Source organism: Haliotis asinina, chromosome 14 (assembly GCF_037392515.1).
Source record: "Haliotis asinina isolate JCU_RB_2024 chromosome 14, JCU_Hal_asi_v2, whole genome shotgun sequence".
Taxonomy (NCBI): domain Eukaryota; kingdom Metazoa; phylum Mollusca; class Gastropoda; order Lepetellida; family Haliotidae; genus Haliotis; species Haliotis asinina.
Window position 1 is genome coordinate 15,792,170 of NC_090293.1, and position 142,377 is coordinate 15,934,546.

The following is a 142,377-nucleotide window of genomic DNA, read 5'->3' on the forward strand; positions in this document are numbered from 1 at the left end:
GCATTACGAAGTCCTCGTTTTCCTGTTTTGGAGGCTACTAACGGGATCGGGTGGTCAGGCTCGCTGACTTGGTTGACACATGTCATCGGTTAACAGTTGCGCAGATCGATGCTCATGTTGTTGATCACTGGATTGTCTGGTCCAGACTCGATTATTTACAGACCGCCGCCATATAGCTGGAATATTGCTGAGTGCGGCGTAAATCTAAACTCACTCACTCACTTACTCTTTGCCCATTGTTTCCCATCTTCTCCATTGTAAATATTATTGTCATGATCAGTTTTTTCATATTGTACATAGTATTGTTATAGTCAGTATTCTAAATCGTAAATAGGTAATGTTGAGATATGAAAATGTGTATGTGAAAATTTCAGTGTGAAATAAATAAATGAATAAATAAATTGTTTACGTGTGTAAACTCGTCGCTATGTCACTGAAGTAATACGGCGCTACGTTAAAGGTTTACCTCACTCACTCTGATTCTATGGATCAGGATGGAACAGGTAGCAGTGATAAATAGGTTTTCACGTCACTTCAGCTAGATTTATGCATTACATCCTCTTCACACCATATCATATTAGAACTGGTCTTCAGCAACCCATTCTTGTCGTAAAAAGCGACTAACGGGATCGGGTGGTCCGATGTTTTTACACATCTCATCTGTTCCCAACCAAGTAGATCGATGCTCATGCTATTAATCACTGGATTGTCCAGACCTTCTGAGTACGACGTTAAACAAAGAAACAAAAAGCACCCATGTGAGAGATCGAACTTCATTGCCCGCCAACTCTTCGACTCCCAGACTTCCCAACCTCCAGCAAACTGTGTTGGTCATAAAATGGAGACGGTATGGATCTGATGGTGAGGTATGGTGAGTTTGCTCATCGACAGCCACCATTTGCCAACAGCTCTAGCGCTAGTTTGTCGGGTCAACCATCAAGAATACGCAGGCCGCTGTGTTATATTGACCCTAAATAGTCGACGGTATGTGGATTATACGGGAAAGATGGCACTTGTTCACGAGCTGAAATGCGTGAGGATTTGCCACTCATCCTAAATTGCTAGAAATTGTTTGTAGGAACGGTCTGATTTTTTTATCTAACAATTTCACACATGCGAAAACGTTGAAATTGTGAGCTAAGCCAGGGTGCTCCTTGGGTTATGAGTGGATATTTATAGGCCGCTTCTACCGCCGGCACGCTGACACTATTCCACGTCCACTTTGAAGTGCACACTTTAAGGTGCGGGTTCAACTGTTTACAACTTTTGGTACGTCAGATTCGATTCCTAAGGGATAAGCTCATGTCTTAAGCATTTACCTTTTAAAAAATTCCCAAATTTATAAATCTGTTCCTGTGTTTTCGACAAACTACGATGTAGACCTGTCTGACATTGTGTGACCATGTAAGGTTGGGTGGACAATCAGATAATGTATGTCAGGAACAGCGCATCTCGCACATCAACAGTCAGTGTTAACGTACCTTAAATGAAGGGATTTCTCTGTAAAAACATACATTTGAAGATCAGCGTAATGTCTGTTGCCATGACAGCAGGTTATCTTTTCCGTTAAGATTCCGTTAAGATAGTTGTCAGTGCATCAAAGTGGCTACTACAAATACAATTCAGATATTCAATGTATCAAATCATAAATATGGATGCTAAATAATTCAATATGTTAATTCAAGATAAAATACCACCGATTACAACCTTACCCATCCAATTTCAGTACGATCGGATAAGTACTTTTCAACAACGCAACGTGTAGTTTAAAAACGAAACAGAAGGGAAAACCAAGATGTTTTTAAAAAATAGAAACAGACGAAATATTGTCCCTTTCATTAGAATGGTGATAAAGAAACTGGAACTTGAGCCAAAATGTCAGGAAGTATTGTTTCTGGGACTACACACGCTTCCTCCCCCTGAACTAAGCATTGTCTAAATATTGGAATGTATTTTGAAAACATATAATTCAAGTTGTGCCATTCTTTGCCTTGCCATACGAGCACTTGGTATGTTTTGTGTTGAAGTAGTATAGTGTCCTAGTAGTAGTAGTAGCAGTAGTAGTAGTAGTGGTAGCAGCAGCATTAGTAGTAGTAGCAGCAGCAGTAAGCAGCAGCAGCAGCAGTAGTAGTAGTAGTAGTAGCAGTAGTAGTAGTAGTAGCAGCAGCAGTAAGCAGCAGCAGCAGCAGCAGCAGGAGTAGTAATAGTAGTAGAAGTAGTAGTAGTAGTAGTAGTAGCAACAGTAAGCAGCAGCAGCAGCAGCAGCAGCAGCAGTAGTAGTAGTAGTAGTAGTAGTAGTAGTAGTAGTAGAAGTAGTAGTAGTAGTAATAGTAGCAACAGTAAGCAGCAGTAGTAGTAGTAGTAGTTACTATTGTTGATGACGTGGCAGTATTTCGGTATCAAATACTCACGTCCATCATGAATGATCATCATGTCTGTCAATTCTGACCATGGCGGCATTGTCCTTTAAAGAGTTTACTTTACTGCAGCTTGGTGAAAACGTCCTTGATATATTGAAATCACAATCTTAGGCCATGCTTATTCCAGTCCAAGCTCAGTTGGGCGGAAGTGACACCATTGTCGTAACGTCATGTTGGCGGTTATTTTATGTGCGATTCACAGTAGATTTCTTATAAATCGTTGAACGGGTGTATGCGCCGTGTTCAGTAATTATGGGCTGTGCACGGCGTTCACGTTGATGGCAAGGTACGACTTGGAACACCTGCAAGAGACTTCACACATTGAACCATGTTGAAAACTGAAGGCGGTACTTAGGCGACAAGGGAACGCACCAGCCAATGGGCCACCTCACGGTCATTGATAATAATTGAGTCTGTTTGCGGCAAAGAGCAGCAGTTCAGTTCTATGCTGGAGCATAGGGTTTTTTATTTGTTGTTTAACGCCGTGTTTAATGTGACCTTTCGTCACATATTTCTTAACTCATTTATTTGTTGTCAGTCTGCACACCTGATTAATCATTGTTGTTAGAACACTTTAGTTTCAATGAGAAAATATCCTAAAACGTATAACACTATTTCGATTTGAGTTGCAATCCTTTGTTTACATGGGTTGCACGGCTCAACGTGCTGTCATCAAAGCCTCATGGATCAGCCCCTTTGATGCATAGATACGTATAGTTATAAACATTACTGTCGCAGTTGTAGAAGATCATTCCTGTAATATAACAATGTAAAATATTTTGAGGACCGTGCCTAACCGCTTGAGTTGGGATAGTAAATTCTTACTTACGAAATGCGAGTTGTGTACAAACAAGAGAATAGTCCGGTCACGTGATATGCAAATTAGCCCGTCAGGCTAAGTAATCGCTGCGTCTTAGTGTGTCGTTTGTATGGCCTGGTGGATTATTTATTTTGCCCGCTGTCATGTCACTGGAATTGTTGTCTTCAACAAACAAACTTGCAGAGCATTAGTTGTCAGTGTATCAGCATCTTCGGTTTCATGATCTAACTCTGTATATAGTCAACTCCCAATACCAGCATTGCCTTTTATACTGAACTACTCGAAAAAAACAGTACAAAGGTTAATCCTTTTGTGAGGGAGTGAGTAAAAACTTCATAGTTTCATCGGCAATATTGCAACCATGCAGCGACCAAAATAAGTCATGTATTGATAATAAATCACGTTTAATTGTAAAATCGGTTCAACAAAGGATACCACGGTAAAACAACTAAAATATCACAGATACAGATTATATAAAACTATCATTTACCATAACAGAACTGGTCTGCAATGTAAAATCGGTCTGTAGATCGCCAACTACCGTGGGGACGTTCAGTACATCTTGAACATGCTTGGACCATAGTTGGATTGACTTCATCCCTTACGTTGCTGACATCAGAATAGTTAATCCTTAAATACAGGGGCGGTGGGGTAGTCTAGTGATTGGAGCGTGCCCTCGTCACACCGAAGACCCGAGTTCGATTCCACACATGGGTACAATGTGAGAAGCCCATTTCTGGTGTCCCCCGTCGTGATATTGCTGGAATATTGCTAAAAGCGGAAAAAGTAAAACCTATACTCACTCACTCACTATAAAATGCACAGTAAAATATAAATAATCTGTGCTATCGCTAACCAACAATACACACAGCGCTGTCGAGAAATACACTGATATTTTGCCGGTTGACCTAAGCAAAACATTTTTCTCACCTAGTTCTCCAGCAGACGAATGGGTTATGTCACTCGTCGTCTTCCAAGAAATGATAATTTGGAAAGCACTCAGTGTGGGGTAACTGATTTCCTTACTGAATGCAATGCACGTGTTTCTGAACACATAACTTCCGCACAAATACATCTATGCCATAAACCTTTTGGACATAAAAATGCTTTAGTGATGCCGCACGTTGTCATGGTAATATAACTAAAGTCACGCTAACGTCTTGCTAGTCGTTACCTGTTTTCGCGGGTCACTGATGGCGCTCGTCGCGTCTACAAAGACCACAACCAGAGCATATAACCTGGGATTATTTTCTCATCAAAATATCAACAAACGCTGATCTAACGGATTCCAGTCGTCACCTCGTCGCATCCCCTTGCCAAAGCCAAGCTGGTACAATATTGACGGGATGGGATCTAACGCACGCCGTAATGAAACAACAATAAATTAGCGAGGATGTATGCTCGGTATGGCGTCAATATCAACTCAACTGAGACATGTTCTGTGTGCTACAGTGCCCCGTACATAAATGTCTTTGTGTCAGCGTAATTCAACTGAGGGGAGGTTTTAATGAGCTGTTGTTCAGCGTAAGAGGCATTTATCAGTATTTATTAACTGAGATGGTCAGCCAGGGTCACAGCGGTTGGGTGAGATGTGGATTTCAAGGTCCAGCGGCTCGCGAGTAGATGATTCTCACGAAAACAAAACCAAAAGTGATTTCATAGAAATATGAGTGATGGATGCACAAAATACAAAAGCTTTCATACGTCACAAACAAGATCATGGATAAAACACGTGGAGCCCATTTCTGGCGTCACAAACCGTGATATTGCTGGAATATTGATAAAGACGGTGAAATACCACGCTGATTCAATACAGAAGTGGCACAACCCTAAAAAGCGTTAGGAATTGTTAAACTAAAGAAAACATAAATTCGATTACCATCACCTTGAAATCGGTGCGTACAGAACTATACCATCACAGAAAGAAGGGGATATTCCATTTCGCGAGAAAAAATAATATGTAGCCATACAGATGCAACATTTCAGAAGGACTGGAATAAATTGTCACATTTTCCCTTAATTTCTCTCCGTAATCTGTTTCCTCCTTGGCTTCATCATTTGCATTTTATCAGTCTTGTAAATCCAAGATTAAAATTCATTATATCGCTACTGTCGAAAGAGAAAAACGCCATGTGCGGCGCTTCCAGGCTGACGAGTGTACAGGATATTTTCCTTGTTGAATGTACTGATAAAAGCTTATCGATTAGAGGTTTACAATATTTCCGTGTTTACAAGATGGTGACCAACGGCACTCGGCAAGGAGATAACTGACAAGAAACGGCTACTTCCCGTAACATTTTCAGCGGCTGAAGCCATCCAGGCTGCCGCTGTACAAAGCGATCTTAGCGATAAGGTGACCTTAACTTCATAATCTTGGTGCTAAGGTTGTTCTGTACAACGGCACCCAGTTCGTGTGAACAACTTAAGGCAGATGACTCAAATGGTTTGGGTCGCTGAAATCAATTCTAAGTTGAATCTTCACGGATCTTTTGAACGGTTCGATCTGATTTCAAGTGTTTGATCGTATGTCAGAGATTTCAGGACACTAACCGAACTCCCCCCTCCCCACTCCCCACTCCCCACTCCCCACACAGCAACCACGCCAACCCTCCACCCCATTGTAAAAGTCCTGCTCGCTGCTACGATTTCGTTGCTCCACGCTGACGGGCTCCACCTGTGGCAGACATGTCACGCGACCAAATGCAGACACACCATCTCGCCGCCTCCATTATTCATTCAAGTTTGAACTCAATGGTACACGCGATTATCTAACATCGTGTGGTGTGATGTACATCGTCCCACCACTCCGGAAAGAGACAGCAATTGTTAGCAAATCTGTGCAGTGAGTTTAGTGCAGATTTTAAATGTAAAAGCACCTGGATATATCTTCTGGGAACGAGGTGATTTTGAAGAGCAGACCATTTCAGTGAGGGTAGAGGGATCCATACAGATGTTCCTCTGCAGAGTCAGATATTGTTTCATTTAAACACGGCCTAATACATAAACACACCTACACACCTGTCTGTATCTGTTTCTTTGACTGTGTCTGCCTGCATGTATAATCTCTTCTTACTGACTAAATACTTGCAAGTTTGCAGTGTACGTACGTATGTGTGTGCGTGTATGTAACTGGTCATTCAGGTGGGAAGGCATCGGCCGAACCCACAAGTCTGTTGCACATCAAAAATCGATGGTTCAGATGGTTACCCCAGTGAAGACTGCATTGACGTATCCTGACGTGAATTATTGCTCGTGCTGTCAACCTCTACTTTGCCTCATCCGAATTCGGACACTCACAACCCGACATATGAAAGGACTGCTTGGCGTAAAACACTAGATAAGTAAATAATTAAGTGGCGTGGAAGACCCACAGAAACGTACTATATCTTGTGATCGACAAACAGCAACGTGCACGAATGCTGTGTTGTCAGGCACAGACAGGGGCAGTGGGTTAATCCATTCGTAAAGGCGTTGGCTCGTCATGCTGAACACCCGGTTTCGATTCCCCACATGGGTACTCATTTTGAAGGTTATTTCTGGTTTCTACGCTGTGATATTGCTGGAATATCGCTAAAGGAGGCGAAGAAACTAACCTCGCTCACTCCCTACGAACCCATATAACCTTTACAAGACCTGAACATCAACACGTAGCAACTTCACAAGGACTGATTGCCACTGTTTTGATTTTGCGTTCTGTTATGACATAATATTGTTATAGGCACTTCTTGTGTTTGTAGTATGATGGTGGTTTGTTTTTCTGAGGATATTTTATCCAACAAAAACATGACCCGTTCATTTTAAAATAGAATCACCTACAATACTAAGCCTCACCTAAACTTCAATGTGCTCTTTTTCTAGTGGTGGATTTTCTTCCCTGGGGGTCAGACGCATGGAGCTCGGGTGTGTACGACTCTCGGTATCTCTATCACCCCACACCATCTACAAAACTGTCTTTTGTTTTCTGTTGTGGGCAAACATCAAGGGGGTATCAAGGGAGTTGTCACAGAAAATATGAAACCTATTCATTTTTACCTAGGTTCATTATCTGAGCAAAGCTATAGGATCCGGGCCATTGTGGGATGTTTAAGGTGGGTGGGTAGCGAGTCAACCAGAAGAGGTTTGCCTGTCAGGGGCAAATTGGTAGAAAACACGCGTGAAATCAGACCGTTTTGGTGAACAGTGAGGAGACGCGTCGTGTCCCATTGTGCTCAGGCGGTGACCAACGCGGACTTAAAACACGCCGAAATCCGTCACCGTCAAATTTGTTACATTCCTCAGAAACCATTACTAAAGTACAACTGTCGACTTTGAACGTCGAAATGCTTCGAAGCACATTTATACCATTTTTATATGTTGAAACTGTTTTTACTCTTTCAGCCACGTTCCTTCAGTTTGCAGTGGGCTCTAATTGTGAATATATGGCTTTACATGCAGATTCTATTATACAGTTTGAGTGAGTGAGTGAATTTCCTTTTACGCCGCTTTTAGCAATATTCTAGCACTATCACGGCGGGGGACACCAGAAAAGTGCTTCACACATTGTACCCGTATGGTGAATCATATGGGGGTTGCTGCACGACTGATTATATAACACCACAGTACCTGTTTAAGCTTTTCTTTTAAAAACGGGAACAGAATCATTTGTAGGGCATGATAAAAGTGTTCCTTGAAATATGATTATATTTGCATCACTGATTATGAAACGATACAGCCTCGTGGATTTTGAAATAAAAATGTATGTCAAGTTCATGAATATCGTTCTGTTCATCAGGATCGACAAAGCAAGTAACTCTTTAAGCTTATTAAAAAAAACGGGAACAGAATCCTTTGTATGCCATGATAAAAGTGTTTCACAAACATTTGCATCCCTGATTATGAATTTGCATTCTGCATGAATTTTGAAATAAAAATGTATGTCATGTTCATGGATATCGTTCTGTTCATCAGGATCGACAGGGCAAGTTGGCCCAGTGGATGCAGGGTCTGCCTGAAACCGAACCGCCAGCTGTTCAATCCCCGACTGTGTCACACCAAAAACCGCAAAAAGACGGTACTTGTTATTTCCCCGTCTGGCGTTCATCAAAGGCATATAGCCAGGACCGGTCGACTCGGTAACAATACACAGTGACTGATACAAGTATCCTAGTCAAAGTACATCATGGTGTATCAGCGAGCCAGCACTATAAAACTAATATTAGTCCGTCCTGACACATGCATGCACGTATCTGTATAGTCTGTCATACACACCCTGACGCAGATATATTCAAGAAAGCCCACGCATGTACAGAAGAAATGTGACATGTCGAGATTTCCACAGCTTCAGGAATTACAAAAGTCTCAGGACTCCTTTTCGTTATATTTTATTTACTATGTACTTTTTATCTGTAAAATATGTTCATCAGAGAGACTAGTTGTTAGTGTAGTATGTATATAGACTAAATATTCCTGTCCAGCGTTACACCCTATTTCACTTCAAATCTGAATACACTAAATTCACTAAAAAAGCAAACATAAAAAAACGCACCGACCTGGCTTCTTCTTTTAACAAGTAACGTACCTCTTAAATCTTCTGAAAAAAATAATGGATGGTTGAAGTTTGCATAAAACATGAAGCCCACTGCTGCTGCTACTGCCCAGTAGAATCACAAGATGGGTGTCATAAATCAAGCCAGCATGGCTCCCATGCAGCGGGGTGCCAAGTACATATTTATGCAAGATTTCACCTGTAGGCCACATCTTCATTGACAAGAGAGAACACCTAATATACTTAACTACATGACTCCTCAATTAATAGACGTTCGTGTTTGGAATTATTGTCGAAACCGATAAAAATAAATCCACGCTGAAGGAAGTATGTCATGCTGTCTCTTTGTTATAAAAGCATATGAACGGGTTTAGGTTTATTATCTTCTCGTGTTAATGTAACCTGAAACTTTTTTACTTATGCATGACCAGTAGTGCGGATTAGATTAATGAGCAAATTCGCCTAATTGTTGTTCGGATCGTCAGCTTTGAGCTGCGTGGCGTTTATGAATGAAACTTGATATAATAAATGTTTCAACTAGAATGCATTGGCCAGCAGATGCGGTGATAACTATTTGGGAGAGTGTTTGAATGTGTGCTACATGAAAATAACACTGAACTTGAATTGGTGCAGTATTTATGTAGCACTGGTGCTGTAGCTAACGTTCAACCGCCATCATGCTCTAAAAAACAAACATTCGGTCCTGGGGATTTCTCATTTCGTTCTTGCAGAGGACGGTGTACAATGTACATACTTGTTTAATGGCGGATGCTACCAGCAGGACAGTGTATACTCATCTTGAGGCGAAAAACCTGATGTCAATAAAGAATTTACATGATCCATTTATGATATTTTTAATATTATTGACACCAAACGCACTGATATCTAACACAATGTATCTGCACCTGTTACTATTGCAAAACATACCACCGCTTTCCACCGCGACAATAATTTTGACTGCCATATATTTTAGTCTGAAATATTTTCTGAAGTAATTAATTTTTCAAAAGAATGTTATGGTGAGACATTGGCGTCACTGGATGCATATTGACGAGAAGGTGTCACGAGATTAACATTTCCCTTCCCTCGGTTCAAATTAAATAATGGAGGGGGCGAGTGCGTGTGGTTGTGGGTATGGATGAGGATGGGGAGGGGTGAAGAGAGGAGGAGTGTTTATGAAAATATTAAAGGGAGCTTTGGATAAACGGTATATATTTGAAGGCATGTGTTTAGTCATTTCTGAATGACAGAGGGGATCTCATCAACAAACCCAATAATGGTGTTTCTTCTCAATCAACATCCTCCTAAGCACTCCCAATGCTTATGTCATAACACTGAGCCAAAAGTGGACACCTGTGTTAGAATTGCCTTCAGCAACCCATACTTGCAGTACGAGGTGAGTAACGGGATTGGGTGGTCAGGCTCGCTGACTTGGTTGTCACATATTATCGTATCCCAAATGCGTCCATCGATTCTAGTGATAGGAACCACAGATCACTGTTATTTAGCTGGAAAGCTGAAAATGAACACGACAACAATGAAAAACAACAGAAATCCCCACCATGAATCATTTGACGAAATATTACCTGTATCGAATCGATATTTCTCCATAGTAACAGCGCATCAACCATGCATGCATGCACACATACGGTATACAAAGATAACACTGGGGGTGGGGTTGGGGGGTTGGGGGGTGGAGCAGTTTTCACGCCGGTTAGTTTAATTATAATAATAAATGAGCAATATCACAAAGAAGCCTAACCGGGTTAGGTCATCAGCAACCCATGCATAGGCAGGAGTGCCGGGGTGCGCACCCCTCTTTTAGTCCTGAAATCACATTAAATGGCCATTGTAACTCGGGTGGAAACGAAGTGTGCAAACACCACACACACACACACACACGCGCGCGCGCGCGCGCGCTCGCATTTATCAAATTGAATAGTGTCCACTCCCTACTATTCAAAAATCTAATGGTACAGGGTATGACGGCTCAAGTAATCGTATCCCACATGATTCCATCGTATCCCACATGATGCCATCGTATCCCACATGATGCCATCGTATCCCACATGATGTCATCGTATCCCACATGATGCCATCGTATCCCACATGATGTCATCGCATCCCACATGATGCCATCGCATCCCACATGATGTCATCGTATCCCACATGATGCCATCGTATCCCACATGATGCCATCGTATCCCACATGATGCCATCGTATCCCACATGATGTCATCGTATCCCACATGATGTCATCGTATCCCACATGATGTCATCGCATCCCACATGATGCCATCGTATCCCACATGATGCCATCGTATCCAGATACAGACGTCATATATCTGCTAAATTGCGTTTTTAAACAACAAACAAACGCGTTCACACAATGTATAGTGAATAGACCCTAAGCCTTATGCATGGCGAGCGAACGCTTTAACCTTGCCCCAACGATCCGTTATAAGTATCGTTAGGACAGTAACCGAGAGTGTCATGGTTACAGAAAAACTATCACGAAATCTTTAATTGAAAACCATCGCCACCACTCGCAAAACATGCCATGTCTTTCATCGGCTAATATAATCAAGAACGACGGTCGGATTTCAGCTCCAAAATGTTTTATCTGGGAAAATATGAGGGACTTGACCGTTTACAAAAGTAATTGGATGAAGCCTTCACAACGTGGCCTGGGTTTTACATAAATAGAAGAGCGGATTAAGGGGAGATAAGGCGTAATCTACATATATTCTTCGATGAAATAAACACTGGTATCCAGCGGGTCTGGAATACCCCCGCCTAGTTCCTAGACCAGTGTTTCCAGGAAACGGGACGCCTGTGGCAGAGTTTTTCAATATTCGCGACTATTGTACTCAGTTTTTAAATCAACGTCGTTTTGATTTTATTGTTGGTTGCTAAGAGATGTTATAAGAAACGTTGTCTCCCAACCGGATTTATATAGGTTTCCTATGAAACTAAATGTATAAAAAAATGCAAACTGTCATTAGAATTGTTTTTTCGTGACATTTACATCCACATCCGTGATGCCTCGTAACCCTGTTTCAGAACACATGGGCGACGCGTCAATATCTGTAGTTTATAACTGATTTTCGGCAGCCCATATTCAGAAGAGCCAACTGACTCGTCAGACTCGCCGACTTGGTTGATACATGTCATCATATCCCTGGTGTGAAAATCAATGCTCGGGATTGTATGATAATCAATTACCAAACCCGTGGCGGGTACATTTGCGTAGTATCCTGGGACAAGGTACTTAAATCCACATTGTCTCCGTTCACCCAGCTGTAGAATGGGTACCAGTGAGGATGTGCTGGCAATGTTAGTGTTTAGTTCATTGCGCCTAACAGACAGCATGGAGTTGAAAAAGTATCGGAAAGTACGATAGTGTCCTTTGACCGGGAATAGTAATGTGGGTAGCGCCGTGAATTGCCAATGTGCCTGGATATGAGCGCCACATGAACGGACTTTTACGATTGCTATTAGAATATCTTTGGAATATAAATTAGGAACAACGCACTGTAATATATTAATCTACTTTAAAACCGCCAACCATCATATACCTTTTGAAACAGGTCGCTGAGAAAGTCCTTCCTCAAATAACGATTTTGTCCATCATGTCCGTATATATTTCAATATCGTAAGTTTACTGCCCCCAGAAATATGCATTTAAAGAAATTTGTAAACACTCCTAACTATTATAAAATGTCACTCCTATCTGAACTACATAACGTAAGGCAATTGCAAAATCTATAATGCCAAAATGTATCCATGCATATTTGTTAGATAGTCTCATATTTGATACATTTCTAGGAACATTGGTTGGTTGGTTGGTTGGTTGGTTGGTTGGTTGGTTGGTGTAACTCGATTATTCACATGCTAACAGCATACAGATGGAAAAATGTTAAGAAGGACCAACATATAAGCATTGCACGGGTAACTGTTAAGGTGGAGTCTCATAGACTCGTGAGAGTTGCTTGGGCCTTGGTCGTGCCCCACCTGTGTTTTGTCCCCTTGGTTAAATGCGTTTTTATCATCCAGCAGTGAATGGATAGCCGGTAGGATGTGATGTTAGTGTATATAGAACGTCATTGAAAGGAATACCCAGTATTTACAATCTCAGAAACAAATTCCGTTTGTAAAGAAACTTCATTAATGGGTCACTGAAAATCAGTGATGACACCAGGTGTTAGCAAAAAAGAGTAAGGATGTCCTACTTCATAAAGATCCATTGACGGGAAGGTTGATAAAACACCCCACAGGCATAAAGTTACATGGAGTTGCGTGTTGCGCAGGCAAATCATGAGTCCGTTGTCTCAAGATGAATTTATGCTGAAATCACAAATATATATTTTATTAATATGGTTGTTTATTCCGTTTTCAGCAATTCCCTAGCACTTTGCGGAAGCGGATAGACGAAAAGGGCTTCACATGTTATACCCATGTCTGTTCGGCGTGACGCTTCAATCCCGGGCTTCCCTACCCTGAATAGCAATTAATAATCTGCGTGAGAATATCAAGGACTCTCCCATACAAAAAAAGAAATAGTACAAGGGGTGGAAGAACAGATGTGAGCCGGGCGAGAGGGGATGAATAGACTAACCTAACGGTTAGCATGTGTTAAGTATAAAACGCCCCATGCCGCATCCGAACCAGTAACAATGTATTCTCTGTTGATGAATACATTAAGAATTTTCGACTAATGAAGCTATTTCCAAAACCCATGCTCTTGTTGACAGCATCAGAGGAAGATGTTCCCACCTTTGCATCTGTTAAGAGTAGGGAAGAGGATTTCAGGATGGGGACAGAGGTTCTCGAAGATGGTCCAAATCAGGAAGACCTTCACCTGGCATGGATTAGTATTGTTTTAACCACTATCAAAAAAAACTCTAAAGAGAAATGAAAGCAGAGGAACATCTGGCATCCTCTCCGTTACGGTTCAATCAGCTGACAAGGTTCTGGTGGACTATATCTACCAAAAGGTGAAACCTTTTAATGGCCAATGCTCTTAATTTATTTTTGGGACTGCAGGGCAATATGAAGGATTAGAAAACTACAAACCCGTTGTCATGCCAACAATGCATATCAGTTACTTTGAACTTTTTTTTACATCCGTATTCTCTATTCCTTCCCTTTCTGTTCTCTCGATTCGGCATCGTCACATTTCCACTTTCAGGAGCAACTGTCAGGCAAGCATTATGCAAATATCTGTGACGTTATGTCTGCTGTGCAGTAGTATGTACTGTTACAAGAATGTGTTTTCTGTAATTTGTATTATTATTGATTAAGTGATAGTTATTATGGGTCACACGGTAATAGTGTTTTAGTGGCACGCCTTTAAGGTAGCGCCTTAGAGTTGCCTCCCTTTTGTGTATTTTGACTGTCGGTAAACACGAGGCCGGTCGCGAAGGTTCCATACTTCGCTGGAATACTCAAGAATCAGTTGCTGTGTATATAAAGGCTTGTTGTGTTGACGACACACACACGGACTTACACACGTAGTAATATTGGAGTTGTGTCAGCATTCGGCCTATCTACATCTGCCCGCCGCTTCTTCTGATTGTCAACATCGACCTACATCCAAGACTGACTGATCCCCGTGTAAGATTTAGTAGAACTGCTTCTCACTGAAAACCAAGACTTTGGTGAGTTGATATTATATATAGCTGAGACCCATTATTTCAGGTTTGACTCAGTTGCATTGTACTAGAAACCTGTATTGTGAATCTTTGTGTCTTGATCTTGTGTGCTCAATACATATTATTGAACATTTTAGACTTGTCTGTGTTATATTTTGCTGGTTCTGATGGGATTTCTTACACCTTTAGTCACGGCAAAATTTTAACCGTAACAATACATCATCAGGCGAAAATACATTATGCAGAGAAATCCATGTACAGAAAGCAAACCAAGGCAGTATATCACAGCTACGTCTAGGCCTTTTCAGCCTTCATATCGGTATGTATGGAAAACAAGTTAAACAGGGTAGCCCAGAGGTTAAAGCGTTCGCTCTTCTTGCCGAAAACCCAGGTTCCATTCTCCACATGGGTACGATGTGTGAATCCCATTTCTGGTTTCCCGTGCCGTGATATTGATGGAATATTGCTATATGCATACTCACTCCACGTTCGTTATCGCAGCGAATGGTATTCCACTCTGGGTAATGATGACTGGCAGACAAACAAGGCACTGAAGCCATGATCAAAGACCCATGATGTCTTGATCAAAGGACCAGCAATCTTCTAGGCTATAGAACCAGACGGCCAGAACAAATCTAGACGTCTTGTACGACCAGCCACGGGGTGGTGGGCATCTATTCTAACATGAACCCCAACAAAGTAGGTCTTACAGTAAACTCGAGACAGGTGATCTACATTTTTGTTCAAGAAGAATAGCCAGCAGAAACCCTGGAGTGTAAGATCAAGATTGTACAGATATATTGTGTGCCGGGGACGCCCCGAGTGCCAGTGTGTGCGATCGCGTCACGTCAAAGCGATGATCTTGTCTTCCAGGCAAGGGCTGATGCGGAAAACACGCGCAGATCGGCGCTGATAGTGTAACACCTGAATGTCCCCTACCTGTATTTGTGTAACAGACGCCTTTCATATGTTCTGTTCTGTTGCCGCCTGTATATAACAGGCGTCGGTCTTGCGGCTCTGCTTCAAAAGGAGGAAAATGTTATTTGCTCCAACTTTACCATTTAGCTTCTGAACATGTAAGGGTTGCACACACTGATTTATGTGTTTGTCGGGGTTCAACAAGGACAGGTTTTGAAAAGGGGAAATGTACCATTTTCTCAAAGATCTTAATATATTTCAGACTGCACTTCACCGTGAATGAAAGGAAATGCCCCACTGTCTGTAAGATCTGCTGTTGCACTGAAGCCTGAATGGCCAGTTTTAGAAATGTTTGCAAAGTTGGGTACACCAAAGATGGAGTCAACACTGAATAAAAGAATGTAAATGAAGGTTTCCCTCTGCGATTCGTACACCCCAGTTTGCTGTTAGATGCACGGTAATTTGCACACGCGAGGCCCAGACTTTCTGTTCAGAATGAAGAGATACTAGTGCTCATACCCACACTAATATACATGCTACACTGGTAAACCTTGCACTGATGAGTATGTCCTTTGTTTATGCATAACCATAGTTACAGTCCATTAACCCGAGAACACGTAAAGAGGGCATGGTAGTGGGTGTGCTTGTTCAAACCGTTCCTACTATTTTCCTACCATTGAGGGGCGGTTGGGTAGCCTAGTGGTTGTAGTATTTTCTCGTTACGAGAAAGGACCGAGTTCCATTTTCTACATGGGTACAAGGTGTGAAGCCCATTTCTAGTGTCTCCCCGCCATGATATTGCTGGAACATTGCGTAAATTCCCATGGTGATATCAGAAATAAGGGATCCCCGGTCTCCAGTGTGTGCTGCAATCCCAGATTTGCGTTCTAACTGGATAAAATATTGAAGAGCGTTTACTGAATAGAACGCAACCATCATGTTTTATTTGCCAAAATGCAACCTAAAGCAACTGTACGTGTTTTGTACGAATTTTCACTTGACATAAATATCACGAGAAAATGCCAATATTGGCCTGTTCGCAACGAGAACAGACCTCAGGAATGTCACTAATGGGTGCTACCAACAGTCATATAGCGAAGACATTGCGTTGCACAAGACAAACCATAATTTGGCTGTTTAACCGTTTCAGTATGACAGGCCAGACATGTGATCGACTCAGAAGTGGACTTCCCAGAGTCACAACACCGCAAGAGGTCGCTATCTGTTGGTTATTTACCTACGCAACCGGATGGTGACCGTGACGTCATCAGCTGCCACATCATTGTGTCATGGCGTGAGCCGATTGACAGTGACCATGAAAAGGTTTCGTTAATCTTGTCTTATTGGAAGAAACACAACCTGTGTACTTTACTTTGCTCGTGAGTTTATAACATCCATGTTTTGTTGTCATACAGTCAGATACAGACATGCCTGACGTATAGATTCTTTTTGCTGCAGGTGTAGATTTTGTTTTCGATGTTTGTTTGAAAAGCTAAATATATATTTGGGTGGCTGATTGTATGGGCATTCACCAATGACAAAATTTAATTACTCATATACATGTATCAGAAGGAACAGACCATCTGTGCATGTTTGCAAAATATTTTTATCTGCACTCACGGGACTTAAAGAGCAAACTCACATGAGAGCGCGATACTTTAATGATTATGCACTATTAATTAAGGGCATTATTTTTCACGCACGTGACTGAACAGAACAATATTTAACGTCACTACGATATACAAACAAACCTCGTCATTATCAACATTTGAAATATTTAGATTTGACACCTATTGGGTGTCTTCCCTGACTCTGGCTTCCAATGTCTTTTGGACAACGCGTTCGCCCGGAGATCATGAGGGTGGTAGCTCGAAAGGCGTCATAGCAAACAACGTTTAAAGATGGTATATAATGTTTCCCTGCCTGGGGCTCAGCCGCTGGGAGTAAACTGTTCGTCTCAGAGTAGGTGTGCTGTGTTTATAGTCTGTTATATGGATCCATTGAAGGGTAGGCTAATGGTTAAGGCGTTTTTCGTCACGTCGAAGACTCGGGTTCGATTCCTACGTAGGAAGCCCATTTTCTGGTGTTCCACGCATGGTGTTGCAGGAATATTGCTACAAGCGGCGTAAAACTAAATTCACTCTCATCAGGGCGGACGCATTTGATGATCGTGCTGTTTCAGTTTTTGCCCTGAGTGAGCGAGTGGCCTTCATTTACTTACACCTCCTGCGAGTTCGATTCCCCACATGGGTACATTGTGTGAAACCAATTTCTGATGTTGCAGAAATATTCCTGAAAACGGCGCAAGACTAAACTCACTCACTCACTCACGACTTCTTAAAGCTGTGGACATAATGGTACGTTTCTGCATTTGCAACTTCATCTCAGAAAACCCATTGTGACACATATACATGTATACATAAACATACACACGTGCGTTCAGCCATTTCGAAGCTGAATTGTCTCACTTATTCGCGCTGGGGGTATAAAAAGACCGATCGTTATGTTGACAGCCATGCAAACAGTCCAACAAGCTCACTAGCGAGTGACCGAGGTCATGAAAATATCTACTTCAGTACAGGATGTCGTGCCGGATGCTAATTTACTCACAATATCGTGGGCTGGTGCATGTAGAGACGCCAGGTAGCAATTCGGGACTCAGTCAACATTCGCGTGGCGTGCGCTGACATATACAAAACAAACAATAAAAGCCGAGATTTGAATTGTATTGAGGCAAAGTGAGCTAAGGGAGTACATTACCCTCAACACAAGTAACAATTTCCCCAGCTTAATCCTTCCCATGGGATCAAGTTCCAAGACCCATTCATAGCCAGGCTAAGTTCTGCCACCGCCAGTGAATGCAGCGATTTCGGCAACAATGGCGTTATTGTCAAATGTACACCGGCTTTACTTGCCGTTTCCTCATCACGTCCTCTCTCAGATTCTTCACAAAACACGCCTCACCCTTCACACTTTCCCACCCATTGGAAAAACTTGTTAATGTCCCTTCCTTCCGATGGATGGGGATCTCACAAACTCCACCTACCCCGCCCGATCGTGTTGAGGCCTTCAGCAATGATTTGTTTTCTGACTCCCTGATAACAAACCAGGCATTCTCTGATACAGATTCGTTCGAAACACACAAAATGGCGTCACAACTTTGGTCTTTTGAGCCTGCAATTCCGTATGGAATGTTTTCATATACGGGTTCTACGTAACTGTTTGATTCGGGGTGGGTTGTGTTTGGGTGAATTACTCTCTCGATACAGTTATGAACATTCCCCGAACAATCTGTAACAGTCACGATGGGAACCCTTGTAGACGACTGAATCCTGCTCCATTTGCGCTGGTCAGAATGTCCCTCCTTTCTGTTTTGAGACCAGTAGTGTCCACAGATCACGTTTCCTGATTTGGCTGCGATTTCGTTTGGATTTTCAATCATCCGCGCATGCGCAATGACCATTCCAGGGTAACAGTTTTGAGACATTTCATCATAATAATCCTCAAAACTCAGTTCCATGTCTCTAATACTGTTCATACATTTCACGCGTTTTTCCTTTCGTTTATCAGTCATGGTGACGTCACGCGTGAAGTCTGAGTTGTATTCAAAAGTTCGTTCATTAAAATGCACTTTTTTCGATTCTTTCAAATCCAACTCGCATGAACACTGGTCACTGTCAGAATATCTACCCGAGTCATGGCTTCCACACACACTCTTTAAACTTGTGACGTCACAAATGACGTCATCAACATGTGACGTTTTGTCTTTGTGACAGCTCGAGCTGGAGGGAATATGGTTGACTTCTTCTAAAATCACGTGATTTCCGTCTGGATCCGTCGTGATGTATGCATTTTCACCAATCTGACGCAAATCGGTCCTGAGCACATATCTGAGGTTCACAATATTCCGAACCCTGAAGCGGATGCTAGCACAGGAAAGAGGAAATGGCCTGAGATGCTTGCACCGCTTCAGACACAACATCACTTGAAGCTCTCCATCACCAGACACAGGAAACAAACAGAAGTCAGGTTTAGTACTCTCCATCTCCGAATCTGTCACCAGACGATAAAACTCCACCATGTCAGAAAAATTGTTCACGAATAAGTTCAAACGAAGATGTTCAAAACCTGAATAAACCGGACAAACGGACCACAGAGGATACTCTCGAGACAGCGAATAAAACTCCTGTTGAGCGACCTTGACCGAAGGAGTGCGTTTACTCTGAAGTTCAATCTTATGGTGTACCCTCCACGGATGTCTCTTAAAGCATTTCTGTACGTCCTGAACAGATGCTGTTCCTCGTTCTTGAAGGAACAACATCACAGCGAGCGCTGGGGTCGAGAGTAAAGCTTTGTTATCTTGGTAACGAGGAATACTGTCGCCATGTTGGAATTTCGTTCCATGAGGTAGTTTACTGAGTGTTCCATGTTCTTGGATGTGAACACAGAGGCTGGACGGGTCGAACCTGCGTAGAATTGGCTGTAGAATCTTCTTAAATTTATCGCCCCGGTGACGTGGGGCTTCTATGTTCAAAATGCATTTTTGCCTTGTGAGTTGTCCGTCACATCGGTGCGACGCCCGCAGCCCACGTCGCTCCATCTCAACAGCAGTTACAGCAGGTCAGTTTGATGGACGTTAACATGGAGATTACATCGACGTTAACAAATACACCCATGTTTACACCTCACCATCGGGCTGAATACAGATTCACGTTTATAGTCCACATTTACACGTAGCCACAGTCATCAATACGCCCAGAACGCATCTGAAAATAAAGACCTGAATTTCTTAGTGGGACATGAATCGACAGATATTTCCAATCAGATCCATACACACACTTCCATAACAACTTCCCATGGCCGTCAAAAAAAATCCTCGTCTGTTTTTGTGCAAATGAAAGACGATAAGGAGAATTGGGCGACAAACCATATCAAATATCTGCAATTTTAAATCATTAACTTGCACTCAAACTACTTTCTATTATCGCTTAAAGCAGCCCCCTCCCTTGAAAATGTGCTTGATAAATAATTGCTAGGAACATTTATCGGGTATGATTCTATTCAACCATATGTAATATCGTCTTCATGCTTCACTGAGTTCGTGCAAGTCTCATTGTATATTCAGACACCAGGAGGAAGACATAAACCTTTCCCAGAGAAAAATACATTTTACAAACAGTTGATCTACCTGGTTAGGGGCTTCGCTCAAGTTGGGTTTACGACTTTTGTATGTGTAGCCCTGTAAACTCCTCACAATGCACGTAAACGTTCGTGTTAAAAGATCCATCTCACAAACTTGTGTATTAGTGTCGTTCAACGCAAGAACAACCCGTAAAATGAAATCTATACACACTGCTTTTACGTCCAGATACGAAAAGATGTATTTTACAGAGCTATTCTAGTACCCTTGCTTCACACATGATATATATTATATATATTCAGTGTTACACGCGTTGCTTGTAAGTCTAAGTACGAGAGCTGTATTACTACAGCACCGTCCTGGTACCCTCAACTCACACATGACATATATACATTCAGTGTTACACGCACTCCAAATAGGCAAAATTTAATCTGCGGAGCTTTTTCTGGTACCTTTAATTCACACACGAAATCTATATCTTCAGTGTGATACACATTGCTCGCAAATCCAGATACGAAAGCTATATTTCTACATGGCCGTCTCGGTACACTCAAATCACACACGACAGACGGCCGGACGAAGGAGAGTTGAGGGCGTATCTGTTTCATCAAATAACTTAGCGAGCTCAACGTCCTAGTTTTATGTTTCGTCTGAATCACAATTTTAAACCGAGATATGTACATGTCCGTGTCGTTTTCCTACACAAAGAGGTGATGAATATCAGAGTGAAATACAGTAGTGTCGATTTCAATGTGGTTTTACGAAAGCAAATACAACGGGTCATCAATTTCACCTCCAGAGATTCTCTTCCTTTATACCATGTGCTAACAGATTACGAGACACCTGTGTACGTATGAACATATGTAACTTTTCACGGATGAAACGCATCAGAAAAAAGGGGACATGAAATATACATACACAGATACCAACAACACCACTTACCGGACCCGTACAGCTAAAATAAACACATGCCACTGTCATACGTCACAATGGAGACAGGGCTGTAAATGCCTTGCACGTTCGTCTTTCCTCGTTTTTCCTAAAAAATTTGCATGAATCCCACAGTGACCGTGCATCCAGCTGAAATCAACACGTTATTCATGAGCGCATCGTTGGAACTGACAACCTCCGTGAATGACAAATGTACATTTCACTGGTAGACATAGCGTGTGTATATACACTACACTGCTATTCCCAACACGTTGATGTATCCCTCGACGAAGAGCCTGCACGCTAATATTTCTGAATGGGTACCGTCTACAGCCCGTCCCTCTGAAGTACCCGACCGCTCGTGGCTAACTGGTGTTCTAATCCTATTGGCCCAGAAAGAAGTATGTATCTCATTTGACCTCGCGACCCCTGCCTTGTAAATAATAGCTACATCAGCCAGGACCGTAACGCAAGGCAGTGAGTGATTATTGCGGTACGACGAAGTAATCTGTCTTCTCGCGGGATAGGTTGAGTCAAATTCTACCCCGTCGATTGTCTGTCGTGTTAAAGGCTGTACTTGAACCAGCAGGGCCCCTTAAAGGTGCTATTGTAACCCTATTTTCGGTCGCCACGGTTAAACCCGTTTCGCTTCTTGATAAACTTAGTTAACACCTTTATTGTAGTAGCCATACACAACCTCAAGGTGAAATATGATCTCGAGGACGCCCTACTGTTCTGACCAATAATGTTGTGTATATTATTTAGGGCTTAACACTGCATTGAATGTACACATAAAGTTCATCATTAAGGGGCTGCACACAGCGCGTCTATAGTCGTGTCTGTTAGCTGCAGTGGTACTTCTTAATAAGGTCGGACGTATTGATTATTTTGTGATAATGAATCTTGTCGTTTAATGACATCTAATTATCAATTATTGATCACTATCGTGTCTGTTATGTGGCAAGTGGATCGATAGGCACTAAGACAAACACGACTAAAACGCCATAAAGGCAACATCCAGATGGGTATCTTTCGTACCACACTCAGAGTGTCCATTAAACAAAATTAGGATTACATTGTGTCATGCATTATCTCTTTTCGTGGTAAAAATGTATGAGGCCCATTTCTGGTGTCCTCAGCCTTGATGTTGCAGGGATATTGCTAAAAGCGGCGTAAAACTAAACTCTCTCACTCACTCATTTGTCTGAATTCCAGTAGAGAATCTATCCCCTGCGTCTGTCCACATGAATTACGTCACTTTAGATCCAGAATTGATTTCCAGTATCCCTACCTTTCCTAGGCAGACATGGAAATCACACCACTTTTCGGCTGATATTGAGAAATCAGTGAGATGGCGGGCTGCAAACGCCGGAGCACATTTACTCATAACCAGAACTTCTCGCTAGGACGTTAGGGTTAACCCAACCCAACCCAACCCAACCTAACCTAAACCAACCCTGATCACCTACAGAATGGTAAGAGTATTATGACGTGTGTGTGTGTGTGTGTGTGTGCCAGTGTGTGTGTGTGTGTGGGGGGGGGGGGGGGTGTGGGGGGGGGTGTGGGTGTGTGTGGGTGTGTGGGTGTGTGTGTGTGTGTGGGTGTGTGTGTGTGTGTGTGCCAGTGTGTTTTAAGTTTGTGGTGGTGTACTCTAACGCCCAAACACCGACGACGCGAACATTTGTTCATGCTATCAACCATATAGAGCATACGTGACTCTGTACCTCTGTACTCTATAAGAGTATAACACTTAGCAATTGTTCATTTCAGACTCGGTGACATACAGGGAAAGCGACTCGGCGATGACTCTATGTTCCGAGTACCTGATTCGGCAACGGCTCTATGTAAAGTACGTCATTCGACTATTGCTTATAGCGGTGTACGTGACTCGGCGATTACTGTGCACAGAGTGTGTGACTCGGCGTTTGCTCTATGTAAAGTACGTCATTCGACTATTGCATTTGACTCGTTGATTGCTCTGCATGGAGTGTGTAATTTTATGCATTCTAATTCAACTTAGTATGTAACACGACTTCTGATTGGCCAATGCTATAAATTTCCAACCGCATAATCAGCATTGTCGGTCGCAGTTTGAAAACAGACTCATCAAAACCTTTGACTGTATCCCTACTCTATAGGTGTAACGCTGTTTTCGCCAGACATTGTCATTTGCAGAAGCCCTAGGTCAGTTAACTCACCTATCCCGCAATTAATGCACAGAATTTGCATTAAGAAAGACAGAACAGTATTATAGATTTACTTGTAAGATCATACAAGTTACTTGCTACGGCTGTTGACTCATCACTGTTGTATCATGGACCAAGATTTATGACGTCACTATGGAGTGTGACGTCACCCGTTGTGAAGTCATTTCACAAGAGAACTGTTAATGGTCCGTCGGTAAGGAATCAGAGGGCCATTATCATTCGCAGTTGCCCGCTCATTTCTGATAACCAGAGGGCGGTTTCATGTTAATTCCATTCATTTTAACTGTAACACTGTGATTTATTCATCACTGCCAGATTTAGTCAGTGTACACACGGTAAACGTTTTGGAGGGAACTAATTTCACTGGCGATTGTGTAACTTCAAGGAGTGGTATGATTAACCTTTGACCTTGAGGAAATTTGACCTGATTAATATATATAGGATACTAAACGACCCTCGGTGTAATTCCATTTTCATTAAACGAGTTAATGATTTGGTATCAAACGAGCTAAAGAAATTGACAGAAACTGCTGCGAAATTGCCTATAGTGTGAGGACTCTCAGCTTTCCGAGAGTCAAGCAAGGTCTAGTAAAATTGCGATAGTAACATTAGCATTGTGACGTCACAACTTTGAGCCAGTTTAACGTCATGCGTCAAACGGTATTACACTAGTGTAATGTTGCCGTAAAAATATGACACTACATTTTAGCTAAAATGGATAGAATTATCATTATCCTTCGTCGGGCAGTTAACGAAAGACCTCAGGCTTCTGCAAATGATAATGCCCTAAAAATACCGTTACCCTTATAGTATCTGCTACGGGCGAGTAATAAAATGAATATTTTTCACGAAAAACAGCATAAATCGAGTTGAATTAGAACGGGTATAACTGTACTGTGTTTGACGACTTGGGGACGTGTGGCGGTGGTTATAGAGGAGCACATCTAAATCTGCAGCTATGTAACCGCCGGTATATGTCCCCATTGTGGTTATAGAGGAGCACATTTAAATCTGCAGCTATGTAACCGCCGGTATATGTCCCCATTGTTATTCCTAGACATACGTAACTGGACCATGGCTCTATACAGGGGACGTGACATGGCGTTTGTTCTATGTAAAGTTCGTGACAGAGGAATTGCTCGGCCATTGCCCTACGTACAGTACGTCGCTCCGTCATTGCTCTATACGTAAGTACGTAACTTGGCGTTCGCTGTATGAAAAGTAGTGATGAATCATCTAAAGTATAGATGCTATGAAATGGTACGTGACTCGACAATGCTGCAGCAGAGACAGCGAGCTGCAACAGGGAGTAACCTGAGCTAGTCTTTGCGCTTGTCAGTATGACTAAGAGAGCGTAGTAAGATTGGACTAAAGCATCATAGGATATTGCGGCGATCAATCAATACCATCAATCAACTTCACTTTATGAGTGACCACTATTCCTTTTCACATTGTCACAGTGTTGGGACCAGGTGTATTCGCGTCCGGGCATTAGATATATAGGCCAGGAGAAGAAATGTTCTTCAAGCTGTTTTAGCAATGCTCCGCTACTGCCATGTACTCCCACCCCCACCCCCAACCCCGGACCCACCCAGAACCATAAAGCTCTGTGGGTCCCCATCAGAATGTGCACGCCCTATGTTTAACATAGGAATATATTCTCAGTTACTAGGGGTGAAACAGCTGTCGGCCATAAGGTCCGGTAGAAAACAAAAGCTGTGGGTCCAAGTGGTTTTCCCTCGGCTTCGGGGCTAAGCACCAACGTTTATTTCTAATTTGCCATTAGGAACACCAGAAATACTTTATGTTTAACCCATGATGGGAATCGAACGCGGATCGTTTGCGTGATGGGCGAACGCTTTAAGCACTCTCTTCGTATAATGGATAGATATGACCTTTTGGTCTAGTCTAGTGGTGAGTGAGTGAGTGAGTGAGTGAGTGAGTGAGTGAGTGAGTGAGTGAGATCTAACCCAGGTAGTTTCACGAGGGAACACGACAGGTGTTTAAAAAAAGGCTATCAAAAGAAAGAATCCGTTTGGAAATTCACATTTGGCTCTATGACTACTTAGTCATGTTTGTGTTGGACAACCGTAACACATGTATAGGATCAAATGTACTCGCGGATATCCAAACAAAGTGAATGTAAGTACGTCTTGCACAACATCAGTTCATTAACGTGAAATACTTGCTGCTTCAAAGACTTAGCAAATAATATCCTTTTTCATCTGAAAACCTTTCTGGGCAGCTCAGTAAGAGCCATTACGTGCAAGTCTGCAAACACTAGCATGGGGTGCCTGCTTACGGGAAAATACTTACACCTGAACCACAACCTGATAATCGCCCCAGATCACCAGTCCTGTCTAACATTCCTTACCTACAGAAATAGGGTAATTGCAAATTACCTGAGATTGAATGAAATAACTGGTTGGGAATGCACGCACATCATCGTTACCATAGCAACAACAACACAGTAAAACATTGTTTACGGCAGTAACGAGAACTGGCAGCGATTAAATATACACTTTCACCGAAGCAGACATTTCATGGTATGCGGTTAGTGTTGTGATACACCTGTGATGTTCATTGCACCGTGACTTGAAATTGATTACTGTCCGAATCGTAAGTGTCTGGCTGATACATTATAAATGATGAGTCGATGAATTCGGAAAATTGGAAGTCTATTCGGTTACATTAAACTTGAATTATTGGTTATATAACTGGAAGTTTATTGTAACATGGATAGTTCTGGATATCGACATGACAATATGTCGTCGTTTTTTGTTGAGTTTTTTTGTAATGTTCGTAATTGAATACAGAACTGTGGATGCAAGTGCTCTAGATAAGATTAATTGACATTTTTTATAAGTTGACGAGGAGGAATGATACTTTATAGATGACAGCACCCCTGTGCGAGCGCACGCACGCACGCACGCACGCACGCACGCACACGCACACACGCACACCTGTGGATCAGCCTGTGCTATAAATCTGAGTTAATGCTTCACTTGAGGTTTTTCAATGCACTGTATGTGGAGGCAGGGGTAGCCTAGAGGTTAAAGCGTTCGCCCGTCACCCCAGTGTCCACTCCTCAGTCTGGTGCAGTTTATGGTGCCTCGTTGTGATCATGTTGAATGCTATATTAATCCCACTCTCGGTGAGTCGTGCATTCGGATGTGTGAGCATCGTGAAAATACTAACTTATTCCTGTTTCCGAGCATCCATTGTACACAGTCGCCAGGCAGTACGTAATCTGTTTGACTGGTATGTTACAAGTTTACGAAAGGTATAGTATGATGCTTAACTTCTTCATTGATACGACACTTTGCAACGGTATAAGAATCTACTCCAAAACATCGCATCATAATAAATTAAAATCTGTCATCTATAAAGTGCCCTACCTCTCTATCAGTCAGTAGCATCTTTCGCCATACCGTGTTTTGGTGTGACTGTCATCGAACCGCCGACCTTCCGATATCCGGACAAACTCATTTACCACCACAGTCCGGCCTCGCTCGGCCTCATGCGGCGTTAATAGTTTGTCGAAGTCGTGAAATATCACACTCGGGAATGTACCAATCCTGGGGGAGACATGTTTTGGCATATGTGGTATAACTGATAATACTGACCAGTAACGTAATGTCTGACAGTGAGTGAAGGACAAGTGAAATACAGCTGGTATGTTGAATAAAAGCTGGTATATCGGCGTGGCTTGCAAAGACGAGAAAAAACAGGCAAACTTCAACACAATTCAGAAGTTCAACCCACGCACAAACCCGCCCTAAACTGAACAAGAATTCATGATCAACACAGATCGGTGCGAACGGTGTACTTCGAATTGGAGCTGTTTTAAACCCGAATTATATTATCGTTTTTTAAATGCACCGATACTCTCCTGTTTTTTTCACACCACTTTATTTGTATAGCGTCTATACACTTAATAAAGTTTCTAATAGATGATATGTATGTATGTATGTATGTATGTATGTATGTATGTATGTATGTATGTATGTATGTATGTATGTATGTATGTATGTATGTATGTATGCATGCATGCATGTATGTATGTATGTGATTCCATACCGTTTCGATGTGGGTTGCTGAAAGTACCTTCTACCAGGATCCAGAATCTATTGCATACACAGGCAGTGATTTTGTCTGAAAATGTCGCGAAAGCGTTCCAAAGCGTCCACTTACCATTCCAGAAGATAAGTAAACTGAGCTCGTAGCTTCCCGACCTTGCCATTCTGTATTTACAAACCTGACGGTAGTTGGCACCGCCCCACTGGTCCCCGAGTCCCAAGTGTCAGCCAGTGCACCAAGTCAGTCATCAGCACTGCAACACAGCCCTGAAGAACTTCAAAGAGAATGTTATATGTTCTTCAAAGCCAAGGTCCCTCTTAAACTCTGTTTATGGGTTCCGGGTCCCCGGAACAGGTCACCCAAACACAACATATCATGTGTTCCCAGATCCCGAACACTATCATAAAACCAACGTGTTAGGTACAGATGGTCAAAAGGGCAACGAGTTTCGATCTTTAATGCGCATAATACCCCATATTAGGACATTCCATCAGTAATTGATGGCAACTGATTTCTTTAACCATTCGATCCTGAAAGGGAAGCCAGTGGTGCGCTTGATTAATTTCCACACAACAGAACGTGTTTTCTACCCAATCGCAGTGTTTACCCGTCCAGGTGCCTGCCTCTCTCTATTCAACGCCCGAGCGCTTGTTTTGCGATATGTTTAAGTAACCTTCTGTGTATCAACACACTTGTAAACGTTTTTGTGGGAAACTTTAATCTCAGCTGTGACCGTGTGAAGAAGGCAGGGCCATGAAATATATATTTGCTCATACACCTGAAAAGTTTGAAAATTGAAAAATGAAAGCCTCTCTCACTATGAGATGATCCATTGATGATGTGTGCAAACATGCAGCTCCTTCACGTCAACCCATGTTACTTCTGTCCGACTCGAGAAGAACAGACAGGCTTTCATTGGGAAACGCGTACATTACTGAGGTACTGAAGCTCACTAAACTGGACCGGACTAGCGTATGAGTTTTAACGCTGTTTTAATAACTAGCCAGTAATATGTCTGCAAAACAGTGTCATCGTCGAGAGTGGTTTCAGTTTTATGCCGCCTTCAGTAATATGTCAGGTATATCACGGCGTGGGACACCAGAAATGAGCTTCACACATTGTACCCATGTGGTAATCGAACCCGGGTCTTCAGCGCGACGAGCGAACGCTTTATCCACTCGGCCACTTCACCTAGATTTGATCATCGTACCATAGTATGAGCAGCGTTAAAGATAAACACAGAGAGATTGCATGATGACATCACGTGGTTCCACGTGGGGAACTGAACCCAGGCCATGATTATTACACGTGAACATGTTTGGCCACCCAGAGGTCTGTTGTAGCATGCGTTTAATGCCGCGGTGTAAAAACTCTAGGGGAAGAAGCGACTTTCTGTCACGTTTTGACCAGGACGTGTGTAACAAGCGCACTGTGTAAAACGGTGTACTCGCAAAATTCGGGTTATCACTAAATGAAATGGAACACGTCTTTAAATATGACCGAGTTTGTCAGACATGCTGAGAATGTCAGTTTGTTTTGACGTAGACCCTTTAAATGCATTTTCTGTGTGTTTCTCATTGACATGTGACAATGTAGAGACAGATATAGAGGGGGTTGATTTAGGGGTCTGTGATGCTCCTTTTTATGTCATGATATCCGTTTACCTCTAAACGATGGGCCAGACGAGGTCAAACTGGAACCAAACCTTGCTATACTGAATATACCTAACGCTTATCATCATACCCTTTATAACAAATATTTGGTCAAAGGAACTGTGCGTTAAATACAGACATCCTGAGCTATTGGGTTTGTTCTAGTCAATTTATATAAAATCCGAGCGCATGCCGACGTTTGTTGGCCAGACAAGGTTTTTCATTCGTTTTATCACTTAAATGATTCACCAACGGTGGTACATGAGTTTCATTTTACACATTGTTATAACAAAATTGCAACAAGATGGCATACACAAGACTTAGACATCTTGACAGTGCTGGTTGGTAAAAGATTACGATCGCAGGGGAGTGATATTTAAACGATGGAGATATTTCTGTTAATCCATCATCAACTGTACACCTTCCACCAGTGACATATTCTTAAAGATGTTCAAAAAGTAGAAACCGTATCATATTTTGCGGGATCTAGATGCCATGTTTCTCATGAAACATTTTTTTATATTCAGCAAGTGCAGCTTTTATCACATATTACGCAATTCTGTATCACGTTCATTACATGTATGACACTGCTTGTACTACTGACAAAATTATTATGTTAAACATCACAGAACATGTCTCTCATAATCTGGAAATTGTCACAGCCGAATGTGACAAACAATTAAAAAATACAGAATTGCGCAAACCACGCACATGGTTAATACGTATCACTCTGTCTAATGATGGCAGCAAAATGACTCCATCGTTTGCAGACATGACATTTTTTCAATTTGCTGAAAGATTTTGCTGGACCATTTAGTGAGAATAATTGAGAGACGCCTTTACAAGAATATTGTATACACATTTCACCTTGAAAGATATTTCATAAGAGTTGAAAAATGATATATTTCATAATAGTGAATAGGGCAACGTAGTTTATGGATACGATATCATCATTCACCATCATAGACACACATGTGCTGGAATAATATAGAACATCATCCATTATAGACAAGATATCATCATTCGCCAATTGTTTAGACATGCATGTGTTGGAATAATATTCATGATGGCGTTACAGCAAGATCGCATTGCATTCCTCTTTCATTTATATCATCATTCATATGTTTTTACCATAATGAGACAGTCAAATCCTTTCAAATATTTTCCTAAGCCCAACTCTATTCATGTAGCCTATCCAGTTTAGCATTCCGTGATATTAACCGTTGAGACTCGCATGATAAGGCTTACGACTTACATCTTTCACAAAAACATAATCTAACATGATATCTGAATGTGTAACGCACGAGTGATCTCCCCTGTTTTCAACAACAATCAAAACACGGAATGTGAAATACACGGACTCAGATTTCGGATGCCTCCAACCTTTCACAGAAAATTCGTGATAAGATCGAATAGGGTGAATCCTTTATGATTGAGAACCAGATAGCATTGTAACAGTGTCTTTGTTGTCCAAGATGCAATACGATCCTGTTCATGAACGACCGATTATGTCACTGCAAGATCATACAACCCCTCGCAGTGTTACATTTCGTTCCACATCAGTAGGTTTTTAAGCGTTACCGTCGTCAGTGCCTGGTATTTTTCGTCGGGTTGAACAATGAGAACTGTCTCAGAACTATAGATATGAGGGGAGTCTTCGCTGCTTATGAATACTATGTATGACATTGAGATCAGACTGACTCGATTCCGTTGCACGGCATCATATGACTGGGATTGTCTTTTCTTCGAGGTATATGTGCCTTTAGGTCTACAGTCGATGGCCGTGCAGGTACAGCGTTTATTACGTGTATGAATAGTCGGGGGTATTTGGAAAATAATGAACAAGTGAATTAAAGCGAAGGGGCGTGTGATGAAATCAATGTATTATGCTAATGCCATGTATCCGATAAAAGAGTGGTAATAAATTAGGCGCATGTTTTCCAATCAACAGTGCGTGGACTGGCAAATAAGCATGAGGACTGAGTCAGCATGATTTCACTGTAGCCTTAATTTGCGACATGGCTATACATGATGTATGTGGAAACAGTAGGGGAGGGGAAGGGGCCAAACCTCTGCTGATTACAGATGATGTATTGCGTGCCGAGGGAGAGGACACGCCCCTTGTGGGTGGGGATACTGGTGATCGTCGTGATGATACGCGTAAGTCAGCTGGTGGTCCGACGGATACAAACAATAAATCTTTTCAGGAAGCATTATGTACGAGCTGTTATGTATCACTGTGATGACACCTCGCTCAGTCGTGTAATTTACTGCTGCTGTCCAAGTGAAGTGATTTGGGCATACAATAGATATTCACAATCTAACCAGCGCCTGCGTTTACTTTCTGCAGTCAACGTGATGACGTGTTTAGATTGTAAATGCGCCAGGATTTTTTTTCATAAATGAAGACGTCTCGATTTAACTATTGTAGTTGTAGACGAGAGGGTGGTGGGATTTCTGCAGGGGGGTTAAAGGCGTGTTAGGAGGTAGGACCTTCAGAGGTCTATATTCAATGGCTGTGCAGCTACAGAGTGCGTTATAGTGATAGTCAGTAGCGTTGCAATGTGGGTTGAAGTCATAAATGGCTGCGTTACAATGTGGGTTGGAGTCATAAATGGCAGCGTTACAGGTAGGGTGTGGGTTGTAGTCATAAATGACAGCGTTACAATGTGGGTTGAAGTCATAAATGGCAGCGTTACAATGTGGGTTGAAGTCATAAATGGCAGCGTTACAATGTGGGTTGAAGTCATAAATAGCAGCGTTACAATGTGGGTTGAAGTCATAAATGGCAGCGTTACAATGTGGGTTGGAGTCATAAATGACAGCGTTATAGGTAGGGTGTGGGTTGAAGTCATAAATGACAGCGTTACAGGTAGGGTGTGGATTGGGGTCATAAATGACAGCGTTACACGTAGGGTGTGGGTTGAAGTCATAAATGACAGCGTTACAGGTAAGGTGTGGGTTGAAGTCGTAAATGACAGCGTTACAGGTAGGATATGGGTTGAAGTCATAAATGACAGCGTTACAAGTAGGGTGTGGGTTGAAGTCATAAATGACAGTATTACAGGTAAGGTGTGGGTTGAAGTCGTAAATGACAGCGTTACAGGTAGGATATGGGTTGAAGTCATAAATGACAGCGTTACAGGTAGGGTATGGGTTGAAGTCATAAATGACAGCGTTACAGGTAGGGTATGGGTTGAAGTCATAAATGACAGCGTTACAGCTAATGTGTGGGTTGAAGTCATAAATGACAGCGTTACAGGTAGGGTATGGGTTGAAGTCATAAACTTCACCGCTACAGAGACAGTGTGCGTTAAAGCCATATTCACCTGGGTTACAGTTACTAAGTGGTTTAACACCATAGTAAGAAGCTTAAAGTTTCAATGTTGGTTAACGTCATGGTAATTAAAGCGTTACGGTTTCAATGGAGGTTAACGTCATGGTAAGAACCTTTGAACATGCAAGCTGTGTGCGAAAAAAGCCTCTGGTCCGCTAGTCCGTGGCTAGCAATAACCCAGTCGGGACTGTAAATCTCTACAGTTACTAGCCCGACTGACTAGTGAATTTTCAAGATGTCATTTTATAAACATATCAGTCTCTCCGACTGGTCAAGATCATGACCTGATAACACTGTATATGGTGTTAGCAATTTAATGATGCCAGCGTTGTTTACACTCAAATTTCGTGCTAGCGAATTATTTTCAGAGCTAGTAAGACATAGCTAGCTCATCTGGCTATTAAACCCATTTCACACACTGTATACAATGTGGGTTAAAGGTATGATAATAAGTGTTACAGGTACAGTGGGGATAACGTCATTCATAATAAGTGTTACAGGTACAGTGGGGATAACGTCATTCATAATAAGCGTTACAGGTACAGTGGGGATAACGTCATTCATAATAAGCGTTACAGGTACAGTGGGGATAACGTCATTCATAATAAGCGTTACAGGTACAAAGTTGGCAGCGTCAAAATAGGCTGTAGCTAGGTTTTTTGTCTACTTTATCATGATTTTCCTCCATTTTCATTTGGATGGGAAAATCGATAAATTTCCGTTTATTCATTGCTTATGATCGCAAATTCTTTGGTACACGTGACCTATAATCCCAGTTCACGTGTTTTAAAGTTTTTATCTGACTTGTGTGCCATCATTGCCTCAGTGTTTTCAGCTGAAGCACAGCAGGTGCGGTCGTCTTGTCAGACCTCATCCTCGACAGCCGTTGTGAAAAAAAAGACTTGGGATAAATATTAGATTTTTTCCGTACCATTTCATTCTTAATTCTATGATAGTATACACATACTCAGGGCGTAAAGTTCAAACAGCTAAAACAATAATCAGTTGAGCCATTATTCAACATTTGGTTGACACTGAAAATGAAGCTATTTCTGTCATATTTGCTGGTTCGTGTTTTTAAGAAACGATGGGGTAAGCTAATGATTAAAGCGTTTTCCCGTAAGGCCAAAGGCTCGGGTTTGATTACCCACATGGGTACAATGTGTGGAGCCCTTTTCTGGAGTCCCCCGCCGTGGTATTGCTAGAATATCGCTAAAAGCGGTGTAAAACTAAACTCTCTCACTCAAACGAGAGTATGGGGAGACATACTTTGCTTCCTCTTGATCTTGTTTTGACAAAGGACCCTCGGAAGCCACATCATCTTTGATATATATTTATAGGTGTTTTAGTGCCTCCTGCAAAGCGATAAATCCACCCATCCAAGTTCAGATGCCACCAATTAGAAGGTTACTCGACTAACCATGTACACCTACATACCTCTGCCAAACCCTTTTATGTGTAAATTAACATTCAACTAATAAAAAATATGTATCTGAATGTTTTCTGTGATCCCCATAATTCTGTTTTAATCAGCTTTAAGAGACATTTCAATGTGCAATTTCACAGGCCATGTACTGCTGTTGCCGATGTATTCACCCAGCCATGGGTAGATAGAAACACAATACGTCATTCTTGAATGCAATCTTTTATTGTGACTTAGAGTTTATCGTGAGAATACAACTCCAGCCTTCATCCACTAGACTGTGACCTTCAGTGTGTCACACGTAAGGCATATATTACCTGTCTTTAATTGAATGTAAAAAGTATCAGTGTCTAATAACCTCATAATCTCTGGTTAGATCACGGTGTCATTTTGGTTCATGTACATTGTGTGTATGTCTAGGCCATGAGTTGAAGTATTCGCTGGAAATAATGTCGGATAATTTCAGGTATTCACATGTTTGATTCATAAGATCATCTTCCATAGAACCTGATCATCATATTGTCTGTCCTTGCCAACGTTCTATCTTAAGTTAATGCTGAGGAATGTAGGCCAATAGAAGTGATTTGTGGGCTGAAGACAACCGCTGTCTTATGATTTGCTGTGTAAAACAAGCGTAAGAAAAATATATCAAATATGAAAATATTGGAATATTTTCGTCCGTAATTTCAACTGTATCATAAATTTTACACACATTGATATTGAGTTAGAGTTGTCTCCCCTGTGGTTTCATGTACCTAGCAGATGTGATGGTTCTAAACGTGTGGAATTGCTGACTGTACAATCTATAACAGAAATAGCGTTTCACTTGTAAATAACTATAATTATCTTGATGCCTGATTTTCAACACAGATTCATCACAGAAAAATGCCACGGAGAGTTCCAGGACGGGTTGGTCCCGCCTTCCATCATTAAGCATTAGTCTACACGAGTGTAGTGAGTGAGTGAGTGAGTGAGTTTAGTTTTACGCTGGACTCGTCAATATTCTAGCTATATGGCGTCGGTCTGTAAACAGTTGCGTCTGGACCAGACAATCCAGTGATCACAGCATAAGCATCGACCAACGCAACTGGTATGCGTAAACCAAGTCAGCGAGTCTGACCACTCTCTCCCGTTAGGCGCCTCTTACGACCAGCAGTCTTTACGGGTCGTGCACGAGTGTAGAACGCGAGGGCCTATGAATTTTAAATAAGTAAAGATAAAGCTAAGGGAGCTGACACGTTCACCACCAGGCCACCCCGTCCTCCAGAATACCCACAAGACTAAAATCTCCCAAGAATCTCGGCAATGCCAACATCTAACAATGAAGTGTTAGCTTTTCACATATACATGTAAATGCGTTACTATGTGTTGCAACTGGGTTGACAATACACGTAACAGACTTTAGAATTAATGACTTTAGAAGGAATATTTAGAATGCTGTCACTGCTGAATGGCTTGGAGTGAATGAATAATTTATAGTTTCAGGACGGTTTTTAACTAGATTCCAGCGATATCACGTCGGAGACACTGTTGGCGAGAAATTGGTTTCATACATTTGAGAAATGGGAGATGACTTTGCAGCGTGACTAACGAACGCTTTAATCACAAGAACAATGTTCAGGCCATGCACTCTCCTCCATCACAGATCACATTCTGCCCTGGAGTTCCAACACGGACACTATCATAGGGTACCAAGATGTAGGGGATTGTGTGGGTAGAGAAAGCCAAAAATCCCCGGGACTTGTCCTGCTGTCAAATCCGCTGGAACAGAGAACAGTTTTCACACACACAAACCTCCTCTATATTCAGTCGACACAAGCACCTGCTCAAATCCCCCGGTCTTAAAAAGTTGATATGTTGGTCCTACGGCAATCTCTATTTGATGACATGTCATCACCGTGAGATCTTCCCATACACCGAGGTGTTCACTGAGGGTGTTTACTGATGGGTGACTGACCTTGGTTCCGCTTGAGTGGACAGATGAGCGGGTTCCCAGGCTACGTCACCCCTGCATCAATGCATCATTCAACATCACAGCAGCGACGTGGGTGACTTTGCATAAATCAATACTCACACACCTATATTAGCTTCGAGTTGTTTACTGTTATACTGTGATGACATATGTTTGATATTTATGGCATTATATGTTCACCACTCATCACATAATGGTGAATAAAACCTATGTTTAGGATGCTGGGACGTATAAATATACGGACGAAATGGGCAATCCCTGTACTTAATGATAGACATTTTCTATGTACATATTATATACGTCGAGGTAAGCACTCTTTAATTGGACAGCGTATTACGTTTTAATCACGATGTTGATTCATACACAATAAAATGTCTTAGTACAGGAAGATATGACTGGGCTCCTGAACCATAAAATTACGTTGGCAGTTTGTTTTTATTCAAAGTGATATCTTCAAAATTTGTAGTCATTAGATACAGATAAAAAAAATATTAAACAGACAGCGAATAGGACATCTCCCAACCTAGTGGAACCAATCTGTAGAACGCACAACACTGCAACCTTCTGCACCACCCAGTGCCAGAAAGGTTTTGTTTCTGACACAAAAAACGAGTACTCGCTCTAGGTGAGTAAACAAGTTTGGAGGGACCACTGGTTCAAAGAACAATGGGGTTCCGCCATCTCGGCACTTTGGATGAAAAACATTTCGTTAGCGAGGTCCACATATTTGCGAAGCTTGTCAGTCACACAGTTGAAAGAGACAGAGACTGCAATGATATAAATCGCTGACTGCTTTTTTACCTAAAAGAGCAATGTTTGTTAGCTTGGACACGCCTATGGCTACGTACTTGCTCCATGATATTCACGACTGCCATTTTCTGTGGCTCCCTTACAATTTCTGGCTTGTACTATATAGGTGCAAACCATAAGGTTGATGGCAATAAAAGGCTCAAGCCCGCCATCATGTCCTTTAAATGTGTGTTTGGGTAAACATTGCTTTATGTAACATGAACATCACTGCAGCTATTTGGGACTATCATGTCCCTTAATATACTGTGGTATGGTCTATGCTTGGCATTCATTGACAATGTGCTGGGCAGCCTCTTTAAATCCATGGTGGAATCTTCATATTTAAATTTGAATTAAAGTCAGGCGGGACGGATTGGATCTGAGCAGAGAAAGGAAAGCCTTCAGAAAGACAGGTTGTTTCAGCTACTTGGATATGGGTTTTACATTCCGTCAGATCAAGGCTTAAAGGTCAGATCAAGGCTTAAAGGTCAGATCAAGGCTTAAAGGTCAGATCAAGGCTTAAAGGTCAGATCAAGGCTTAAAGGTCAGATCAAGGCTTAAAGGTCAGATCAAGGCTTAAAGGTCAGATCAAGGCTTAAAGGCTTAAAGGTCAGATCAAGGCTTAAAGGTCAGATCAAGGCTTAAAGGTCAGATCAAGGCTTAAAGGTCAGATCAAGGCTTAAAGGTCAGATCAAGGCTCGTGCAGTCGTAATGAATCAAAATTTATAAAATGATTGTTGTGGTACTAACATTTACTAACCTTGGTGGAGCCATGCCATCGATTCCCAGTTGCACAGGCCGATGATCATGATGTCAATCACTGAATTCGCTGGTCCAGGTTCGAACGTTTACAGACTAAAACTGTGACGCTGCTTAATAAAGCGTTAAATAGAACGGAAATCAAAAACCTGTCAGTTTAATGTGGACATCGATACTGCGGGATCGCATCTTTAAGGGCGATGAAGACAGTGCACTTCAACACAACAAGAACATCTGAAGAAACATAACGCAGTCGGGAAATAACTGACATCTTTTGAAAAGTTAGGCATAAAAGTGGCATTTTGTTGGCAAAACCTGAACCAATTACACGTTTTACGTATCAACCAAAACCCACCCCAAAACCCCAAAACCCCCAAACCCCAAAACCCCAAAACCCTGTCCCAGCCTCAAACACAATCCTAGCCCCAACAGGAGGCTCGCTGTACCAGCGAAATGCGAGCAGGAATATCCATACGGTTTCTTCTTTTTGATTAAGGAAAAGTTGATAAAAAAACAAAATATAAAAATTTCTATAGAAGACTAAGTTGTGTCCGGTAAAACGCAGTCCCGCGTATTGTCACCCCTCAGATACCCATTTACGTCTGTATGTGACTGAATCGAATCCCTCATCCACAGATAATAAAGACCATCTTAAACTCGTTTGCCCGATTCTAACAGATATAACGTTCCCCTACTTTAACCCCTAAATCTGTCTCAAAATGACATTTTCAGTATCAGTGGGCGCTCGCTAATGGCCTCAGCGACCTGTCTTAAATGCCCGGCATGAACAACGCATTCACTCAAATCTGTGCTCATTTCGCTCAGTTAATTTAAGTATCGGAAACAGCCTCTCAAATTGCGTCTCTCCGCGGGAGGCGCATCTAATGGCACCTCCTCTGTGTCACGTGTCACAGGTGAGTCAGAGGTGTACCAGTACAGAGGTATAGGTGCTGGGCCTACCTGGATAGGTTGTGTGTAATTACAGGTGAGATAGGGGCACAAAGCAGGTGTCAGTTGATAAAAAATAGGTGCTACGACATGCTTTTTGATACTTATTGCTGTCGACTTAAATGAGGCAAATAATGTTTCTAGACATTCAAGAGTTTCTAGGGATGTATGGGTACGAAATTAAATCCGAGAGGAAGTGTCGTTAACAGTAACTGTCGATGCCAACCCACGACCTTAGGTTACTGGAACAATCAAGGGACTTAAGGTCGTCGCCGTAGTAGTAGTAGTTGTAGCAGCAGACCCAGTAGTAGTAGTAGTAGTAGCAGCAGCAGCAGCAGACCCAGAAGTAGTAGTAGTAGTAGTAGTAGTAGTAGTAGTAGTAGTAGTAGCAGCAGCAGACCCAGTAGTAGTAGTAGTAGTAGTAGTAGTAGTAGTGGTGGTGGTAGTGGTGGTGGTGGTGGTGGTAGTAGTAGTAGGTGTTGTTACTATTATTGTTGTTGTTGTTGTTGCAATAGCACGTGGTCCTGTGCATAGAGCTCAGGTCACAAATCAGGTGAAGTGGGGCGCGGAGAGTCCTTGGATGGGTGATCTGTTTAACTGCTACCTCAAAACAGGTGAATCTGTCACATGCAACGTAAAACACAACTTTGCAGATTCTGATACCTTTAGGTATGCACTTACCGAAACAAATCATGAAAAGTGCCAATTCAGTCTATAAAGTTGAAAAAACGCGATGAAAAAAAGCCCGCAAAATCGGAGTTGAAACGATTCACTAAATTCCACCCAGGGCTGGGGAAAAACTGGTTTTAAAAGCTGTGCTGCGCTGCGCCCATAACGCATGCGCACTGAATAGGTTCGCGGAGCTTGAAACAGTATGCGTGCTCGGAGTATGAGGCCATGAGCAGTAGTCTAATCTTGGTCACAGGGACTTGTATCGCTTACAAACGGCATTCGAAAGACATATAGTACTAGGGTAGGGTCTGTACACCTATATGTCTTTCGAATGCCGTTTGTAAGTGATACAAGTCCCTGTGATCTTAGTTGTGTACACAAACAACTAAATAATCTACTCGTTACATAAACAAACTTTTGATTGTAGTACTCTACAGAGAAAGCTCAATGTCTGGTTTATTGACACCTGTATGTCTGCCTGGCTGTCTGCTAAAGACAATATACAATAGACAGTTTCAATCATTGACCATATGCAATTTGAACTTAACACCTATCAGACTATACGCCATAAAAACATAAATTGATTTATGACTCGTGCACCCGAGTCCAGTCTCTGCCACATTGTGTAATTAGGCAGGTGTGATACTTGTACACATGACAAGTTTTTATGTCTGTGGGTTGCAAACAAACTACATCCATTTTTTCGGATGACTGGATTGACGGAAACTGGTGCAAACTCTTTCAAGTCCTGCTTTGTACTTGGACGAATGACACTTTCCAGTCATGCAGTAGTTCACCACCTCTGCTGAGATGATTCTTGATTTGATCGAACTCAAATTCAGAGAACGTGTATTTACAAAACCCAACATCTCTATATAAATTTCTCTTGGATAACAACTCATTCTAGAGTAAATGATTTTGTTTCACAACGGTATATGAATCCATACTGAAACGATGCATCAAGTACAATAAAAGAAGTTGTTATCCATGTTATTCTTGTGACTAGCCATACTTATAAAAAGTTCATCAAACAGATCATCTTTCTGTACACACAATGAGCCCTCAGCGTATCAGCAAATGAACCAGCCAATCGGAAGTCGTCGTTACCCTTGAGTGCACAGCCACCCGCTATGACTGGGTTCGGTCTCACGAGGGCTTCGTTTCGAGGAAAGTAAGCCCAAGTACAAAATATTGCACTTTTGAATCGCGATTGTACGCTTATAATTTTGTGTATTTGTTTTTTAACAAGCAGCAATGTATATTAGATGTCATGAGTAAGTGATAATTGTGTTTTAATTATGTTTGATTTTTTGGTTGCAAAAAAGCCAAACCATTTTCTCTTTCACCCCAACCTTGTGGTTCCACCTCATGTCCCGTGGACAACATCACATGGGTTTCCGGGTCGAGAACCACTTAAAGCTGATATAACCAACTGGGGAGCTAGCACTTTGTGATTTGTTCACAGAAATCCATTACAACTTTAATCCAAGGCTAAGGATTTCTTTGAAGATGGGATGACCGATAGACTCTTGTTGATGAAACAATGTGTAGAATGTTACTAGCGTGTGTTTGGGTTTTTTTTCTTACCTGCCCTTGGTAATGTATTGTTTTCTTCCTATTCCTGAACGTTTTAATAGTGATACAGCCACGTTTTGTTCGAATGTTCCCGACATAGTGCCAGTATATATGAAGGCTGGTTGTTGTGTAGACGGAATCACACACCGATTTACACTCGGAATTACTGGAGTTTTGTACATCATTCTACCGACCGTTATCATCTACATTCAAGATTCAAGATTGACACGCAGGGTCTGACTGCTCTTTCATTAGTGTGTCAGGTCTCACTGTAATACCAAGACCCTGGTGAGGTAATATTCGATATTTGTAACCTATTACTCTAGACTTGTGACTTAATTGCATTGTGCTGGAAATCTGTATTCTGTCTCATTCTAACTTGCCCATTCTTTACACAGTATAATATTGAATATTTTAGACTTGTCTGTGTATTGTTTTGCTAGTTCAAAGGTAATTTCTTATACCTATTGCCTCGGCAATAATAAGAAGTTGTTCTCTGGTCACGAATGGGCCTGAGGTGCCAGTCAACAACTTATTTATCTTACCGAACACCTCAGTATTAATTTGAACTCTTTGAAGCATGGGTGTAGGATCATACACTTCAGTCAACCTGTATGAATCAAACGGTTCGAATCTTGTATCTTGCTGTTTTTCACGAGGGTATTGTTTTAGTAAAATCGCCGCGGTGTGATTTCCCTTCTTCACAGGGACTACATTTGAACGTTTTGTCAAAATGTATTTATTGGAATGTGAGGCACGTGTTTTTGTAGCTATCGCTAGAATTGCAGACGACACAAGAAAAACAGATTTAGAGTTATCTCATTTCCATCGATTTGCATTCGCAAAACATCGGTAATTTCCGTGTATCATGTGAGATTCAATGTTATTCGAGATACAGAAGTACTGCCTCCAAGTACCGAATGAGTTGCCATTGGCGGCAGGGTACATTTCTGGAAAAGAATAAAGGGACGCTTGTGCTTTCATGTGTTCCCCTACTCGTTTCCATGACTATATGTGTGGGAGCACAACGCACAGTCGTATAGAATAGTGTGGAGTAGAATTTCCTCCTTCATAAAAATCATGTGGAAAATATATACATTGCTAAACTGTTAAACTGTCGGGGAAAACAAAGTATTAACATATTTGTTGATGGTTACAGATTAAACAAACGAGATGTGGTGATGTTTTTATACGGGAATAATGGCTATGTTTTGGACGTAACGGGTTCAGCAGTTGATTGATAACACGTGTAAGGGTGGGATATTTTTGTAAACTCTCCCAAACTCGGGACCGGGATTAAACGGCCAGACATTGAACGATTTGCCCTGTGAGTACAATATATCAGGCATATGTGGCCATTTTGACTTTTTGGTGTGGCCATTATGACTTTCTTGTGGCCATTTTGACTTGGAAAATTTGTGGCCATTTTGACGTGTGGCCATTTTGACCAGGACCCTATAATATGCATAGGTTTCGAGAGGATCTATGTTAAAATTATAATCGTCTGAAAAACGTACTCGTTTGTCCACTTATTACGAAAGATGGCCTTTTCATTTCTGTGATAACTTATTATCAACCCACGTGTATTACAACGTTAGGAACTTCATTTTAACACTGTCTTAGTTTACGAAATATAAACGGCTGAATCATGCCGACGATGCCACGCGTGATAAGCCAATCATAAGCCTTTTATGTGTCACGTGATATTGGTACCAACAACGCACTCACAAGCTAGTTCCCTTGGTATGTTGCGTTGGCACTACAGCGCAACATATCTAGGAAACCACATTAACGAATACAATGCCGTATAAATCACACGTCACAAATACTTATGAATCAAATTATTCCTGGTGTATATGCTATGTGTGAAACACATTCAAATTGTATCCAACACATATAAAGGATGGATGTAAGTGATACAAGAATGCATCGACCTCCCCACCCGAAGACATGCCAAGGAGATTACTTTAACAACTATTAACAGTTTACCAAAGCTCCCTTGATTCGTAGTGTATCAAACTGTCATTTGACAACAAAGCGAGTATTCCACAAGACTCGGATGAACAGGTTCTTAAGTCGGGGAGATTATTTTATACACTAATACCAGAATTGGAATGTAGACTTTGTAGGTCCTGTCTAAAACGCAAGAAGCCCGAGGTACTCGCACTGTTTTAAATTTGTTGTTGTTGTTGTTGTTTTTGTTTTGTTTGGTCTTTTTTGTTTTTTTTGTTGTTTTTTGTTGTTGTTTTTTTGTTTGTTTGTTTTTGTTTTGTTTTTTTTTGGGTTTTTTTGGGGGGGTTTGGTTTGTTTTTTGTTTTTGTTTGGGTTTTTGGGGGGTTTTTTTTGGTTTTTTTGTTTGTTTGTTTTTGGGTTTTTTTGGGGGGTGGGGTTGTTGTTGTTGTTGTTTTCTTTTCTATTTTTTTTTGCTTTGCTTTGCTTTGCTTTGCTTCTTTTCGGCGGTGAGAAACTTATAGAAGACGAATGGCTTCATATAAAGTTCCGATTATGTATGCATTCCTAAACAAGTAAATACAATTGTTAGGGTCATGGCGATGTATATATCAATTATACATAGGACAGTTTGTCACAAAACAGTAACCTTTCAAGTCTAGATGAGAAACTTAGACAGAGGACGAGTGGGGGTAGACAGGTGGGTTTATCAACTGAATAGCGTTTTAGAACGACGACGACAATTATAGGTGTGGATAATACGGACACTAATCCATCCAATGATGCTATGACACGCTATACGAACGTGGAACAGCTGACTTAATGTAAGGAGGTATTTAGCGGCTTATCTCTATTATGTATGTCATGTATCAAATTAACATTGTCAATAGAAACCTGACAGGGCATCAGCGTTTAAAATCATATCACGTCAAAATATTTCCTTGGAGTTATGGTGTTTCTGGGCTTGTGGGCCACTCAAATACACTAGCTGATAATTACAGATTAGAATTACAGAAAATGTGTTTTTATGTGAATTTTATTATTTTATTCGAGATGTGTAAAACGGATGTTAAATGGATGTCGAGCTGTCTGACCAACAAATAGATACTTCTTTTAAACCTAAAAAATGAAAATGAAATGAATAATAAGACCAGTTATTACTGTATAAAATGACAGTCGTAAGATTTTTTGTTGACAATACTTGAACCCTGATGCGCTTTTATTTGGTTCTTTGTCTTTATTTTGTTTTATTATTTTATTAATTAATTTATTTGTTTATTTTATTATTATTATTATTATTATTATTTGCGTTATATGCCATTGTAGTTGTTTAACGCCGCAATCAGCATTTTTTCATCTATACGTCAGTAACAAACTCTAAACTGGTCCAAACAATCCAGTGATTGACATCGATCTCCGCAACTGGGACACTACAGTCACGAGAGACAGTTCCAGATACGAAGTTTAACACATTCCTAGCAGTAGATAAAACATCAAACAAAGGCATGGATGCCTACATTTATACAGAAAAATATTATTAACATTGACAGTCTTTCTGTCATTTTAGAACGTGTTTAGTGTGAGTGAGGGTATTAGCAATATTCTAGCAATATTGCGTGGAAAGCTAAACGTATAAAATTCGTGTACTGCACTGACGTGGGGATCGACGATTGTCTAGAAATGTCTACTGAGTAGTCATTTAACATTTAGGAGTTGTTGATGTTCCGGACGTGAACAAATGGTACAATGAAAGAAACGGGATGTGGGGTCGGCATAATTTAACAAACCGTTACAGTGTCTAATTCAGGACAACCGTTGCACAAATATTCTAAAATGAAAAAAAACTGTGTAGCCATGCCATATGAAAATTATTTGTTATTATTTAATGTACATTCTTAATCCTTATCACCACTGCCGTGTACATTGTCATGTCAGCCACCTTGTCCCTCTTTGTCACTACCATTAATTACTGTATATGACATTTATGGCCTATATTGATCACCCCCCTTGGCTGTGTCAGTCATCACATCACTGTACAAGGAAGTGCTACTGTTTCTCTATCGGTCCATTGTTGAGCCTTTGCCTGTCCAGTGTTGTTAAAAAAACTGTGTATAAATGCATGCTCACATCTACACTGAGTGTGAGTGCGGAGTCCGGTATTCTGACTGTATGTGCAGGAACGACCGCGAGCAGGGTTATGCCGCTCGTACGTAACGCCCTGGGGTTGAGTCCCTGGAAATCAACTCACCACATTCATGTATATATATTTGTCATGTCTTGTGTAACCAACTAAACTATAAAGAAGTTTGAACTCAACTATATTTTAGTCTTCGTCAACGTAATGTTCGTCTTAATTATGACCTATAGCTAATTCCCCAGTTAAGGCAGCCTATGAACGCGTTGACGAAACGATCGCGCTGTATTGTGGCTGGTATGGAGGACGGAGACGGGGCTTATGATAGAGATGATTTTTCTTACACACCCGAAAAAACTGGTATGACACATGTGTGTGAGATCAATTTTTCATTGTATGATTGGCTGCTCCATGGTGACGACCCTAGGTCAGGTTATGGCGGACTAATTTCCTGATTAAATTCATCGGTAAGTTACGCGTGCTTAAATTCAATCAAACAGAAACATTTTACTCGTGCCCCAAACCCTTTATAACTACTATTTTCGCGATTGCAACATGAATAGGTCTTCACAAAAAAATTGAGAAAATATATTTAGGTATTTTCTAATTTCTTTTATTTAAACTTTTGATTCTAATCATGAATAATTATTCTAACTGGCTCGAGCAATCAGTGATACCTTTGTAAACATTTACGTGAAAATCGTCGTTAAAATCATCCACATTTACATGGCAACATTATCGTTTTAGAATGTTTAATTACTTTGCTGTGATCTTATCTATTTGCATTTTCACTATACAGATTTTGTAATTTGTTACTGAAGACGAGGTTCACTTTTTGACAAAATGCAATCTATAAACAGCCGTAAGAAGGCCTCTTTAGAAAATTCCCCACCTCTGTTTAGTGTTTGACTCACTCAAAATGTACATGTGACCTTTCTTTCTGGCAGTGTTGAGCATTTTTCCTCACCTGTGTCCCGAGACAACAAAACATTATAAACGTCGGTCGCCATGTTGTTCTGCTTGCTCACTCAGCCTCGTTTTCGAGTAATGACCCAAAGGCCTGCATAATTTTTTAGGAGAGCCTATGGTAGCTATGGTAGTGTAATAGCCGCAGTTTCTATCACTTTGTGTTAGAAGTAATATAAACAGAATACTAAACCCGCTTCCGTGAAATACCATTTTCATTACACTCGTGAATGATTTAGTATCAAACTCGCTTTCGCTCGCTTTCGCTCGTTTGATTCCAAATCATTCACTCGTTTAATAAAAATGGTATTGCATGCTATTAAAAGTTGTAGAAATTCTGCCACATTCGTAACTTTTCGTGTCACTCTAGGAAGCCGTGTGCATGAGTTACTGGGAGAGTCCAGTAGTTACAAATGGTTCTGCCCTTGTGCGTGAAAGGCGCAGAAATAATTAGCATTACCCAAGTTTTAATTGCTTACATACAAGTATGCATGTAAAAGCTACAGACATTTTGCCCATTTTCGTTACATGCGCAAAATATATCAGAATTAGGTTGGCCTAGATTTTCGAAGCTCTCTTAGCGCTAAGACAGTCGTAAGTTAATATTAATGTATAGCACTTACAACTATCTTAGCGCTAAGACAGCTTCGAATATCTAGGCCCTGGGTACAAATACGCATGAACATACCTCTAGATATTCTGCTCATTTTCGCGTAATACGCAAAGGATATCAACAATTAACCGCGTTTTAGTTGCTAATGTACAAATACGCAGGAAACTAATCAAAATCCAAAACTACAACAATACTACGCCTGTTTACACGTTATTTGGACATGCGTACAGCTGTATTCCTTCACGCATCTTTGTTCACCGATGCAGGCACGACATTAGTCACTCCATGTCTCATACATTTAGTGTCACAAAGAAGATCATTTTAAACAATATAATTTATGTTATGCGTACAAGCAACAGTTGAATATCTCGACCATGCTCATTGTGCGACCTCGGGAGTATTATGATATTCTTCTGTGTGTAGTTGTTTGGTAAAATACTTTATAAAAGAACGATTTGAATTGATTGGTTAATTTAGCAATCGAAAAGCAGTGTTTGATATATCATGGTGGAACGTGTTTTCGGGTAATAACGCAAAAGATGATCATGCACGTATACGTTATTGCGTATCTGCAGATTATCAAAAATGTAATTCCGTAAATAAATATCACCTCACCTTTCATGAATTTATTGTTAGAATGTTCTGTCGTCCGCTGGTTTCCATTGCAACGAACATTTTGTGTCTTGCCCGCCAGTATGAGCGGAAGAAGTGACGTGCCATGTTTTCGGGTTACTCGTTATAGGGCGGGGTCACGACCTTGTATGGATCGAAGCGCATGTGATGCATTCTTCTCCATAGAAATCAACAAATACAACACGTCATTTTAATGAAAAGCCAAATAAACTGGTCATTTGTTTCTTGATTATGAGAATGTGTTTTGGTTTTGGTTTGGGGGAATTTTTTGTTTGTTTGTTGTTGTTTTTTGGGTTTTTTTTCTTGGTTTTTTGTTTTGGTTTGGTTTTTTTGTTTTTGTTTTTGTTTTTCTTGGGTGGGGTGGGGGGTTATTGTTGTTGTTTTTGTTTGTTTGGGTTTTTTGTTTTGTTTTGTTTTGTGTGAAAATTGTTAAAAATAAACATATTTACAGGTAAGTTGTTCAATCATATGCACACTCATTCTTCTTATCTGCATGGCACGCCATGGAAGGGACAATAAAATATGTCATCTCTGCACAATATAGTGACATCGCAGTAGTTTTTTTTTAAATGAAACCAGTTGTCACAAGCCTGGTACGAATCCTGCAGCAAGAAAAAGATATATGTAAGAGATGACCAATTCGGTGTTCATTTATAGTTGTTGTTTTTTATTACATCGGCAACATTCCATTCGAGTCACGCGATATTTATGTTTGACTTTTCACTCGGGCAGACAATGGTCCTCTTGACAGGTTGCGAGTGTTATTTCAAACGTTATTTTCACATTTTTGAAGGTTCTCAAAGTGCATTACGTTCAAGGGTAGAAGTTTAGTACTTTGACAGAAATTTAGGTCACAACTTCCGTGAAAGCTGAATGTATCCAACATTTTGTGCCCCGATTGCGACGGAAGCTTCTGCACTCGAGACGATGTTTACAGGTGGCGTTGTCATCTCACCGTACGCAAGAAGTTATGGGAAAACGAAATGCCCCGAAAACATTATCCCCCACCCCCGATAACAAGGTACGGCACGGTACGTGTACTCTCGGCTTTCCGCGAGTCAAGCAAAGTTTGACACTATTGTGACACAGGTATTAGCACTGTGACGTCACAACTGCAAACCACTTTGACGTCACCCGTACGCCATCACTCGATGACACACTGGTAAATGAAATCTGTGAACCGACAGTCCAATTGCAAACTGACTACATTATTCGTGAACTACATGAGCGAAAAGTCGAATAAATGTATTGGCTATTTTACACATATGTATTATTTACAGACATACTCCAAACAGGTAGAAATCTTCTGAATGCGGCGTCAAACAAATAAACACCTTGCCAGTAACGACTGACACGGCTGAGATGATAGCGCTCACTAAATTATTCATCTCAGCTACTTGTGACGCAGAGAGTCAAGAAATGGACTGTATGTGTAATTTTACGAGCGCTTCGTTGTTCACGTTATACGCCATTTAGAAAGAATAACGTTTGCTGCTCTGGATTTTCATTTTGCGCCCAGAGAAATAAAATCAGTGTTGAGTCCAAAATATAATGACAGTATAATGTAGTCACAATTAAATAGAACCGAAGCATACATTGTCTTTAGTTTAGATTTCAGTTACTGATAAAGCCCAAAGTAATCCTAAATTCTCATTAACCCTTAATAGCAATTGCGAATAAATTACATTTTTGCAGATTCTACCTCATCTCATATAAAGACGAGCATTCCGTGAATTTCTTTAAATTTACGCGTGATGATGACATATGCCAAAGTCTTTACAATGTAACCTTATGCTTGAAACTAGAACTAGGTCTAGTACTGTTTTTTTGTTTGTTTGTTTGTTTTTGGTGGGTTTTTTGTGTGTTTTGTTGTTGTTGTTGTTATTATTATTATTTTTGTTTTGTTTTGTTTTTGTGAGTTTGTTGTTTGTTTGCTTTTTGTTTGGGTTTTTTATTTGTTTTTGTTTTGTTTTTGTTTTTTAAAAAAATACGTCTTTGGGGGAAAACCAAGTTCTACAGATAGTCAACTTCTTTAGTGGAATGAGCGATGTTGCAGTACAGGTGCTAACACCGTCATCATCTCCTGCTTGATAACGGCAATAGTAGTTCACTCATTACAATATTTCTCAGTTTATCTGCACCTGGAAATACACACGACAAAATAGCATGAAAATGAAAAACAAATGGTATACAATTATATTTCAGGCATGTAGGATACAAGGTGATTTTTCAAGTATAGGGTTTTGATTGTTTGCAAGCTCAATCTCGCTTCTTTGTTGTCACAACAATCATTCGAAGCCTCGCTTGCCAAACTGAACCATTTCGGAAAACAGCCATTGCTCAGCCGGGTGACGGAAAGAACCGAACAAATCTGAATGCGATAGCATTCCCTCGCAACAAAATGGCGGACAGCGAAAATGGCCCTGGTCGAAAACTACCTCCAATATCACCTCGTCCGAAAAATTCTGACACTGATGCTCCAGTGAAGCCTGTCAGAAAGAAGAAAAAGAAGCCGGCTGCCGATCCTGACGTTGGGTCGGGCGCGGAGGACGCTAAACCGACACCAAGGCGAAGGAGAAGAACGCCAAGTGCGAGTAGAGACACGGATGGAGAGGAGAAACCAGTCGAGGAGACGACAACACCAGCGCCGAAAAAGAAAAAGAAGAAAGCAAAGCCGAAAGAACCGGCTGCTGAGACTGAGGATCAGCCGGTGTCTGACAGGAGTGCCACCAGAGATGAGGTATTTAGGCCTTTTAGTGAGAATATACATAGCTGAAAAGTACTTGTTCAGATTTCGATCACTGTTTGCGATGGCAACATCCAATATCCACAATATGATCAGCAATATCACTTCATTCACGCAGAGCATACGGCTGAATGTTTATGATTTTTCCTTCATTTATTTCTCACAGCAAAATAGCAACACGATATTTTGTCGGGTTTGTGATTTAATACTCCGACATGTGTATGGTACAAGACAGTCATGAGACGTAGAGTCATGCAAAAAGTATTCGACATGTGACGTTTTTTCCACAGACGTGTTAAGTTAGTTTATCATAAATAGTGTCCATGAAGTTTATTTTTGTAAGATCCAAGTTAACTTTTGCACATTTGTGAGGAATCATCTTATCTCCAATCACATAATATACTTTAACCATTTTTCCATTGCTTATCTATCGAATGGCAACAATTTAATGAACATATGTACAGCAGGGATTGGGAAAGGCAGGGGCCATGGACCATTTTGCACAGTTTAATGAAAAATGGCCCATTAAAATTTGAAGTTTACTATAGGAACTGCTAGTTGTTTTCGGAAGTGACATCACGAAGCTAGGTGGCGCTCGCGTCGGTAGGCAGAAAGGAACAATGGCCACCAGCAACAATGCGAATCGCTCTACCGTGGATGTTCAACAATGGTCAGATTATGTGCTGAAATTATCAGTTGAAGATCGTGAGCGGTACGTTACAAAGCTAACACCTTCTGTGGGTACTTGTAGTTTGCCAGATCCCTATTGTTTGGCGAGCGGCTGGGTTGACGACCCGTCCTTGTGGCCGGCCATAACATTTACAGACATTTATTTCTATCTTGTGGATACGCCGGGACAATTCACGCACGACAGCTTGAGAGCGTACAAATCCCTGAAAGCGTACGATTATGTGGAAAGTGGACATGTGCACCCTATCTTTTACAATGCAATTAACGACAAGTCACCTTACTGCTTTCTGAAAACGAAGGTGATTCCATCCCAGCGCCTTCGTGACAAACCACATCGGCCATGGGTCTGTGTCAAGAAGTCGGATGGGACAGTGTTTTGTGCACACTGCACATGTATGGCGGGGTAAGTAAGGCTTTTTATAACATATAACGAAAGTGTATAAGTGGTAAATAGAGATTTTTCTGATTGAAATGTCTAACATGTAGATTAAAGTATAAATGCAGTGGTTGTATTTATGTGCCAGATACCATATTTCATTGTTTCTATTTAATTTTGATATTAATAATATCATTGTGCTACTACTTTTTCAGATTGTATAAAGGTGTTGTTTACAATTAAATCTATTCAGTCCAACATTTTTTCACGATTTTCAAGTGTGTACATACTTCTCAGTTTATACAAATGTCAAGATGTTGTGGATATTTCAGACTTGGAGAGGTATGCAGTCATGTTGCAGCCCTACTCTTCAAGGTTGATGCTGCTGTGAGAGCAGGATTAACCTCAAAAGCTTGCACCAGTGATGCATGCAAGTGGAATGCTGCTTACAGAAAAGAAGTAATGTTCTCACTTTTTATGTAACATATTTATTTATCATACTGTTCAGTAGGTTTAAGTACTTTCCTTGTGAAATTACAGATAGGGGATTTATCAATCATTATCAACTTGACTCTGAAATTTATAGGAATGATGGGGTAGCCTATTGGATTAAGCGTCAGCTGATCTGGGCATAAAACACAGTCACTCACTTTTACCTTAATATTTCAGCTCCAGCCAACACCACTGAGTGAGGTTAAGCACCTGTTCGGCAGACGTGGGAAAACAACCACAACAGCTATGGCAGGGACAGGAAAAGCTCCACTTCCTGATATTGCCACCCTCAAGTCATTGAAAGAAGTATGTCCTAATGCAGTCTTTTTCAAGTGTATTCCTGCCCTGGATGATGAGGAAACTGACAGTGCTGAAGAAGATGGAGAGACATATTTGTTTCCCCCAACAATGACTAGTCTTGTGTGTGAGGACAGCATCACTGAGAAAGATCTTGAGTCTGTGTGCAAAGAGCAGTGGCAGGCCTATCTCTGTGATTCAACACAAATAAATAACTTGGAGGAAGCAACAAAGAACCAAGCTATCAGCCCACTTTGGTTTGAACATCGAAAAGGGAGAATCACAGGAACCAAAGCCCATGATATCTTGGTGATGAAGAAAACCACTGATCCAAAGAACACCATCATGAAGGTAATGGGCTACAACACTAAGGACATCTCCAAGAAATCTGCAGTTGCCTGGGGCAGTGACAATGAGGCCAGGGCACGTAAACAGTATGTGAAACACCAGTCAACACAACATACTCAGTTTGCGTGCAGAGCAGTAGGTTTATTGATAAGCTGTCAAAGACCTTACGTAGCAGCATCTAGTGATGGAACTGTTGTGTGCACATGCTGTGGAAGGGGATGCTTAGAAATAAAGTGTCCATACAAGCACAGGGACCATGACATACTTACAGCAGTAGAGGATAACACTTTTTGCTTGGGCAAGGACCTACAGCTGAAGACAGGACATAAATATTTCTCTCAAATTCAGCTTCAAATGTATGTGCATGATGTCAGTTACTGTGATTTCGTCATCTTCACAAATAAGGACATGGCAATTGTTCGTGTGCCAAGGGACGATACTTTCTGTGCAACACTTATTACAAAGTGTGAAAGCTTTTTCTTTATGCACATTTTGCCTGAGATTATTTCCAGGAAACTTGAAAATACAAAACCATATTCAAGCAAAGCTGCCACAGACACTGTTGACACAGATGTATGGTGCCTGTGCCAGCAGGAGGAATATGGTCGCATGATCATGTGTGAAGGAGCTAATTGTTCGTACACTTGGTTCCATTATCAGTGTGTCAACATTCGACGAAAACCAAAGGGGTCGTGGCATTGTCCAAGTTGTGTAATGGGATAAATTTAATAACATTTTCATGGAATCCAAACTTCACATTACCATACACATGTAACAAAGTAACCTCACATGAGAACTTTCTGTGAAGTGTTGCAGAGCAGTTGTGATTATGAACCATACTTTAAATCAGTCTAGCTAGAATTGCTTAAATGAGTTGGATTGTTAGGTGTATATGCCTGTGTGCTCTGAATGTTGCATTATACCTATCTTGTTAGGCATTAAATAATGGTGATGACATGATCTTTTCCACAAACACAGTATGTTTTATGTAAGGCTATGACACTTTTCCACCTCTATATAGAGGGATTATTGCACACTGATGTGTAACAGTATACTCGCTCACAACATGGGATGTCGTTATGTGTCATGTCTAATTCACTGAATTGTATTATGAACTACAAAATGGATGACAATTGTTTTAACGCTTTTATTTTGTTACATAATTTGAACAATGTCAACAGAAAATATTTTGAAAATAGAATTTGTGTCATGTTGTAAAAGTTTATCTTAGTAGGAAGGTATATCACAGTCTTTAAATAAGATATGTATTTCATAATATGCATGTCATATCTGGATTTCAAAGCAGCTGTTCTAAACTCAAACATAATGCCATTTCAAATAGAAAAAAATACACACTAAAGTTGCCACTTAATTCTGTGTTTGTTATCACTTTGAGAGACAATTATTACTCTTATCACCATGCTTGACAGGTCATATTGACCAGTTAATAAACAATAAGCATCAGTTACCATCTTGATTACAACAAACTGGGATGGAGGTTTGACAGAGCACTGCACACAGTCATAATACTGTCAAACTTAGGCACAAGGTTGATCTTCATGGTGGTGCTCAGAATCTTAAAGTTTTTAACTCTTTCTATGGCCCTTTCAACATGTATTCTGACCCGTGACAGTCTCCTTCCCATTTCAATTTCCTTAGGGCTCAGCTGAGATTTCCCCCTTGTAAATGATGGTATAGCAAGCTGCGCACCACACGCAGCCAGGTCATCGGAAATAAGGAACCCACGATCAGCAAGTACAAGATCCCCATGTTCCAAAAGCTGAAGAAATCCTGAGCGTTGTGTGATGACCTTGTCCGAAACCCTTCCACCAAAGGCTCTTGACACAAAGGTGACAGCTCCATATGGTGCAATTCCTACCAGAACCTTGATAGTGTTATGGCTTTTATAATTAGACCATGTCATTGCTCGTGCTGTGAAATTACCAGGTCTCTCAATAAATATTTCACAACAGTCTATAATGACCCTACACTTTCTGTAAGTTTGTTGGATCACTTTAGGCATATTTCTTGATATGTCGTCTATTTCAGGCCAATGGATTAACATTGCTAACTGGTTGGCAAGTGGTGGAAGGGTCTTACTTATCAAGTCACTAACACTTTGTCTTGACACTCCAAATCTGTAGCCCAAGTCCTGGTCCACTAGATTCTTGCGGTTGATCGCCTGAAGCCACTTGCGTCGTCTTTCATCGGCAGTCGGAATTCGATGAAATTTCAAGCCTGAACCTTTTTTAAATCTATTCGTGCAACCAACTACCACGCATGACACGACCATCGCTACGTAGAATCGTGGCCCCCGAATCGTGTAAGTGGTAAATAATTCACGAAAATGTATCTTATTCGCATATAATGCTAGAACGTCTTCTCGGCTAGTGCGTTGTCTGCTGTTGTATTGACACTTTCCTGCCTACCGGAAGTTTTAGAGACCACGTGATCAAAACAATGACGTCACGCTGGCAGCTCCTATTGAAACAAGGGCAGTGGCCCATTATGAATTCAGAAAATGGCTAATAATCCGGAAAATCTCCAATTGTCAAAGTTCTCTTTCCCAATCCCTGGTACAGTGCTGTGACATGGCAACCTATGGGATTGTGCGTTCTGGAACCATGACTTAGATGATAAATATGACATCGTTAGTTAAATTGTGGTCAGAAAATTTTGAACTGAAATTCAGGGATGGGCATCTTCTGCGGATTTTAATGCGAATCCATTGATCCTTGACACTGTTGGGGATCTACAACTTGCAGACCGCCAACTGATTTTCAGCTTATATCACTTTCACCTGTTGCCATCCCTGGAAACAATGTGTGCAGAGCAGAACTGATTTCAAATTTTCTTGTTAAATTTTACAAAGATCCATCAGAAACTCACTTCATGAAAATATGCTGCACTCCTAAACAAATAATTTTTCAAACTGAGGAGTATGTAAAAGCAAAACTTTATGAGTATGTTTAGAGTGCTGAATGGAAATTAATGAAGTATCAGTAATTTTGCGTTTCGTGTTTATATGGACCACAACATTGCTGCTGTTGTGTAAACATGTTTACAAGTCTATGGACATGATGTCAAGTTGCAGAATACGTTTTGCACAGGTCTGTAGTTGTAAATAGAGCCACTACAGAATATGCCTGCTGACATTTTTTTTTCCAAGGAGGTTTGGGATAACAAATCTGACTTTAACACAACTAACCCAGAGAACTGAGAAAGCAAGAGAGATCGGTGAATCAATGTCTAAGAATTACTTTTGATACATCTATCTTCTTACAGTACCCTTTACTTGGAGGTGAACATATTCTATATTATTGTTATTATTAATCACTCATGTGGTATGTTGCCACATGCATGTATAGTTCCTCCTGTCAGTGAGGTGAGGTCTTTTACTCCAGTGTCATGCTTCATAGCTCCAATGTGATCAATAAACCAGTCATTGTTGATATGAATGTATAGTCTTTTTTGTTGTCAGCATTGTTTTTAGTAACCTATAGTATATCTTCCTGCAAATGACAATGGTTCGTTGTGATCACTTGGCATTGTCATACTGATCTTATTCTTAACTCTCTTGTTTCTTACAATTTAAGATGTTATAAGATTAATCTCTTGTAAGCCTCAGTTTCTTAAGTTTTACAAATATAGTTCAAAATATAGTACTTTATTCAAGTCACATGAGAATATCTATATATACTAGTTGATTTTTTATGACTTGAGTTGCAATTGGTCAAAGCAAATTTAAGTTATGATCCATCCAAGTTTAAGATGTGATATAAGTACAAGATCTGTACATGGTACTAGCATAAAAGGTAAGGAATGCAGAACACATTCAACATTTCCACCTTACAAGTTCATTACATTTCAGACAAAAATGGGCAGAAATGTTTTCTAGCATTTGTAATGATATTAATATTTCCATCATGTAAAGTAATGTGTTTTAAATTCTCTTGCCATGTGATAACAATTTGATTTTTTGATAGTAACTCCTTCAGATTTAAAATGAAATGTGACAGTATAGGTTACCTCCCTTTAGCAGTTGAGCAAAATTTGTCATACCTGGGTTGTAGGTTTCACTTTTAAGTTTTCATGAAACACCTGCATCACTTCAGAGGGGTCACTCATTCACGGGGCTGTCTGATCACAGACAGGGAAATTCTGCATGTGACACAAAAATGCATCTAAAAGTGTTATTGATGAAAATAATCAAACAAAAGTTACCTCAGTCATTGATAGTTATTTATGTTATATAATAACGGGAATGAAATGTTTAAAAAAATCAGTATTATCTAATTACTTTCCATATGGTACACTGAATCTTATCTTTCAGGATGTCACAGGTAGTAAGGCCAGTCTCATCACAAAGGAGAGTAAGGAAGGAACACCACGGAAGAAAGGGAAGAAGAAGAAAGTAGCAAAGAAGAAGACAGAAGAAGATGAGTATGCTGACAGCGGACTTGCAGCAGATCTTACAAGTATTGAGGAAGACATAATAAAAGATGAAGATCAGAAAGAAGACATAGAGTTACCACAGACAACCAATGTGGGCGTATTACGGAGTCAGCCAACACAGAAAATATATGTGGAAACAATAGGTAATACTTACCCTCTTTAAGGCATGTATGCGTGTCACAGTCTTCTGTGGATTTAAACACTGAACTGCAGAGCTCCAGATAAGATTCAGTTCATGTAGGTACTGTACCCACTGTATTTCTTGTAGTGGGTGTTGTGAATACTGAGTGGGAATTTCATTTTCCATCATCCACTGCTTTCAAATGTGTGTTTATTTCAGTGATTTTACTCACCTGACAATATGTCATTTAGTATGTTTACTTGGCTGGTATGTGCTGCTTTATGTCATATCTAATCAAAACCAACTTAAATATGATGGAAATGATTTCATAAAAAAATCTCTCATCCCATACTGACAGTACAACACTATTTAGTAAATGTTTCCATGATCTGTGTAGGTGGTTTCAAGAAAGAAAACAAAACTAAACTGGCCAAAAGACTTGCTGCTGAAGAAGCTGAAAAGAAGGTAGAATCTGAAGCGTCCAGAAAGACCACAATAGAACTAGCTCTGACCACATACCGTGTCATGAAGACACTCACACTGTTCATCCACGGACTGACTGCCGGGCTGGCGCTGTGGCAGATTGTCATTGTGTATATACTCAGTTCTTTCGGCAACACAGACTTCCTGGAACACTATCAGTCCCTGTCACTTCCTGTCCAGTGCTGTGCCTACCTCTTGCTGGCCCTGTGTGTTGTATCTGTCTGTGACAGGTGAGTACAGGCAGGATTCCTCACTGATTAAATAATTTTAAGTGTATCTAGGTTTGTGTATGTTAGTCCTGTAATGATGCATCAAACTACTGGCAAACAAGGATTAGTTGAACCGGCGCAGAGAACGTGTTTAGGCTTGTGTACGCACAGTGTCTGATGATGTAATTGATTCTGGGCGTAGCTGCACACGTCTTGGTCATGAGACTCTCACATGCTCGGTGTAGCATCTACACTTGAACGCAGACTACCTTGGGCCCTGTCGCTCACAATGGCAAGCACCAGTGTGTGCCCTCTTACATACTAATACGGGTCACTTATCTGGTCGGTGATCAACTTATCCTTGTTTGCCAGGAGTCTGATGCATTGATTACACCTGGAACCCTAAGATTGAGTTTCTGATAGTAGGTAATGGTAGAAACAAAAAACTATTGAAGCATCAGTAGTATGTTTGACTATCGATCATTTAGTAACTGAATACAGCAACAACCAGATTCCTCCACTTTGATTTCAAGTTGTTCCCTTTGTTAACTCTGCAGCAAACATGGCAGCATACACAGCCTGCAACACTGAGTTTGAAATTGTGAAGTACAAAATTTATGTTTTATCTGATGACTTGATCTTGCTTTCAATGTTGTTGACGTTTCTTGTCAGTTATTGGTTATTAAACTGAAACTGAAACCACTTCATATAAGCTATACATTCATTTGGAAAATGACGTCAAATGAGACTTCAAGGAGAACAAAATTACTATGATAGTATTGCAATAGTTGGTTGCAATAGACTATCACTGTTGCAATATTTGTTTGCACCCCAAGAGTCACCCCTGATTTATCTGTACAAGTTTTCATGTATATGGTTTTGTGTAAGACTGTTTTGGAGAGAGACATGAGAAAATACATAGTTATGCGGGACATATTGTCATGTCTGACTATGTTGAATGTTTCCTTTATGCATGAAAGTTTAGGATGATTTCTTGTTATTTGCAATCATAGTGTTGTTTGTTTTCCCTACACTCATTCTTGGTTTGTTCAGGGTTAGTAGGCCGTGTGGGGTATCTGTAATAAAGAGCTACTTCTGGTGGTAAGGTAGTCTAATGATCAAAGTGTTAGCTCATTATGCCAATATTCATTCTTTGATTCCCCACATGCATGCTTTATGTGAAGCCCTGAAGTTTCTGGTGTTCCCAGCCATTATATTGGTGGAATATTCCTAAAACGGCATAGAACTTAACTCTGTCATTCACCATTGAGGTACTGGATCTAAGTAGGTTTGCGCTACAAAACCACCCTTAGTCTGGACTAATACAAGCAACTGCTCACATTGTCTTATCCCATTTGCATAGATTGATGCTCATGCTGTTGATCACTGGATTGTCTGGTCCAGACTTGATTACTGGTGTTTACAGACCACTACCATATAGCTGGAATACTGGTGAATGTGGCGTAAACCTAAACTAACTCATCCAGTTCCTTCAGTTGTCACACAACGGTGAATAAATAGAAGCATTCATAAAATCAAGACTGGTATCATTTTTACCTGCAGTATTCCACAGATCAGCATTATTGAAAGTATGAGCTTAAAATGTTCTTGATCTCCATTGTTAATGTACTTGTCCAGGTTTGATATCGGTCACATCACAAGGAGGTTTCTGCTGAGAGCATTCACCCTCCAGAATGGTGCTGTCTCCATCATATTCTACTTCACTGCAGCCATCCTCAGCGTCAGCATCGTCTCCACTGAGGACAAGATACACCTTCACAGCAAGAACCCTGACCTATGGGCAGATGCTGATGTGAGTAGACTGTTGTCACCGACACCGAGCTGGGGGACGGGTGGTGGGACATGACATCAAAGGGTTTGCTCCCCACGGCAAAGATCCAGGTTTATTTACCCACGTTTACAATGTGTAAAGCTAATTCTTGGTGTCTCCCACTGTGATATGGCTGGAACAGTGTTAAAAGTGATGTAAAACTAAACTCACTCACTCCGAACTGAGGATGTTTGCTGCAGTCGATAATTATGCTGTACATCATGGGAAGTGGTATGGTTAAATTGGATGAACTCAGACTGATATACAATACTGTATGAACTCCAGAACATCTATGATTTAAGCATTGCTTGTTACTCTCCAATTGCTTACATGTTGCGGAGATGCCAACCCTTTCACTTTTGGCATAATTATTCCAATTTTGACTGATTAATTATGCCATTACACATAATATGCAAAAATTACACTTTTCTATTGTTTGTAGGAAAATGAATAGAGCGGACAAAATTTCACACAGAAGTGTTGCATAATGCACTAATGTAGGGATTAAGAAATGGCCTTACACCGATAGAAATCCCTTTTTTTGACATCCAGTATTACACTTAGGCCCAAAAGTAGTATTGGCATCTCTGGTGTTGAAAAAAAAAGTGACAAGTGCCCATATAAAATCTCATGAGAGAGTTGGTTTTTGTACACCGCTTTTAGCAATATTCCAGCAATATCATGGTAGGGATGCCAGAAATAGACTTCACACATTGTACCCATGTGGGGAATCGAACCCAGGTCTTCTGAGTGACGTGTGGACGCTTTAACCACTGGGCTATCTCACTGAGCTTATGATCTTATGAAGCTCCACCCCAGTGTGATGGCTGGTGGAGGGAAGGATCCGGAGCTTTGTTACTCATGGTTTTCACAAAACTTGGATAAGATGTGTAAGACCAAGGCTATTTGATTGGCTCCTGTATTGTGAACTTTGTTACTGTTTGATTACCACTTGACAGACCTGACACTCTTGACAGGCCTGACTGATAAATGACCCGTGAAGGTCCCGGGGTAGGGTAGGCCTTCAGCAGCCCATGCTTGCCATAAAAGGCGACTATGCTTGTCATAAGAGGCAACTAACGGGATCGGGTGGTCAGGCTTGCTGACTTGGTTGACACATCTCATCGGTTCCCAATTGCGCAGATCGATGCTCATGTTGTTGGTCACTGGATTGTCTGGTCCAGACTCGATTATTCACAGACCGCCGCCATATAGCTGGAAACTCACTCACTCACTCACTCACTCACTCACTCACTCACTCACTCACTCACTCACTCACCCTGACGGATAAATATCCCATTGATCATGTTGATGGTCACTCATTAACACAATCACAAATCATGTCAAAATTATGATCATTGGGTGCGAACTTTAGAATGTTTGGGTCCTATGTTTAGATGAGAGCAGACTCATGGCCTTGAATGAAAATAAGAGTGAGTGAGTGAATATTGTTTTAGGCAGCTTTTAGCAATATTCCAGCAATATCGCAGCTGGGGACACTAGAAATGGGCTTCACACATTCTACCCATACTGGGAATCGAAATCAGGTCTTCGGCATAATGAGCAAACACTTTAACCACTAGACTACCCCATCACACATGACAACAAGAATGAAAGTCAAGATATCATAACACAAGTGTTGCTTGGCAGCATAGTTAGAAATTCATACACTATTGAAGCTAACGTTATTGAGCTCAAAACATCTAATACCAAACTCTTTATGATGACTTTATGTGTCTGTGTCTGGAAAAGTGATTGCTAAGCAATAAGTTAATTAATGTACAGAATCAGGAACATGTTGAGATACGGTCTACAGCATTTTGTGAATGAATTTCAAAAATGAGGTAAGGCTCCATGAATTAACTGAGAGGACTCATTTGAGATTATTGACTGGGTTGTTTCTTGTTGCAAAGCCTGAAGTAAACCCAAAGTTACACTGCAGAAGGTTCAAGGCAGTGTGTCAGTCATGTCTTGTCAGTCTGTGTATCGAGGGGTAGGGGAGTAGTCTGGTGGTTAAAGCACGCCGTAGATCCAGGTTCGATTCCTCACATGGGTAGAATATGTGAAGCTTATTTCTGGCATCCCCACCATGACACTCGCTCGCTCACTCACTCACTCATATTTAGCCACAGATCTGATCGAAGTCCACGCTTAGTCATAAGAAAGTGATGTCATCAGATATGTTCAGGCTTCCTGACAGTTCACTGTATTATGTTTAAAACAAAATGTAAAACTTTGTACATGTTGTGGAAACCTAGGTTAATTATGAAAATGAATGGCATATAACTCACTTGGTTAGTGGTCAAAAGTTAAAAGGTTTTTTTTGTTTCCTGGATTCAATACCAGCTTTCTATAAATGGAGCTTAACCATCAAAGGAGTTTGACTGATTTTATACCAAAATTTGTCATATTCATTGCAAGTATATCCAGGCTCTCTATTATCATAACATGTGAAAAATCGAAAAAGCTTGAATACGAATGTTTACATATGCAAATTAAGTCAACAAGTTTATCACTCCTGTGGAATGTCAGTCTAATTTTGAGTGCAGTAACGTAATCATGTTTGCATTAGGTTCTGGAACATTTTAAAACTGGTTTCACTTCCTATTGTCACTGCATCTTGCACGTATCCAAACTTACTTTGTCAAGAATAATCTTGCAACAACTATAAGGTCATCTGCATATTTATAGTCCAAAAAATATAACGAAAAGTGATGAATGGTGCATCTTTACACTGCACACAGCAGCAAACTGTATGTCACAGTTGAAGACTAATTAAGTTCATGTGTTGAGGGACCATGATCACCTCTTGTCAAGCATAAACTGGTTGTTGTTGTTCCATAACTGCCTTTGTGGTGTAGTGGGTAGAGCGTTTGCCTGGACCCTCGGTAGGGTCGTACCGGTAGTGACATTATATACCGTCACAATGTCACAATGAAGTCTTCACTTATATTTTACATGACAGGGAAATCCTAAGTAAATCATATGCCTTTTTTCATATTCTTCAAACATTCTGAAATAGGTGACAAATTCCATTAAATTATCGGTTAAAGTAAACATATATAACTGGCTATTTAAAATGTCACTACCATTGTTGTGTCACTACCATTGTTGTGTCACTACCTAGCAATTTATTCCAATGTCCATACCGTAACTTATTTAATTAAAATTGATTTATTTGTTTATGCCTGGATTTGTAGTGCAGTTATGTTAGATGGTAGAGCTTCAAGTAAGCACACTATAATTCATATTCTCATTTTGGATTTTTTGCTACATATTACTTGACATTTGCAAATCAGAAATGAAAGGAATTTTTTGGCTTATTGGCCCCTTTTGAGCAATAAATATAAAATGTCCAAACTCATTAGCCTTGTTATTTTGTATAACTGTATATTTTAATATATATGTACAATAAATGAATGTTTTCTTTGAATTATTTCTTTTCAAAATGATATAACAATAGTGACGCAATTTCGTGAAATTCATAATAAAAATGGTAAAATATGAAAAATCAAACTTGAAGCTAGCATAATCTATGCTTTGTATATTCAGAATACAGTGAATGTAATCAGTAACATTTCATAGTTATGCAAGAAAACAAAATTTCCAACTTTTGCCCGCATGAAATATGCACAACTTTTGAGAATGACTGTTGTCACCGACACCAAGCTGTGGGACGGGTGGTGGGACTTGACATCAAAGGGTTTGCTGCAGTCGATGATTGAGAGGGAAATGTGACAAATCTAGTTACTCAAACCCAAACTCAAACTCATTTCTCATTTCAACAATAATAGTACTCATGTTTTCTCCCCTGTTAAATAGAGTAGAGCTGATAAGCGCGGTCTTTCACCTATTACTAGTATTAACAGGTTCAGTGTTCTCCAAGGCAGTCGACACTCCAGGTGTCAATGAAGCCGCATGAGCATTGCCAGGCTCCACTGCTCTTTGACAGTTCAGGTGTATATTAGCTGAAACATTCAACAGTCCAGGGGTGAACCATGCACACATGCACATCGTCATATGAGCGAAATATTCTTAAGCACTACATTAAACCTTATTCCACCGCACCTCTTGTACCCAGTCATACTAATGGTCATGATAGTTAAGACAAAAATCAAAAACAGGCTCCGGATAGAGAAGGCAATAAGTGTTCGGAAAAGCCTGTGAATGACTTTTATTGTTATTAAGAAGTCAGTAAAGATATAAAGAATTAAATCATGGCTATTTCAGACATTTCTTGTCAGTCTGTAAACAACTAAACCTGCCAACCTGAACATAAGGCTACTGCATGCCTTACTCTTTATTATGTTCTAGTGACACTTAAAGGTGTCTTGGTGTGACGCTGTTGAATAAATATTTATGGGCACTCCCATAACTGAAGATTCAAGAGAGATCCCAAATGGTCTGCTAGTTCCTCAATGTGATATTTCTAGTGTCAGTGGAAATGCCATTTGGAAAAGTCAATTACAACCAGATCAAAGAGATGATTTATTTACTAAGTTCTAAATCTATGAGGCCAATAAACATTGGAAATCTTGTTAATAGATTTGGCGGCAATAAACCTGCAAATCTTAAGAGTAGAACAATCTATTTTTATTTTAGGACCAAGTAAATAAACAATGAACATAAACCTCAGATTTAAATTGTGGAGAAATTATCTGATTTTGCCAAGATGAAATAGAAAGGTGTAAGACAGCCAGTTTATGTTTCCAGTAAATTTAATAACCAAAGTTTCCCACACATTTAACGTGTAACCAGTGTCAAGGAAACAGATTAAGTCTTTGCAATGAAAATAGAACTGTTATTATAATCCATCAAGTCATCTGCTATTTATATGGAGATAATTGCTATCGGAATATGGTGTAGGTTTGGTGTTGATTGGGTTTAACAAGCTTGATTACTTCGGTGACAGAAAGATCATTGACAATGGCAGTGTCCAGCTGTCAATCACCGATTCATGTCGGAGGCAGCATCATTCAACATGGTCATGACGCAGTGAAGAGAGAGGGTGTGGTAGCACAGTGGTTAAAGCTTCGCTAGTCCTGTTAACGACCCATGTTCAGTTCCCCACATGGGTACAGTGTGTTATGCCCATTTTTGATGCTCCCTCCTGTGATATTGCTGGAATGTTGCTGAAAAGGGCGAAAACTAATCTCCCTCACTCAGTATGGAGAGGAAAGGCATGGAATGAGGGATTTGATGTGACGGAGGCTATTTTGCATTTATTTGGATGCTATGCTTGAAGATGTAATAAACATATTGAAGTTAAGTTTTTTTAACAACTGGAAATGACAGTGAATAAACATACATACCCATAAATTTGAAGTCTATATTTGTAACAATTGCATATTGCCCATCACCCATTTAAGCATTATAATTGGTCTAAACCAACCCATGCTTGTTAGGATGGGCAGGCTGGTCAGACTTGCCGACTACATCCTGCATGTCACTATATCTGACTTGCAGAGATCGATACTATCGAAGTCAGTCACTGGATTATCTGGTCCTGGCTGATTATTTACAGACCATCATCATGTAGATGTAATGTTTCTGACTCTGAGCATGTCATGAAACTGAAAGAACATGCAAAACAAGCGTATCAGAATCGGAATTAAAAGCACAGACAAGAGTAACATCCCTTTGTTTGTAGTTAATCCTAGTCTGACTGTCCACTGCACTGCAGGAGATTCCTGTGATAACCATTGATTATTTCAAGCCTTAACGCCTGTACGTGTGTGTTGTGTTCCAGAAGACGGAGTCGGAGCTGTCACAGTGGAGAAGGGTCAACACAGCCCGAGGGGTGTTTGCCATCTTGGGGTGGCTGGTGCTCTCAATAACACCAAATGCTGACCGCCTCAGCCATAATCTTAAGGAAGGGGCTGATGATGAACTCATGGGGAATGAGCATTCAGGGGCGGGGGTGTCTGCAGCTTAGGGGTTGGGGAGAAACGCTGAGGAGTTTATAGACACAGCAACAATCACATGGCTAAGAATTCAGGGATAGGAGAGGGACCAGGAGAAGGTCTCGCCAGAGGGAAGAATGATCTTCAATGTCCTATGACAAGGCTGCACCTTAACCTGTAACATTCACTTGCCCAAATAGTTACAAATATAACAGACAGTGTCACCCTCACTGTCTTGATATCTGGGGTCAGTGGGGTAGTTTAATGGTTAAAGCACCCACTCATCATGTTGAAAACTCAGGTTCTATTCTCCTCATTGGTACACAGTGTGAACCCCATCTGTTGGGGCCCATGCTGTGATGTTGCTGGAATATTGCTAGAAACAGCTCAAAACCAAACTCACTCGCTCACCCTTGATATTCATTTTGGAACTTTTGGGTCCTGTCAATGTGTTTTGCGTCTGGCTGCCCCAAAGATGGTGGAGGCACTGATACAAGGAGAACCAGAGTCATGCCTATATTTAACTAGCCATTTATCTTTCTCATTATACAATATAACCAAGGACAGAAGGTCAATGGCAGGTTATGTTTCTTCATATGACAAGCTTGTGGTGTCTATAACATGTCATCTGATTAGTCCAGTTTGTCTTTGAGGAGTTGATATATTGCTGGAACTCATTTCTTTATGTGGACAGAAGTACCCTGATGTATCCTGGTACTGTAATTGTTTCAGGAATTTTGTATACAAAGGAATCATGATTCAGGGTTTTCTTTGAAGGTGCATGGTGACAGTTGTCATTCCAGGATGAATGTTCATCCGTCAAATTTCAATCTCATTAAAAAAAATCTCTTTTAGTTTTAGACATGATGGGCTCCTGGTCATCGCCTCTCAGGAAGTTAACAGCTCATTCCAGTAGTTAATATGAGTTTATTTCAAGTAGATATCAAGTAGTAATCGCCATAGGTCATATGAAGTTTATGTAATTATTCAGGCCATAGCGCCAATAGTAAAGTTGTAAGATAAATGATTTTTCAGTCACATATTGAGAATGTTACATGTATGACTATCTGTTGTTAAATAATTGACATAAGTATATATCTAGCTGTCGAGCATAGATTACATAACTATCACAGGAGTTACATACATTTGCAAACATAATATTGTTTGACATTATTGCTGTAGAGAGGTAAGAAAGTATTTCTCATGTGATTATTATATTTCTTTAATACAGAAGAGACATCTCATTCATGTTCTATAAAATGAAGGTCGCAGGGTTTACTGATTGTCTTTCAGTGTTTGTAAAACGGGTGTTTACAAATAATGCTGACTCAAAAGTAAAATCCAATAATATGGATGACAACTTCTTGTTTATTTTATGTCACAACATTTCTGGACTATTCCTTGCCCCTTCGTCAGGTGAACTGATAACTAATTCAGATTATAATAATCCATATTATTTGCCTTTTACGTGAATACCAACTTCTGAATGTGTCTCAAGAATCTCTTCATTGACTCAAAAGTTGTCAACAGATATTTGAAATTTTCACATCGCTCCAATTGATCACTATTTGTGACTACACCTCTGTATAATATGGATTGCAGAAAATATGTTACATAAGCATAATGCACAAAGTAGACGACTCCAAACTGTGGTAGCATGTTACCTCAAGTAAAGGAGGATATATGTCGCATATGTGTTTGAAAATATGCGCTTGTTTGGTATCCATTAGAACAGTACTGAATTGAAGCAGCATTGTGAAGCCTGGATTGACAAAATAACCCATTTGGTTTTGGTTTTGTAGCTCAGGTATTTCTGTTTTACTTTGTAGATTAAATAATTATTTAGTCATAATTCATTTCAAACTGATAACACCTGATCCATTGGACCAACCGATTTCTTGAGTTAGGCTACAAGGCATATTCATAGATTATAACTTACAATATCTGTATGGGTTATCTCCATTAGTGGTAGGTTACCTGGTTATTATTAAATTGATGGATACAGTGCTTAAGCCCATTTCATGTGTTCCCCTCCATGGTATTGCAGGCGTAAAACCTGCCTCCCTCACTCAGTAAAGTGATAGCAGTTGAAAAACCCTGTTTTGATGGAATTGGACACAGCTTATTGGATCTGTGTCACACTGACCTTTTATTGACCTACCTTCTGTAGGATGGTGGATTAACCACCCCTTCTCTGTGGCTACTGGTCAAGTGTGGTCATACTGTTGACCACATGGTCATCCGGAGAGCCTTCAATATGTATAGCCTCTCTCCTTTTGGACCAGCATGCAGACTTGGTCTGATAGTCTCGGTCACACTCCCTAAGAACATTATTTCCCCTACTGCTTATCCCTCCCTAAAGCTCTAAATGAAGCAAGTCTAGATCTCCTCAGGTTCTGAATCTCTCGACTCATTGTTAATTGTTAGTCAAAATTATGTATATTCAGAGCAGTCAAGAGCAGTGACGTGTTAGGGTTTACCATCCGGCAACCACTGTCCACATGACCGCTGTCCACGTGGCCGCTAATTCAGTCCAATCTCTAAAATAATTATCTGACCCTACAGTGCACTTAACCAGTTCAGCACCCTACAGGGTCACGCATTACCTGCATTTCAGTCGGACCCCTGCTTTATAGGTCAGTGTAAAATCCAGGATGGGGATTCTGAGAGACAAGTTATGGAGATTAAGACTCACTCGATGAGTTGTCATCCGGACAATTCCCTACTTGTCAGATCTTCAGAGTTTTTTTGAAGTCCTGAATTGCCATATGTGATATGTAGATCTGTAGAGTAGAGTGTTGGGTAAAACTGTCAATCTGGCCACCTAATGGATAAGTTGATTTATACAATCACTTTTCATGGATATTACGTTGTTTCCTCTACCTCTGTACCCCAATCCATATCTGTTATGTTTTGCTGTAGTTGCATATACGTGGTACGTTTTAAGCGATTCCACCAGATCTGTTCATCGATGTTAATAATTCATTACATGTAGATGACAATTTATGTACATATTGGTACAGATTGAATAACAAGATATGTGAGGATGTGTTTGCCATTTATTACGACCATGTCTATACATTAGAGAGAAAAATCAACACATATAAAATCAACATTGTTACATATAAAGTGTATTGACATCTATCATTTCCGTCCACTGCGTCTATAGGATTTTTGCTTAATGCGTGTTAGTTCATTTCACCGCTGTTTTGAGAGGTCTTATGTAGGGAGCAGTTCAAAAGGTTCATACGTTTCGAGGAACATTTCCTCTTCTTACCAACAAAATAAAGAACATGAAGAAAAGTGGAACTATGCAAAAAACGAAATCCTGTTTTGCACATAATTTAAAAGCCTTTAGTACACCAGAGATATCAGATATGACTATTTCACTATTCGTATAGAACACTGGTTCTTTTTAAGGATTCCAAATCGATGTTAAAGCAGTATACTGCCAACAACAACCAACAGGTCTCAAAATTTTATTCGACATCGAACTTTTGAACTGCCCCCTTATCCTATGTCATTGGCGACAAATTGACAGACGGCGACCCTGTGAAACAAACGCATCACGTTTTGCTCATGCACAACGTGCATCTGTCAACACTGACGGGCATGACGTCGCGATGCATTAGCAGCAGGTGAACACCTGTTTTGTAATTTGCATCATTACTTTATGCTTTATCTGCATATACTGTAAATATAATTAAATTACAGTGCAAATGTATTTCCATGTACGATAGGTATAATTCGTATTTATTTTATGAATAAATCGATATCAAGGTTTTGTGAGAATGTCTGGCGTATTTCGCCTGGAATGGCGGCCTCATTTTATTTCAGAAAACGTCTCCATAGAGACGTATCGGGGATCGTGGACAATGTTGAAACTATATTCGAATACACACTAACTGACAAAGAAATTATTATGGACGGTATGCCAAGTATACGTATAAAATACGTAACATCGATGTTCAGTTCCCAGTTACTCCCCCTCCCTCCCTTATCCCAGTTTGTGTGTGTGTGTGTGTGTATTGGATGGTCCGACTCGCTGACTTGGTCATCCCAAATGTTCATGATGTTGATTTCTAAATTGTCTGGTCCAGAATCGATTACTTGATAAATTCAGCCATATAGATGGGATGTCGCAAACAAGCCCGATCAAATCAGATGTTCAAGTAACTCCAACATCCGTTGTGTTATGGTCCTGAATGGTTCATTTTAAAGTTTGTATGAAAAGTAATTTTGAAACCTGTAAATGCGTTTCAAAAGTGCATGATAATTTTCCGACTGTACTGCCCGTAGTATATATTATTTTTTTATATTTTACCTCACCCAAAAGTCAAAGAAAGTTTTATAAACGATCGCTGTACAAAAGTAAGCAGTGTTATTTAGTTGGGAAATTTGCTAAATAAACAGTACCATCAGTATTGCACATAGTAGTATATCTCTATATCTAGGAATAGGTATAGGTCAATGCCCTGTCTGCTCTTCCTTTTTGTTATCCGGTTCGTCCACCACCTGGTTCGTCTTGTCCATTGGTGCCACGTCTAGCTCCTGGGGTTGTGTCGCCAGGTGCTCCATCTGATGACGTCTCACTCTCACACCTAACACCAGGAAGGTGAGTGCAGCTGCGCTGAACACCCCCGCTGCCATGTAGAACACCACGTTGTACGACTTGGTCCTGTCGAAGATGTATCCTGGAACACAAGATGAGGACCTTGGAATGGCGTCACGAAGCAAGCATAGCGTTACGACTGTCACAAGTCTAACGTGCATGAATCTGTGTCTGTGTTAGTAGTTGAACTTTGTTCAGCTGTATGGCGGTCGTCTGTAAGAAATCAGGTCTGGACCAGGCATCCCTGTTATCAGCATCGTGAACATCTATCTGGACAATCAGGATGCAGTGGCGTGTGTGAACGAAGTCGGTGAACCTAACCACTCGATCTCGTAGATCGATCTACTTAAGAAAAGCGTGGTTTGCCGAAGTCTTTGGCTCCACAAAGCCTTCGTAACGCTACGACTTGTAACTCTATAGTTTTTCAAATGCTTACGAACGCCATGGTGCTACGAAGGTATCCCCAGTCAAAGTAAACTTATCCTCAGTACTTTTCGTTACACTCCACTACTGAGTCTAACAAAACCTGAGGTCGCGTCAGGTAACCTTTGAGATTGACCAATCAGAACACAGCTTACCAAATCGCGAACGTGCACATTCGCACATACATTTTGAACTTTTTATCTCGAAAAGGTTCGTACCCGAACAATTCCGAATGCTATTTAGCGCTTCCGGGTGATGCACACGGCGTACGTGCAACCATGACATCGGTAAACAGTCTCTGAAGATGTTATCTTGCGGAAACATTAGCTAATGGTAAACATGTCAACAGAAACCCCGAAGCGTATACACTGTAGGTCAAATAACTGTGTTATATGCGATTTTTTGTTTGTGGTGAGATCTGTGTCAGTGACCAGAATATTTTGAAAGTCCCTCCGATCCCTAAATAGTAGCCGTTGTCTGATTGGTTAAATCTGTTTAACCGTCTCGCGTTTGATTGGGCGGTCATTGGTCGCTCAAAGGTTACCTGACGCGGCCTTCAACTAGGTTTTGTTAGGCTCAGTGGTGGAGTGTAACGAAATACACGGAGATTAAGTTTACTTAGACTGAAGGTATGATACAGATGGAATTTGCTTAATTCACGCCACCATAACATATGCCATTTGGCGACCGTGAAATTGGACAGATGCGTACGCATGCTTGAACTTGCTCCACACAATGTCTTTAGCATCCGCCCAATTTTGATCAGCATCGATATCAGACCTTTCGATCAGTTGTCCAGCGACAAGAGGGTGGTCGACTGTGTCATATCTCATGGTAAAACGCGTTTCCCCTGATCGCAATAATGCGTTATCACCCCTTTTCTTCTGTCACACTCAGAAATGGCCAACGGATCGCGAGAGGAGAGGATTATAGACTCGTGTTAACCCGTGTATGATCCTCTCCTCTCACTGAGGCATTTGCATCTCACAGACCCGTCATCACTTACAGGCACGTTCGGATTGTACTGACGATGTCAGTTATTTGTGAGACTGTCGATTCCGGCTGGGCGTCACCACTCCAGGGTCGCCGATGCCTATTTATAGCACTTCTTCACATAGGTATTGTATAATCTGTATAAAACACATGTGGAACGAAACGTTCTCGCGACACCGGCAACCCTACAGGAACTCGGCAATGGTCTCACTGAGGAGTGAAATTATCTCTCCTTGGCAACAAGCTTGGCATTTACTGGAAGCATTAGACAATGATCCCATCACGTGGATCACATACTCACTATTTACAGTTCGGGTGTTTGTTGTTTTTATTTGTTAGCGTTATTGTTTTAAGTTTCAGATTTGTCAGACTTTTTTTTCCAACGAAAGACACATGAGCATGTTGTGTACAGCCCATTTCACCACTCACGCTGACGGGGTGATAAATATCCACATGAGTTTTTGCATTGTGGGTTGATGGCAACGGACTTTAATTCTTACCAAATATCTTTACACAATACTTTCTTTGGTTATTTCGAACCGTGAAATAGGCCTTCAGCAACCCATGCTTGCCATAAAAAGCGAGTATGCGTGTCGTAAGAGGCGACCAACGGGATCGGGTGGTCAGGCTCTCTGACAGAACGTTCATGTTGTTGATCACTGGATTGTCTTGTCCAAACTCAATTATTTACAGACCGCCGCCATATGGCTGGAATATTGCTGAACTCACTCACTTTATCACTCACTCACTTTATTTCAACAGATGCACACAAGTTGATGTATTTTTATACGTGGTAACCTGAGCAAACTATGAGTAGTATATGATATAAGGCACACAACATATACTTATTCAAATAAATGATTGTTCAAAGATAACACAAAAAGCTAAATTATTCTAATGTGGTATGCAACATCCTGTCCACAAATGAATTAACACGAACGAAAAATTATATGTTAATGTGAGTATCGTACTTCTCACGCACGAGCTATTCAAGACACATGCACACAGCGGGCACCTAGGTACACGGCTATATACAACTAGGTCACTCCTAGGCCTATCAGTACAAATATACTGGCCAAACCTGTGGTTGTATAGATCACAGGCAAACTGTAGCGCTCATGGGCTGCGCAGCATAGAGAAAATGACTAGTCTTCTCTACATGCGCTCGCATATAAGAAGACTTGTCGTATTCTTTATGCTGCGCAACCCCATTTGCGCTACAGTTTGCCTGTGTATAGATGCATTAGCTGAAAAATTAAAAGCAGTTATTAGGATTGCATGAATTGTGATCATAAGTGATGACTTGAGCAACCAAATCAATGTCTCATGGAAGTATAGCATGATTATTATGATTGTCATAATCTGTTTATATAACATCGAGTTACTGAGGTTGCTTACAAACGCTTTTTCCCTCGGTAATATAATGTCAAAGTGAAAGGCACTTCGTATTATCAATCTCAACTCTGTGGGGATCATACAACACTGATGTGCTGGTGACATTAGCCCTGTTCCAAAACTGCACTTAATGCTAAGCCCATGCATGTCTAATAATTCTATCCCTTAAAGGGTATCTTCCCATTATGACTACTCCCAGTTTGACTGCTCATGGACATGAACATATGATGGGGGCACCCCTACACATTGTTTGTTCTTTGTTTTGGAGATATCCCCTCTGCTCGGATTAAAAATTTGTAAACCTATAGTACAAGTTGTTTGTTTTGAAATTTTCGACATAGCCCCGTCAAATTCCACTCAAACTGCAGAACGCAAAGATAATCTCAATATTTGCCTAGCGCGATTATGTCGTGGAATTCATTGCCCGCTGGGGCTGTTAAAACTGAATGAATTTAGAACCATGGTAAACCCAACAGAAACTCGTAATTACTTTAATTGTAATTTTGGGGTCAACTGATCCATTGTCGTCTCAAGCTCGGTTGTAGTGATATAAACGCAGACAGATTTAATGGACATATATCGGAAACATCCAAGTGTTCTAGAAGTCATTATAAGAAGACGTTATTCACGACGCTTTTATACGATTAACTATCAAACTGGTGTATTTTCATATTCAAGGACACGATGTGAAAACTAATTAATACGTTAACGGCGCGTTAAGTAACTCGAGACATTCTCAAGACATTACACCAGTTCATTTCCAAAAGAAACCGCTTGCAGTGATTATCACCTCCGCATATTTCCCATGTAACACAAGATTTATATAGCTTGATTTTCTGCTAAAGCTCATTTCGTTGCAGAACACTATAACGAAACCTATTTGTTATTCAATCATTTATCTGTTATTTTGTGTCAGTATTGCCCTTTTGTTGTCAAATTATTCCCGTTATGTGCCCAGCTGTTGGAGCAGTGTACTTGAGCGGCTTGTGTATAAGTCACCAGGCTTGTCGGTCTTTCTAGCGACTGACTGAGTATGGTTTTACGCCGCCTTTAGCAATATTCCAACAACATCACGGCGGGGGACACCAGAAATGGGCTTCACACATTTTACCTATGTGGAGAATCGAACCGGGGTCTTCGGCGTGACGAGCGAACACTTTAACCACTAGGCTAGCCCACCGCCCCTCGGTCTTTCTAGGTTTCAGCATTGACGAAACAAAAATATGTTTAAACCATATTCCACTGAGTGGTCAATGTGGACCCATCACAGTGTTTACAACGTCCGCGTCGTTTGTGCTGCCCTTAGTTCAAAATATACAGCACAATAACTCTTTATTTCACTGACTAGGTTGTGAAAATGATGTATCCTGTAACTCAGTTTGTGTGTTTTCTTGATCTCTTCCACCTTTGTAATTAGCTGAATAGATATCGTATGAACTTGGTACAGCTATAATCGTTTTTTTTAAGTGTTGATGGAACAGTCTACATTATGAACAGAGACCTTGTAATTATACACCACTCGATTGGAGCAGGTTGTGTATTGGACGAGTAGTCAAACTGGGAGTAGTCACAGTGGGAATGAACCTCTGATACAAGCAAGTTAGATAAGCGGACAAGACGTCAGTCTGTTAGGGGATATTCATATTTTTCAGAAATTATTTAAACAATACTTATTACCCTAGAGACTTGTGCAAGTCTATGATGACATGTCACCACCCTGAATTTCTAGAGGGAATTCACACGTGGAGACCTATCCTCAACTATGTTCAGATGTAGTGTTGGCTGATCCGACACAATCATTAGCGCTGAAGGTAATCCTATTTTATTCTGTCTGACTAATTACACTGATATCTGATTCCAAGGATACATTTTTTTCTAGTGGATATGTCTGATGTTTTCCTCTGATATATAATTGCAGCTAATAAGGAGCAGTGGCGTTTCTTTCGTTTGATACACAGTTCGTTCATTTCTTGTTAAGTATCAGTATATACAGAGTGAGTGAGTGAGTGAGTACAGTTTTACGCCGCACTCTGCAGTAGTCCATAAATATGGCGACGGTCTTTAAATAATAAAGGCTGGGCCAGACCATCTAGTGATCAACAGCATGCGCATCGATCTACGTAATTGGAAACCGATTACATGTGTCAACAAAGTCACCGGGCCTGACAACCCGATCCCGTTAGTCGCCTCTTACGATAAGCATGGTCTACTGAAGGTCAGTTATAATCCGGATCTTCAGGGGTATATGCACCTTGACAGCATATACCTTCATGTGAGTTTTTGTGTTACAAGCCTCTGTGTCTATAACGTGAGCGGTGCTCAATCTCGAAAACATTGATTCAGCTTTATCTACTTAATCTAGTACAGGTAGAACCAGGTAGAACCTGTTTCACATCCCCAATCAAACGAAAATATCCACTAATAATCATAGGATCAGCCAAATCAACCTCGTGTTCCGAAAAAAAAGATATGCCACAATACATCAGGTCATTTGCTGCAACATGACAAGAATGACTATCTCTTAATGACAACTTAATGACAACAGGGTTGTAAAACATCAGCCAGTGACTCTATCATCAAATTCTCGTTATGAAATTCGGTATTTCGAGACCAAGTATCTTTTCATTCCCAATCGATCACGACCACGTGGAGAGTTCAGACACCCACAGACATAAAACTAAATGCAGCTATCGAAATCAGTCTGTTGTGTGAAGTAACTCACGAAGCATCTGAACATGTATGTTGACAAGGGTGAGATGGTGTCTGGAGTGGATTGTCTCCCTTTGGAAAGCCAGTTACATTGCGAATTTACACCTAACCGATCAGTTTATCCAAACAACCCCCAGTATACCCTCTAAATTATATTCATGTCTGGACATCATGTTTGGGTCCAGAGATACTTCATAAGTCTCTTTATCATAAAATCATCAGCTTCTATTTGAAACTGATACACAGAGGCCTTCTTAATGTTTTGGAATTTGTAAAGGTCACCTGATTTTTCCAGTCACTCTTATGGAATTCTACATGGTAGTTGGGATATGGAACTTTAACACAACATTACGCTGACCATCCAGTTTGTACGGCTAGTATACCGTGAAAATTCGACGAGAGAGGACGTGAGATTCACGTGAACGGAAAGTCCGACATAACGCTGGTTTACCATGACTGTCTGCCCTAGTTTTACGCCGCTTTTAGCAGATTACAGCAACACCACGGCGGGGAACATCAGACAGGCCATGATTGTGAAATCGACAAACCGAATATGTCGGTCTGGAAGGAAAGTCCTGGCCTAGCCGGTAGTTGATGACATCAGTAAACGAGTCATAGTCAACCAACTAATACACACGATACATATACATCCGATCCTAATTTGTCCGTTCTTAGGATCACCCGACTGTGGTACACACAGCATGGTAAGGTTAGACCCGTGACGATCGAGATTCGAGCCTATGCTTGTCATGGAGGAGATCTAGAAATCGGTCATCGTATCCCCGTTACGTAAAATGATACTCATGATGTCAATCACCGGATTGTCTTGTCTAAACCCTGTGTCTAGTATGTACAGACCGCCGTCGTGTAGATGTAGTACGGCGTTTCACAACACACCGACATATAGGGCGAGGTGTACGATGAACTGCTGGGTCAGTTTGGTCTCACCTGCGAGAGGTATTCCCAGAACTTGTCCTAGACCATTCACAAAAAACGTTGCGGCCCAGATGTAGTTCTTGACGGTCCCTGATGGAGCTAACAACGACGTCGCCGAAAATAGCAGCGTCATGGTGATGCCGTCAGTGGCTCCGTGAACTGAAAATATGTAAAGTTCTTCTTGCACAAAGTATATGTTCTATCTTCTTGTTTATGTTCTTGCCCCATTCACCAGCACGTCCTGAAAAAATATTTTGTTTTAAATTCATTTTCTGATATACGATGATTCAGAGCAGCCGCTTGACCAATATGGATGGCACTACATTTGTTATTATGTTTTAGGGTCTGTATGACTGGCACTGTGGGTACCATTCTGTCTACTGTAGCAGTTTCATCTTTGGAATGCTTGACTCAGAACTCCAATGTTGCTACCCACATCACGTAAGTTCTTTATGTCCACCCTCCTCATAAAGATAAAAAAGAATTTCACATTTCTTCGTGGTCCGTCTTTCATATAATACTTATCAGACTACATTTTGTATATTTGGAGAGAAAACAGAACTATTTCACAGGCCGGAATCACAGAGACGGAATTTATAGACGGACATGTTTCGGTGTCTATCTGTTTTCAAGTATCAGGTGACATACTCACTGATATATGTTGAAATGTCACAGGCAATGACGCCTAGATTTAGCGATTTAGAAGATCTTTTGCAAAATACTACTCTGGCATCTGCCAGAGTAGGTTATAATTCCACATAACTATACACAGTGCGCAATATATTGTGATTAGAGGTCGAGGAAACTTCCTCACAAAGGGCGAAGTAAGATTGTTACGTCTGTGCTGTAATGAATATTCTTACTTGTACAGTTCACAACACAATGAACATTCTTACTTGCACAGTTCACCACCCAATGGTCATTCTTACTTGTACAGTTCACCACACAATGAACATTCTTACTTGCACAGTTCACCACATAATGGACATTCTTACCTGCACAGTTTACAACACAATGAACATTCTTACTTGCACAGTTCACAACACAATGGCCATTCTTACTTGTACAGTTCACAACACAATGAACATTCTTACTTGCAGAGTTCACAACACAATGAACATTCTTACTTGTACAGTTCACAACACAATGAACATTCTTACTTGCACAGTTCACAACACAATGAAATTCTTACTTGCACAGTTCACCACACAATGGTCATTCTTACTTGTACAGTTTACAACACAATGAACATTCTTACTTGTACAGTTCACAACACAATGGTCATTCTTACTTGTACAGTTCACAACACAATGAACATTCTTACTTGTACAGTTCACAACACAATGAACATTCTTACTTGCACAGTTCACCACATAATGGACATTCTTACTTGTACAGTTCACCACACAATGAACATTCTTACTTGCACAGTTCACCACATAATGGACATTCTTACTTGTACAGTTCACCACACAATGGTCATTCTTACTTGCACAGTTCACCACATAATGGACATTCTTACTTGTACAGTTCACCACACAATGGTCATTCTTACTTGTACAGTTCACCACACAATGGTCATTCTTACTTGCACAGTTCACAACACAATGGTCATTCTTACTTGTACAGTTCACCACACAATGGTCATTCTTACTTGTACAGTTCACAACACAATGACATTCTTACTTGCACAGTTCACAACACAATGAACATTCTTACCTGCACAGTTTACAACACAATGAACATTCTTACCTGCACAGTTCACCACACAATGGTCATTCTTACTTGTACAGTTCACAACACAATGAACATTCTTACTTGTACAGTTCACAACACAATGAACATTCTTACTTGCACAGTTCACCACATAATGGACATTCTTACCTGCACAGTTTACAACACAATGAACATTCTTACTTGTACAGTTCACAACACAATGAACATTCTTACTTGCACAGTTCACCACATAATGGGCATTCTTACCTGCACAGTTCACAACACAATGAATATTCTTACTTGCACAGTTCACCACACAATGGTCATTCTTACTTGTACAGTTCACAACACAATGAACATTTTTACTTGCACAGTTCACAACACAATGAACATTCATACTTGCACAGTTCACATCACAATGAACATTCTTACTTGTACAGTTCACAACACAATGAACATTCTTACTTGCACAGTTCACAACACAATGAACATTCTTACTTGCACAGTTCACCACATAATGGACATTCTTACTTGTACAGTTCACAACACAATGAACATTCTTACTTGTACAGTTCACAACACAATGAACATTCTTACTTGCACAGTTCACCACATAATGGACATTCTTACTTGCACAGTTCACAACACAATGGTCATTCTTACTTGTACAGTTCACCACACAATGAACATTCTTACTTGTACAGTTCACAACACAATGACATTCTTACCTGCACAGTTTACAACACAATGAACATTCTTACTTGCACAGTTCACCACACAATGGTCATTCCTTCTTGTACAGTTCACAACACAATGAACATTCTTACTTGCACAGTTCACCACATAATGGACATTCTTACCTGCACAGTTTACAACACAATGAACACTCTTACTTGCACAGTTCACCACACAATGAACATTCTTACTTGTACAGTTCACAACACAATGAACATTCTTACTTGCACAGTTCACAACACAATGAACATTCTTACTTGCACAGTTTACCACACAATGAACATTCTTACTTACTTGCACAGTAAACAGCTATGAGTGTGTTGTTCCTGACGAGGGTGAGAAGTCCAACACAGACGGCGATCACCGAGCAACTCAGCACATACACAAACAACAGGTAACGCCCCACAAAGTCACCTGCAATTATAACAATTCACAGGTGTTCCTTAAACGTTTCAGAATGATAATTTTATTTAAAACCAAGAGGCCAGCATGGGCATGCTATTCTTTCACATTTATTACAACAAAAACCACAGATTCGCATTTGAATGAATGGGTTTTAGTTTTACGCCGCATTAGTAATATTCAGCGGGGGGGGGGGGGGGGGGGGGGACACCAGAACTGGGCTTTACACATTACACCCACGTGAGGAATCGAACCCGGGTCTTCAGCGTCACGAGTGAACACTTTAACCGTGTGGCTACCCAGCAGCCCCATACTCGCTTTTCTAACAAAAGCGGATGTGAGATCAACGATGACACCAGGTGCTTGCGAAAGGCATTGGCAGCTCTTTGTCCATGGCACCCACCACTGCCAGAATTATCATTTAAATCATGGGAGTGGGTAATGACTCTGAAGAGGTTTTCATATTTACAAGATAGGTAGCCAAGGCCTCACACAATAGTGACTGACTATTTATCAATCAGTTTCAATATCCGGGTTATAAACTCTAGATGTCAACAACACCGATGACAAGTGTCCATGTTTAGCACACGCATATCACATTTTCACACGAACTGTATGTTATTTGTCTATTTGACATATGCTATGAACGATATGTAAGATTATCAGTCAACGTCGATTCGAAGAAAGCACCTGTCTATTTAATGGAAACGGACATATGTCAGGCTTGATATCAAGAAACGCCCGCCTTTATATTTCACTGCAGTAATTTAGCTAATCGCAGGATGTAGGTTCATTAACCTGAGAAAGCCGTAGCGAAACTGAAAATGGCTTCTGCCATCCCCTCGTAACTCATACACATGGCAGCCACGCCCAGATCCATTTTGATAGATTCCATGTACTGCATCTGAAAAGCACAAGGAAAGTTGTTCATTTCATCGAGCGACCATTATCCACCATTATCCACACCAGAACGTCTTATTTAGTCATTAGGGGCCAAGCTACCTCAATATACATTCTCTTAATCTGGACCTTTGAAAAATAATCTGTCTATCCCCTAATCACTAAAATTTGATACATCTTATGGGATTTCCATAATTTCATATGTATTGTTTCATGATAAAGGTCATTCGTAGTTTACATTCTTCATTTTACTTTTTAAATGGCTTGAGTTGAAATTATTAAATATTTCAGCTTTCACTTGCAGTAATATGCGATTTTAGAGAGCTACATATACCAGCCTTTAAGCCCCTTGAAGATCCATGTAATTATTCATCATGAACCTATGTCTGACATAATCTGGTGGTCTGGTTGGCTGACGTGATTGACGTATGTTGCCTTATCTTATTGGTAAAATGGATAGAACTATCATGTCACCTTCCTTTTAGTTAGTAGAAATGGATAGGCCACTGCAAATGATAATGATCCGCTGACTCCTTAACGACGGGCCATTATCAGTTCTGGGGTTAAATCACGTCACAGCAGGTGACGCTGAATAACGTCACAGAAAGTCAAAGTCATAGCGTACGGCAAAGGTCGAAGGTCATTCTCCACAATGACTTCATAAAATCTTGTTCCATGACCTATCAGTGTGGGTTCAACAGCCTGTTGTGAGTTCTTTGAAGTAAATACAAACTTAAATTTATGACATTGTTTTGTCTTTTCAAATTCCATCCATTTTATCTATTATATAGGCAACGCTACTTTTCAGTGCAATATCATTCGCAGAGGACCACGGTCTTTCCAACTTTTCTTTTTCGACGGACAGTTAACTGAATACCTACAACTGATAATGTCCTGGAAAACGTTGTTGCCCCTATACTAACTGTGTCAGTGGGTGCTCATGATGTAAATCACAGGGTTGTGAGTCCAGATTCAAATATTTACAGACGGTCGTCAAGTTAATCGGAATATTGCTGAGAGAGACGTTAAGCGACAAACAAATAGAGCATTGCTCTCCGAGCACCAAGCGCTGTCAATACTCCTCAGATGTGCACACAACGAGAATTATGAACAGGCGAAAAGCGGGGTATTGTGGGAAAGGATTCGAAGCGTGATGTGAACGTAAAAAATGGACATCACGTTTCAGATTTCAGTAGCCGGGAGGTTTTAGATTAAAAGGATTAACAGGTCTGACCAGCGTACGGACTATGTGAAATAGGACACGGTGTAGCCATGTGGATATTTACTTTTAGATGGCTGTGAAAGGTGATGAGACGGATATGAACAAAAGGAACTAATGTTCTCTGGCTTTCACAGTGTACGCGGTAGAATGTATTATATATATGTTGTTGCGACGTATTGAAGAGACCCATTTTCTGGACATGGTGGTATTATTGCGCGCTGGGGTTTTAATGTATCATGTTTAAATAACATCGGTGAATGAGTGAGTCTAGTTTTATGCAGCACTCAGCAATATTCCAGCTATATGGCGGTGGTCTGTAAATAATCGAGTCTGGATCAGACAATCCAGTGATCAACAACATGAGCATCGATCTGCACAATTGGGAACCGATGACATGTGTCAACCAAGTCAGCGAGCCTGACCACCCGATCTCTTTAGTAGCTTCTTATGACAAGTAGAGTCGCCTTTCACGCCAGGAAGGGGTTGCTGAAGGCCAGTTCTACCCCGGCCCTTCACGGGTCTTCAAATAACATCATATAATGATGTTGTTTTTTCATCGACATCATCAACTATGTAGTATATCATTAAATGAGTGAGTGAGTGAGTTTAATTTTACGCCGCTTTTAGCAATATTCCAGCAATATCACGGCGGGGGACACCAGAAAATGGGCTTCACACATAGCACCCGTGTGGGGAATCGAACCCGGGTCTCCGGCGTGACGAGCGAACGCTTTAACCACTAGGCTACCCCACCGCCCCAATTAAATGAATTGATAGCAGTAAATCTGTCTTTACATGACATGAAATGAAATGAACTAATGATGTCGGTTATTTTGGATAATAATGTATCGATGCAATAAACCGGTAAGTTTGGTATTAGGATCTAAAAGTATTCAAATGAGCTCACCCAGTAAGGACGCCATTTAAACTCCATACATCGATTCAGTGTGTCCTGCGCAATAAACTATTTACTACCTTCACCAGTATTTTGTAAAGTTTCCAATGTGTCGAGGGGCAGTGGGGTAGCCTAACGGTTAAAGCGTTCGCTCGTCACGTTGAAGGCCCGGGTTCGATTCCCCATATAATTACAATATCTGACGCCCATTTCAGGTGTACCCCGCCGAGACGTTGCTGGAATATTGCTAAAACTGGCTTGAAAGCTCAACTCATTCACTCCACTGTGTCGAGAATTCTTTAGACAAAACGTAGGAAATAAGCGTGTCCTACTAATTCTTCCCTGAACGATGTTACTTTTGGCGCGAGTGATATTTTTAAGAACACAATTTTATAATAATTATCCTTGTGTTTCGGTATCTGAAATATCGTGTATTAATAACAAAGTTAATAAAGGGCATATGCAGTACATGCGTCAAGATCCGTGAAGGTCTGGGGTAGGATAGGCCTTCAGGCAACCCATGCTTGCCTGAAAAGGCGACTATGCTTGTCGTAATAGGCGACTATGCTTGTCGTAAGGGACGACTAACGGGATCGGGTTGTCAGGCCCGCAGACTTGGCTGGCACATGTCATCGGTTCCCAGTTGCGCAGATCGATGCTCGTGCTGTTAATCACTAGATCGTCTGGTCCAGACTCGATTACAGACCGCTGCCATATAGCTGGAATATAGCTGAGTGTTGCGTAAAACTAAACTCACTCATGTGCGTCAAGGGATTGTATAACACATTTTTATTCCCAGTGTAAAGTTGTCATGATTCGCAAAAGTACCAGAGCATGGCTGTAAACACAGTTTATGACCGGAATAATTATGTCAAGGCTTCACTCCTCCTCAATTATCCTCCATATTCATTTACACATCAATGAAACGAATCAACGATAACAGTACTACTGGATGAATATCTCGTAAATGTTGATGTCGTGTAATCGAATGACAATATCATTACAAGAACCCAAGATGTCTCTGTTGTTTAAGACTTGGTACTTTCATGCACAGACAGAGTTGCGTTCCTTTGTTGCAACAGCATCGGCATTCGTCCTCGGCTTGTCCCGGAACATCACGAGTGGGACACGAATTGAACATCCACTGATTTGGGGTTACGTTTGCTCTTACAATTTGGACCACGAACTGTCCCACTTTGGTGAGTGAGTGAGTGAGTGAGTTTGGTTTTACGCCGCTTTTAGCAATATTCCAGCAATATCACGGCGGGGGACACCAGAAAATGGGCCTCACACATTGCACCCATGTGGGTCTTCGGCGTGACGAGCGAACGCTTTAACCACTAGGCTACCCCACCGCCCCAATTAAATGAATTAATAGCAGTAAATCTGTCTTTACATGACATGAAATAAAATGAACTAATGATGTCGGTTATTTTGGATAATAATGTATCGATGCAATAAACCGGTAAGTTTGGTATTAGGATCTAAAAGTATTCAAATGAGCTCACCCAGTAAGGACACCATTTAAACTCCATACATCGATTCAGTGTGTCCTGCGCAATAAACTATTTACTACCTTCACCAGTATTTTGTGATACTTTGGTGTTTCTGCAACATCTAATATATGCATTCACACCCTCAGTCACCAATTTGATCACGAATACTTACGAAGTGCACTTTAGGTACGTATATGGCGAACGACAAGAGGAATATCCCTGTGGTCCAAAGGCACGTGTCAGTTATCAAGCTTGCCGTGCAAGCAACATATTGATGACCCGAGTTTCCGTCTATATCTTCATACTGTTGTGGAGTCCTCTCATCTTCTGGAATTTCCGTTCGTTTCCGCATGATGATATTACAGAGAAGTCCCACCACGAGCATAATCCCCGCGTATATTCTCATGGTATCTCGCCAAGTGTCCGGGGCCACGCGATCAAGGTGCGCACTTAGCGGGTTCATCAGCATGGAACCTGGAAAAAAATCATGTTTGTTGATTCGTCATGTAATCTATACAAACAAACCATACACTCCACAAGATGCTGATTACGTCATTCCATGGAATTCTAGAAGGTACACTGTACGTCTCGTTGTCGTCATTTCAAAAGCAAAACAAACAAAACGAGCCACAATTATAGCTAAAGCGCAACACGCGACAATACGACAAGGCGATAATTCGGCCATTTGTCGCATTGTCGCTTGTTGAAAAATCTTTTTCTATTCATACGAAAGGGTGACATACGACACAGCGACAATATTCAAGGCCAAAATATTTCGCTTTGTCGCATTGTCGCTCCATCTAAGATGTTTAGAAAAAGCCTAAAAATGCGCCACAACGCAGTCATTGAAAATTGTAGCTATGTCGCCCTTTGGATGAATAGAAAAACATTTTTCAACACGCGACAATGCGACACTACGACAATGCGACAAATGACCGAAATGTTGCATTGTCGCACTGTCGCGTGTCGTACTTTGGTTAATTTTGCCTCATTTTGCTTGTTTTCTGAAGGGAGACAACACGACAATGCAACAAGGTTGCAATGTCCCTTCGAGGGTTCCATACCATTCAGATGATTGTCATGCATGGAATTTACGACGGCCCGAGATCTTTGATCGCGATGTCGAGCGCCGTTCCAGCTATCTGGGGCCACGTTCTCAAAACTACCTTAGCTTACTGTCATGCTGTGAGACTCATAAGCTTCTTAGTGCTAAGTTCGCTTTGTGCATGTGAACCCCTGTAGTCTGTTACGATCAGAGACGAATGGAAGTGGTTTTATCTGTCGTTTTGATATTGACATTTGATATTGATATTGACAGAGGGAACAGAAATAGCTTTTCCGACGTTTGCAGAAGTATTTGAGAGCATGGCCGGTTGCCTCTTTAGTCAACAATATTCCAGCATTATCACGGCGGTGTACGAATAATCGAGTATCATCCGGACAAAGTGGTGGATAACGTCATGAGCGAGGATCCACCTTAGGACGATGACGCCAATACACACACCACGTGTGGCCACCCGATCCTCTTCAATCGACTCATACCAATTTTAAGGGGCAATGGTTATCTGTTCAAGAGTGCGTGAGTGAGTGAGTGAGTGAGTGAGTGAGTGAGTGAGTGGGTTTAACGGAAGTATACCAGTCACATTGTGGCGAGATATAATGAGTGTTGACAGCCAAAGGGATGCAGATCTCACGTGTTTCTCATCGTGAATATCCTGGGTAGCATTGGTCTTCAGTAACTCATACTGGTCGTAAAAGGCGATAAAGGCATCGGGTGGTCAGGATCGCTGACATGGTTGACATATCACAGTTTCGTAAATCGATAATTGATTGATAATCACTGGATTGTCTGGTCCTGACTGAATTATTTACAAAGCGTATAGTTGGAATATTGCTGAGTGCAGCGTTGAGCTACAAACAAACAAATAAACATATGAATCACGTGTGCATCACTCTTGAGGGCCCAGAAACGGGCAGTGACGAACCTGGACACGCCATCACGGGAAACTGGACTTAAAAGACCCGGATTAATACTTTCTTGCTGGAGCAATTGCGGCCTGCTCAAGAAAGTGTGTATCGTCACGTAGCTATCTCTATGTTTAATGCTCGATGTGATATACGACTCACGACGCCAAACCGTTACTATGTCTGGATACATTCTGCTGACAGTTGTTTGATTCTGCCTCTTCGGCGTGATTCCTTTTCAAAATGTTACCAGCTAAAGGTTGGAATTGTCTTATCATCGAATGAACTAAGAATCAGATAAGCGACTCAGTATCAATCCCTTGACAAGCATCCTCTCGTTGTGCCAACAGATGACAAATCCCCGACTGATTGTAAACTGTTCCACTTTAAATTAACACCACGCCAGTCACAACTCTTTGATACTCAGGCAATGGCGCCGTGGGTCCTATCTCCTCGGCAACGCCGTCGCTAATGACGTTTCAATAATATGCGGTACGTCTATTTGTTCTACGAGGGTACGCGGTGGGTGACAAAGTTCCAATGATTAGAACATAGTCCCTAAACAGATACAACTTCTGTCTGTTTCCTGTTTTCTTTCGCGAAATTGAAACAAGGATTGTTGAAAAATGGATGGCAGATCGATAATGAATATATATAGGTAGAAAATGGTTTCTACTTGAAAGTAAATGTGTTGTTTATTTCCACGTGGCCTGTAGATCCTTTGATCTCCTATGAGGACGCTGGTTAATGAATTGACTCGCTGACACTCGCGTCTCGGTCAAGGCAGGTCAAGGAGATCCCTCGGACGGGTATCACTTACAATCCGATAAGCGAGTGAGCATGGTTTTACGCCGCTTCATGCAATATTCCTGCAACGACACGGCGGGGGACACCAGAAATGAACTTTACACATATTACCCCTGTGGGGAACCTAACCCAGGTCACCGGCGTGACGAGAGAACGCCTTAACTACTAGACTAACCCATAGTCTCCAACTTCACAGCCTCAACTAACCCCTGGACTACCACCACCACGCGTGAAGATGTTGCTGCTTTGTCGCTTCAAACAAAGCAGAATTCACTATTACAAAACACGGACTCGCCCAGTCGTGTCAAGCTGTACTGTTACGAATGATCCTAGTTTCACTTGCCAACTCTACAAAAACTGATCATCTGAAGAAATCGGAATCCTTTCAACAATTCTTCATTGGTAAATCCTGTAGTTTGCTCGAATTACGTTTACTGGGAAATGCAAAATGTACTGACATCGCGTCTGGGTGGTAGCCAACACACGCTGAACACACTACCACGCAAAAGAAAGTATACGCTTGAAAGTTGGACTTGATCTAACACTTACATGGTCATCAAAACGTTCAACTCACCGAAACACTACAAACGAAAGGCCACAACATAACTATATATACCGAACCGCAAAAGAAACGCATTTTTAAACAGAAGACAAAAATGTGAATGCTTAATATTGTTTTGAGATTTCATTTTTTCGATTATTGAGGGGTTTTTTTTCTTCAGAATATGATACTCGTAATGTAAACACCATCATCATCATACTCTTCTTCTTCTTCTTCTTCTTCTTCATCATCATCATTCATGCTTTGATTACACCTAATTACGTTGATGTATGTGTGAAGACATTGTAAAATTACAAACCTACAGGACTCCCAACGTTCATCAGACTAGTTGCTAGGATGTGGTACTTATGTGACGAAGGGAAGTAACTCTCGATGAGGGCGTACGGCGAGTTCATAACGAGGCTGGATCCAACGCCGAAGATGACACAGTAGGTGAGAAATAGCCAGCTCAAATCTGTGATGAAAGACGACAGGGCCATGGCGGCAGATGACAATATGACGCCCACGAAGAAAAGCAGACATGTTGGCATACGCTTTTGTAGAGAGACAATCAGCCAGCAAAAAAGCCGATTAATGCCGAATGATATGGCGCCGATCCATGCTGAAATGGAGAGAAAGAGTAACGTAATGTGTTTTCTGATTCTCCCTGGTTGCCTCAGTTTGCTGTTCTGATTACAAACTGGTTCAAACCGAATCATTCAACAGGTACCGGTTTTCACTGGGAAATATTTGATACTCACTCAAGACAACTATTAGGCATTCGATACCACAAAGTACGCAAGTTATTCAAAGAAGTAGTATGGATCGAGACATTAACGGAAGGGAGTATGCAGCGCGACCTTCGAGATCCGGGCAGGACCTGCCAACTGACCTATTCAATGGGAATAAATGAATATTTTCCGCTTTAAATAGAGGATCTCACCCAAGTGTCTGCTGATATCAATGATATCAACACAAGATGATAGAGTTTCAAATACTCATGGCTTGCTGGGGATATCTCTACTTTTACATCTTTATCAACGAGTGTTTATATATTTGATATCAGAAGACACGAGGGGGGAATTCTATTTATTATCTCAAATCATTCTTCATTAGTTTTCAATGAAAGATTACATTTCTGAACACGTTACTGCCATTAGCCCCACAGTACATCAATGCCACAACATTTTGACGTCATCAAGTTAATGACAACATCGCATTGTGAGTCATGTAATTGATGGTGTCCAGGCATTGTACAAAATCTAATTTCATAGACAATATTACACTCGGTCTCATTACATACGAATTATAGGAAACTCGTTTCCTTCCTATGGTATCTGACTGAGCGTATAATTCGTATTTAATGAGACGGAGTGTGGTATTATTTATTACCCATGCATTAGATTGACAAAATACCATATTTTGTTATTTTACTGGTTTCAAACCGAAACCGGTTTCATGAAGAGATTGCGGAAGAGTTTTGTACGCTAGTACACTACTTGCATGACGTCACGCTGTAATGACGTCACTACATTGGTAACTGACGTCACGATGCATCAGTTGTGATCACCTCGTACAGCCCTCTACAGTGAACTACTCAACAGATCCTCTTTTCCTGGTGTACAGCTGTTTCACTGGTGGAACATTGCGTTTCTGTATTTGAACGGATATAACATCTCATTTCGACCCACAATTAAACAGCAACACGACAACGTTCGCAATCTGTACATGCCCTCAATGCATACAAGTTGTAGAACGAGTGGATTCACGTGTTTGTGTTGAATGAAAACGTAGTTACATTAGAACGTCGTCACGACACAGGTCGGCCCTATACGATCCTCACAAGGACTATCTCCAGTGGAGCACAATTTTGGATGATAAAGGGTTAACTCACAACAGGTACGTTTTTTTAAAATTATTTTTCAACTCAGAAAGACTAAGGCTAAATAAAAACAGTGAAATGTTTCTCGGGTATCGGAGCGTCATAACAATTTTTTATCGCCATTTAAAAAGAATAATTTTGACTTGGCCGCGTCAAGATCATCCATTTGTCCTTTTTAATAATGAGTGTCTGTAAGAACGAGTGTGACTGAATCTACTACTCATTAACACGTGCTAAAACTCCCAAACTGTATTTCTAAGAGAAAAATCAATGTGTTCCTTCCGCGTCACCTTTTTCCTATCAAACTTTTTTGAAAAAGGTCCTACCGCCCTCGTCACTTTTGAAGAAAACGTGCCCGAGAAACATTTATTTTTTATGCAGCCTGACATACAAAAAGAACTTATATAATGACGTAAGTAGTGGGAGCAGGTAGACTCTTGCAAAAAGAGTAACACGAGAGTGTCACTTTCAACCGTATCATTAAAGTGACTGTCAGTGGTATTTGCGCCCTTAACGTATAAGGCAAATACCCCAGTAGAAATTTGAAATCGTCCCTGGTAACACCCTCGTAACACCCTCGTAACACCCTCGTAACCTCCTCCATGTATCTTTCTTACACGTTTTATACAAGCATCATATTTTAAGTAAGCAAACCACCTTTTTTTGATTAAGTAAGATATTATTTGTTCGTTGGTCATGTTGGATAATATTAAAACATTTTCCCGTTTCTGCAATTGGGTGTGTGGGTGTTTGTATGTCTGCAATACAGATGTAAATATATATACAAAACACATGGGTTTTGGGTTTTGTTTTGTTTTGTTTTGTTTTGTTTTGTTTTGATTTGTTTTGTTTTTTGGTTTGGTTTGGTTTGGTTTGGTTGTTTTAGGGGCTGGGGGAGAGGAGGATCAAGGTTGTTGTTTTTGTTTTGTTTTGAACCATCCAATCCCCTTAGTCGCCTCTTAAGTAGGGGTGCTGATGATCAATTCCAAAACGGGTTTTCACGAGTCCTTTGCCATGAGCAGAGTCGATTCTACGAAATCCACTATATGACGGACACGTGTTCATGAATCATTGTCAAACAGCGATGATGCCAGGTTAGCATACTATTCCCCGTTGTGCCTATCATAAACACACGCAAAGACTGATCAACACTTCCCTGACACCAAATCAGGAACATATGGCACACGTGACAAAACTTCTTTTCAACGGAAATCATTTCTGTCACATATTTCCCCAATTTGTGAAAATATGATTTCCAGGACAAAATCTCTAACATGAATCCATGAATGGTATGTGTCTTTCAACATCGAGAGAGTTTCGTTTAGTAGGTTCTATCACAAAATTTCTTTTTTTCCGCTTGTCAATTTAAATGGGAGCGTTGGCGAAGGAGACAAGCACAAAACCGACTGAAACCGAATCGAACCTGCCATACCGTAAGGAAAATAGAACATTCAGTGGGTGTTTGGGGACTAAATTATGTTGCTTTTGTCAGACATTACAATACATAAGTGAGCGTTGGCGATCCAACCGAGTATGAAAACAACCCGCACCGAATTGTATCTATCTATCGCTGAGAAAAACAGTGGGTGTTAGCTATTGGAAACTGCGCTTTTGAACGAGACACTAGCTGTGTGCGAGCAGCTATGGAAGCATCAGTGCCACAGCCTGAATTTTTTTATCTCCTAATTAGGACTATATTTCCTAATTAGTACTTATTATCACCTAATTTGAACTTAGTATCTCCTACCCAGGATATAGTATCTCCTAATTAGGACTTAATATCTCCTAATTTGAACTTAGTATCTCCTAATTAGTACAAAGTATCTCCTAATTAGGACTTAGTATCTCCCAATTAGTACTTCTTATCTCCTAATTAGTTCTAAAGAGAGCGGGACAGTGGGGTAGCCTAATGGTAAAAGCGTTATCTCGTCACACCGGCGACGCGACTTGATTCCCCACATGGGTACAATGTGTGACGCCTGTTTGTGGTGTCCCCCGCCGTGATGTTGTTGGAGAATTGCTAAAAGCGGCGTAAATCTAAACTCACTCACTCACTCACCTCTAATGAGAGCCACTTTTTGTTTTGTTTGCTGCGTGTTTGTGCAATTGTTCAAATTGAGCCACGTCATTCTTTGTATTTTTACCATAAATATAATAGCCTCCTGTTGGAGCGTGGACTCATCACATAGGACAACGCGTGAAGTCTATGTGACTTGCACGCCTGTTTAGTAATTAGAATAGAGCATTAGTAAAAGCCTCAAAACCAATTACTCATCCTCGACCTTCTGAAAGAACGAGTGATTAATATTTAACGCTTTTCTTCAAATGTCTTAAACAACAATATGTGATTTTACAAATGTTCGTTGTCAGTGTAAATAAAAAATGATTATGATTCCCTTTGTGTTCTGTTACTCAGTCACTACAAGTTGTTCTTCTGAAATAAACACAGGAAACTCATTATTCGTGTTATCTGGGTGAAAAATGTTCGTAATGTTTTGTTGCACATATTTAAAGATGTAATTTTAGATTTTAAAGACAGTTTAGCTTTTACTATTGCTTATTATATAAATAAAATCTTTCGCAGGAACTGAGTCTGAGTAGGCAGCATGCGCATGGGCGTGATGAAGATGGGCAGAGGGTAGCCTAGTGGTACAGGCATTCGGTCGTTACACTGAAGACCCGGGTTTGATTCCCATAGGCCAAGTGGGTGCAATGTATGAAACCCATTTCTGGTGTCCCCAGCCGTGATGTTGCCGGAATATTGCTAAACAGGACGTTAAACTATGCTCACTCATTCACATTTTACACGTTGAGATCCCTACCAGAATAATATAGTTAATACAATTCCATCCCAAAAATGGAAACCCAAACAAGACGTTTCATTCTGGAAACGTCAGTAATCAATCTGGTGGCTTCCAGGCTTTTCAGGAAAAAAACGTTTCCTAATGTGGTGTGTTGTAGGAAGAGCCAACAAAAATGTACACAACATTTTTTTTTTTTTTTTTTTTTTTTTTTTGGGGGGGGGGGGGGGGGGGTGCGGGGAGGAGGAACAGGCACTCCTTGGTCCTGTTACTCATGTTACTACACGTACTGCTGGACATAACCCTGCTCCAACGTGGAGCTACTTTCCTACATTTGCACAAAGATTTGAGCTGTATCTGGACTGATGTCTACACGTATTGTTGGACATAACCCTGCTCCAACGTGGAGCTACTTTCCTACATTTGCACAAAGATTTGAGCTGTATCTGGACTGATGTCTACACGTACTGTTGGACATAACCCTGCTCCAACGTGGAGCTACTTTCCTACATTTGCACAAAGATTTGAGCTGTATCTGGACTGATGTCTACACGTACTGCTGGACATAACCCTGCTCCAACGTGGAGCTACTTTCCTACATTTGCACAAAGATTTGAGCTGTATCTGGACTGATGTCTACACGTACTACTGGACATAACCCTGCTCCAACGTGGAGCTACTTTCCTACATTTGCACAAAGATTTGAGCTGTATCTGGACTGATGTCTACACGTACTACTGGACATAACCCTGCTCCAACGTGGAGCTACTTTCCTACATTTGCACAAAGATTTGAGCTGTATCTGGACTGATGTCTACACGTACTACTGGACATAACCCTGCTCCAACGTGGAGCTACTTTCCTACATTTGCACAAAGATTTGAGCTGTATCTGGACTGATGTCTACACGTACTACTGGACATAACCCTGCTCCAACGTGGAGCTACTTTCCTACATTTGCACAAAGATTTGAGCTGTATCTGGACTGATGTCTACACGTACTGTTGGACATAACCCTGCTCCAACGTGGAGCTACTTTCCTACATTTGCACAAAGATTTGAGCTGTATCTGGACTGATGTCTACACGTACTGCTGGACATAACCCTGCTCCAACGTGGAGCTACTTTCCTACATTTGCACAAAGATTTGAGCTGTATCTGGACTGATGTCTACACGTACTACTGGACATAACCCTGCTCCAACGTGGAGCTACTTTCCTACATTTGCACAAAGATTTGAGCTGTATCTGGACTGATGTCTACACGTACTACTGGACATAACCCTGCTCCAACGTGGAGCTACTTTCCTACATTTGCACAAAGATTTGAGCTGTATCTGGACTGATGTCTACACGTACTACTGGTCATAACCCTGCCCCAACGTGGAGCTACTTTCCTACATTTGCACAAAGATTTGAGCTGTATCTGGACTGATGTCTACACGTACTGCTGGACATAACCCTGCTCCAACGTGGAGCTACTTTCCTACATTTGCACAAAGATTTGAGCTGTATCTGGACTGATGTCTACACGTACTGTTGGACATAACCCTGCTCCAACGTGGAGCTACTTTCCTACATTTGCACAAAGATTTGAGCTGTATCTGGACTGATGTCTACACGTACTGTTGGACATAACCCTGCTCCAACGTGGAGCTACTTTCCTACATTTGCACAAAGATTTGAGCTGTATCTGGACTGATGTCTACACGTACTACTGGACATAACCCTGCTCCAACGTGGAGCTACTTTCCTACATTTGCACAAAGATTTGAGCTGTATCTGGACTGATGTCTACACGTACTACTGGTCATAACCCTGCCCCAACGTGGAGCTACTTTCCTACATTTGCACAAAGATTTGAGCTGTATCTGGACTGATGTCTACACGTACTGCTGGACATAACCCTGCTCCAACGTGGAGCTACTTTCCTACATTTGCACAAAGATTTGAGCTGTATCTGGACTGATGTCTACACGTACTGCTGGACATAACCCTGCTCCAACGTGGAGCTACTTTCCTACATTTGCACAAAGATTTGAGCTGTATCTGGACTGATGTCTACACGTACTGTTGGACATAACCCTGCTCCAACGTGGAGCTACTTTCCTACATTTGCACAAAGATTTGAGCTGTATCTGGACTGATGTCTACACGTACTGCTGGACATAACCCTGCTCCAACGTGGAGCTACTTTCCTACATTTGCACAAAGATTTGAGCTGTATCTGGACTGATGTCTACACGTACTACTGGACATAACCCTGCTCCAACGTGGAGCTACTTTCCTACATTTGCACAAAGATTTGAGCTGTATCTGGACTGATGTCTACACGTACTACTGGTCATAACCCTGCCCCAACGTGGAGCTACTTTCCTACATTTGCACAAAGATTTGAGCTGTATCTGGACTGATGTCTACACGTACTGCTGGACATAACCCTGCTCCAACGTGGAGCTACTTTCCTACATTTGCACAAAGATTTGAGCTGTATCTGGACTGATGTCTACACGTACTGTTGGACATAACCCTGCTCCAACGTGGAGCTACTTTCCTACATTTGCACAAAGATTTGAGCTGTATCTGGACTGATGTCTACACGTACTGTTGGACATAACCCTGCTCCAACGTGGAGCTACTTTCCTACATTTGCACAAACATTTGAGCTGTATCTGGACTGATGTCTACACGTACTGCTGGACATAACCCTGCTCCAACGTGGAGCTACTTTCCTACATTTGCACAAAGATTTGAGCTGTATCTGGACTGATGTCTACACGTACTACTGGACATAACCCTGCTCCAACGTGGAGCTACTTTCCTACATTTGCACAAAGATTTGAGCTGTATCTGGACTGATGTCTACACGTACTACTGGACATAACCCTGCTCCAACGTGGAGCTACTTTCCTACATTTGCACAAAGATTTGAGCTGTATCTGGACTGATGTCTACACGTACTACTGGTCATAACCCTGCCCCAACGTGGAGCTACTTTCCTACATTTGCACAAAGATTTGAGCTGTATCTGGACTGATGTCTACACGTACTGCTGGACATAACCCTGCTCCAACGTGGAGCTACTTTCCTACATTTGCACAAAGATTTGAGCTGTATCTGGACTGATGTCTACACGTACTACTGGTCATAACCCTGCCCCAACGTGGAGCTACTTTCCTACATTTGCACAAAGATTTGAGCTGTATCTGGACTGATGTCTACACGTACTGCTGGACATAACCCTGCTCCAACGTGGAGCTACTTTCCTACATTTGCACAAAGATTTGAGCTGTATCTGGACTGATGTCTACACGTACTACTGGTCATAACCCTGCTCCAACGTGGAGCTACTTTCCTACATTTGCACAAAGATTTGAGCTGCATCTGGACTGATGTCTACACGTACTGCTGGACATAACCCTGCTCCAACGTGGAGCTACTTTCCTACATTTGCACAAAGATTTGAGCTGTATCTGGACTGATGTCTACACGTACTGCTGGACATAACCCTGCTCCAACGTGGAGCTACTTTCCTACATTTGCACAAAGATTTGAGCTGTATCTGGACTGATGTCTACACGTACTGCTGGACATAACCCTGCTCCAACGTGGAGCTACTTTCCTACATTTGCACAAAGATTTGAGCTGTATCTGGACTGATGTCTACACGTACTGTTGGACATAACCCTGCCCCAACGTGGAGCTACTTTCCTACATTTGCACAAAGATTTGAGCTGTATCTGGACTGATGTCTACACGTACTGCTGGTCATAACCCTGCTCCAACGTGGAGCTACTTTCCTACATTTGCACAAAGATTTGAGCTGTATCTGGACTGATGTCTACACGTACTGCTGGTCATAACCCTCCTCCAACGTGGAGCTACTTTCTTACATTTGCACAAAGATTTGAGCTGTATCTGGACTGATGTCTACACGTACTGCTGGACATAACCCTGCTCCAACGTGGAGCTACTTTCCTACATTTGCACAAAGATTTGAGCTGTATCTGGACTGATGTCTACACGTACTGCTGCTCATAACCCTGCTCCAACGTGGAGCTACTTTCCTACATTTGCACAAAGATTTGAGCTGTATCTGGACTGATGTCTACACGTACTGTTGGACATAACCCTGCTCCAACGTGGAGCTACTTTCCTACATTTGCACAAAGATTTGAGCTGTGTCTGGACTGATGTCTACACGTACTGCTGGTCATAACCCTGCTCCAACGTGGAGCTACTTTCCTACATTTGCACAAAGATTTGAGCTGTATCTGGACTGATGTCTACACGTACTGTTGGACATAACCCTGCTCCAACGTGGAGCTACTTTCTTACATTTGCACAAAGATTTGAGCTGTATCTGGACTGATGTCTACACGTACTGCTGGTCATAACCCTGCTCCAACGTGGAGCTACTTTCCTACATTTGCACAAAGATTTGAGCTGTATCTGGACTGATGTCTACACGTACTGCTGGACATAACCCTGCTCCAACGTGGAGCTACTTTCCTACATTTGCACAAAGATTTGAGCTGTATCTGGACTGATGTCTACACGTACTGTTGGACATAACCCTGCTCCAACGTGGAGCTACTTTCTTACATTTGCACAAAGATTTGAGCTGTACCTGGACTGATGTCTACACGTACTGTTGGACATAACCCTCTCCAACGTGGAGCTACTTTCCTACATTTGCACAAAGATTTGAGCTGTACCTGGACTGATGTCTACACGTACTGCTGGACATAACCCTGCTCCAACGTGGAGCTACTTTCCTACATTTGCACAAAGATTTGAGCTGTATCTGGACTGATGTCTACACGTACTGTTGGACATAATCCTGCTCCAACGTAGAGCTACTTTCCTACATTTGCACAAAGATTTGAGCTGTATCTGGACTGATGTCTACAAGTACTGCTGGTCATAACCCTGCTCCAACGTGGAGCTACTTTCCTACATTTGCACAAAGATTTGAGCTGTATCTGGACTGATGTCTACACGTACTGTTGGACATAACCCTGCTCCAACGTGGAGCTACTTTCCTACATTTGCACAAAGATTTGAGCTGTATCTGGACTGATGTCTACACGTACTGCTGGTCATAACCCTGCCCCAACGTGGAGCTACTTTCCTACATTTGCACAAAGATTTGAGCTGTATCTGGACTGATGTCTACACGTACTGCTGGACATAACCCTACTCCAACGTGGAGCTACTTTCCTACATTTGCACAAAGATTTGAGCTGTATCTGGACTGATGTCTACACGTACTGTTGGACATAACCCTGCTCCAACGTGGAGCTACTTTCCTACATTTGCACAAAGATTTGAGTTGTATCTGGACTGATGTCTACACGTACTGCTGGTCATAACCCTCCTCCAACGTGGAGCTACTTTCTTACATTTGCACAAAGATTTGAGCTGTATCTGGACTGATGTCTACACGTACTGCTGGACATAACCCTGCTCCAACGTGGAGCTACTTTCCTACATTTGCACAAAGATTTGAGCTGTATCTGGACTGATGTCTACACGTACTGCTGCTCATAACCCTGCTCCAACGTGGAGCTACTTTCCTACATTTGCACAAAGATTTGAGCTGTATCTGGACTGATGTCTACACGTACTGTTGGACATAACCCTGCTCCAACGTGGAGCTACTTTCCTACATTTGCACAAAGATTTGAGCTGTGTCTGGACTGATGTCTACACGTACTGCTGGTCATAACCCTGCTCCAACGTGGAGCTACTTTCCTACATTTGCACAAAGATTTGAGCTGTATCTGGACTGATGTCTACACGTACTGTTGGACATAACCCTGCTCCAACGTGGAGCTACTTTCTTACATTTGCACAAAGATTTGAGCTGTATCTGGACTGATGTCTACACGTACTGCTGGTCATAACCCTGCTCCAACGTGGAGCTACTTTCCTACATTTGCACAAAGATTTGAGCTGTATCTGGACTGATGTCTACACGTACTGCTGGACATAACCCTGCTCCAACGTGGAGCTACTTTCCTACATTTGCACAAAGATTTGAGCTGTATCTGGACTGATGTCTACACGTACTGTTGGACATAACCCTGCTCCAACGTGGAGCTACTTTCTTACATTTGCACAAAGATTTGAGCTGTACCTGGACTGATGTCTACACGTACTGTTGGACATAACCCTCTCCAACGTGGAGCTACTTTCCTACATTTGCACAAAGATTTGAGCTGTACCTGGACTGATGTCTACACGTACTGCTGGACATAACCCTGCTCCAACGTGGAGCTACTTTCCTACATTTGCACAAAGATTTGAGCTGTATCTGGACTGATGTCTACACGTACTGTTGGACATAATCCTGCTCCAACGTAGAGCTACTTTCCTACATTTGCACAAAGATTTGAGCTGTATCTGGACTGATGTCTACAAGTACTGCTGGTCATAACCCTGCTCCAACGTGGAGCTACTTTCCTACATTTGCACAAAGATTTGAGCTGTATCTGGACTGATGTCTACACGTACTGTTGGACATAACCCTGCTCCAACGTGGAGCTACTTTCCTACATTTGCACAAAGATTTGAGCTGTATCTGGACTGATGTCTACACGTACTGCTGGTCATAACCCTGCCCCAACGTGGAGCTACTTTCCTACATTTGCACAAAGATTTGAGCTGTATCTGGACTGATGTCTACACGTACTGCTGGACATAACCCTACTCCAACGTGGAGCTACTTTCCTACATTTGCACAAAGATTTGAGCTGTATCTGGACTGATGTCTACACGTACTGTTGGACATAACCCTGCTCCAACGTGGAGCTACTTTCCTACATTTGCACAAAGATTTGAGTTGTATCTGGACTGATGTCTACACGTACTGCTGGACATAACCCTGCTCCAACGTGGAGCTACTTTCCTACATTTGCACAAAGATTTGAGCTGTATCTGGACTGATGTCTACACGTACTGCTGGTCATAACCCTGCTCCAACGTGGAGCTACTTTCCTACATTTGCACAAAGATTTGAGCTGTATCTGGACTGATGTCTACACGTACTGCTGAACATAACCCTGCTCCAACGTGGAGCTACTTTCCTACATTTGCACAAAGATTTGAGCTGTATCTGGACTGATGTCTACACGTACTGCTGGACATAACCCTGCCCCAACGTGGAGCTACTTTCCTACATTTGCACAAAGATTTGAGCTGTATCTGGACTGATGTCTACACGTACTGTTGGACATAACCCTGCTCCAACGTGGAGCTACTTTCCTACATTTGCACAAAGATTTGAGCTGTATCTGGACTGATGTCTACACGTACTGCTGGTCATAACCCTGCTCCAACGTGGAGCTACTTTCCTACATTTGCACAAAGATTTGAGCTGTATCTGGACTGATGTCTACACGTACTGCTGGTCATAACCCTGCTCCAACGTGGAGCTACTTTCCTACATTTGCACAAAGATTTGAGCTGTATCTGGACTGATGTCTACACGTACTGCTGGTCATAACCCTGCTCCAACGTGGAGCTACTTTCCTACATTTGCACAAAGATTTGAGCTGTATCTGGACTGATGTCTACACGTACTGCTGGTCATAACCCTGCCCCAACGTGGAGCTACTTTCCTACATTTGCACAAAGATTTGAGCTGTATCTGGACTGATGTCTACACGTACTGCTGGTCATAACCCTGCTCCAACGTGGAGCTACTTTCTTACATTTGCACAAAGATTTGAGCTGTATCTGGACTGATGTCTACACGTACTGCTGGTCATAACCCTGCTCCAACGTGGAGCTACTTTCTTACATTTGCACAAAGATTTGAGCTGTATCTGGACTGATGTCTACACGTACTACTGGTCATAACCCTGCCCCAACGTGGAGCTACTTTCCTACATTTGCACAAAGATTTGAGCTGTATCTGGACTGATGTCTACACGTACTGCTGGACATAACCCTGCTCCAACGTGGAGCTACTTTCCTACATTTGCACAAAGATTTGAGCTGTATCTGGACTGATGTCTACACGTACTGTTGGACATAACCCTGCTCCAACGTGGAGCTACTTTCCTACATTTGCACAAAGATTTGAGTTGTATCTGGACTGATGTCTACACGTACTGCTGGACATAACCCTGCTCCAACGTGGAGCTACTTTCCTACATTTGCACAAAGATTTGAGCTGTATCTGGACTGATGTCTACACGTACTGCTGGTCATAACCCTGCTCCAACGTGGAGCTACTTTCCTACATTTGCACAAAGATTTGAGCTGTATCTGGACTGATGTCTACACGTACTGCTGAACATAACCCTGCTCCAACGTGGAGCTACTTTCCTACATTTGCACAAAGATTTGAGCTGTATCTGGACTGATGTCTACACGTACTGCTGGACATAACCCTGCCCCAACGTGGAGCTACTTTCCTACATTTGCACAAAGATTTGAGCTGTATCTGGACTGATGTCTACACGTACTGTTGGACATAACCCTGCTCCAACGTGGAGCTACTTTCCTACATTTGCACAAAGATTTGAGCTGTATCTGGACTGATGTCTACACGTACTGCTGGTCATAACCCTGCTCCAACGTGGAGCTACTTTCCTACATTTGCACAAAGATTTGAGCTGTATCTGGACTGATGTCTACACGTACTGCTGGTCATAACCCTGCTCCAACGTGGAGCTACTTTCCTACATTTGCACAAAGATTTGAGCTGTATCTGGACTGATGTCTACACGTACTGCTGGTCATAACCCTGCTCCAACGTGGAGCTACTTTCCTACATTTGCACAAAGATTTGAGCTGTATCTGGACTGATGTCTACACGTACTGCTGGTCATAACCCTGCCCCAACGTGGAGCTACTTTCCTACATTTGCACAAAGATTTGAGCTGTATCTGGACTGATGTCTACACGTACTGCTGGTCATAACCCTGCTCCAACGTGGAGCTACTTTCTTACATTTGCACAAAGATTTGAGCTGTATCTGGACTGATGTCTACACGTACTGCTGGTCATAACCCTGCTCCAACGTGGAGCTACTTTCTTACATTTGCACAAAGATTTGAGCTGTATCTGGACTGATGTCTACACGTACTACTGGTCATAACCCTGCCCCAACGTGGAGCTACTTTCCTACATTTGCACAAAGATTTGAGCTGTATCTGGACTGATGTCTACACGTACTGTTGGACATAACCCTGCTCCAACGTGGAGCTACTTTCCTACATTTGCACAAAGATTTGAGCTGTATCTGGACTGATGTCTACACGTACTGCTGGACATAACCCTGCTCCAACGTGGAGCTACTTTCCTACATTTGCACAAAGATTTGAGCTGTATCTGGACTGATGTCTACACGTACTGCTGGACATAACCCTGCCCCAACGTGGAGCTACTTTCCTACATTTGCACAAAGATTTGAGCTGTACCTGGACTGATGTCTACACGTACTGCTGGTCATAACCCTGCTCCAACGTGGAGCTACTTTCCTACATTTGCACAAAGATTTGAGCTGTATCTGGACTGATGTCTACATGTACTGTTGGACATAACCCTGCTCCAACGTGGAGCTACTTTCCTACATTTGCACAAAGATTTGAGCTGTATCTGGACTGATGTCTACACGTACTGCTGGACATAACCCTGCCCCAACGTGGAGCTACTTTCCTACATTTGCACAAAGATTTGAGCTGTATCTGGACTGATGTCTACACGTACTGCTGGACATAACCCTGCCCCAACGTGGAGCTACTTTCCTACATTTGCACAAAGATTTGAGCTGTATCTGGACTGATGTCTACACGTACTGCTGGTCATAACCCTGCCCCAACGTGGAGCTACTTTCCTACATTTGCACAAAGATTTGAGCTGTATCTGGACTGATGTCTACACGTACTGCTGGTCATAACCCTGCTCCAACGTGGAGCTACTTTCCTACATTTGCACAAAGATTTGAGCTGTATCTGGACTGATGTCTACACGTACTGCTGGTCATAACCCTGCTCCAACGTGGAGCTACTTTCTTACATTTGCACAAAGATTTGAGCTGTATCTGGACTGATGTCTACACGTACTACTGGTCATAACCCTGCCCCAACGTGGAGCTACTTTCCTACATTTGCACAAAGATTTGAGCTGTATCTGGACTGATGTCTACACGTACTGTTGGACATAACCCTGCTCCAACGTGGAGCTACTTTCCTACATTTGCACAAAGATTTGAGCTGTATCTGGACTGATGTCTACACGTACTGCTGGACATAACCCTGCTCCAACGTGGAGCTACTTTCCTACATTTGCACAAAGATTTGAGCTGTATCTGGACTGATGTCTACACGTACTGCTGGACATAACCCTGCCCCAACGTGGAGCTACTTTCCTACATTTGCACAAAGATTTGAGCTGTACCTGGACTGATGTCTACACGTACTGCTGGTCATAACCCTGCTCCAACGTGGAGCTACTTTCCTACATTTGCACAAAGATTTGAGCTGTATCTGGACTGATGTCTACATGTACTGTTGGACATAACCCTGCTCCAACGTGGAGCTACTTTCCTACATTTGCACAAAGATTTGAGCTGTATCTGGACTGATGTCTACACGTACTGCTGGACATAACCCTGCCCCAACGTGGAGCTACTTTCCTACATTTGCACAAAGATTTGAGCTGTATCTGGACTGATGTCTACACGTACTGCTGGACATAACCCTGCCCCAACGTGGAGCTACTTTCCTACATTTGCACAAAGATTTGAGCTGTATCTGGACTGATGTCTACACGTACTGCTGGACATAACCCTGCTCCAACGTGGAGCTACTTTCCTACATTTGCACAAAGATTTGAGCTGTATCTGGACTGATGTCTACACGTACTGCTGGACATAACCCTGCCCCAACGTGGAGCTACTTTCCTACATTTGCACAAAGATTTGAGCTGTATCTGGACTGATGTCTACACGTACTGCTGGACATAACCCTGCTCCAACGTGGAGCTACTTTCCTACATTTGCACAAAGATTTGAGCTGTATCTGGACTGATGTCTACACGTACTGCTGGACATAACCCTGCCCCAACGTGGAGCTACTTTCCTACATTTGCACAAAGATTTGAGCTGTATCTGGACTGATGTCTACACGTACTGCTGGACATAACCCTGCCCCAACGTGGAGCTACTTTCCTACATTTGCACAAAGATTTGAGCTGTATCTGGACTGATGTCTACACGTACTGCTGGACATAACCCTGCTCCAACGTGGAGCTACTTTCCTACATTTGCACAAAGATTTGAGCTGTGTCTGGACTGATGTCTACACGTACTGCTGGACATAACCCTGCCCCAACGTGGAGCTACTTTCCTACATTTGCACAAAGATTTGAGCTGTATCTGGAGTGATGTCTACACGTACTGCTGGTCATAACCCTGCTCCAACGTGGAGCTACTTTCCTACATTTGCACAAAGATTTGAGCTGTATCTGGACTGATGTCTACACGTACTGCTGGACATAACCCTGCTCCAACGTGGAGCTACTTTCCTACATTTGCACAAAGATTTGAGCTGTATCTGGACTGATGTCTACACGTACTCCTGGTCATAACCCTGCCCCAACGTGGAGCTACCTTCCTACATTTGCACAAAGATTTGAGCTGTATCTGGACTGATGTCTACACGTACTGCTGGTCATAACCCTCCTCCAACGTGGAGCTACTTTCTTACATTTGCACAAAGATTTGAGCTGTATCTGGACTGATGTCTACACGTACTGCTGGTCATAACCCTGCTCCAACGTGGAGCTACTTTCCTACATTTGCACAAAGATTTGAGCTGTATCTGGACTGATGTCTACACGTACTGCTGGTCATAACCCTGCCCCAACGTGGAGCTACTTTCCTACATTTGCACAAAGATTTGAGCTGTATCTGGACTGATGTCTACACGTACTGTTGGACATAACCCTGCTCCAACGTGGAGCTACTTTCCTACATTTGCACAAAGATTTGAGCTGTATCTGGACTGATGTCTACACGTACTGCTGGACATAACCCTGCTCCAACGTGGAGCTACTTTCCTACATTTGCACAAAGATTTGAGCTGTATCTGGACTGATGTCTACACGTACTGCTGGACATAACCCTGCCCCAACGTGGAGCTACTTTCCTACATTTGCACAAAGATTTGAGCTGTACCTGGACTGATGTCTACACGTACTGCTGGTCATAACCCTGCTCCAACGTGGAGCTACTTTCCTACATTTGCACAAAGATTTGAGCTGTATCTGGACTGATGTCTACATGTACTGTTGGACATAACCCTGCTCCAACGTGGAGCTACTTTCCTACATTTGCACAAAGATTTGAGCTGTATCTGGACTGATGTCTACACGTACTGCTGGACATAACCCTGCCCCAACGTGGAGCTACTTTCCTACATTTGCACAAAGATTTGAGCTGTATCTGGACTGATGTCTACACGTACTGCTGGACATAACCCTGCCCCAACGTGGAGCTACTTTCCTACATTTGCACAAAGATTTGAGCTGTATCTGGACTGATATCTACACGTACTGCTGGACATAACCCTGCTCCAACGTGGAGCTACTTTCCTACATTTGCACAAAGATTTGAGCTGTATCTGGACTGATGTCTACACGTACTGCTGGACATAACCCTGCCCCAACGTGGAGCTACTTTCCTACATTTGCACAAAGATTTGAGCTGTATCTGGACTGATGTCTACACGTACTACTGGACATAACCCTGCTCCAACGTGGAGCTACTTTCCTACATTTGCACAAAGATTTGAGCTGTATCTGGACTGATGTCTACACGTACTGCTGGTCATAACCCTGCTCCAACGTGGAGCTACTTTCCTACATTTGCACAAAGATTTGAGCTGTATCTGGACTGATGTCTACACGTACTGCTGGTCATATCCCTGCTCCAACGTGGAGCTACTTTCCTACATTTGCACAAAGATTTGAGCTGTATCTGGACTGATGTCTACATGTACTGTTGGACATAACCCTGCTCCAACGTGGAGCTACTTTCCTACATTTGCACAAAGATTTGAGCTGTATCTGGACTGATGTCTACATGTACTGCTGGACATAACCCTGCTCCAACGTGGAGCTACTTTCCTACATTTGCACAAAGATTTGAGCTGTATCTGGACTGATGTCTACACGTACTGCTGGTCATAGCCCTGCTCCAACGTGGAGCTACTTTCCTACATTTGCACAAAGATTTGAGCTGTATCTGGACTGATGTCTACACGTACTGCTGGACATAACCCTGCCCCAACGTGGAGCTACTTTCCTACATTTGCACAAAGATTTGAGCTGTATCTGGACTGATGTCTACACGTACTGTTGGACATAACCCTGCCCCAACGTGGAGCTACTTTCCTACATTTGCACAAAGATTTGAGCTGTATCTGGACTGATGTCTACATGTACTGTTGGACATAACCCTGCTCCAACGTGGAGCTACTTTCCTACATTTGCACAAAGATTTGAGCTGTATCTGGACTGATGTCTACACGTACTGCTGGTCATAACCCTGCTCCAACGTGGAGCTACTTTCCTACATTTGCACAAAGATTTGAGCTGTATCTGGACTGATGTCTACATGTACTGTTGGACATAACCCTGCTCCAACGTGGAGCTACTTTCCTACATTTGCACAAAGATTTGAGCTGTATCTGGACTGATGTCTACACGTACTGCTGGACATAACCCTGCCCCAACGTGGAGCTACTTTCCTACATTTGCACAAAGATTTGAGCTGTATCTGGACTGATGTCGACCTGGTAGGATATGCTGATCCACATGATCCAAATGACATCAATATTGATGTGTTGCTTTCTCCCATGATTCTAGTAAGTCACAAGCAGAAAGTATCGCAAGAATATATGTAGATGTTATCCACGATTCGAGTTTGTCACATGTGGACATTTTTTAATTTTTTTTTACATTTTTTTCAGGATATGAAGATTACAGTATATGTAGGTCATTACATCACAAGAGCTAACTGCAAATCAACAGTAACAGTATATATAGTATTCACTGACGCCCACTTTTGTAATGTGCAGAGGAAAGACAGATTCGCCCTCTGCTGTTATAGAAATCTGAACTACTTTCACACTGTGTAGGCAAATAATAGCGATAAATACAGATGTTCCTCGCCTTCCTTCAGTTCTACAAATAGGTTAAGGCCAGTAAATCCTAAATTCTAGTGAGACATTTTCTTTCATGAAGGTTGATTTGACAAGACCAACAACATGTTTTACAAGTACATTAGGAAATGTGCCACGGTAGCATTCTTTAGACTGTATAGAGGATGTCCCTTCGTGTGCAAGGCTAGCAATATCAGCAACGTTTTCAGGACATACTGTAGCAAGTTCCTGCACCTCTGTGCACTACCGGACCTGATACGGATTTACATGTATGTTGACAGTGATGATCTACCGTGCCGTTCTTTTTCTATTGCTAATGTATCATGGTGGCGTACACGCTGCTTGACTCGTGGGGTCCAATATTTTTTCTTCATTTAAATCATATTTTGAGGCAAGCTGTTACATGCGAAAACGGAGACTTCATAATACATTTCATCTTTTCAGCGACTGTAACATTTAAATATGTCAACCTGGTTATGGGTGAAGTCGGAGTTGGTATTGAAAAGATTTCCCCAAACAGTGAGAGAGTACCGTTTTATACCGCTTATAGCAATATTCCAACAACATCACGGGGGAAGGGGACACCAAACATGGGTTTTACATATTGTACCCATTTTCCTGCAGAAGACGTGCACCATGATGCCCTCCATATCTCGCATCTTTGTACTATTTCTAAAATTGTATATTCTTTCATCGACAAACTTACCCACACGTGACGCCAATGTAGAGTAAAAAAAATCAGATCTTTCCCATAACAGAAGTATTGGATTACTACTACTAAAGTACAAGCCCTAGTACTGATAAATATTTATCATTTTAATGAGTACGAGGTATTATATGTCTCTACTGACAAACACACTGCGTGTAATGAATTCCCTCACCAAGTTAGCCTTAATCAGGGTATACATGTACGTATACGGGTGGCGTCAGTTTTCTTCCACATCTATATTATAATATACCAGTTGTACTTGCACTGTTGTTTAACTACCGTCTACTTGTATTCGTTTCGGTAGTGTGTAGGAGATGCTGCAGGCCATTCGTGATGCCTCTCAGTAAACATGCATCATCTGCATCAAGTCCATAAACAGAGTTATTCAGTCGAGAGAGTTGGCGATTCACATGAAAAGCTACGCAGACATGTTGTTGCACATGGAATATGTCAGGCATAATTGTTTAATTACGTCATGATATGAGGGGCGTTCAATAAAGTAGTCAGCTTCACCTTGAAAATGATATAAATTCAGCTGTTCACATGTTGTATTGTTTTACATATTATCCTTTGCTATTTCCCAGCCTCAAAATTCCTATATTGGTACTCTCGAAAAAAGTTAAAATCTGCAATAAATGCATCACAAACCTTAGAAAACAAATCATGCAAGAACCATTTTGCGTGTTTGGGATAGTTAGAAGTCTTCTATAATCAAGCTTAGATATTAAAGGGCATAGAAGAGCAATTTGAAACTGCAATCGCTTGTTATTGCCTCTGCGTGTTTACCGAAAGAGTTTGTTTTGGACATACTATATCCACCCCAGATGTCGTAAAAGTAAGGACATAACCTTTTTCATGCTTTTACTTATTCATACATGATGCCAAAGGGTCAAACTAAATACCGACAGTCCACACAAACGTCAGCTCTCAATATAGGGTAAATAGGGCCAGCTACAATATCTGGACACATCGTTTTGGGGGTATCCTTAAAACCCAGCCCCCGTGTAAATAGAGATCAAGCAATCAAAATCTTTAATTGTGGATTATGAGATAGTATAATTAGGAGATAAACATCATGTGTTGGCCAATTTCCGGGTGTTATTGAGTATTTGAAGCATGGGAATATTTCATTTGAAACCTCCGGCGTCAAATGAAATATTCCCATGCTTCAAAGACTCAATAACACCCGGAAATTGGCCAACACATGATGTTTATCGACATTGTAAACAAAAAAGTAAACCAAAGGAGTTTTACTGTCTGCACTCGTTTACATCGATCATGGGTACAACAGTGAAGTGTCATCAGCTGGCCGTTTCAGCTGGTTCCCATGGTAGCATCGGGGGTTGCTCATTTGTGACGTCATTCTAACTTTACGTCACAATATGATTTGAATGACGTCACCACTGTTGATGACACAACAAAACAATTGTTTACGTGTCAATACGCAGTGAATAGTCTTGCAGTTTCCGGGAATCTAATACCATTTGATCATGTTTTTCACCCAATCAGATTACAGAACAGAGTAACTTCTGGTTTACAATACCATCATATTTTATATGATAGTATCTGAGGGCATACCGTTACCCAAGATGTGCCAAATGACTAATATCTCCTTCACCACATTACCCACATATGTGAAATTGTTAATATGGCTTCGTCACCAACAGAAATGATCATACAAAGACATCCTGATGTGTGCCAGGAGTCGAGATTGTCACTACCAAAATGGATCACACAATGACATCCTAATGTGTGTCAGGATTCGAGTTTGTCACAAGCAGAAGGGATCATACAATGATGTCCTGATGTGTGTCAGAGTTCGAGTTTGTCACCAGCAGAAGGGATCATACAATGACGTCCTGATGTGTGTCAGGATTCGAAATTGTCACCAGCAGGAGGGATCATACAATGACGTCCTGATGTGTGTCAGGGTTCGAGATTGACACCAGCAGAAGGGATCATACAATGACGTCCTGATGTGTGTCAGAGTTCGAGTTTGTCACCAGCAGAAGGGATCATACAATGACGTCCTGATGTGTGTCAGGATTCGAAATTGTCACCAGCAGGAGGGATCATACAATGACGTCCTGATGTGTGTCAGGGTTCGAGATTGACACCAGCAGAAGGGATCATACAATGACATCCTGATGTGTGTCAGGGTCCGGGATTGACACCAGCAGAAGGGATCATACAATGACATCCTGATGTGTGTCAGGATTCGAAATTGACACCAGCAGAAAGGATCATACAATGACATCCTGATGTGTGTCAGGGTCCGGGATTGTCACCAGCAGAAGGGATCATACAATGACGTCCTGATGTGTGTCAGGATTCGAAATTGACACCAGCAGAAAGGATCATACAATGACATCCTGATGTGTGTCAGGGTCCGGGATTGTCACCAGCAGAAGGGATCATACATTGACATCCTGATATGTGTCAGGAATCGAGATTGTCACCAGCAGAAAGGATCATAGAATGACATCCTGATGTATGTCAGGATTCGAGATTGTCACTAGCAGAAATGATTATACAACTGGCATCCACATATGTGCTATGATTTGAGTTCGTCAGTAACAGATTATGTTATGTCAGTAACAGATTATGTTATGTCAGTAACAGATTATGTTATGTCAGTAACAGATGTGATTATGAATTGACATCCTCATGGGTGCTATGAACATCGCTAGCAGACACTAATATGCAATGAAATCCAGTTGTGTGATATGATTCGAGAACTCCAATCTGAGCGCAGATACTTCCATTAACAAGCTGCCTGTGCACACACGACCTTCGCTTAACATTGTTACATCACGATCTGTGTTATACTGATGGTGAGGTATCGTTGTATTTCCAACGGTCTCTGCTCGACATTAGATGAGACTGTGTGTTAGGTGTGAAATTAATATCTAACTAATTTAAAAAGTATATCAATATGAAGAACCGACTTTTATGTTCCTAGTCATCTAACCTTTGAGATATAAAAAACCTGATACTGCGAATTTAGTTCAAATTGAACTGTTCGTTGACGAAGGCAAAAGAATACCGAACCATTACCAATTAGCTATGTTCAAAGCATTAAAGAGAAAGCAGGGTTTGATTATCGATCGGTAAAGCCGTAAAGGGTTCGTTTTATTTTTATGTTTTCAAATATTTTTAATCAGAAATTGGCAATGAAATTACTTTCGTACACATTAGTAAAACATGAGTAAAGTGATCATATTAACACATAGAGATAATAGAACACGAACGCTCGACAAATCAGCTGAGAAAGAGAAAACCCTCTTTTCAAAGATTATAGTAAAAACTAAAAGTTCTATAATCAACTGAACTTGTATGTTCTTTCTGTAGTGGCTTTACTGCTGTGTATAAATTGTTGTGCTTATAGAATATTTCGCATTTGATTGTCAGAGGCCTGTATATGGGATGGTCAAGTAGGTTCTAGTTTTCTTGTTCATTGTGTAAGTTCATTGTCATACTTTGTCTGATATATAGCATGTGCATTGGCGGTTTGTGTTGGAGGTGCTACGCCGAAGTGTTGACATTAAACGTCTTTTCAAGAATGAATGCAGGTTTAACACTAGGTGAGATATTAAGGAGTGGTTCGGGGTTATCACTATGTAAGCTATTAGGGTTAACATCAAGTAAGAGATTAGGGAGCGGTAACACTAAGTAAGGGATTGATGAGCGAAGCTGGGTTATCACTAAGGAAGAGATCAGGGAGTGATTCAGCACTAAGTAATATGTTAGGGAGAGATGCAGGCTGAACCGAATATCAGGAGAGATGAATGGTTAACACTACACTAGACATCAGGAGACATGTAGGTGTAATGTTAAACCAGATATCAGAGAGTGAGATGCAGGTTTGATGGTAACCAGAAATCAGTGAGATATACAGGTCCAACACTAAGTAAGATATTAGGAAGAGATGCAGGTTTAATGTTAAACCAGATATCAGAGAGAAGCAGTGTCAACGCTAAACCGGATATCAGGAGATATGCGGGTGTAATGCTAAACCAGATACCAGAGAGAGATACAGGGTTAATGCTAAACCAAATGTCAGAGGGAGATACAGTGTCAGCACTGTCAGATATCACAGAACTATGCAGACTGAACGTAAAATGGATATCAGTGAAAGATGATAGTTTAATACTAAGTGAAATATCAGAAAGCGATGCAGGTTTAAATCTAAACTTGATATCAGGAGAGATGCAGGTGTAACGCTAAACCGGTATCAGAGAGAGATGCAGATTTAACGCTAAACCGGATATCAGGAGAGATGCAGATTCAACGCTAGACCAATTATCAGAGAGAGATGCAGGTTTAATGCTAAACCAGATGTCAGGAGAGATGCAGGTTTAACTCTAAACCAGATTATCAGAGAAAAGATGCAGGAATAAAGCTAAACCAATTATCAGAGAGAGATGCAGGTTTAATGCTAAACCAGATGTCAGGAGAGATGCAGGTTTAACTCTAAACCAGATTATCAGAGAAAAGATGCAGGAATAAAGCTAAACCAATTATCAGAGAGAGATGCAGGTTTAATGCTAAACCAGATGTCAGGAGAGATGCAGGTTTAACTCTAAACCAGATATCAGAGAAAAGATGCAGGAATAAAGCTAAACCAATTATCAGAGAGAGATGCAGGTTTAAAGCTAAACCAGATGTCAGGAGAGATGCAGGTTTAACTCTAAACCAGATATCAGAGAAAAGATGCAGGAATAAAGCTAAACCAATTATCAGAGAGAGATGCAGGTTTAAAGCTAAACCAGATGTCAGGAGAGATGCAGGTTTAAGTCTAAACCAGATATCAGAGAAAAGATGCAGGAATAAAGCTAAACCAATTATCAGAGAGAGATGCAGGTTTAAAGCTAAACCAGATGTCAGGAGAGATGCAGGTTTAACTCTAAACCAGATATCAGAGAAAAGATGCAGGAATAAAGCTAAACCAATTATCAGAGAGAGATGCAGGTTTAATGCTAAACCAGATGTCAGGAGAGATGCAGGTTTAACTCTAAACCAGATATCAGAGAAAAGATGCAGGAATAAAGCTAAACCAATTATCAGAGAGAGATGCAGGTTAAACGTTATTAAATTATATATCAAGACGTTATGCAAGTTTAAGGCTTTACAAGGTATCAGATTTCAGACTGACATGGTGTGTAAGGTATATGGGTGAAACGCCCACACAATGACGCAGGTTTAAACGACGCATACTTAGAATCATTATAAATTGATAAAGTGTAAATAGCATGTTTAATTAGACCGTTTACAAACTTTATCCGACATTGTTGTTGCGGTTATTAAAGAGATCCGACATATCATTTATCATGTCGACGTCAAAAGTTGTGTGTATGTGAGGAGGGTGATCATAGCGTTAAAGAGTGAGGTTGTGACAGGGATACTCTGATAGAAATATTCAAAAACAGCAAATGTGAACAGTTTGAATGAGGCACTTGCAAACTAGTGTCAGATTTCAAGCATGGCTCACAATTAGTAAATGTAACGATTTACAAATCTTGCAGGCGCACCAGGTTATCAGCATTGCTTTCCCATCCTTGCGAGGTCCACAGGTGGGTGGACAGGGGCGCACAGTCACAATGCTTAGTCCAAGTTTACTGCACAACTAGGCGTTTGGACCTGTTCTAGTGGTCACCGTGAGGTCTTATGCCAACAAATTCATGCACAGGCACTGAGTAGTGTACTTTACACTAGGGGGTTGTGACAGCACTGACAGAGTTTGCACACAATGGTGACTCCAAGGTTTTTACATCTTGTCACAGTTGGATTCGACCCCGGCACGTCAAGCTCGCTGGATCACTTGTCTGGCGCTTTAGCCACCTCGATCACAATGTCCCTATAATCTACGATGACACCACGTCAAAATCACCAAATCGCACGATAGTGCATTTTGTCCACACGATAGTTTTGGTGCAGTGTGGGTTTGTTTGTTACTTCGTTAAAGCCACACTTAGCAATATCCCAGCTATACGGAGGCGGTCTTGACCAGACAGTCCAGTGATAAACAGCATGAGCAACCAAGTCAGCGAGCCTAACCACCCGATCCCGTTAGTCGCCTCTTACAAGCATGATCACCTGATATTGACTGGGACGTACATAAACGCCTCAGCCTTAGTTTAAAAAGTGTACACGAGAACATTCGAGCGGATTTGATTTTTCCTTGATTTGTCCAAACACTCACATACGTTAGGAACACGTTCCTGAACTGAAAACAGTCGCGAAAACACTGCAGACGTAGGTACTAAACGCAACTATGATACTATGACACACATCGCCAAATCGCCGTGTCTGCTCTGTTTTAACGCCACCATTGAAAGTGGTGTATACCCTCACTAGCGTGACAGTTTATGTTTGCTGATGGCAAGGTCATTTCCCCATTCAGCAACATCATGATGCTTATCTTCAGAGCAATGACGTATCGCTGACACATCAACTTTTCCTGTCATATTCACCACCACAATCAGACTGTAAGCAATATTAATTTTGGAAACTTTGTAACGAAATATGTTAGTCATATGTGCATCTAAGTGTACATAGTACATAGAGAATGTTAAATACATTATTTTCGTATTACAGCCATCAATACAGTCTTGTTTTACACCGCAATCATCATTATCACACAGTGGATACACGATGCCATTTTAGAAGGTATCACACTTTAGGGCCTAGATTTTCGAAGCTCTCTTGGCGATAAGACAGTCGTAAGTTAATGTTAATGCATGGCGTTTACGACTTAGAGCTAAGAGAGCTTCGAAAATCTGGGCCTAGGATTATATTTCCTTGATAAAGTACAAATTTCGGTAGTGTGTAGGTTATTACAAATCCGGAATTCGAACCCAAACAATCAGAGTGAGGTAGATCACATCGGTCCTTGCATAAATTTACTATAGAACAGAACGAACAGAACAGTGACTTTGAACACATGTGCCCATGTTCATGTGTTCATGAAGATTACGAAATACATATATTTGTCAAAAAAGGCAACAATCCCACCACTCAATATTTCTTCAGGCTCAAATATGTGCTGCAGTTGCAATTTCTCCCTATCATTTTGTCATTTGTGTTTGGTCTTATAAGGGATGAACACACAATGCGACAATATGTCCTTCACTCTTCCATAGAACATGATACTCAATGACATCCACGTACACTATCTCTAGAGCATCGTTTACATCCTAAATTACAATCTGTTATCGCGGGAGATATGTTATCCTTGATGTAATTGCAACATTCAGTATGGCCATTGTGTAAATATTCGTATTAATATGAATCTACAGCACTACAGCCTTGTACAGCGTACACCTGTTGCCGACCGTCACATGACCGCTGGTGATTAACGATCAGGTGTGTTTGTGCAAGTAGACGCGGAGGACATGAATCAGGATTGTTTTTGACGAAAACGGGTGCTTGTATTTGAAATTGACATTGAGTGGGTGACTGTATTGACTGGGTATGGTTTCATACCTTTTTTGTCTCAGCAATGTCACGGCAGGGGGCACCAAAATGGTTTCACTATATAGACTCATGTGAGAATCGAACCCAGGACTCCAACGTGACCTGTCAGTCAATCTACGGACCCCATCAGTCAAATGACACTTGACAAGACCAACCGTCTTATCTTATTGATTTTTATTGTAATGAAACCGGGTCTCCCTCATCACGATCAAACATTTTAACCTCAAAGCTACCCATCCGGCGCTTAACAAGAGAAACCATATACAGATGTGAGCCCAATTTACAAACATAATCAGAACATAAACCAGTCTCCGAAATACTGCAGTTGTACGGTCCACAAAACATGTTGGTACACGTTTAGCTGAACAAATCTGCTGAACACCGTTTAATGAGTTGAAGGATAATTATATGTACAGAAAGACAATCCACGCCAGACATCTTCAGCTGGACAGGAACGACATTAACCATTCATCGTAGCCACCATCTAACACTGACCGAAAACTGTCTAGGAGGAGGAAGAGGATGGAAGGGAAGAGAAGGAGGAGGAGGAAGGGGGGGGGGGGGAGGAAGAGGTGGAGGAGGACGAATGGGGAAGAAAAGGAAGAATAGGAGGTGGTTGAGGACGACGAGGATGGGGGAGGAAGAGGAGGGGAGGAGGAAGAAGAGGATGGGAGGGGGAAAGAGGGGGACGGGGAGGAAGAGGTGGGAGGAGGAGGAGGGGAGGGGGAAGAGGAAGAGGAGAGGGAGAGGGGCCGAAGAGGAGGGAGGAGGAGGAAGAGGAGGGGAGGGGAGCCGAGGAGGAGGGGAGGAGGAAGAAGAGGAGGAGGAAGAGGAGGGGAGAAGGAGGGGAGGAAGAGATAGAGGAGGAGGACTATGATGTTGATATACAGATCACCACCACAATGCTGCAATAACTGAGTGCGGTGTAAAACTAAACTCGCTCACTACATCGCACTCCTGATCCATGAGATGTCCGTTACACGGTTTCCTTTCGATGAACATTGCTGATACGCCCCTTTGTAACATGTATAGTATGAGTATGTCAAGAATTATTTATATCCTTTTTAAAACAAATACTGGTTGCAAAAAATAAAGTTGAGAAAGACCAGAATCCTGTCTTCCTCGATGAAGATCTCTGTGGTGCAATACTGACTCTTTGATGTTCAGTTACAGGCATGCTACAAGTTCATGCCTTGAAACAAACTACGCGTAATTATAACTAGAAAAAGACGCTGAAGAAAACATCTGATACTTATGGTCTTAATTGCTAAAAACGTTCCTTTGTGCTAATTTCGGGTTCGGTTTCTTTACTTTTCAACACTCTGTTTGTTCTCTGTTTCGTCGAGTTCGCATCTAACGCATACTTTTGCGCTCACCAATGTCATGTCGATCAATTACAGACCGTATCACAAACATTCAAGACACTATAGCGAGTCTCAGAGTCCGCCAACTACAGCACAGCCCTTTCTAGAATGATAAAGCGCTAAATGAATAAAGCCTGGTTTTCCTCCCTTCTCAAATACTATCAAAATTATATATGTATGTTTACAGTGATGCACTTAGATGTAATTTGTAAGATGTGTAACAGTAAACGAAAAGAAGATGAGGTCCATTTCCTATTTGAATGTGATAAATATCTAACGCTACGAAAAACATAATTATCTACTACTCTATGGAATAATTTAACAAATTATTGTAAACTCATAAAATTAGTAACTTCTAATGGCCGGTTACTTTTTGAAAGGTGATAAATCTATCAAATCAGTACTTAATTGTTGATCTATGTAACGACAACAAACATGTCTGCCTATTGTCATTATGCCAAGTATCATTTATGTTTTTTGTACAAATTCTACCAAAATTATATATGTTTACAGTGAGTGAATGAGTTGTGTTTTACGCCGCTTTTAGCACTATTCCAGCAATATCACGACGGGGATACCAGAAATGGGCTTCCCACAATGTACCTATGTAGGGATCGAATCAGGATCATCGATGTGGGTAGCGAACGCTTTAACCACTAGGCTACTCCATTGTTCCATGTATATATTCAGAGACTACACTTAAAGTGCGCACAGTGTAAGAACCAAGGACCTCGTTTCTCGAAGTACTAAGGTGATCGTACGTCACTAAGGTAGCCTTGGTGCAATGTTAAAGAACGGGCGTTCAGGTTAACCTTAGTAAAGGAGTCCCAGTATACTTTTGGTTGGTTGATTGGGTTCTTGTTTCAACGCCGCACTCAGCAATATCCCAGCCGACTGGATATAATCGAGCTTGGGTCAGACAATCCAGTGATCAACAGCATGACCATCGATCTACGCAACTGGGACAGATTGCAGGCATCAACGTTAAATTTGGTATTTAGCAACCCATTGCCGTCACGGAAAGCGATCGAGTTGTCAGTTTTGGATGATGCTTTTTATCATACCCGAATGCATAGGTAGATGTTCATGATGTCGATCACTGAACTGTGTGATCCAGACTCGACTCTTTGTAAACCACCTCATGTAGCTAAAGTTGGCGTACATGACATTCAAACGTTTAGATAATCAACAGAAGAGGAACATCAAAGGGAAAATACAAACGACTTAAAAGACCAAACAATTCGTCACACCTGGATATCTCTTTGCATTCATATCACTTTCCCTACCAGGGTTTAATAACATACAGTTTATCGACACTGTGTTTAATTAAAACAACGCGGCATTAGTTTCATTTTGTCTTTGGTATTGCCATAAAATAGCCGGCAGCACCTAATGTCAGTTTCATGTCTTTCATAGTGCTTTCATGCACACGTCAATCATTCAACCTGTCAATCAAAACATTCACCGTAACGTGGTCGACAAAAGCGAAGACCTCACAATTTACCTTTACCATCGACTCATATCACTACTAAAGTAATATTTGTCCACATGAAATATGCAGAGTCGTCCATAGCAGAGTCAGCTTTATAAACTAATGGTTATACGATATTTAATGAATCAGTAAAATGAGAAAAGACATGGTTTTCGCAATTATGTACGGACAAAGTGGACAAATAAACACCTTAGCTTGAGATAAACAGAATAGTTGTCACTATATAATTGGATTCTAAATGAAAAGCAATAAGAACTTGGCATTTAGTCTGGAGGGTCTAACCGCCGACATACAAATCCTTGCACAGTCAAAGTTACATTGAAATATGTCTCGATTAAATTAAACTGGAAATTTGTGTGTGTGTTTTTGTGTGTGTGTGTGTGTTTTTGTTATTTTTTTATTTTTATTTATTTATTTATATTTATTTTTTTTATTTTTTTTTTATTTTTCATTTTATTATTTTTTGGGGGGAGGGGGTGGCGTATCTGTGGATCTGAAACTCGAAAACCCATCGCGACCCAAACGCTCTCCAACTCAACCTTTAGGCAAGACACAAAAACACGCACACGCACGCACTCACACACCTCCGAACACCCACATAAAACCAGCCCTATGTCTATCCCTTAAAATATATATCAAGGAAGATAGGAAAATAAAAGAAGACAGAAATTATAACCCCTAAGCATCTCTACAGCATCACTACAGCATCTCTACAGCATCTCTACAGCATCACCTTTACCAAATCAAACCCACGCCCGACATCACACCACACCATCAATCCTACGACCAGAAACACGTTTCATATCGAATTCCAACATTATGAATTATTTTCTCACTTTCATCCCGTATCTGCTAAAAATTCATTGTCAACTCGTTTTTTCATTCGGCAATTGATAAACTGGCTGGTTATATTCACGACACCAGTATACACATCTCCTGATTATCAAACATAAATTCATAGCGACGCATATAGCCATTAAATGTCATAGTTCCGCACTGCTACAACACATGTGCTTTTCTTGTCCCGCAGGGCTCGACTTCTACTGAATAATCCAACATATTCACGTATAATATAGCAATTGATGGTTATAAGAGTACATATCACCATAGTAATGACGACAAGGCTGTGAATGATAAAGTCATAAATAAATACGTAAATAAAAGCGACAAAACCCTTTCCACAGTTGTAAGGAATGTGTTCAGTGAAATGGCCACCTTCAAACAGATGTTTAATATATACTGTGCTATCTTGAGAACACGTATAACCTGATTTATAACAGCATGGCGAGGGTAGTCCATTATGTTTCATCTGATGTTTCAAGCCATTGATATCAAATTGAACCGAAACAAAAAATGACAGTTTCGAATTAGGTTTTGATCCTGACTGCGGGAACATGTTCTATAGAGACATAACCAAAATGTGGAATTGGTTCTATTATATATTATATATTATATATTATATATTATATATTATATATTATATATTATATATTATATATTATATATTATATATTATATATTATATATTATATTATACATCTTTGTCCATGAAACACTGCGAAACAGTTTTACCCTGTTGTCATTTAATATTGAGAGGAACAGAGAGACACATTTTACTTAGACATACCATAAAGCATACAGCATATAGCATATAACATACAGCACACAACATGCAGCATACGGCATACAGCATATAGCATGTAACATAAAGTACACAACATACAGCATATAGCATATAACATACAGCACACAACATACAGCATACAGCATATAGCATGTAACATATAGTACACAACTTACAGCATATAACATTTCTTGAACTGACGTAGAAAAGAAAGCAGACATGGGATTATTTTTAAAACGTAAATATTTTTTAAAGTGACTTATAAATCACAAACATTGTGTACGTAGGTCACTTTGAAACCATATTCTTAAAATATTTCAAAATAATTAAAAAATATTTTTAATTAAAAAAAATGGTTGTACATGTTGTTATCCGTCAGTATTTTATACCACTTCATATCATTGTGTTACTTGTTCGTTACAAAGAAAATATTGACTGTGATATGGTCAAGAGCATTTTTGAACTATTTCCTTCACAAGAGTTCAGCAATACATGACACTGTGAAAATCAATTTCTGGAAACGTATAATAGTTCATTGTGCCATGGCGAATACAAAGAGAATCTATGAAAATATCTGCATATTATACACTATGAAACATAGATGAAATTATTATACGGGCATTTCGTGTATGTTGTTATCATAATTTTATTCATATATTACTATACACCGCATTCGTAATTATCAGTAGTATGGAAAGTTCATTGCATATGTTGAGAACACTTGCCAATGATTCCAAACGATTTCAGCAAATAATGTGTGACTGAGCTAGCTTTTGTGCTCTTGGTGACTTTACACTACATCCTGTTTTCATTATGCGTTTATGAAAAAAAAAAAAAAAGACCACATAAATATTCTTAAATGAATTTTGAGTTTTGATTGTGAATTACAAGTGTCAAACAACGAGTATGAGTCCATCACGCAGTCAGATGCTCACAGTGACGTTATCAACATCAACAGTGTTGGGTGACAGCATCTGCAGGCCTATGTAGCTACAGTTGTGAAACAATAATGGTGACATTTCAAGGCATGTGATCAACCCGTCAGTATCGACTGACCGTAAGGCACTGGGAATGTCGCGATTGGGTACAAAATATGTGTTTTTTGGGGGGGAGAGATCACATGCACAAAATATTTACATTGTTGTTGCAGAAAAAACAATCCCAAAGGACCATGAGTGTGCATTATCTTGTTTATTTTATGAACTTTATCTACAGTAATATGAAGATAACTAGATTATATATGGTATATTATTATTATTATAATTTTTTTTTATTATATATGTCTATATTATTAAAGTCTTAAAATTACGCCTTTCATGCCGTATTACAACATTTTACCTGCCTTTGCATGTATTTGTAGCGGGTGCTTTCGGTAGGACATGGTGTGCTCACTCATGGCATCATCATTGAAAATGAATGATGGATGTAAAACGCCAATAAACGGTATGGGCATTGTCAGATTCGTACTACGATCACGGGCTTACAGGCGAATTCTGTGATCATTGAATTGATATTGTTGCTTCTATTTATATTTGACGGGGCGCCCTGTGAGGTGTTCACTTTTCCACGAACACATGATATCATCCCTCTTGCCTTTGATATGGTCGAATTTGCACAGTTATGACTAAGGAAAGGGTTTTGGGGTTTTTTGTACTCATGTGATGAGTGGCGGGGCAGGATAAATTCACTTCTCATTGAACTCAAAGAAAACAAATGTTTATAACATTTTGGGAATCTTATGTTGTATTCATATTAAATGAAAGACAATGGTCCTTTTTATTAATGTAACTATGTTACGAAATTTTAACATGTCAGTGTATACTCACACAATAATTGCAGGCAGTTATACGGACAGAAATCCTCGTTTAATTTCTCCACAAAAACTCCAAAGCTTTGCAACTGTCCTCCGACAGGGATGTATACTATCACTGTGACTATTACCACATACACGCCGTGGTATCTGGCGGGTAGGAGAAAGTCGGAGGGTAGGGGACACCACATGGCTACCACTGAGGTATCCCCGGCACAGCTTTACGTAGCACCATCACTGAAATATTCCACTAGTCTGCAGTACCAACGCGGTGGAATGATGCCACATGTGCTGCACATATTGTGAGGCCCTGTTAGGGTTATGGGTATTTATTATTCAAAGTGAAACTGATATTATCTATAATAGGTTTTCTATATATTAAAACACGTGCAGGCGCCCCGGATGATTAACATCACTACCTGGTGGGCGCATTGATGACCGTGAACAAAATTAATATAATATATAATAATATATATATTATCATTCAATATCGAGAGTTAACACTGTGGTTAATGCAGGCTTTAGTCACGAAGAAGGCCGGGGTTGAGCTCCCCACATAGGTACATTGTCTTCAGGCAATTTTGGACCCCACAAAAAGTTTCTCCAAAATGAACATGTTCAGCAACTCTTGATATAAACTTCAAAAACAGTAACGCAAAAGTAGAAAACAAACCTGGATATATCTGACGGAGAATTACTAATATTCATACCAAATTATTGCCACATATGGATTACTCGTACCCGCATGTGTCAGGAGTGATTTGTGAGGGGAAAAACAGAAACTGGAGAAAACGTTTGGGAAACGCGACAACGTAGGTGCTCGTCGGCCACACACAACAATATGAAATGAACATAGAACATGAATTGTTAAGCTAAGAAAAAGATGAGTTTCATTTGTAAACCATCAATATTGTACATCTGGTGAAAACGTGCTACAGGTATTCGTCCGAGACGCTGTACTGACTGATCAGTATCGGCGTCGGTCTGTATGTTGTGCGTCGTAAGGAGTTTTCATTAATCAACGAATGCCAAAATGAACAATTACGTCATGTATTATTATACAACAGAAAACCACCTTCGCGTTTCTTTTACCTCTGATCAACATAAACTCAGAAATCGATGATCATCGTCGACGTAGATAATCCATATAAACTTTCTGCTGTGTATTGTTAATAACAAAACATTAATACAAATGGTTCGAACCCCAATTCGACTCGATTACCATTACTGGTGCGTGTGTACCAACAGGTTCTCGCCCTCAGCTTAAAGATTGACATACGACGTTTGAACACCACTCACTCACTGACGCAAGCCAGTCGGCCAATAACACAACAGAACCACATGTGCTAATACAATTAGGATCGTGTGTTGTTTATGAATTTTCACAAAAATAATAATGATAATACAAGTTTGTGTTCCGAAGTAACCCAACCGACGATGCATGTCCGCAAGGTAATTAATAGCTCAGGATCAATACGTATGCTAGTCATCGGGGTTTTAGAGTGGAACGTGCTTTGCGGTTTATGTGTAGGTATGTGTGTCTGTGTCTGTGTGTGTGTGTCTGTGTGTGTGTGTCTGTGTGTGTCTGTGTGTGTCTGCGTGTGTCTGCGTCTCTGTGTGTGTCTGTGTGTGTCTGTGTCTCTGTGTGTGTGTCTGTGTGTGTGTCTGCCTGCCTGTCAACTGTCAGAGTTGAACCAAATTTTGTATTTTAGCATTTCCACATGGATATTCACGTCATATTCATTTTGCCCTGGGCACTATTCAATGATGGTTAGTTTTTTTGTTGTGCACGTGCTACAATCAGAACGCATGATCATCATAAAAAGGATAAGATGTTACAGACAACTGTTCTTACAACTCCCAAACTTGGAACATTAGCTGGCGCCTCTTAGACAGACAACTGTTGGGTGAACGTTATCAGCATGCGGAATGCTGGCATGTCATTGAAGACTGTTGAAAGATTACATGACAGACGCCTTAGGAGTGATGCACCACATTTCAGTTACCATCCTGTAAACTCAGGGCTAATCTTCATAGACGACAATGATGGGCTACAGCGTGTACATGCCCTTAATGATTTCCTGCGTCAAGAAGCAGTAGCAACTCTACTATTGCCCGTCAGGAATCCACACATCAACCCCACATGTGTGGGACTTTATCTGTCTCAGAATTCTTCATAGAAATCATCCGGCACAAAATGGTCATGTTTCTGGAACAAAAACGCAATACCTGAACGTCAAATCCGTCACGCCTTCATCTATGATTATACAGAATAAACTACAGTTTGTTTGTTTGTGTGTGTGTGTGTGTGTGTGTGTGTGTGTGTGTGTGTGTGTGTGTGTGTGTGTGTGTGTGTGTGTGTGTGTGTGTGTGTGTGTGTGTGTGTGTGTGTGTGTGTGTGTGTGTGTGTGTGTGTGTGTGTGTGTGTGTGTGTGTTATTATTTTTGTTATTGCTGGGGTTTTTTTTGTTTTGTTTCGGTAATTTTTTTTGTTTGTTTTTTGTTTTTTGGGGTTTTTGGGGGTTTTTTATTTTATTTTATTTTATTCTATTTTATTTTGCTTTTTGTTTGGAGGGGTGGGGTGAGGGCAACGCTTGTGCTCTGCTGATTTTCTTACGTTACAATATTTTCCTACTGTCATTACATCGCAAGACCTTCATAGAGCGTCTCATCGATTTCATATCCAGTTAGAACGTTTTAATAGCAGTGTTCTGACGAAGTGTTTCAATCTTTACCATTTGCCTTTCCCAGCGCAAATATAACATGTTCATATTTCGGAACATATCGGTATCTTTCTCGGTAGTTGAAAATGTTTCAACTTTTCTTTGAAAGTCCTTGGTACGCGTCGTGTCATTACTGAAAACAACCCGATGTTGTGTTACCATTTGTCCCCTACCACCGCACCTTGCTTACGACAGTGTCTGCATGAACGGAAGAAGAACAGTTGCAAAATCTGATCCGTGTACTGGACAGTAGTTCGATTGAACAACAAGAGGAGAACGTCCATGTACGCAAAAGGATCCCCAAACCATGACTCTGTCATCACCAAAACGGTCAACTTCACGGACGCAGACTTGAGCGTGACGTTGACCTTGTCTGCGGTACACACGGGCCCTGCCGTCGGCAAATCTCAAGCTGGACAGAGATTTGTCACTGAACACAGTCTTTGACTAAACCTTATGTGTCTTGTGGCCCACGCAAGTCGGTTACGGCGACGAAGAGGCGTTATGGGGTCTCCGGGGACGAAGTCATGCGGCACGAAAGCAATTTCTGACAGTTTGTGGGGTTATCCTTCCCCTAAACATCTCACTACTTGTGGAAGCAGCAGTCACAAATCTGTTGCGAAGATGACGTAATCGTATTGATGCATCTTCCTGGAGTGACGTCACACGTGACGCTCCTGGCCACGGGCGATCTGATTCTCATCCTGAGATTATAGATTGTTTGTCTTGAACAGTTAGAGGCTTTTGCACAGCCACCACAGACTGACCAGTATGGAGTCTCCCAATTGCATGTTGACGTTCTTCATTTGTAAGACGCGGGATTTCGAAATGGTCATCAAAATGAAAAATTCAATTTGTTTTTTCCAATTCAACTTCACCGTCCTTATTCAGTTTAGGTACACATGCACCACTTGACCTCATGATTTTGTGTTCCTACAAAGTCAAGGATTGCAAGTGACTTTTCAATTTCATGAAATTAAAGGATTCACAATGTTTACTTTTACTAGAGATATTGTTTGAAATATTCCAATGAACAGAAACAAAAAAAAAACACTTAAATTTAAAAGTGTCAAGTTTTCATTTTTGCTCAGTATTATGTATCTCTATCTGAACTGAAAATATCTCTAACTGAGAAAAAGATATTTGTACTTTTTTGTTGATATATATACATTATACCAAGTTAAACTGAATTAATTTCTCAGCAATTATGCACAATTATGATCGTAATTGTTTTATTGATATCTTCAATACATGTAGAGATTTCAAGAAATATCTTGATATTTCAGTAGCAATTTGCAATATAAGTAGTTCTTGGGAGATAAAAAAATTCATTAAAGATATCTGTATTTTTATTGATGTCTTAAAAGCATTACTGATATATATCTTTTAGTTGTCCATTCATAACCGTTGTCTACAACGTTTATAAACATCTCTTAACAGTCAACTTTGCGAGTGAATATTAAAGTCTGACTAGCATGAAGATGACTTTCCGGCATTGTTCAGCTGGCAGCTATAGTCAAGTCTCGATAAAATCAATGCTCTTTAAAGTAATAACTCTGTTCATTTATCAGCACCTCACATTTTTTTTTAAAATAAAGCTATTGTAGTTAGATTATGATGTTGCCGCACTCAATGTGCTAATGAATTATATTATGTTGCTATGTTATTAATTGAATAAAATGAACACCAAGAAATGCGAACACTGCTGCTATTTCGATTTTTTTCGAGAGATCCATATTGCAAGTCTGTTTTTTCGTCCTGTAATCATCATCGATATGATTCTGACAGAAATATCTCTGAAAAACATCATATGGCACTGATTTTACTTCTGCAGACGGTTAATGTTTGGAAGTTGGTTTGGTCCAATTATTATTCAAATGGACGCCGGATTTGAAAAGTTCCTGCTGACATATAAGCATGTTACCTTTTATTCCCAGAATCTGTAGGTTTAAGGTTTAAGGATCTGTGAAGATGCGGGTTGGAATTGGACTTCAAGCACCCATGCCTGTCGTAAGAGGCGATTCTCGGAATCGGGTGGTCAGACTTTTCTGACTTGTTTGACACGTCCTCGTATCGCAGTTGATGCTCATGCTGTTTTCCCACTTGATTGTATGGTCCAGACTTGATTATTCCCAGACCGCTGTAACATAGCTGAAGTGTTGGTGAGTGCAACGTTACACAACAAACCAAACAGAACCAAACATTTTGTTTGGCGATTTATGATAGTCTCTATGACTTTGCATGAACTGCAAGCGAGACACATCGATACCTATCATGCAGGATATGATGGATCTTGTCCTGGTATTGGAATTATCAACACTTGCTTGGTTGTTGTTTAACGCCGCACTCAGCAATATATCACCTAAACGTCGGCGGTCTGGAAATAATCGTGTCTGGACCAGACAATCCAGTCAGTGTCATGAGCATGAATCTACGTTGTTGGGATACGACCACAGATTCCTGTCAGCCTCTTGCATGGCTAATCTGTATAGGATGCGTTTTCATATGAATGGAGGCAGTGAGGGGCTTCCTGTCAGCCTCTTGCATGGCTAATCTGTATAGGATGCGTTTTCATATGAATGGAGGCAGTGAGGGGCTTCCTGTCAGCCTCTTGCATGGCTAATCTGTATAGGATGCGTTTTCATATGAATGGAGGCAGTGAGGGGCTTCCTGTCAGCCTCTTGCATGGCTAATCTGTATAGGATGCGTTTTCATATGAATGGAGGCAGTGAGGGGCTTCCTGCTACCTTCGAACATGACACAGACGAGGGAGTGGAGTAACATTTTGCATCAAAGACTGAAATCGCTTCGAAAATTTCCGAATTGCCTTAATTTTTAGATTGTTCCAAAAAAAGCATTTTGTTTCTGACTTTTGTGATTGGTTCTCAAAGTCTCCTATTACCGACAAGGGCAGTCAGTATAAGATCCTCTGATTGTTTTCACCTGAACCAGATATCAGTTAAGTGTGTGAATCTATAGACTGACATTAGAAACAGACTTCAATTTATAAGGTCAGAAGCAATGAGCTCAGAGCACAGACAAGAAAAGACGCCGTTAGCCTTCTTGAATTTCATAAGAACACGAATGCTAAATCTCAGAAAAATACGATGCAGCAGTCACAACCGAAGGCATCTTCTGAAATATATACATTTCAGTTAGGTTACGGGCTATTGATGTGGATGATAAGCCTCCTTTACACTGGACGGCGACGGTTCCGCCTTCCCTCTAACAATTTACGCCGCTGAACGCTCAAAGGAGGCTCAAAGAACGCAGAGACAAGACAAGACAGAGCCATAGCCATGAAGGCAGAAAGAAGGCAGAGCCAATACCAATGACTGCACAAGGAAGGCACAACGGTCGGCGAGAAGGCAGTGGCAACGCTGAACGGACCCGCTATTGCCTGTGATGGTACAGAGAAGATAGAGGGGAAGCAGAGAGGACGCTCAAAGAACACCACTGAAATAGCAGCTTAGAAGTACAACGGTCGGCGAGAAGAGAGAGAAGACAGAGGGGACGCAGAGGGGACGCTTAGAGCGCTCAAAGAACGCAACGGGAATGTCAAAAAATGGCAGCTTAGGTAATACAAGGAAGGCACAAGAAACGCCGGAGCAGTTAAACAGAAACCTAGGTTTGTGCGACCGTTGTGTATCCTGGTAGGTTTTTAAAGGCAGAGCGGTCATCATTCTGTGTAAAGGAGACCTATGTATGAGTCTAAAGGCGAAACACGTCATTAGTTAAGATCCATGCGGGCCATTGTACCATGGTATAAAAGTATGGGATCTGCTTTCCAAAAGTTTTACACAGTTTTGGCCATTGTAATCAATTTTGGTTTTTCCCCAAAACATATTCATTCATGTCAACATGGTTGCCAGTGTTCTAAATATTTACTAGGTTAATAGATTTCGTCCACACAATGACTTTTAAAGAGATAGTTAACCTCACATTCTGTGTCTGATACTTTGCGAATCCCAACTGCATAGATCGCTGCTCATGTTGATTCTTGGATTGACTGGTTTAGACTCTCAATTATTCACAGATAACGCCATAAAGCCGAAAACTTGCGGCGTTAACAAACATATCGGTGACTGATGTTGCTTCAACCAAATGATAAATTCCATAATATATTAACTGCTGAGTCGGGGAAGAGTTACATTACAAACATGTCAAGACGATGTGTCTCTGGTATCCTCTAAAACTGACCATGAATAAGAACAGTGCATAGTATTCTTCTAGTCGAATAGTTGATGTTCGTGTTGTCCACCAGTAATCTCATTTAGAATTAAAAAAACTCATCTTTCCCCGTAATTTATCTCGGAGAAACCAATGCGAGCAATAAGGTTACTGTATTTTGTTTATATCCCAGTTATATGATAGCCGGAGATAATCAAGTCTCGACCAGACAATCCAGTGACTGACATCGTCTACATCAATCTACGCAATTTGGAAACGATGACAGGCATGAACCAAGTCAACGAGCATGACCACCAAATCCAGTTTGTCGCCTCGAAGAACACTAAAGACCATTACTGCTAAATAATAACAAACTAAGGTATTACGAGATACGAACGTCGCTTTTATAAGCCACACTATACAACGGTGTTCAATTAGATATCTATGTGCAAAGTATATCTGAGCAATGTATCAATTACTGCACATTTAATAGGTTTCCCTTTTATCTTATACACGTCACAAAGCATTAATCTTTGTACCAAGACATGTGGCGGCCATTGGGTAATCTGTATGAACCATATATGACTATAATACTGAACTTGAGGCGTACAGCGCTAGAAATAGAACTACTATACAACATACATATCTCTGACGTTTGAAGCATATATAGCTAGCATGTACTCATGGAATAAAGTATCGCAACGCCTGTGACGTTTAGCCTTCATACAGCCATTTAAAGTAATATTGTTATGTTTAATGTATTTAATACTTGTACCCGCCCTTACAGCTTTATAACCTGGTAAATCACCTTTATTTCGTTGTTGATACGTAAATAGGTAGCCTCCTCTACTGAAAGCTGCTAAATGATTGTAAGCTACTGATAGCGGAAAGTTGAGGGCTATGTAAAGAAAAGCTGGCAATTATATATGATATATTGAATATATTGCCGGAATATATCAGCAAAGTAATGGTGTTAAGCTCAGTGTTCAGGTCGACCACGCATAACGCCTCCGATAGAGTGAGTGAGTGAGTTTAGTTATATGCCGCTTTTAGCAATATACCAGCAATAGAAGATACAGCCCAGAATCGCAAGACGTCATCTGTTCAGTTCACTTGACGTCATTTGTTCTGAGGTCAACCAGATACAGAGACAGATTTACCAAACGTCCGTCAGGTGCACGAAGCAGCACGACTAGTTTGAGGTCAAGCGGGATGGTACTGGAATATGACATCATGAGGAATGGTCATCTGGCTGGACGGAAGTCGATTTCATTGGTTCATGACAATATCTTTTGGCAAGCACCGTTTGGCAGACGTTCGGTAGTGGTGTTGGGGTGCATTTTCACTGTAAACATTGTGAGTGAGTATGTGTTTTAATGCCGCTGTTAGCAATATTCCAGTGATATCACGCCAGGGGACACCTGAAATTGGCGTTACTGTACTGTATTGTGTGGAATCGATCCTGGGTCTTCGTTGTGACTTGCTAACGCTTTAACCACTAGGCTACCCCACCTCTCCATATATTATATATACACTACACTTGAAACTTGAACCGTGTACAGAGAGAACCAAGGTTACAAACAAGGGTACATTACTGATCTCCTAGACAGGCTTCATATTCCTATACAATGAAAACTAAGTGTTGTCATAGGCGACGCACAACTGCAATAGCTTTCGTCATCATGTCTATAACGTTACAGTTAGTGGCAATAGTGACGTATTCCGGTTACTGTTACGTCATACACTTGATGACGACAGCTATTACAGTTGTGCGTCGCCTATGAAAACACTTACCTGTCATAGTGCACCTGAAAAGCCGTTGAACGGCGAAAGATCTTGTGCGGACATAAAGGGTTTTTTACAAGAAGCAAAGAAGAAAAGTCTGGATTCAACTAAATAAGAAACTTAAAAGACACAGCAAGTAAAATAAAGCAAATATAACATTGATGATGTTGACAAGTCCTTGCCTATTATACAATTTGTTTTGTTATTCAAAGTGGATATGGAGTATAAGTTAGGACAATATGCAGATGATACTGAGTTGCTTTCAGATGGTCTTTAATCTACTGTTGACACTGTAAATACCCCGTGTCGGGACTGTCAGGACGTAAAATACACATTGATCAGACTAAAGCAGTCTGGATTGGATCAAAAGCAGGTTATGGAGATAATCCATGTCAATATTTGGAGAAAATACGAATTTGATGTTTGGGGAATTATATTTAATTCTTAATTGAAGGATCTAAGGATCAACAATACAGGGGAAAACTTAAAGGAAATTAAGTGGAGAAAAAGACATTTAATACTAATAGGCAAAATCACTATCGAGACTTGTCAGTGTTATACTTTGCTGGTTCATAGGAGACTTTTTACACCTTTTGTCACATATTTGTAACTGTACTGGTATGACATCGGGAACATATAATGTGGATATATGATGTACTATACAACACCATAAGTCAGATGTGGCGCAATATACAATACACACCGGAGGTGAAACACGACGCAGCATGTCGAAAGTATACTGTGTACAACATGGTAGGTCGGACATGACTCCACATACAACCAGGGATATTCTGCAAACATACCTGTAATACTGAAAATGATGCTACAATGCATTGGTTTAATACTGAAATTGAAACTACAATATATTGCTGTAATGCTGAAATTGATATCATGTATATAGCGCCGTAATACTGAAATTGATACAACATTTATATCGCCTTAATACTGAAATACTACGTGTGTTGTTGTAATACTGAAGGTGAAATTACGATATACTGATTTAATACTGAAATTGAAACTACAAAATATTGTTGTAATACTGAAATTGATGCTACATTGTTACGGTTAATAATTTGCCGTAACAAAAGGTATACGAAATCCCACCAGGATCAGCAAAATATAACAGTGACAAGTCTAAAATATTCAATAACATGTATTGAGGAGACAAGAGCAAGGTACAACGATTCACAATAGAAGTTTCTAGTACAATGCAACTGAGTCAAATCTAAAGTTATGGGTCACAAATATAATATCAACTCACCAAAGGCTTGGTTTCAGAGTGAGAAACAGGTAACTGAATGTTACACGCAGAGTGGCCAATCGGATGTTGACAATCGGACGAAGAGGCAGACAGATTGTAGCATCATTTTCAGTATTGCCGCAGTGTGTTGTTGTGTTATATATATATATAGCTGTAATAGTATAACTACAAGGTATTGATACAATGTTGGAACAGTGTCTGTAACACTGTAACCACTTATAAAGCGGTGTTATTGGAACAATTGTCTATAGATGTTTAGAGCACCTGCTCTACAGTAGCACCATATCGATGCAATATTGTAGACATACTGCAGAGCTGAAAAAAGGAAATACAATATGGTGCTATCATAATAGAACTACAGAAATTCAATATTCGGGTCACTCGTTATACCAGTGAAATTAGAACTACAATATGTAGCTGAATTATTGGAACTACAATCTATGATCGCACAACAAAAGCTGGAAGATTCTGCTCCAATATTGGAAGTACAATGCATAGCTGTACCTAGTCTGTCGTACAGACCCTGAAGTACATATATCCAGGAAAGGCCACTCAAGTCTAGAAAATGTGGCAAGTCTAGATTTCCATAGCTTCAGCCTGAAATGAAGAAAGTCTCGGGGCTCCATTTCATTATATTAATTTTTTTTCACTATGAATGTTTTTTCAGTAAAATATGTTCATTTCAGAGGCTGGCTGTTAGTCTAAGCTGTACCATTAGAAATGCAACACAGCTAAAACATTAGAAATACAACATATATGAAACATCTATAGGTGTATATTCTCACACTGTTAAGAACTTGAGAGACTGAAACCAACTAATAAGAGTGCATGTTTTGTTGGAGTGTTATACGTTCACAGGAAAGGGTAATTATGGAATCCTAGAAGGGACATATTCGAAAGGTACTGTAAGAATTAACCAAAGCTCGCCAATGTAACATTTTGACTATTTGCCGCATTGCTGATCTCTGAATAGCTTGTTTTATTTAACAAAAGTGCGACTAATTACCGTCAATATGATAATCGATAATCGGAAACGCAGAAATGACCCTTTTAGGATTCCACAGGTAATGGATATCAGAAAACCGTAGACAATCAAAATGCAGTAATCTAGAAGATGTTGCATTTGTTTTTATTTGCTCTATTGGCGGTTTACAACATTTACATGATGCATCGCACAGTCTTGTCGACGACAACAGCTACTTGAGTTACATGCTGGCTGACGTGATACTGACCTCTCAAAACAACGACCGCTATGGTGATAGATTGATTCCCAAACAGTGACAATCCTTCCTATAATGCGACTCCTGAGTGCCTCGAAATCAAGCGTTGACAACCACTTCCGGTAAACACTTCCCACCATGCAGTGCTTTATGATCCCAGATTCCCGCCTGGGTAAACTTCCGGTCACGTCAAAGCACTCAAAGCGAGGCAGCGGATGTTGGGAGTTTTCAGTGGGGGAGTAGTACAACCTGGTGATCGAGCTGGCGTGTTGAAGAGCTGCATTTAATTGTCTCTGTGAAACAGATACCCAAACCAGTTGGCCATTACACCCTATTAAATGCTTAGTAAGTTTAACATTATGATAACATTAGCAGACAAAGACTGAACGTTATGTTCATTGAGTGAGTGAGTTCGCGTTCGCTTTGAGCAGTAGTTTCATCAAGGCCTGTCTGTTTCACGTGGAATGGAATATGGTGGAGATTTTTTCGCCTGAAACCACACTGATATTGAGTTGGCAACCCAGAAACAAATGAAATTGAAGCATTCTGGGGTTCGAACCCACACCCATAGGTTTCTCGCATACGCAAAGAACACCACTTTACACATTCCATTTAAAGTATTTATGGTCAAAACTAAACTTGAATTAAAATTTTAAACTAAAATTTTATTAACATTATTTTTATTGATCCAGTCTATACAAAGTTCGAAGATATGTATACATGTAGTAGTATGCAATACATTGCTGATAATTTAAATATATATGTTTACCTCTGTCCCCTTCCACTTGAAGTAACATGCAATCTGTTACATGATAATGGCGTGTCTTCATTATCTAATAAAGTATACACATTTCACGTTCAATGGCAACTAGCTCCCTAATTTTTTAACTGAACCATATGTCCTCACGCCTCGACGACAAATTTAGCTGATGAGGAATACAACACCTCTATAGGACTCGAACTGTCAACGATGTAAACAGCCTCGACATCCTCGAAGCATGGAACATTTACGCGCAGTTCTACCCAATGAATAAAATCTCACTTATCATGATCAACAGTAAAGATTATGTTCAGCACTAGTGAGACCCAAAATACCTAGTTTTCAAAAACCGAAATAATGCCTAACTCTCTGACATTAAATGTCGAAACTGTTTCCTTGAGTTACAGACATATTAATCATAAGTGCATTAATAAGTGTTATAAAAGACAGAACAAAAATATATTTTGAATGATGCCGTTTTTAATGCGATGCTGGATTACAAAACCCATCGCCATATTGCCATCCGGAAGTCAATTTCCTGAAACTCGCGAAGCAAAGTGATAAAACCAGTCGTGCGATGGGCGGTAGAGGGTGCTGCTTTGGAGAGCGTGTATAGTTTTACTCAGACTGGGAAACAAATCCTCAGGCACAAGGAACCGCCATCAGCTGCTCCTCTGGAGGCATGTTTACAGATAACTTATCATAAAGATAGAGGACAAGATACAGATTAGGTCGTCCTTCAGGGTTTCCTTTGTCAGGTTGCGGCGTTTTCACACCTATGTTGCCATGGACACACATATGCTACAAGGCGAGGGTGGGGTTTTAAATCACAAAGCAGGACTGTACTTACATCTTATTGTGTAATTACTGTTCCATCCACTACTTCTAAATATGTAAAATTTCATTTATAGTATAAGTTGAAAAGCAAATGGAAATTCAGAATACACTTCTTCACCAAACATATCCGTTAAATAAACAAGAAGCATTTTTTTCCATTGAGTAACGAACATCTATTTCTATTTGTGTATGCACGTTGTGGCTCGAAAAGATCTTATTTTGTGTATTAAGTCCAACCTGAACTTTTTTTGTGTGTTTGTGTTTATTGGTGGCGTATTGACTGAATTGATCGAAGGTCTCGTTTTTGATGGATTACTGGATAATGTCTGGATTGATAGAGAGTATCAAAATTGACTTTTTGGGTCTGGATTTATAGATAGTGTCAGGTTTGACGGTTAGTGTTATTATTTATGAATAGTGTCTGGATGAATTGTTGGTATATGGCTTGTTGGGTAGTATCGTGGTTGCTGGATTGTGTTTAATCTGGTGGATAGAGTCAGAATTGGTCGATGTTTTGTGTCGAGATTGATAAGTAATGTCGTATTGGTGTATAGTGTCGTATTGGTGTATAGTGCTTGGATTGAGGTTTAGTGTCAGTATTTATGTACACTGATTAAGATGTGGTGTCGTATTGGTGTATAGTGCTTGTCAGTATTTATGTACACTGATTGAGATGCGGTGTCGTATTGGTGTATAGTGCTTGGATTGAGGTTTAATGTCAGTATTTATGTACACTGATTGAGATGTGGTGTCGTATTGGTGTATAGTGCTTGGATTGAGGTTTAGTGTCAGTATTTATGTACACTGATTGAGATGTGGTGTCGTATTGGTGTATAGTGCTTGGTTTGATGTTTAGTGTAAGTATTTATGTACACTGATTGAGATGCGGTGTCGTATTGGTGTATAGTGCTTGGATTGAGGTTTAGTGTCAGTATTTATGTACACTGATTGAGATGTGGTGTCGTATTGGTGTATAGTGCTTGGATTGAGGTTTAATGTCAGTATTTATGTACACTGATTAAGATGTGGTGTCGTATTGGTATATAGTGCTTGTCAGTATTTATGTACACTGATTGAGATGCGGTGTCGTATTGGTGTATAGTGCTTGGATTGAGGTTTAATGTCAGTATTTATGTACACTGATTGAGATGTGGTGTCGTATTGGTGTATAGTGCTTGGATTGAGGTTTAGTGTCAGTATTTATGTACACTGATTGAGATGTGGTGTCGTATTGGTGTATAGTGCTTGGTTTGATGTTTAGTGTAAGTATTTATGTACACTGATTGAGATGCGGTGTCGTATTGGTGTATAGTGCTTGGATTGAGGTTTAGTGTCAGTATTTATGTACACTGATTGAGATGTGGTGTCGTATTGGTGTATAGTGCTTGGATTGAGGTTTAATGTCAGTATTTATGTACACTGATTAAGATGTGGTGTCGTATTGGTATATAGTGCTTGTCAGTATTTATGTACACTGATTGAGATGCGGTGTCGTATTGGTGTATAGTGCTTGGATTGAGGTTTAATGTCAGTATTTATGTACACTGATTGAGATGTGGTGTCGTATTGGTGTATAGTGCTTGGATTGAGGTTTAGTGTCAGTATTTATGTACACTGATTGAGATGTGGTGTCGTATTGGTGTATAGTGCTTGGTTTGATGTTTAGTGTAAGTATTTATGTACACTGATTGAGATGCGGTGTCGTATTGGTGTATAGTGCTTGGATTGAGGTTTAGTGTCAGTATTTATGTACACTGATTGAGATGTGGTGTCGTATTGGTGTATAGTGCTTGGATTGAGGTTTAGTGTCAGTATTTATGTACACTGATTGAGATGTGGTGTCGTATTGGTGTATAGTGCTTGGTTTGATGTTTAGTGTAAGTATTTATGTACACTGATTGAGATGCGGTGTCGTATTGGTGTATAGTGCTTGGTTTGATGTTTAGTGTAAGTATTTATGTACACTGGTTGAGATGTGGTGTCGTATTGGTGTATAGTGCTTGGATTGAGGTTTAGTGTCAGTATTTATGTACACTGATTGAGATGTGGTGTCGTATTGGTGTATAGTGCTTGGTTTGATGTTTAGTGTAAGTATTTATGTACACTGATTGAGATGCGGTGTCGTATTGGTGTATAGTGCTTGGATTGAGGTTTAGTGTCAGTATTTATGTACACTGATTGAGATGTGGTGTCGTATTGGTGTATAGTGCTTGGTTTGATGTTTAGTGTAAGTATTTATGTACACTGATTGAGATGCGGTGTCGTATTGGTGTATAGTGCTTGGTTTGATGTTTAGTGTAAGTATTTATGTACACTGATTGAGATGTGGTGTCGTATTGGTGTATAGTGCTTGGATTGAGGTTTAGTGTCAGTATTTATGTACACTGATTGAGATGTGGTGTCGTATTGGTGTATAGTGCTTGGTTTGATGTTTAGTGTAAGTATTTATGTACACTGATTGAGATGCGGTGTCGTATTGGTGTATAGTGCTTGGATTGAGGTTTAGTGTCAGTATTTATGTACACTGATTGAGATGTGGTGTCGTATTGGTGTATAGTGCTTGGTTTGATGTTTAGTGTAAGTATTTATGTACACTGATTGAGATGCGGTGTCGTATTGGTGTATAGTGCTTGGATTGAGGTTTAGTGTCAGTATTTATGTACACTGATTGAGATGTGGTGTCGTATTGGTGTATAGTGCTTGGTTTGATGTTTAGTGTAAGTATTTATGTACACTGATTGAGATGCGGTGTCGTATTGGTGTATAGTGCTTGGATTGAGGTTTAATGTAAGTATTTATGTACACTGATTGAGATGTGGTGTCGTATTGGTGTATAGTGCTTGGTTTGATGTTTAGTATAAGTATTTATGTACACTGATTGAGATGTGGTGTCGTATTGGTGTATAGTGCTTGTCAGTATTTATGTACACTGATTGAGATGTGGTGTCGTATTGGTGTATAGTGCTTGGATTGAGGTTTAATGTCTTCATGAGGGCATAATGTCTTGATTGGGATGTAATGGGCGGATTGATGTGTCCACTGATGTTTATTTAAATTTACGTTTAATGGAGGAATGTGTTCAGCTTGAAGTTATTTTAAGTGTGTGAATTGATGTTTAGTGTCTGGATTGCTGGCACACTGAATGTTCCAGTTTGGTGTATACAGTATTTGGACAAATGTAATATGTGAACGATTTAGTTTCACGCGGCACTCACCAGTATTCCAGCTATATGTCGACGGACTGTAAATAATCAAGACAATCCCATGATCGACTAATGTAGAGTTGTTGGATTAATGTATATTGTTCATATCCCATGGGAGAAGCAAATTAATGTGAGCAGATGGCAAATGCAAACACATCATACATCATACATTAATCATATAGTAGCGCCTAGTAGTTAAAGCGTCTGACAATCATGCCAAAGACCCGGGTTCATTTCCCCACATGGGTATAGTGGGTGAAGCCCAGTTCTGCTGTTTCCAGCCGTGATATTGCTGGAATATTGCTAAAAGTGGTTTCCGTGATGCGTCTATCATGTCAGGATAGTTATTTATTTGAGCACCTTCAGATCCAGACAATTAGTGGAGGGGGTACACTGGCTGTAAATCAAACAGGACCCTTTGTGGAAATGAAGTCAAATCCCATTACTTGATAACAGACCAGTTGAGTAGGTCAACGATTTAGGGCTGAATGCTCTATATTGTGTATACACTGGACAGTCATTTTCAGTAAAGGTCTAACACAATATATAAAATAGCTTTCAGCTATATTCCTGCATTATCAAGGCGGGGTGCATAAGGAATGGGCTTCACACCTATGGGGAATCGAACCCGGGTATTCAAGATTAAATGAGAAAATATACTCATACAATATTTAATTATATTCTATTTCCTTAATTACTAGACATATTTGTGCTTAAAATATTTGTGACAAAACACAGATTCCTACAAAAACGAATCCTTGCAACAAAACAAGCATACATAATGAACAAAAAACATTGAAAATATTTTTCCTGAGCGGTCATGCAAAACATTACCTTCGAATACTAAGCGGCAGTTGGAGATATAAAAACAATTCTCTGAACCATATGCATCAGTTCTTTGTGCCCGTTACCATGGAGACATCAATTTATCAAGTAGTTGAGGCCTATCACGATGAGTAACTTCAAAATAGAAAGCTATCCGTCATCTGTGCAACGCAAGCTAAATATTTCAGGGTTTAATTTTAATGCAACTTCTTTACAAAGTATAGTATCATTGTGCTGTTCTAGCCGCATCTCATTCAATTGTCATAACATTGAACAAAGTTTGTCTCGAAGTCGACAGAGCCATCACGTGTCCCGTGTATTTTTTGGGTATTCTTTCTTTTCCTTTTTTTTTTTTTTTTTTTTTTTTTTGGGGGGGGGGGGGGGGAGTGGGGGGGATTTAGTTTTTTTATTATTTTATTATTTTTTATCTATTCTCCTCTTTAGCTACTGATTATTATGGAATCCTAGAAGGGACGTTGTCGCGTTGTCGTTCTCTCCAAAAACAAACAATCTGAGGCAAAATTAACCAAAGCCCGACACTCGACAATGAACTAATCTCGACAATGTCGCCGACAATTTTCAAGGTCAAAATTTGTCGCGTTGTCGCATTTTCGCTCCATCTAAGACATGTTAAAAAGCCTTAAAATGTTCGACAACGCAACGACGCGTCAACGTCCATTCTAGGATTCCACAGATTATTGATGTCACTCAGTTAACTGCGCATTTCTTTCAAAACGTTGTTTCATGTACCAGACACGCTGTCGACATGCTGGTCTAATATCTCCACTTCGGTTATCTCGAAGTTTGAATCACCAGGTATATTTTCAATGTTACATTTAAAGATACAGCTACAGATTACAAGGGGGTCAGCGCAGAAGTTGGCTCAGTGAAACAAACACATGTGCGGTACGTGAGCAACGTTAACTTGGACTAACCCTACTTGTTCTTGGTGGTTCATTTAATGTGGGTGCCCCTGTAGTACAAACAAATATAACGTTTCGAAACTATGAAAATGTGTTAACCAACTTTAATCCTAAGTTGATTAATATTAAATTGGCAATATGTTCAATTGGTAAGGTAAGAGTATGATGATTCGCAATCTTAATTCCACTTTTATACGATTTACATTTTTGTTTAAAGTGAAATTCAACCGTACGTTTTCACTGCAAACAGACAATAAGCAGGGGTTATTATCTGAATACAGAAGTATTGTCTCAGATTAGAGGAGGATGTATTAAAGCATACGTGGTTGTATCAATGCAGAGGTTTTTATCTGAACTGATAGGTAGATGTCTCCTACTTAACATGATGCAGAGTTTATTGTGTGAACCGAGAGGTAGAAGTCTCATGGTCGTATTAATGTATATATGTTATTGCCTATAAGAGGGTTGGTTTACACAATTCAGTCGTTGTCTCGATACAAACCTGTCACTGTCTCAGTGAAGACTCGTATAACCGACTCCCCGTGATAGGTGATGAGAGAGCGAGTATGTCTTTTGCAATACTGGAACGACAGGGGATATATTAATAGGCTGCCACCTTTCTAATTATACCTCAGGTGCAATAGGGTAATCCATTGCTTACAGCGGTCCAACGTCACTATACTTTACAAAATGTCAATAAAAGAGTTGCCCGTTCAACCACAGCTATTAGGGCAATTGCCTTTTTATAGCAAAGAAGAAACCATCTTCAAAGAGACTGCTCTCCATGATTTGTGCTAGTTTACTAGTTAATTCCTAGACGATGTGGTTGGTGAAAATATTGCTTGGTAGATCTGACCTCATAGTTGATGGTGAGTGAGTTTAGTTTTAGGTTTAGTTTACACAGCAGTATTTCAGCTATATGGCGACGGTCTGTAAATAATCGAGTATGGACCAGACAATCCACTGATGAACAACATGAGAATCTATCAGCGCAACCGGTAACCGATGACATGTGTCAATCAAGTCAGCGAGTCTGACCACCCGATCCCGTCAGTCGCCTCTTACAAGCATAGTCGCCTTTCATGGCAGGCATGGGTTGTTTAAAACCTAATCTACCACGGACTTTCACAGGGTTGATGGTCACCACACAACGCATTTCCTCGCTCTTGCACACTGACGACTTCTAAACAGCCACCTAATATCATCACATCCCATTCGAAAACATCCATAAACGACCTACAGGAATAGAGCTGTAATCAATACACTGAACCGTTTTCTTCTTACATGGTCTTATAATTTATTATACCGACCAGCGTTTCCTAGCAACAGCATGGAGAGGAGATATTCTAAAAGATGGCGTCAGTTAAACTTCCGGTTCCCTTCACTTGCACAGGTCGACAGATAGTACTTCCTGTAGTGATAGATGGGATGAGAGCTTTGCAAACCAGGCTTAAGATATCAAGTGTGCGTTAGAAAGGCAAAATCTGTTAGTCTAATAAGAAAATTGTTCAATCGTGATCCAGTCATTTGCATGGAAAGCCCACAGATTAGTTCGAGTGATAAATGAATTGCATTTGTTTATCGGAAAGGAACGGCAGCCATTTGTGAGATTAGCGAGGGATTTGAGTTATAGCTTTGTCAAAGTGTAGCCCCAAAACCGGTCTTGAAGTGCCTTTTTGAGATACCATGTATACGCTCCCTGTGACCGATTCATGGTGTAGGGTCCGTCCTTGGTGTTTTATTCATCATACTGTTACTAGCCGTGGTAGTTGAAGGAACATTGATTTAGTCGAAGTAGCTGCGGTAGCAGAAGATAGAGACTGAGGTAGCAGCGGCAGTTGTGGTTGAGGGAGATCGAGGTAGTAGCAGTGGTCGTGGTTGCAGAAGGAGACTGAGGTAGTATCAGAAGTTATAGTTGATGAGGTTGGAGGTAGTAGGGAAATGAATGGGGGTTTATGTAGTGGTGGTGGTAGTCGCGGTAATACAAGGGGAGGCTGAGGTAGTAGCAGGAAATTGAGGTAATGCAAGGGGAGACTGAGGTAGTAGCAGGAGATTGAGGTAATACAAGAATAAGGTTGGAGTAGTAGCAGTAGTCTTGTAATACAAGGAGAGTAAGACAAAAGCAGTAATTGTGGTAATGCATGGAGGAGACTGCGGTAGTGGCAGAAGACTGAGATAGAAGCATTAACTGTGGTAAAACAAGGAAGAGGTTGATGTAGAAGCATGCATTGTGGTAATACAAGGAGGAGATTGAGGTAGAAGCAGTAATTGTGCTAATACAAGGACGAGCGTGATGTAGTAGTAGGTGACCGAGGTAGAAGCATTAATTGTGGTAATACAAGGACGAGATTGAGGTAGAAGCATTAATTGTGGTTGTACAAGGAGGAGATTGAGGTAGAAGCAGGAGATTGAGGCAGAAACATTAATTGTGCTAATACAAGGAGGAGATTGAGGTAGAAGTATCAATTGTGGTAATACAAGGAAGAGATTGAGGTAGAAGCATTAAGTGTGGTAATACAAGAAGGAGATTGATGTAGTAACATTGCTTGTGGTAATGCAAGGGGGAGATTCGTGTAGTAGAAGTAATTGTGGTAATGCAAGGAGGAGATAGGGGAGTATTAGGAAATTGAGGTAGTAGCAGAAATTGGAGGACAATAAAAGGAGGAAACTGATTGCAATGGCAGTAGTTTGGAGACTGAGGCAGTACAGCTGTCGTGGTAATACAAAGAGGAGATTAAGATAGTAGCAACCGCTGTAGTCCTGTTTGCGAGATAGGTTGCGAGTGGTTTAGGCCAACAGATACAACGTCTGGAGTACCTTGGAACATGTACGTATAACTTCACCTTGGTAAACAATTTTTCAGTTCATTGATCAGTAACAATTTGATTCCCTCTTCACGCTTCCTATTTACACGTGCCTGCCAGCGTGTTGTGTAATAACCGTGTCACTCTCCATCAAGTTCATGAATTAGTCATGCGTCGAAGCCACGCACACTGACTGTGATGTAATGTCGCGTTGTAATCGTGAAAGGTAATATCGTACCTCATGAACTTACTGACGTTCGTTATGCATTGTTACGAACTCAAGGATCCGTTTGACAGGGGAATTAGTCATTCCAGTTTACGTCAACTAAAATATAAATATGCATACGTACGTATTTATTAAGTGAAAGGGCTTAGCGTCATAGTGTTTGCGATCGGACAATTGACAACTGAGACTTCACTGTAACCAATCTCTATCATTCTTCAATGTCATGATAGATTGTTCGAGGCAAACTGTGCTTTTTAGCCGTCTATTATGAAGATAATTGTTTCCCTGAACGGAAGCAGCAGGTATTGCTTTTATAAAACCTCTTTTTCCAAAACGTCCATCATGGTTAGGATCATGTATTTTATTGGTTATCACGAACACGCTTATAACGAAGAACGGGATATATAACAGAGTATTATATATCACAGAAACGCATTTTGCGAACTACTGATAAAACGAACTAAATCAGAAGTCTCTTTGGATTCGCCAGAATTATAATTTACTGTGTTTCTGGGATGCGCTGCTGTTGCTGTTGATGTTGCTGTTGTTGCTTTTGTTGCTGTTGCTGTTGCTGTTGCTGTTGCTGTTGCTGTTGCTGTTGCTGCAGTAGATAAAGTAGATAAACTGATACACGTAACACCATCTAGCGGATAAAAATATGAATACTCTGTAAATCTGTAATATATACTTTTTAAAATATTTATATGAACTGGACAAAATATTTTTGGGATATTGGTATTTGTATGACTGATATTTCATCAAGTTGTCAATGAATAAATAGATCATTATTCATAATTTCAAAATTTACATACATCCCTAGATATTTTTGTCTAGTAAATTTGTTATTCACTTTATATTTTATGAAATATACATACATACAATGTATGCATTGCACAGCATGTCCGTTCTTGTATAATGTGCAATGACGTACGATAAATCTTTATAACTAACCTCCTTATACTATCACGGTGCAAAAAATATAATATTATGCATTTGATAAATATATGTTCATTACAATACCTATGTAATTCTTCTGTTCTTGTTCATTCATTCGTCTGTCTTTTGTTCCTACGTCACCTTCCTTTAATCTTGAGATCCATGCAAATTATGCATGTGGTCTCACTGTACATGTGGTTTCACTGCTGATTTATATTGAAAGTAGTATTATATACCCATACACTCGCACACACACACACACACATACACACATACATACATACATACATACATACATACATACATACATACATACATACATACATACATACATACATACATACATACATACATACATACATACATACATACATACATACATACATACATACACGATATATAGATATATATACACGGTCTATAGATATGTACATACACACACATATAGATAGATAGATAGATAGATAGAGAGAGAGAGAGAGAGATAGATACAGATATATGTAGATATATAGATATAGATAGATACATGTATATATGTGTGTGTATGTATGTGT

At 40.8% G+C, this 142,377-nt stretch overlaps 5 protein-coding genes across 5 annotated transcripts; 3 read left to right on the forward strand and 2 right to left on the reverse strand.

Annotated features, from left to right (window-relative positions):
• Positions 1 to 18,048: 18,048 nt before the first annotated feature.
• LOC137261421 (uncharacterized) lies at positions 18,049 to 21,785 on the reverse strand. Its single transcript, XM_067799169.1, has 2 exons — positions 21,419 to 21,785; positions 18,049 to 20,102 (listed from the first exon to the last, which is right to left on the reverse strand). Exon 2 carries the CDS (start codon positions 19,934 to 19,936, stop codon positions 18,227 to 18,229), a length of 1,710 nt encoding a protein of 569 aa, XP_067655270.1. The 5' UTR covers positions 19,937 to 20,102; positions 21,419 to 21,785; the 3' UTR covers positions 18,049 to 18,226.
• A 27,714-nt stretch (positions 21,786 to 49,499) lies between these two features.
• Positions 49,500 to 68,851, forward strand: LOC137261632 (transmembrane protein 237-like). The gene is made up of 5 exons (XM_067799410.1): positions 49,500 to 49,856; positions 56,399 to 56,663; positions 57,039 to 57,354; positions 58,972 to 59,146; positions 64,914 to 68,851. Exons 1-5 carry the CDS (start codon positions 49,518 to 49,520, stop codon positions 65,097 to 65,099), a joined length of 1,281 nt encoding a protein of 426 aa, XP_067655511.1. The 5' UTR covers positions 49,500 to 49,517; the 3' UTR covers positions 65,100 to 68,851.
• Positions 50,858 to 53,434, forward strand: LOC137261631 (uncharacterized). The gene is made up of 3 exons (XM_067799409.1): positions 50,858 to 50,955; positions 51,261 to 51,387; positions 51,598 to 53,434. The coding sequence occupies exons 1-3, from the start codon at positions 50,948 to 50,950 to the stop codon at positions 52,786 to 52,788; spliced, it is 1,326 nt and encodes a 441-aa protein (XP_067655510.1). The 5' UTR covers positions 50,858 to 50,947; the 3' UTR covers positions 52,789 to 53,434.
• Positions 68,812 to 120,414, reverse strand: LOC137261629 (monocarboxylate transporter 13-like). The gene is made up of 7 exons (XM_067799408.1): positions 120,168 to 120,414; positions 87,134 to 87,436; positions 83,674 to 83,975; positions 79,787 to 79,892; positions 78,881 to 79,000; positions 76,148 to 76,294; positions 68,812 to 69,761 (listed from the first exon to the last, which is right to left on the reverse strand). Exons 1-7 carry the CDS (start codon positions 120,340 to 120,342, stop codon positions 69,535 to 69,537), a joined length of 1,380 nt encoding a protein of 459 aa, XP_067655509.1. The 5' UTR covers positions 120,343 to 120,414; the 3' UTR covers positions 68,812 to 69,534.
• Positions 77,380 to 78,468, forward strand: LOC137261936 (uncharacterized). The gene is made up of 4 exons (XM_067799746.1): positions 77,380 to 77,466; positions 77,600 to 77,613; positions 77,798 to 77,909; positions 78,457 to 78,468. The coding sequence occupies exons 1-4, from the start codon at positions 77,380 to 77,382 to the stop codon at positions 78,466 to 78,468; spliced, it is 225 nt and encodes a 74-aa protein (XP_067655847.1).
• Positions 120,415 to 142,377: the final 21,963 nt, after the last annotated feature.

What these genes read in the sequence shown, in the direction of transcription:
- LOC137261936 (XM_067799746.1), top strand. Translation starts at nt 77,380, where the DNA reads ATGAACATTCTTACTTGTACAGTTCACAACACAATGGTCATTCTTACT.
- LOC137261631 (XM_067799409.1), top strand. An exon ending in ATGCTGCTTACAGAAAAGAA is followed by an intron (nt 51,388 to 51,597) that starts GTAATGTTCTCA and finishes TTAATATTTCAG; the next exon opens with CTCCAGCCAACACCACTGAG.
- LOC137261629 (XM_067799408.1), bottom strand. Translation starts at nt 120,342, where the DNA reads ATGTGGTGTCCCCTACCCTCCGACTTTCTCCTACCCGCCAGATACCAC. An exon ending in ACGTACCTAAAGTGCACTTC is followed by an intron (nt 79,893 to 83,673) that starts GTAAGTATTCGT and finishes TGTGCTTTTCAG; the next exon opens with ATGCAGTACATGGAATCTAT. An exon ending in CATAGCTGTTTACTGTGCAA is followed by an intron (nt 76,295 to 78,880) that starts GTAAGTAAGAAT and finishes ACATATTTTCAG; the next exon opens with TTCACGGAGCCACTGACGGC.
- LOC137261421 (XM_067799169.1), bottom strand. Translation starts at nt 19,936, where the DNA reads ATGGAGCGACGTGGGCTGCGGGCGTCGCACCGATGTGACGGACAACTC.
- LOC137261632 (XM_067799410.1), top strand. Translation starts at nt 49,518, where the DNA reads ATGGCGGACAGCGAAAATGGCCCTGGTCGAAAACTACCTCCAATATCA. An exon ending in GGAGTGCCACCAGAGATGAG is followed by an intron (nt 49,857 to 56,398) that starts GTATTTAGGCCT and finishes CTTATCTTTCAG; the next exon opens with GATGTCACAGGTAGTAAGGC. An exon ending in GTTGTATCTGTCTGTGACAG is followed by an intron (nt 57,355 to 58,971) that starts GTGAGTACAGGC and finishes GTACTTGTCCAG; the next exon opens with GTTTGATATCGGTCACATCA.